Here is a 126566-nt window from a genome sequence, read left to right on the forward strand (position 1 = left end):
TACAACCCTGACACCAGCAACCTCTTTAATTATATGTGTTAAAGAGACTGACATCCTGGGGGGATAACCAACTCAAAATTAGTCTGATTTTTTGAGTGCCTTTATATGGGAAAGAGAGAGACAGAGAGACAGAAAGAGAGAGACAGAGACAGACAAAGAGACAGAGATAGACAGAGAGAGACAGAGAGGAACGGACAGAGAGAGAAGAGACAGAGAAATAGTGATAGTGTGTGCATGCATGTACCAGTGTATAGTCCACAGGAAATTTAAAAGTATTTTAATACAAAGGAGTGAAAGGGTTCAATTATCCTCAAGGAATTTGCCATTTTCCACTTTAGAAATTCTAGGAGGAGGGATTGTTTTGTTAGAAGATGGATGCAGAATTCTGCAAATTTTTAAGAACAGATTAGCTTCTTATACTTTCTCTGTCTAAATCGCAAGCTATAGGTTTTTTTAGAGCTGGAAAGAACTTTAGAATTCAACCTTTGATTAGTGCCTTATTATTATTGATATTTTGAAAACAATACATGATTCCAGAGTTCCTCAGTTACAAGTACATTAATAAAAAACAGTCTTTAGAAGACACAATAGAAGATATTGACTACTGGTTGCTTGGCTGTATGCTATATGCCGTAATCGGGGAAAAATGGGGGAGGGGCCTATTCATCTTTATTTCATCCCTTGGAGTGTTAATTCTGGTGTAAGATGGCTGCATTTCTTTATCACAATACTCTTATTCTTTGCTTTAGGATATGCCTTTTCTTTATTTCTTTTGCTAATGTGCAGCCCGGTAGCTCTTTGTTCCCATTGTGCTGTCTCTTTCCTTCTTTGTGTAACAGGAATACTGCTTACCCGCATCTGCTACTGAGCATGCGAAAAATCCTTCCATAGACCCTTTACTTAGGACTTTCATTTGAAGGACTCCACTTTTCCAGGTTTTAGTGACATCCAGAGGAGACTGGAGATAGATTGAAACTCAAAAAAAGGGGAGTGCAGGGTTAGGTCTTAGTTTCTAAGGGAGGTTTAGATAGACAGATGGGGATGGTCAAGGGCAGATGTCACACCAGAGCCATACTTTTGTTTATATCAAAGATTTCCCTTATTTGTTTATTTGTTTATGGATACACTTCCAATACTCATTGCACTGGAGACTGAGATAGTGATCAACAACATAAGAAAACATATACATATACATACAAATATATGCATATATACATACGTGTATGCAGTATACATATATGTACACCTGCATAAATATATTTATTTATTTAGAACTTTGGCATTTATTTAGCGTTTATTAACTACCAAGTACTGTGCTAGTTACTGGAGCTACAATGTAAGGAATAAAACAATCCCTACTCATAGGGACCTTACATTCTAAAGTCTTCATGCAGTCTTAAGCTATTTAAGTTTTAAGTTTTAGATTAAATTATGTAAGCACAGTATTTAAGTACACACAAAGTAATTAAATAGGTGATAGCTTGGGAAGGAGAATACTAACAATTGGGGTAATCCGATGTAGGTTTATATAAAAGATTGTCTTGAAGCTGAGACTTGAAAAGAGGGACCCAATTAGGTGGAGGCAAGAAACCTGTGGTATAGCCAGCGGAAGCTGAAAGAAGTATGGAACAGAGATAAGGCCAGTTCCTGTTTTTAAGGCTGAAAAGGTGATTTGGGGCTAGGTTGTGAAGGATTTTAAAATTTAAACAGAATTTCCAGTTCATCTTACAGGAAAATAGGAAAGCACAGGAGGTGATTGAGTAGGAAAGTGACATGGTCAAATTTTCAGAAGGCCCCTAAAGATTACTTTAGCAGCTCTGTGTAAGATAGACTGGAGTCGTGAAAAACCAGTTAGGAGGCTGTGAACTAAGGTGGTAGCTGTGTGAACAGAGGGAAGTGTTTGGATTCAAGACGTGGCTATAGAAGGCTCAAGATTTGGCAACTAATTCAGGTGAGGAAAAGTGAGCGAGCAGTCTAGGCTAATGTGGAAGTTACAAGATCTGGGAGCCTGGAAGCATGATACCTTCAACAGAAATAGGGAAATTCGTTAGAGGGGAGAGTGAGAGGGGAAGATCTAGTAATTTGGAATGCTGGGGGGGTGTGTGATGACACCAACATTCTGTCCTGTTGCAGTTGTCTAGTGAGTGGTCTGGGACAAAGCTCGGTCTCCAGCCATGGTCACCTAAGTCTTTGTGGTTTATTGTGGTGCCTGAAGTTACAAGCCCAAGTATCTTTTTCTGAAGAAGAAGCTACAGGAGGTATTTCCCAGGCCTCCTGAATATCAGTGGTGAGGAGAACCTCAATGTCACCTGCTTATTTGAAGTAAGGTTGCTGGGAAACTTGTATATTCCAAGAAGGCTGGACATGGCTTTGTGGACTCTCCAAATACCTGCATTTTGTAGCAAGTTTAAGACCACCCTAAACTAACTCAGGAACCTTGTCCACATTGATGCTTTATGATGGGAAGGATTAAAATGTCCTCTGAATTCCTGGTTCTTTCCTGAAATCCTTGTACCTGTTGGACTGGGGCCAAGACTGATACCCCTGGATCCTGCCGTGTGTGTGTGTGTGTGTGTGTGTGTGTGTGTGTGGTATGTGTCCACTTGTCCAAGATCTCGCCTATCCTATGGGTCTGTTAGACTCCTCTTGGATTCCTACTTCCTGCCCTAACTCAACACAAATGCTATTTCCCCCGTTGAAGTCTCCCTTCATTATCCCCTCCTGATTCTATCAGCCCTTCCCTCTTCCCTGCTCAAGTGTTGTCTACTGTCCAGCCTCCTGGGTCTTCAGATATCTTCTAGGTAAAATAAGAAGGTGATGACCTCAAAGTTGCCTTGTACCTTGTAGATAGGCCTTTTCTACCTTTGCTGAAGATGGAGGGAAGGTCCCACCTGGCCTACTGTTGATGAGGTTTGGGGTGCTAGGTCTCGGAGAATGCCAGGGCGGTGTCCCCTGGAATGAATTCACACACTCAAGCCTCCTCTTAGTCAAGTCGCAAAAATTTATCATGACACCAACAGAAACAGGCAAGCTAGATAGCAAAAATGTTTGGGGGGGAGCTTATATGGAAAAGGAACAATGGAAAGGAATACCAAGGATGCTAATTAGGTTATTTAGGGACTTCCAGGAATCTATCAGGGATCCAGGTGTCTTTGGGAGCAAGTGGCTATAATCTATGGATGGGAAAATGCAGGGAGTCTGCAGAAATAACTCTGTTCATACCAGACATTGAGGGAGGAAAGACAGTTTTGTTTTGTTTTGTTTAATTGCCAGAGACATGGACCTTGGAAAAGCTCCAGAGACAGGGTCCTTGGGCAGGCACCCTGGGAAAGAGTCCTTGGGCCAGCACTCTGCACTGATAGCTTTTATCTGAGGAATTACAGGGTCTTCCCTGTGCCTATAAGAAGGAGAGAATTTTTAGGGGTGGAGCTGGGTTACTAAGACATGGTCTTAGGGATTTTGGGGGTACAGGCCCCACCACCCCATCCAGCAGTGTGGCACAGGAAGGCCTATGGAAACCTATGAAATAGCATTTGCCACAAGGGCTAACAAGTAGAAAAAATAAGTTTCAAAAAAAGAAAAGAAAGGAAAAGCTAGGACTAGGTTCCATAACCTCACTTTCCTCTACCATCTTCCTATGAAAATATAGGCATTGGAAAAAATAGTGGAAAGAAAACTTTCAATGAAGGAAGTGGGGATGTTTAGCTTGGGAAAGAGAAGACTGGGAAAGAGTGGGATATGATAACTGAGTTCAAATATTTGAAGAGTTGTGTGTAGGAGATATTTAGACTTGTTCTGTTTGTTCCAGTGGGCAGAACGGGGAGCAATGTGTGGAAGACGCAAAAGAGACAAATTTAAGATTGACGCAGGGCAGATTCTCTCAGAACTATCTCAAAGTACAATGGTGGTTTCCCTCTTCATGGCCATATTCACCCCGATTTGTTAACTCTTTGTTGGGCATATTGCAATGTGTTACAGTGGTGATTCCTTTTCTGTATGTATGACCTTTGAGATCCCTTCCAAACTGCAAATTTGATTCTAAGGAAAGCTTGTCAAATCATTGTTGTTCACTCTTCCTTTTGGAAGAGGACCAGTGACATCATGGGGTGATGTCTTGCCTTGCGCATGAATTGCATTTGTGTATGTGTTGCAATGCCTGACTGCTTTTCGAATCAGTATAGTGTGTGAGACCTATATTAGTGTGGCTGTGAACTAACACTGATATTCACAACTACAGATTTTTCTTAGCAATGGGTGGTGAATAAGCCCACAGCCCTCCTCGAGCCCGGGTGCTTGGTCTCCCGGTACGTAAGCTTTCTAACAGCAGGAACTGTTACCTCCTAAGGTACTTTCACATCTCCTCCCCTAGCACTTAGGAAACAATGTGCGCCCACCACATAGGCTGGGTCAATGGCTGGGGATGAATGAGAGGAAGGAAAACTTTTCACAGTCTGCAAAAACCACTCCCTTAATTAGGCACCTGGGCAGAAGTTCTCGACTGCTCGTTTCCGTTCTCCCATCAAGACCCCTAGCCGGGTATCCGGCACCGCCCTTTCACAGTTTACAATTCCCTCTCATCATAGCGCATCCCCCAACCGCTCCCACGCCACGCCACGCCCCCCACCCCCACCCCAACCTGGCCCCCGCAAAAACCCGGAGCCGCGGAGCCGTGCTCTTGAAAGCCCTGTGGGACCGGAGGGGGCTCCAGTGAGCATGTGCAGAAGAACTTGGTGGCTGCCGGCCGCTCGCTCGCTGGCTCGCGCTCGCTCGGCCGGACGAGGCCGGGGCAGGTGGCTGATGCTCTCAGGGGGCTCGCTCTCTGCACCCGCAGTTCTGGCCGCCGGGCTCGGGCAGGCGGGAGAAAGGGAGGAGCGGCAGCGGCAGCCCCAGCTCGTGGGGACGGTGGCCCCGGGCTCGGCCCCAGAGTCCGGGAGCGGAGGATGGAGGCGGCTCTGCTGAAGCCGGCCGCGCCGCAGATGATGGCGGAGCAGGTGAAGTGCTCCTCCGGCGGGGGGGGCCCCGGAGCCGGCTCCGGGAGCGTGGTGAACGCGGAGCTGGAGGTGAAGAAGCTGCAGGAGCTGGTGCGCAAGCTGGAGAAGCAGAACGAGCAGCTGCGGAGCCGGGCGGCCAGCGCTGCCGCGGCCGCCGCCGCCTCCTCCTCCTCCTGCTCAGCCTCAGCCTCCTCCTTAACCTCCTCCGCCCACCCCGCGGCGGCCACCGCCTCCGCCGGCTCGCACCTGCTGCTGCTCCCGCCGCCGCTGTCCCCTCGCCGGCCGTGGCTATGACCGTGACCGTCCCGCCCGCCGCTGGAAGCCCCCTGAGCCCCCCGGCCGCGGGCGCCGCGGGGGGATTGGCGCTGGCACTGAGCAGCGGGGGCAGCGGCAGCGGCAGCGGCAGCGGCAGCGGCAGCGGCAGCAGCAGCGGCAGCGGCACCGGCAGCCCGGCTTTCCCCGGTACCTACTGCCTGCCCAGCCCGGCCCCGACCCTCCTGTGCAGCCTGGCCCAGCCCGAACCCCCCTTCGTCTACTTCAAACCATCCCCCGCCGGCTTCCCCGGGCCTGGAGAAGGCGGAGGGGGAGGTGGTGGGGGGCAGGAGCCTGAGGGCTCGCCTCCGCTGGGGACATCGGCCCCCGCCTCCCCTTCTCCGACCCTGCTGGATGAGGTGGAGCTGCTGGACCTGGAGAATGGATTCTGCAGCCAGCTGGAGGACGAGTATACATGGTATTGTCGAACCTAACCTTTCCCATTCTTTCTCCTTTTATTATTCCAGCCCTTGTGCTCCTGTCATAGACCTGGTCCCTGGAGCGTGTCCGGTTGCCCTGGCCTCGAGGGAAGGGGCTATCTGTAAGGATCCAGGTTCCTCGGTTCCTAGATGTCCTGTGGGAGGCTGAGGACTTGAAAGGTGCTCCTTCTGGGCTCTTACGGCCTTGCCCTTCCTTCTCAGCTCCATCCTCCCTCCCTTCTTCTGAGACCCTGAAGGCAACTTTGTCGCCTCCTCCCCTCTGATACAGGAAATGGTGGCAGTGACAGGTGCAAACAGCTTGTGTCACTCCAGGGCTCCTGGCTCTCCTTGAGCGGGGGCGATTAGTTTTGATTCCTTTGAGGGACCAAAGGAGGCTCTTTCCTTGAATTGCTGGACCTCCCCTCTCTCCCATTTTTGCTGCTATACCTTCTGCTGAGTCTGAGCGATGAATTGGCCATCTACACTTACCTTTTAATCCTCCTTTTGATACAGTTGTTGGATCCCATACTCCTTATTAGCATTAACTGGAAAATCCATATGATCTTGTTTTGCTGCTGTTTAAATCTGCTTTTCAGTGACTATTACCTTTTCCCATTAGGGAAACGGAATCGTCCTATTATCTGTATTCTCTCCCGTCCTCCACTCTCGTGTACTATTTTTGCTCCTTTGAAGGGAATGATTTTTCCTATTTGATGAACAGTTTATATCTATTTTGACTCGATCTGGGAGACCTGGTTGGTGCAATCATACATTTTCAGTTGCTGCATTTCCATTGATATTTTATTCTTGCAGATCTGCTTTTGAAATTATGACTTGCCTTGCAAAATGTGCTGACTTCACTGTCTTTTTCCTCAGTTATGGATGTCAGAGATGTGGACATAACTAGGGAATCCTAATCATGTGTGTGCTAGGTGGACATTTGCTCAAGGAGCTGTGGACTTTTTTTTTTTTACTTTAAATTCAATTAGAAACTCTTCACCTCTTTGCCTTGTCCATCGAATACTGCTTACTCCTGGAAAAGTATCCTTTCCAACAGGGAAAGGCTCTTAATTAAAGTTCTGGGCATTCTAATTAGTAGATTCTCAACTGATGACCAGTCATCAAGCTACAGCTTAAATGGGATCCTGGTTCTAGAGTTGACAGGGACCTCAGAACACATCTAGTTCAACCCCCTCATTTTCCTCATCAAAATGTGACCCAGGGAGGTTGTGACATTCACCTAGGGAAAATTAAGGGCAGTTTCACCTAAATAAGAGGAGAATGAAAACTTATTTTGGTCACTGGTTATACTTTTGAATTTGTTAACCTTGTATTTTTCAAGATAAGTCTTGATTCCTTCCGTATTTTCACAGATTTATTGCATAGATTGTATTTTTTAAATTCAGTGAAAGAGAAACTAATAATAATAAGAAAACACACCAGCCCTAATCTAGGGGTAGAGACTAAGTAGGGCAGAGCCTGCTTTGACAAAGCATTTGTCTGCCCTAGGCAAGGTTTAAAATTGTAACACCTGGTGTGTTAACTGTCCCCCAAAATATTTGTTTCTTCTCCAAAACTCACAACTTGACAGTGACAGGAAACCCTCTTCTTACCCCCCCCCAAAATTGCAAATTCTATGGGGGACAAAATTTGTGGCACTAAAAATGTGTATTTTTAGAAAGGGGACACTTTTGTCTCTTTAAGCAGCTGCTTCCATTGCCTGTTCCTAAAAGACACTCAAGTGATTCCCTTTTTCTTTTCCTAACTACTACCGTTTAGGCTTCTTTCTTTCTGTCCTTTTGTATGATAGCCCAAAATAACATAAAGAAGGACAAATCACTTTGTTACTAAGTCTTAAGTGTATGAAAACTTAAAATATTCCCAAGTGTCCAGAACTTCTCTATTTGATGCCTGTGCATGTGGTTCAGTTCATAAAACACCAAATATACTCTAAGCATTCTCTGATTTAAATCTTTCTGCCCCCAAAGATTAAAATATTATTGTCTTGTAAGTTCTAAATCAGTGACATAGCTATATTTTTAAAGGTCCTTAGCTAATTTTTAATGATTTCAATTACATTAAACTATTACTATATTATGTTGAGTAATGAGGGTATAGATATTTAGATGAGACCTTTTTAAAAAAATATAAGATAATTAGCTAATTTTAGTGATTTTTATTTCTTGATGTAACTTATGTAGATAACACTATGCTAGATGGAGTAATGGGGGTTAGGATATTTAGATTAGAAACCCTGCCTTCATGGAGTTTATAATAAGAGGATTTTTACGTATGTACAAGGAACTCTTCAGAAGAAGAAAGTCTCTATGAAAGTTGGAGTTCGTAACCTTTATTTTTTTGGTGGGGAGGTATGGACCCTTTTGACAGTCTGGTAAATCCTACAAATTTTTTAAATGCATAAAATTCATAGGATTACAAAGGAAGCCAATTATATCGAAGTATAGTTATCAAATTAAAATTAAAAAGCACACCTCTGCAAGTTCAGGACCCTTTGCCAGGGGAAGCATCAGATTCTTTATTGAAGAGGTGGTATTTGAGTTGGGCTTTAAAGGCTGGGTAGGAGTTCAACAGCTGTAGATGGAAAGGCCTGGTAAAGAAGGCATGCATAGTGAGCAGAGGCATGGAGACAGCAAAACAGCAGGGGGTGTACAGGCAACTAGTCCAATTTGAAGCAGAGATTACATAGAGGAAAGTAGTGTGAAATAGCTCTGGAAGAATAGCATAGTGCCAGATTGTGGAGGGCCTGGATGACAGACTCCCAGACATCTTATTAGCATTAATTGGGAAATCCATTTGGTCTTGTTTTGCTGCTGTTTAAGTCAGATTTTTTTCCCTGCTTATGACCTTTTCCAATTTTATTCTGATAATGAAATGGAACTATCTCAATTCTCCCTACCCAAATACAGTATTTACCTGCTAATATTTCCTTTACGCTCTCTGAAATTACAGATTTTTCTTCTTTAAAGAAGAGTTTATCTACTCTGGCCTGGTCTTGCAAACCAGGAGTTATGCAGTCGTATATATCCTGAGTATTTTGAGGAGGGCAATTAGACGATGGGATCTTCATGTCAGGAAAACTACTTTGGAAGTGAAGGCTATATTGGGAGGTGGCCAAATGGAAATGGGAATATAATTTAAGGAGCTAATGCATTAGTTTAGGTAATTAGGGATAATATATTAGGGTGTGTGAGGATGGGAATAGAGGGAGAGAATATGAGATGTTTCAAAGATAGAATGATACTGTTATCTGAAAGGAGAGGGAGATGAAAGAGTCAAAGATAACACTGACTTTTGGTCATGGAAGACTGAGTGAAAGGTGGTGCCACTGATCGAAATAGTGAAATCATTAGGTCTACGATTATTTTTTGGGAAAAGACAATAACCTAGCTCAGGAGCCCTTTGACTGAATAGGGTGGCACTTGAAGACCTAGATGGCCTCATGTGGCCTCAAGGCTACCCGTTCCTCACCCTTGACTAGGTTTTTGATGTATTGAGTTTAAGGTCTTGGCAGCACATGCAGGTGAAGATGTCCAGCAGACATTTGGGGTTACAATTCTAGAGGCTAGGAAAGATAGCAGGGCTGTAGATGAAAATCTGGAAATAATCTTAGAGCTCTAGGAATGAATGAGATTACCAAGAGGGAGGATGTAGGGAAGAAAATAAAATATGAGGAAAGAATTTTGTGGGACATGCAAGTTAAAGGTGTTAGGAAGAGGACAAGTAGCCAGTGTAGACACAGGAAGGTTAGAAACGTAGAGTTTCAGGAGACTGAGGTCCCTTAAGCCAAAAGAGAAAGAGTATCCAGAAGTAGATAAACTTGGATGAGAAAAAAAAATACATCTTTATTTCATTATAAATGATTTCCTTTGTAACCTTCTATGGTTTTTTTTTTGATGTTGTTCATTTGTTTTCAGTTGTGTCTGACTCTTGGTGACCCCATTTGGGATTTTCTTGATGCTGGAGTGGTTTGCCCCTTCTCCAGCTCATTTTACGAGTGAGAAAATGGAGGCAAATGGGGTTAAGTGACTTCTCCAGGGTCACATAGCTAGTAAGTGTCTGAGGCTGGATCTGAACTCTGGTCTTCCTGACTTCACGTCCAGCACCTTGAGAAGCAATCCATAAGCTTCACTAGACTACTAATGGGATCAGTGACACAAAGTTAAGACCCTTTTAGCAAGTGGTCATCTAATGTTATATAGACATCAAGCTGGATAATCTCAGAATGGAAGGGGCATTTGATTTAGCAATTAAGATGTCACTAGAGACATTAAAGTTTCAAAAGTGTGGTGGAGGTGGAAATAAGACTATAAGAAGTTGAATTGAAATTGGATAGTGAGAAAGTTGAGGTATGGACAACTTTTGGGAAAAGTTTGGCTGTAAAGAAAGAAGCAGGTCATTAGGTAGAAGAGGTAGAAAGGTCAAAGGTAGATTGGAAAGGACTGCCGAGCATATTGGTAGGCATTTGGGAAGAGAGGCTGAATAAACCCTTTTGGAATAGCTTTCATGTTACAATTTTAAGACCTGTTATGTTGAGAACAAGCTGACTTGAATAACACTTGTCACTTATCTGAGAGGTTTTAAATTTTTTTGGAGGGGAGGCTGCTGATTTGATGTTAACATACTACTAGCAAGAAAATTTCATTTTTCTAACAATGAAGAAGAAATGTTTTCCAAGCATTTTGAGATTGTCTCCTCTTTATCGTCCTGACAGGTACTGCAGAAACTGTTTCTAGGATTTTATATCATTATTTGAAGGGCTAATGTCTTTAAGACATTGAGTTTATCTTTACTGGTTTTATTTAAAAATGAGATGGCATTAATTTATGTAAATTCATATGTATATACATATATATGTATTTGCTTTCACAATTTTAGCTTAATTAATTGAACTGTGTTGCTCTTTGGTGTTTTAGGAAGTGATGGTGACACTTCATAAAATTCTTTTTGGTAGTTGAACTTAACATTTGAATGGAATGTTTAATACTTATTTTAGGAACACCTTGGCCACAGAAGACTAAAGAATAGCTACTCACCTTGAACAGCATTAGCTTTTGACTTTGGAATAATTATAGAGGGTAAGAAAAGAGCAAATTTATATGTGATATTTTATTAGTCATTTACTAGGATCTTTTCCTTTTACTTTCCTTTTACTTTCCTTTTACTTTACATTATGAAGGATTTTACAGCCACAAAGATAGACCTAGTTGATAATTCATGTTCCTTGATAGATTTTAGTTCCAGAAAATTATGTGTAGTCTTTTGATGGAACTTCAGATAGTGATATAAAAGTTTAAATTGTGGGTCAATACAAATTATCTTTTTTTTTTTGGGTGAGGCAGTGGGGTGAAGTGACTTGCCCAGGATCACACAGCTAGTAAGTGTCAACTCTCTGAGGCCAGATTTGAACTCTGGTATTCCTGAATCCAGGGACAGTGCTCTATCCACTGCACCATCTAACTGCCTCCTTAAATTAGCCATTCTTAACTTAAAACATATGGAATAAGAAATATTTAGTACGTTGTAATCCTCTAGACTCTAAGCTCCATGAGTGTCATGTTGAAATTTTGAATCTTCATCAGTAGCTTTGCACAATCACCCTTTGTATGGAATAGATACTCAGAAATACTTCGTGAATTGGGTTACGTCCATGATCTCATCTGTTTGGGTACTTCTTCCATTAGTTAAAGTTGTAACTTTTCAATAACTTCTTATCCTGATGAGTTTCCCTAGTGATGAAATTACTAGGGAGAATGATAGAGTCCAAAGGCACATTACTATCTGTCTGGCTTGTCTGTCTGCCTGGCCTGTCTCTGCTTGCCTGCCTGTCCCATCTTTCTTCCTATCTAGTCTAGGCTAGAAGTGTCTGGGCTATGTGCAACCTAGGTTCACTTTGATTGGCATGGGAGATTTGACCTATTTCATTTTCTGATCTGGATTGGTGCACCTCTCCTTAAGCAACCCAGTGGCCCTTGTTTTCAAGGGCTTTCCATATTAACACAGACTAACTGTAGGTACACTATTACATTAGCCCCTGTAGTTCAGAGCTCCTGAGCTCAAGATATCCTTTAGTCTCAACCTCTCCAGTAGCAAGGATTATTGGTTGTACATCCTATGGTCAGTCAGCCAGTAAACATTTATAAAGTATCTACTATGTGCCAGGTTAAGCACTAACAATACAAATGTGAGGAAAAAAAAACAGTCCCTGCCCTCAAGGAGCTTACAATATAACAGGAAAATATATAAAAGGAGGCTGAAAGGGGTGATGGGCATGATGGAGGAATCCAAAGAAGTGCAGCTGGGTGGAAATGAAGAGTTGGTAGTCCTGAGCCCCCCTTATATTAAATGGAGGTTTTGAGGCTCATGGCTCTGCCTTCAGTCAGAAGGACAAAGGCTACCGATGAGGTATGAGTACTCCAAAAGGAGTGTACCTGGGTTCTATTAATATTTTGTGGATACCAATAGAATACCCAGGCTTTCTGTTTTTCCTCACTCTTACTGCTTGACTTGTCTACCTCCTTTCCTAATTATACATGTTGTTTATGATAGAACTCATATCAGGTTGTCATAGTAATGTACTATTCCACTATCCTTTGGTGACTTGAAATTTTCATTCTTCTCAGAGCATGTTGTTCCATTATCATTGGGAAAACTTTGACATTTAAAAAACTGAACAAAACAAATTTTGTGTCACTGAGCAGTTTGGGGTTATAGAAAGCCTTGTATAAATAGCTTCTCACGTGCTGTTCAGCCTATTCTAGTCATCTGTAGGTCTATCTATAATCAGCTGAAATACTTGTTCCTTATTTTATGTAGGGGTATGTACATGAATTAGTACTTTTCCAATAATATACATTGTGGTGTGTATGTATTTATATATGTGTGTGTGTGTGTGTATATGTGTGTGTATATATGTATGTATGTATATATACATCTATACAGATGGAATAACTAACAGTCTATCTGCTCAATTGTATATCTTAATTTGGAATAAATGTGTATATTCTAATACATGTTATTATGGATACACACACACACTCACTCTGGTTTTTCTACTGTAAATGGTTAGTCTTATCTCTTTGGCCATGAATTTCATTGAAGATGGCTGTAGGGTTCTGAGGCTAGATGTAGTAATGACAATGTCATGCATATGCAGGAACCCTTGAAAGAACCCTTCTGTCTTCATTGAATCCTTCTTTTATTTACTCTTTACTTAGGACTTCCTCTGTGTACTGCTGCCTTAGGTGAGCATATTGTTTTATGGGACTTGATTTTTTGATACTCATAGGGTCATTGAAAAAAGTTATTTCTGGTCACATGCCATAGACTTCTATGTACTTTCAATTTGGAAAACAGAATATAGCTTTTTGGAGAGGAGCCTTTCAAATTATGTTTTATACTGAGTAAAAGTAATGTCAAATATGTCTTATTAGAAATTTAAGACTGAATATTAATACAAATAACTCCACTGTCCTGGTAACTTTATTTTTTAATTAATTTCAATTTATGAAGTATCAACACCATTTCAATCATGTCCTGTAAATCTTCCTTAGGATTCTTTGCCCATTCATTCTCATTTGCTTTTTCTCACATGTTCATGGTTAGAAGGCTCTACTTCTAGTTATACTTTTTAAACTTTTCATTATTTCATAAAGGTCTACCCAGATTTCCTTGGATACTTGTTTTTATTGCAAAGTATATTCCACTAAATTAGTGTACTATAATTTAACAATTTCTATATTGTTTCAAAAATTATCTTTTGAAACCAGAAAACAATAGGAATAATGGTTTTTATATTCTCTCAACTTTTATCACTTTTTTTAACTTTAAGATGTGGCTTGCTTTATAAAAAGAAATTTTCAAAAGCTTTCATATACCCTTCTTGTTTTCATTCGTAGACTACTTGCAAAAGTTTTATAGAGATATAAAAGACATGAATAGATAGTTGCTGATTTTTTTTATCTTAAATCAAAAGCAGGCTTATTTTTCCCATTCTTTTGAAATCATCCCCCACTTTTCTATGTCTTGAAAAATTGATCTATGAGGGCTTTTTAGTATTATTTTGATCACAAATTTCTTCGCTATGTTTTGTTGTAGGTCTAAGAGTTCTTCTCAACTTCCATCTTTTTAGGTATCATTCTAATTTTCTAACGTAGTATATTTGCTACTATGAGGAAGAGTTGCATGATGAATAGATACTGAACTTGGAATAAAAAACACTTGGTTTCAAATTCTGACTCTAACATTTACAAAAGCTCACTTTCCTTTGTCTGTGAAATGGGGATAACAATACATGCAGTACCTATTTTATATGACTATTATGAGGTTTAAATGAAATACTGTATTTTAAACTACATATTGTGTATTTTGAAACAGTTTATAAATGCCCACTATTTAAATGCGTGTTACAGTTTTTTAATCTAAAAATGATGGTTCCACTGTCAGATCACTTGGAGAGAAAGAGAAAATGCATTCAGAGCACATTAAAAGCCTATCGCAGAGGTATATTGTTATTCATCAAGTCAATAAATATTTATTACTTATGTGCTAGGCACTATGTATATACATATGAAAAAAGAAAGACATGCCTGTCCTCAAGGAGCTTACAATCTAACAGGGGAAGACAACATACAAAAGGAAGGTGAAAGGGAAGAGGGATAAATACCCAATATGCAGGGATGGTGGAGAAGTCAGAAAAGTTCCAGAGTAGTGTAGGTAGGTGAGAAATGAAGTCTCTGACCTAAGCTCCCTCCTTAAATGGAGATTTTAGAGTTCGTGGCTCTACCCTCCAATTAGAGGGGAGAAGGTAGTGATGAAGTAGAGTCCTAATGCTAATGGCATCTTGCAGGATGATGAGGTTTTCCTAATAATGAACTTCCTGGGGCATGGTGGAGAAATGATATTATATTGTTATAATAATAAAAATAGGAGACTTCAATTATCCAGACATATTTGAATGCATTTATTTTACCAAAAACAAAACATCTAATAACTTTTCACTTGCCTTAAAGAAAATTCCATACTTCAAAAAGTATAGGAATCAATTCTAACTGGCCACTAGTGTGGAAATGATAGAAACATTACAGAGATAGTTAATATTTCCTCTTGGAATTTCTGATGTAGAAGAAAAGAAAAGCCAAGCACATACTGGTATATACCCTAAATTTTTTGGGGACAAGACTTCATGGGTTTCAGAGTAAAGCTGTGAAGGATCTCACAGGGACATTAGCTCAGCAACAATGGGAATCACTCCAGAATTAAAATAGGAAGACATCAGGGGAAACAGTTCTGGTGAGGAGGAAAGATGAGAATTGTTTCAATAATAGATAGATGTGTAGCCCAAGAAATTCACCAATGTGCATGCATATGTGTGTGTGTGTGTGTGTGTGTGTGTGTGTGTGTGTGCGCACGCGCATATATATATAATTTGTACAGAAAATCATTATAAAAGTGTGGCATGAAACCCTTCCTTTTAAAAATAAGTATAGTAAAGCAAAACAATTCAACACATTGGCCACATCAAAAAATGTTTGCCTCATTCCAAAATTACCCACCATACCTACCCATTGGCAGGAGAGGTGTTTCACCATCAGTTTTTCTCAAGTCATGATCAGTTATTGCTATTATTAGATTTCTGAAGTCTTTCAGTGTTATCTTCCTTTATGTTATCATGGTCATTGTATAGAAATTGTTTTCTTGGTTATGTTTTACTTTGCTCTGTATCAGTTTCTACAAGTCCTCCCAAGTTTCTCTGAATTCTTCGTATTCATCATTTCTCATGGCACAAAATTAATCCATTACCTTCATTCAATTTGACCAGCTATTCATACAGTTGATGAATACCTGCTTTCCCTTCCATTCATTACCATTACCCCCCCCCAAAAGCCACTGTAAATATGTTTGTATAAAAGATATTTCCTGCTGTCTTTGATCTCCTTGGTGTACATGCCCAGAAATGGTATTTCTTGGTCAAAGGGAAAATATTGTTTAGTGGGGTTTTTTTTGGTCCAATTTCTAATTGTTTTCCAGATCACAACTTTACTCATAGTTTATTAGTGTGGCTATCTTCCCACATCCTTTTCAACATTTATAATTTTTGTCTTCATATGTCATCCTTGCCCATCTGATGGCATAAGGTAAAACATTATAATTGTTTCAAGTTGCATGTATCTTGTTAATGATTTGGAATTTTTGGTTGCTTGCATTTCTTCTTTTGAAAGCCTACAGGTCTTATTCTTTTACCATTTATTCATTAGGAAAATGGTTCTTGTTCTTATATATTTGTATCAGTTCCCCCATATATCTTGGATATCAGGTCTCTGGCAGAGATATTTACTGCAAATGTTACCCAGTTAACTCTTTTTCTTCTAATTCTAGCTGCATTGACTTTGTTCTTTCAAAAGCCTTTCAATTATATGCAGTGAAAAATGTCTATTTTGTCTTATAAAATTGTTTCTGTTTCTGGTTAATTGAGAATTCTCCTTTTCATCTTTTTTATGATACGACCATTTATATTTATTATATTTAGGTCATGTATCCATTTTTAGTTTGTTGTGGTATGTGGGGTAAAGTGTTGGTCGAAACTTAATTTTTGCCAGAATTTTTTTTCATAGTTGTCCCAGCAGTTTTTGTTTAATAGGGTGAACTTACTCCAATAAGCTGGTATTATTGCATTTATTGAGTATTAGACTACTATATTTGCTTCTGGGTTTTGCTTACTACTCTATCCAAATGGTAATAGACTTTTCTGTCTTTGAATCAATATCAAGTGGGTTTGATCATTACCAGTCCTCATACTAGACTCCAAAGTAGTAATCTGAGATTAGTTCATTCCTACTTTTTTTCTTCAAAATTTTTCCTCCTGAGATTCTTGAATTATTTTTTTCCACTTGAATGTTGTTGTTTTCTCTAATTCTATAAAGTAACACTAGATAATTTGGTATGGCACTAAATGTATTGTATTTTTATATCCATTGAATATCTCTCTGAATGTCTGCCTTTATTTCTACAAAGAGTAGGTTGTGGTTTTGTTCATGTAATTTCTTTCATGATGAGTTGGCTTAGGAAGGACATTTGATGAGCTTAAGAGGAAGGAGTTGGATCATGAAGGGCTTTGAATATATCTTGGATAAAGATCAATTGAAGGAACTAGGTGTGTATAGCCTGAAGAAGAAAAGGCTCAAGGGCAATAAGATATCTGTGTTGAAGTATTTGAAGGCCTGTCATGTGAAAGAGGGATTCGATTTGGTCAGAAGTAGGAACAGTGGTTAGATGTTGTAAAGAGACAGATTTAAGCTCAAAATCAGGAAAACCTTTACTAAATAATTAGAGCTATGCATGAGTGAACTGGGCTTTATTAAGGGTCTGTGGGGGAGCAGTGCCTCTCCCACTGGATATCTTCCAGTGGAATTTGGATGCCCACTTGTGGGGTATGTTGTAGCAGGAATTTTTTTTTTCCAGGTAGCATTGGATTAGGTGGTTGCTGAGGTCCTTTCCAACTCTTGAAATCTGTGATTTGTTAATGTCCAGTAAAGACTACTCTAGCAACAATAGCAGATGTGTTCTTTTCCACATCTATTAGTTATTCTCCTTTCCGTTCTGTCTACAAATGTCCTAGGAGGATCTGGCTTAGATGAGTTTCATGCCAATCTTTCTGCACTTGAGTTCTCTCTGCACCTGTTTTGTGAGGTGATACTGCTCATGTTCCATGAGGTTTTGCCAGTGAGTTTGTATTCTAAACTGGTGTTACATTTGGCTACCATGTCTCCTGGCTTGGCAAGGAGGTTTAGTTTGCCAGCTTAGCTGGTTTCTGGATTCTTTTAATCTTTCTTGTTTTGTATTAAACTTCTGTAAGAAATTGAGATAATCTTTTTTTTCTGTTTTCCAGTTTTTTTGTAGTAAATGGCCTTGACTTTAAATAGGTCTGGTTGGAGCTAATTACATGTGGTGAGTTTTTATCTTAAACAGGTCTTTTAATTTCAATCAGTAAACATTTATTAGCTGCCTGCTATGTTCCAGGCATTGTGCTAGTTACTAGGGATACAGAAAGGGGCAAAAAGTATTCCCTTCCTTCAAGGACCTTGCAATCTGATGGGATTACAATCTTTTTGTTTTTGTTTTTGCTCTAACCAGTCTATCAGAAAATAGCTGATTCTTAAGTGACTTTCATGTTAGTATCCAGTTATTTCTTGCTTTGTCAGATGTAGTCAATTTTTCTTTTTGGTAGTTTTTCTGTTTATGACACCACAGCACCCTCTGACCCTATTCTTGGGAAAAAAAACTGTTTATGATACATAGCTATGAGGTTTCTGAGTAGTGTACAAACTTGGTATCTCAGTTTTTGATCTAGGACTGTATTTTTTAAACAGTTTTCTCTGTTCTCCCCTCTGCCCCACCTTTGCATTGAAGATACAGAGTATCAAGTTGTATATAATTTAATTTGGGAGATGATGCCATTTTCTTCCTATGATTTCTTCATCTGTAACAGCTGTTGGCATATCAGCTATGAAAGGGAGAAAAAACACTAGTTCTTTAGTCAGAGGACATTGTTTCAAATCCTACCTCTCACTTTTACTACTTGTATGACCTTTGGAAGGAAGGAAGGAAGGAAGGAAATAACCATTATTGCCTACTAATTTCCAGGCACTATCTCAAGTTGCTTAATCTTCCTGGGCCTCAGTTTTTCCCTCATCAATGAGGGAATTGGTATAGATGGCTTTGGAAGTTCCTTCCAACTCTGTTATCCTGTGATACTATTTTCATAGTATTCTGTTTCTGATTTCTATTACAGTTGGCAGTATCCATGAAATGTTTCTTGTTGCTGCTAGACAATGATGAAAGCTGCTCTACCAATTCACCTTTCCCAGGACAATTTTAAAGCTTTTGGTTATGCCATTTAGCTGCAACTTCTTAATGTATTCTTTTGCTTTCACTTGTGGTGAGATTTAGTATGGGAGTGGTTAATTTATTTAGTTCTTCCTGAAAACTTCCATTGACTCTATGGTACACATCACTAAATGGATACTTGTGGATGGTCTGAGGATTGTGTGCATCTTCTTCTCTCTTATTTGCCACTCTGTGGAAGGGGGGAGAAGGTTGCAACAGGATGAAGAGCAAATGGCATTTTTTCTTTCATGAATAAGCTTCTAGTTTGTGAGCCTCCCCCATTCTTCCACCATCTGCCTCCTTCATTCTTACTCATGTGTTGTTGAAAAGAGCTGGAGGAAGTCACTCCCTTGCTTAAGTCATTCCCTATAGCTCCTTGTTGCCTTTAGTACGTGATATAGACTCCTCTGGTATTTAAAGCCCTTTACAATCTGTCTTCCAAGAATGATTTTACATTATCCTATCCACTGTGCTTTGAGTACTACATTCAAGCCAGACTGTCCCATTTACTGTTTCCCATGTATGATGTCTATCTTTCCTGCCTTTGCACCAGCTTGCCCTGGTGTTTAGAGTGAGCTTTTTCTCATCATCTCCTTTTAGAATAACAAATTTCCTTTAAGGCTCAGCTCTAGTGGCTCCTCTACCAGGCCTCTCTTTACTCCCAAATTACTTTGTGATTTTTGCATTTACTTTCCCCATATTTTGTATTGACTTATCTAAATACAGTAGTCAGTGTAGTTCAATGGAAAGAGCACTGACTCTTGAGCCAGAAGACCTAGGATCCAGTCAGTCATTCAGTTGGCCAACTGGCATTTATTCCAGTCTAGCTTCTTGCTTACTATTTTATTATGACCTTGGAAAAGTCACTTTGGGGTACCTTGGCCTTGGTTTCTTTATGTATAAAATGAAAAAGTGGGACCAGATAGTCTCTGAGGTTCCTTTCTCTTCTCTATCTGTACTTTGTTTTCTCTTGTAGCATCTCTGATTCTCCTAAGGGGAGACAGTATTTCCTTGTTTCCCTATGCCAAGTACCTAGGCCATAGGGGAAGCTAAACAAGTACTTGCTGAATGAATGGCTATGCCTCTAACCTTAAAGAGGTTAGGGAGCAGGAGTGTCAGAGAGGTGGAAGAACCAGGCGAAAGCTCTTAGCATTCAAGCCACAGGAGGCATTTAAGTATCAAGAAATTGTCGACAGAGTCAACTGCCATAGAAATGTCCAAAAGGTCTACTTCTTTATAGTTATTTGTATGCTTTTCTCCCTCGCTAGACTGAGCTCTGTGAGATCAGCCTTATAAGCCTGTCTTATTCATCTTTGCTGCTCAGCCTCTCCTTCACATCCTGTTAGCCAGCTTAGTGTAGCTGAGATGGAAGAGTGGTTTGAGGTTGACAAGGAAGTATGGTTTTGTTAGTGATGCATAAATAAAATAGATGTCTTGATAACTTTTGACAGGTCACAAGACATTGGTAATAGCAGTCAGTGAAATGATAACTTTCCGGAGAGCCAGGGCGGGGAAAAACTGCAGGGAAAGGCTGTTTTGGTTATGAATGTGTTAGATTATTTTGGAAAACCATACCCACAGTATAGCTTGATAAACCCTAGACAGGGGATGGGGAACCTGTGGCCTCGAGGCCTTTGAATTCAATCAAAGGGCTGCAGTTGAGGACCTAGAAAGCCACATGGGGCCTCTCAAGGCTTCAGGTTCCCCACCCCTGTGGGTGATAAATATATTTTAATTGTTCATTATGAGAGAGTGACATAAAACAAAAAGTAACTTAGTAGACCTTTTCAGAAAGAAAATTCCAACATAGCTGCTGAAAGCAATACCCCTTCAGCCCTTTGCCCCACACCTCCTGTTTCTGTAGCTGTATTACATAGTATGAGAAAGCTGATTTCTTGAGTCATCAAGAAAAGGTTAATTATGTTATTTTTGTTTTATATGTTGTTTACTAAGACTGGCATATGTAATCATTCCCTAGGGATGCTGGTGGAGCATTGTGATGTGACAGATTTTCATAAATTCCAGCATTAGAGTTTTTATTATTAATAAATATTAATACTCAGTAATAAAAATGGTTAAAATATGAAGATTTTCCTTGACTTTCACTTTCAATTCAAGACCATGGTATTCCCAAGCTATACCAGAAAAGCAGTGTTAGTATATTTAAATGGAAAGCCAATCTGGATTGCTAGAAACTCTTAATTGTGAAGGATTTTTTCTTTTTAAAGAAATATTATTTTGAGAACATAAAGTAACTGGAACTAAGAGGCCCTTGGGGAAATAATTTCAATGACTATGATTTGTAATTAGAATAAAAATTGCATTTTTAATCAACACCACAATTAACCCGATTTCAGTTACCTGGAATCTGAGAATGTTGTGATCTGATTAATTGAATTTGATTAATCCTCTAAGGAAAACTCATTTGTTGAATACTTTTTGTTGATAGTCTTTCTAAAATACACAGGGTTAACATTTTGAGCCTACCAATTTGCTATTATATGGTACAGTGGTTATGGAACATATAGGAGACTCAACTGGAAATATTAGGGATTTTCCCTTGATAGGTACCTTCTCTAGAAGTTGCTTATTTGGCTGACATCAGAGAGAAATAAATGACAGATAGAATATAGAATCTAATAAGGGTTTATGAAATCAAGGGTTAGATTCTAGAGTAAAAACACCATGGATTGGGAATGGAATTATCCCACTGGTGGCCTAAAGCACCTGCTCACATAGAGCTGCAGAGGCCAACAAGTTAGAAGTTTGCTTTCTCCTTTGGAGTATTTATCTAGTTTGGGAAACGTCTTATTTATTTTTTATTTTATTAATTTATTATTATTATTATTATTGTTATTATGTTTGCAGTTGGGGTTAAGTGACTTGCCCAGGGTCACACAGCTAGTAAGTGTCAAGTGTTTGGTCTGAGGCCATATTTGAATTCAGGTCCTCCTGACTTTAGGGCCAATGCTGTATCCACTGCGCCACCTAGCCGCCCCAAGGCAACATCTTATTTATAGAGTTGTTGGAAAAATATTTCTAGCTAATTGGAAGTGAAAATTAAGCTTTTTTTTGGTTTACACATTGTTCATTGCATACTGTTATTATCTAGAGAAAAGGCAATATAAGCATGTTAAATATTATATTTTTTCATTCGAAGGTTGTACACATCTTCTAAAGCATGCAGTCTACCAGAGAATTCAATGAGCCCTCTGCAGTGGTGTCGACGGGTCCTGGATAATCCAACACCTGAGATGGAAGCTGCAAAACGTTCACTTTGCTTCAGATTGGAACAAGGCAAGTTTGGAACTATTTGTTTGTAATTTTTTTAGTAATTGCAACCAACAATCACTGCCTTGGTTGATTTAAATTTTTGTACTTTTATTATTATAACTGATACATGTAATTCTTAAATTATATTCACCATTTGTGTATTTTATGCAATAAGGGTTTTTCAATATGGCCTTGTGAATCTCTGCACTTGTACTTTCTCCCTGCATTTGTTTGCCAAGGGTTCCTTTTTGGCACTTTTACTGATAGTGACAAATAATAAATGCTTGTTCCAATGGTCTGTGCTTCTTTTGGAAAAGAGGTAATACTCTTATATTATAAAAAATACAAGTAAATAAATGTTTTAGTCAGTTGAGGTTTACCAAGAATATGAGGTTACATTCTAAGGTACCAATTATGATACCCATTTGTTAGCCCCCTTCCCTTGTACCTAGGGGGACTGGTCTTGATCTTCAATTTCTGATGGACTTATGAAGCATAATGGGGTGTGAGAACATTAAAGCAATTATGCTGAGGCATCTGCTCTATTCTTCATATCCTCAGCGAATACTAGGGTTTCATTCTTAAATTCCTCTAGTTGGTAATTATACAACTCCTTCTCTCACCTGGGTTCTTCTCTTTCCTTCTGATCTGCTGTTTCTAAAGCCAATATATAACCTTTCTTTGGATTTTTCCAAGGGTTCTACTAATTAATTTTTCCATTTAAATTTACCTAGTTCTTCCACCATTGGGGGGGCAATGGCTCTTAAAAGGAAAAGGGGACAAGGGACTCAAAAGCTAACTTGATCTTTCATGTAAATGTAGGAAATAGGTCTTGATCTTCTTTAGTGCCCCCCACCCCACTTTTCCTGAATGTGTCCTGTTCATAATCTTTCTTGGAATCAGCCACTCAAAGCTTTTGAGTCAGTTGTGAGTTTGAGCTCTTTCATTTCTGCTGAAGATAGATTCCATTTTTCAAGGTTAAGAATGCTCAACCTCTTCTAGAATCTGTTTCTTAGTCCACTCTCTAAGTATGGAATGGCTTGAGGAAGGAAATTCTTTATCTGGTTCCCAGGTTCCTCCCATGGGTTTCAGGCCATCTCACACTGACTTTGCAATGCTTTTCTTCAGCCTCCTGGCAATTTTGATGATTGTGGTCTTGGAAACCTTAATTTTCCCCTTTTTTGGTTGTTATTGTTAGTAACAAATATTTTATTAACACATTTCTTTATTTCTTACTTTCCATTATTTCCCAATGACTTCCTTCCTTGTCCTCCTGTCCACCTTAGCCTAGAACCCTCTAAAAGTAATGTGAGTAGGCAAAAGAAACTAACACAGCTCTTGTCCAACAGTGTATGCCTCATGTCATTGCTGTAGTCCCACACTTCTTTGTCAGGAAGGAGGCATGCTCATCCCTCAGTCTTCTGGTGTCAAGATTAGTCACTGCATTGAAGAGATTTTTGCAGTCTTTCACTGTTATTTTCCTCACATTATTGTGGCCATTTGTGTATATTGTTCCCCTGGTTCTACTTACTTTGCTCTATGTCATTTTATACAATCTTACATTTCTCTCAATATTTTGTATTACTTTTAATCCATTCTTCTGTCTTCAGTAGTTTGTATGATGCTGGTTTTTGCATGATGCAGGCCAAGTCTGATTTTATATTTTATAGAAAGATTGGTTGCTCTGTCTATTTCTCCAGAATGGCATCTAAAGAGGGATGTGCTGGTAAATGTTTTAACAAACAGCTCTCCAGGGGGAAAAAATGTAACAGTACACACTTTTAACTTTAAGCTACATTATTAACACTTTGTTTTCTAGACAAACAACAAAACAATCAAGTTTTGCAGATTTCAGTCCACAATTAAGGTGGTTCCAGCACAGATTCTTGATTCCAGGCCTTTGTCTGACCTAGAGGCCATAAGGACTAAGAAATCATTAACATCTTTATGATTGAAGCTATTCTTTCCCTTGCTGTTTTCTGAAAGAATCACTAAAGACTAATATCTTTTTTCTAGTTCAAAGCCTGAGCCTATTTTTCAACTTCCAACAAAATTCATTTGTGGATGGGAATTCTTTAATATTCAGCTTCTTGCTAGAGGTGAGGTGAAGGAAAGATCCTGTGTCCAAAAATAATCTTCACTTGGTCCACCTCCTAGATTAAAAAAAAATACTTCTTAAGGAAATGACCCATTCTAGAATCCAAAATCACAGTAGAGAAATACTTAAAATAGTTAGACAATTCCTATTAATAAAAGAAAGAGTACATTTCAAAAACACTTTTCATTGATTGAAACGTTAAGAAACATGTCTATTATGAAGCCTTTAAATGAGAGTTTGGAAGAGCTACAAAGGAAAGCACTCAAAATTCATTAAGATTTTGGAAAAAGGCAGGTAGAGACCTTGTATTCTGCCCTTCTCATTTTAAGTGGAATTTTAAGAGCCCTGTCATCATTGGGGACTTGTGCTAGATACTTAACCTCTGTCTCCTTTCTCATCTGGTAGATAAGGAAGAACAGTAGCACTTTTCTGTCATTCTGGGAATAATGAGATATTAATAAAAATGTTTTAAGATGCTTAGAAAAAATAGGGAGAGCAAAATAATATAATAAATACCACATGCAAATGTTAAAGAATGAAATAATTTAAACATGCTACTAAATTCTTTAAACTTTTTAAAAAATCCTTTTTATTATTATGAACTTAAAACAATCAGCATATTTCTCTTTATATAAAAAAATGGAAAAAGAGTACTGCTTATGAAACCTCGAATCTCTACCATGTTTAGCTTGTTGACTGTAAATTCTTAAGGTACTGTTACCAAATCTGTCAAAGAATGTCTTGGGAATGAAATCCTTTATAGATACAACTTGAAAATCACTAGCATTCATATTCAGATTGTATTTCTGGAGCCAGTCATTTCTTCAAATTCATACTGTCAATAAACCACTTTAAAATACCTCCTGTCAGTTAGGTTACTCAATGTCATCTGAGTATCATCATCTTGGAAACAAGTTCCACATCCCTTCCTCCCTAGCCCATACTTTGTAACAAGCTCTTATACCTATTCATATCAAGTCTTCCCTAAGACCACGCTAACACATTAGGTCCTTCTCTCAGCCCATTCCACTGTGCCCTTTGGAATCCCTTTTCTATTGGTGGATTCACCCACATCTTCAAACCTTTCCTCCAACACTTCTTCCATCTTCATGATTTAATTAAAATCAGATTTTTCTCTAAGAATACCCCATTTCTTATAACTCTTGAGATTCAAAGCCACTCCTTTTGTCATTCCTTCCAAATTCCTAAGATCAGGAAAAAGGTTGACATACTCCCAGTTTTCTACTGCTGCTTATAGAGCATTTCTCTACCATCCATCCTTAATAATCTTTCCTCTGAAGTCTAATCCATTTATACCACCCATCATCATACAGGGGAAAGAGCACTGAATCTGGGTTCATATCATCTGTTGCTTATTATTGACAATACTATGGACAAATTATTTCCTCTCCCTGGGCTTTAGTATTCTCATCACTGAAATGAGGGGAATTGGACTAGACGGTCTCAGAGTTCCTTCTTTTCATCTCTATTTTTATATGCATTCGTTTAGATATTCAGTAGCCAATTTCAATGACTGTTGAAACTCCCTTCAGATTTCTGCCTTCAGTACCACCATTTGCCTGCTGTCCTATGTTCAAAACTTCTGTGTGTTTATTGTCACCAACCTGGACTATTGCCTATAGAAATAGCTTCCTATGAAGTCTGCTTTCCTCCCTTCTCTTGCTTTCCTTTCTCTCTTCATGCGTGGATCTAGCCATGTCACTTTTCTACTGGGAACTCTCCTTTAGTCCTCTTTCCTAGAATTTCTTTGCCAAACATTTAAGGCCATCCACAATTTGAAACCTCCCTATCTTTCCAGCTTCATACTGCTCCCTTTTGCATATTCTTGGTTGCCGCTAAACAGAACTGTTCCCATCATCTGTATGTTCTGTTTTATCCCTCCTATGCCTTTGTTTGCAATTTTTCCTATCACCAGAATCAGTCCCTTCTCCTTCCTTGATCCTGCCTTTTGTTGAATTTCTGAAATTTATGAAAGCCCAACTCAAATATCATTTCTTCTGTGAAGGCTTCCTGATTTCCTTTAATCAGTAAGACTGCACAATATTTTTCTTTCTCATCTTATGCAAATAATCATGCTTTGGCATATGTGTCATATCCGCCTTTATATTATAAGCTATGTGAGTATAGTAGTTATAAACAGTAGATACTTACTATAATGTTAATGTTAATGTGATTCATCTAATCACACATTTATCTAAAACTAAACTTTTTGGGCTAAGGATCTGACTCGCTTTGTTTCAAAATAAGACCTTACACAAAAATTAAATCCAACAACCTATCTACCTATAGGCTATGATAAGAAATCTATTACATTTTCAAGACTTAAAAAATTAAATGTAAATCATCTAATTTAAAAGTTGTGCTTGATATCATAGATTTATTTGGTCTGTGTTATGATCAGGTTCATTTCATTAGCAAAGGGCAAAAAGTTAACAACGTAAGTGGAATAAATTGCATAAAGGATGTGATGTTTGAAAATGGATTATTTTGTAATAGTTTGCACTTTTTAAAACTGTTCCATGTGAATTTATTTCCTTTAAATTGGTTTTGGTATGAGAACCACTTTTTTGAAAGTAAGATAAATGCTGATGCTAATATTTGCAAAATTTTATTTAACTCTCATTATAACCCCTGTGCAGGGGGAATAAATATTTCCCTCTTAAGTGTTCCATTATGGGACAATAATTCCAGAACAGGATGTGAATACAGTTGTTTGATTGGAAGTAACCAATTAATACAGGCTTCTCTTTGGATAGCAATGCATAAATGTAGTTTTGTCCATAAATAGAAGTTAATGAATCTCAGGTGTTCATTATGTCACTTTAACAGTGGTATAGAAAATTGAGTCCAGGGTAGGAGATTGGAGGAAGAACTACTCATACCAAACAAGGAATACGTTATTAGTATTGTATTTCTTTTTAAAAATTAAACATTGAAGTTCATCTCTTTTCTCCATATTGAGAACAAGGAACATATTAGGGTGTGTGTGTGTGTGTGTGTGTGTGTGTGTGTGTGTGTGTGTGTGGTTTGTTTTCTGTCCTCTCCTGAGAGGCATACCCTAAGAGAACTGCTCTGGAAGTCAGTTTCCTAATCTTTAAAATGAGAATTGAATCAGGTCATATTTACTCCCAAGAAGAGCTAGCATTTATATAGCACTTTGAGGTTTGCAAAGCATTTTACATACCTTAGTTGATCTTCATAACAACCCTGGGAGGTAGGTGCTTGTGGCGGGTGAACGATGAAATGACTGAGGAAACAAAGGTATGATCTACCAAGCATATGATTTATTAAGCAATGCACGGCAATTGTCTAACAAAAGTGGAATCAGACATCCTTAGTTTAGGCCTGGACCCCAAATACAGGGGGAGACAGACTTTAATACATTAAAAACAATTTATCAAATAAGGCCAGTTAACATAAAAGGAAACAATACAACATTAGATAATCTGATTTCTAATTGGATTAAAGATTAGGGGCTTTCCAAGTTGAGAGGTGGAGGAGTAAACAGGTGTAATTTCCTGAAAACAGAAAAATAGGTATCTTTGGTTAAGGGTCCCTAAACAGAAGGTAGAGGTGGTCCAGCTTCCTAGCCATGTAGGACTGGGTTCAAACAATACAATAGGGTTTTCCCTCAATTTTCACAGTTGAGTAAAGTTTTCTCACAAAACAGAAATTACACTAGACCCATAATTGAATAGAAAGGGCACTGAGCTAGGTCCAGAATTGAGTCACGAGATGGAGTCAATATGGTTCACTCAGTTCCCACAATTAACTGCTTCCTATCCTGATCCTCTTAATTCCCTTATGCTTTTATTATCCCGGTTTTACAGATGAGGAAACTGAGGCTGAGATGTGTTAAGTGACTTGCCCAGGGTCACAGAGTTAGTGATTGAGGAAAGATTTGAACTTGAGTCTTCCTGACTCCTAATTCAGTGGTTTATTTGCTAAGCCACCTGATCTTTTCCATATGACATAATGATTTCGAATGTCCTATAGAAGTGTCTTGACAAACCTTTTGACTCCCAGTTCATGGCTCCTTCTACTGTACCATACTGTTTCTTTGTCATAAACATTTGGTAGTAATGAAGAGCCTCAAATGAAAGATATTATAAATGCATTCCATTGTTTAACAACACATGGCAAATTCAGACTACCTTCCTGATCTTTTCTTTCCCACTTTGTCTACTTAACAGACATTTCTCAATTTCTAAAATATCTGCTTCTGATTTTGCTCATCTTTCTGTAGACTTAATAACTGAAGTCCCAGATGTTGTCATGGTGGAGACCATACAATAATTCTAAAATTCCCCACAGCAAAATGCAAATACTTATAAGGTAAATTCATAAGGACTTTTGTGTATTCAGTCCTAAATATCCAACAAGTATCCAACATGGTCAGTTTATATCACTGATGTGCAGTTGAGAATTTTAAGTACTTAGACATTACTTGAACGCATTTGAATCATTAGAAGTACCCTGTGTATGGTTCACTTAATCATAAGTTATTTAATGTGGTTGTATAGCTTATCAATACAGCTGAATGTTCTTACTAGATAAATCAAAGCAAGCCCCATTTTAGTGTGTTGTGTGGTAGTTTCCTTGACTGTGGCTGTGCACATTTAGGTCTTATTTCTTATCATCTATCACTCCCCGAACCTTTTCCCAACTAAGTGAGGACAACTCTCACCCTTTGCTTTGAGGCTTTTTCAAAAGCTTTATACATAATGTTAAGTGACTCTTTTGTCTTGGTTAGCTTGATAACTGAAGTGTTGCCCTCTAATGTTAAACAATGAAAGAAAATAATTCAGATCAACCCAGAATGCTGAATGTATAGCCTTCTATAAGTTCTAAAGGTGGCTGTTTAATTTTAAAAAGCCACACTGATTCAGCCAAGAAGAAGTTAAGAGGCTTATCAAGCATCTGTCTCCTGGAGCACAGCCAGTGCCTTCTCTTGTGTGGACCAAGATGCTATCTCCTTCAGCTCAGATTTCTAGGCATTAGTTACTCTGCCATTTTCTAAACAGTTCATTTTAGGGAATTTTTATAAAAATTCTCTGTCCTTTGAGAAGTACAGCCCAGAGATCTTCAGAAAGAAAAATCCAGATAAATTGCCAGTTGTTGCTTTCTGGCATGTAATTTTAATTTTAGATTTAGAGTGGGGGCAGGGTGGGGGTGTCTATGTGAAATCCCTACTGTCCATTATACCTATTCCTTAGCCTTAGAGATTAGAATAACATTGGGTGAAACTGACAGAAGGACCATATTTCCAAGAGATTGGCTTAGGTTAGTTGTCTCTGGTGTCTGTTTTACCACTGGGGGCTTTTGTGTGCACGCGCATGTGGACGTACACTTGTGTGCATGCACATATACACATCCCCAGAGATATATGTATATATAGACATATCTGTATATATGTACATACATATGTGTATGTGTGCTTTTATCTGTGTAAACATGTACGTATAAATAGTTCATAATCTTTTTCCTTGGTAAGTATTTATGGCAATCTTTATTCTTGTCCTTGATTTCTTTTCTCAGTTTGATTAGAGAGGTGTTTGTTAAGAAAACATGAAGTTACTTACACATTAGTTATTGTGAATTGCTGCTTGCTCATATGCCCATAGAAACAACTTGCTGGGAACTGTCTCTAATCTTTTCTTCAGTATTTAATTTTTCTTGGTTTGGATTAGAGTTTAGGCCTTTTGGGAAGGTGTGGTCTTGGTTCGAATATTGAGATGAGCAAGTATGCATCCTTTCATGAGTATCTTAGAAACTATAAGGACCATTTTGTATTTTTCAGCTTTACTTTTAATGACATTCAGTTTAACTAACAGCCACCAAGCTTCTGCGTACAAGGTACCACGGCTACAAAGATGGGAACAGAAACAGTTCCTACCCTTATGAAGCACATAGTACGTGTATACCACAAGGAAAATTGAAGAGGCAGAGAGATTAACAACTGCAAGAATGGGGAGGAAGGAACTTTGGGGGAAATGTCAGTGGAGAGAATACTGAGTCTTAGTGGAGGATAAGATTCTGAGAAGTGAAGTTAAAAAGGGAGTACATTCTACCCATGGGGAAAGGGGAGAAGCTTTATGCAAAGGTGAAGAGGCAAGTAATAGAATATTGTTTGGGGAGGAGCTACTAGTCCAGATTATCTAGAATATGGTCTATGAAACAAGACTAGAAAGGTAGGTGGAAGCCAGATTATGGAGACTTTAAACACCAGGTAAGGAATTTATCTTTTATCTCATAGGCAGTGGGAGCCACTGAATGTCCTGGTCAGATTGATACTTAAAGAAGATTATTTTGGCAGTCCTGTGGAGGGGGATGGATTAGAGAGGAGAATGATTGGAAGCATGGCGACCAATTAGTAGACTGTTCTAGATGTCCAGGCAAAGAGGTAATGTGGACTGAATTAGGGTGGTAGCCATATAAATACAGAGAAGGGCACAGATTTGAGAGAGTGTGGAAGTAGATTGACAAAGCATTACAACTGATAGAGTATGTAGTGGGAGACAGAGAGGGAGAGCGTCAAGAATATTCAAGACTTCTGGTTCTTGGCACCAGCAAGATGGTGGATTTTCTCCAGACCTCAGAAATTCCCCCAAAGGAGTAATTATGTATCCAATATAGAAAAAATTACAGCTGACCAAGGTAGAATCCTTATAAATTAACACCAGAGAGTGCTATTCCTTAGTGTTGATTCAGCACTCCTCCTCTACCTGCCTTCATGATCCCTGCATGGAAGAACAAATGGACCCTGTGCAATTGTGCTTTGGGTTCATGTTTGGATCCCCTCCTTGCTGTGAAGACTTTGTGTATATATATCTTATCCTCTGCCCACTACAAGGGGGTAAGAGAAGAGGTGGGGAGTGAAGCATACTGTCTCTTACCTGGGACTGCCTTAAGGTTAGATACCCTAGGGCAGGGGTGGGAGCCTGTGGCCTCAAGGCCACACATGGCCTCAAATCTGGCCTTTTCACTGAATCCAAACTTCACAGAACAAATCCCCTTAATAAAAGGTTTTGTTCTGTGAAATTTGGATTCAGTCAAAGGGCCTGACTTGAGGACCTAGTGGGCTAAAGGGGCCACAGGTTCCTGCCCCCCTATCTCCCCACCCCCATTCCAGTCCTATGGATATCTGCAGAGACTCTGCCCAGAACATGCTCCTGATTCTCCTCCCAATCTGCAAGAAATAGCAGTGAGCAATTCAGCCCAGCCACAGAAGGGAAGGAAGGTATTCGAATGAATACAGGGGCAAGGAACTGCGACAATGTGCACGACTGCACTGGACTTGAAGGAAAGGGAATTGGAACTAACTTTGTGTGTGTGTGTGTCTGTGTGTGTGTGTGTGTGTGTGTGTGTGTGTCTGTGTGTTCCCTACCCCCTTAGGCTACTAAGGTTGGGAATCTAACTCAGTAATACTAGATCTCAATATGGAAGGAGGTTTAGACAACTTTGCAGTCCAGCCCAATAAAAGAGGGAAGAAGTAAGAAAGCAACAGAAGACTATAGAGCGAGGGAAAAGGCTGAAATACTAGAGATTTTAATAGGAAGAAAACTCAACAGGAACCCTGTGCATAAACAGATAAATCCAAAGAGAAGATCCTAAAAATTAGAATGAAAGGTGAGTGCTAAATTCTTGGAGAGATTACAAAATTTGGAACAGATTTTACAAGACAAAGGAAAATTAAATAATTTCTAATAAAATAGTCTTCTGGAATTCCAAGGAAGCATGGAAAAGTCACAAGTTCTAGATGGTTCAAAAGATAATACCTGTAAGAGAAAAAAATGAGAAATGAATATCAGAATTTATAACTCCCAGTATAAAATTAGGGCAGCTGGGTGGCTCATTGGATAGAGTGCTGGACCTGAAGTCTGGAAGACTTATCTTCCTGAGTTCACATCTGGCTTCAGACACTTATTAGCTGTGTGATTCTGGGCAAGTCACTTAACTTTGTTTGCCTCAATTTCCTCATCTGTAACATGAGCTGGAGGAGGAAATGGCCAACCATTCCAGTACCTTTACCAAGAAAACCCCAAATGGAGTCACAAGAGTTGGACGTGACTGAAAAAAATGACTGAACAACACAGAAATTTTAAAAAGCTCAAGTGGAACATGAGAAAAAATTGATTCTATGTTGGGGAGTCTCTTCAAAGAAGCAAAAGAAAGAGGAATAAATTTGGAACACAAAAATAAACAGAGGAAAATCAGCAGAAGAGAAGCAAAAGGCAACAGTATTAAAAGAACATGTGATTTCTATACAAGCTAAAGTGATTGGACTTTAAGATAGGGATATCTAGAGACAATTTAAGGATCACAGGTTTCCCAGAAGAGCATGACATATGAAAAAAATCTCAACACTCTAATTCAGAAAACACAAGATAACTACCACAAACTTCTGGATATAGAAAATAAAGGATTGTAGATCATCTCTAGAAAACAAGATGCTCTATTTCACACTCTGAGATGTCATGGTGGTGATGCAGAGTGAAGTAAGCAGAGCCAGGAAAACAATATACATGATGACTAAAATAGTATAAATGGCAGAACAACAACAATAACAATTAAGAATTGGATGCTGTGAAATTATAATGAACAAGCCTGGCACCAAAGAGCTATGAAAAGACACTCTCTCCCTCTCTACCACTTCTTTGTTTAGAGAGAGATGGGTTGGGGAAGTTAGCATGGATACAGAACACTGAATATGTCAGATTTTTTTAATGATAAATTTTGCTGAATTTTTTTCTCTTTTCACTCCCTTTGAGAGGGTTTAGGGGAGAGGGATACAATAGGAAATACAAGTGATGGAAAGCAAAGAGACATGTATGAATGATTCTAAATTAGGAGCCTACAGATACTGTTACCTCAGAAGAAATAGGCAAGTTTAGAGGAATAGGTTTAAGGGGGAATCTTGGTGCTTCTGCCAAGTTGTGGTAGGAGATGGAAGGAAAGGTTTCCTGAATTTGCTTGACCCAAGATACTGGGATCTCAAACAGCATGAACTAGGACTTTTTAAACTGATACTCACTAGAACCTGAAAGCTACAATGTGCCTGTACAACACAACAGATAGTGTAGGGAAGCAGTTACAGACTGGGAGGGCATGGAGAGAGTGAATCATTGTAACAAAATGACTACTTCCTAGAGAAAGCATTTCCAGAATGGGCAGTTATACTTTGGGGATGGGTTTAAGGGCAAGGAAAACATTACCAGATAACTTGGCCAATGTCCCATGTTCATTTGCACTTGGGTAAATCTGGAAACACTTTTTTTTACCCGATTCTCTCATATTTACTGTATGATTTCATGCACTATTTCCCTCTTCTGAAATTTTTCAGATGGCTTCTATTCTGAACATTTTGTCAAAGTGATGGTTGTTTAAAATATGACTGAACTCCTCATGTCATTCACATTTTCAGAAGCAAAGCAGACTTTGATGTATTCAGTCTCAAAATTATATATTTATAACACTTGATAACAGCAGAACATTGAAGACTATAAAATGGTATTGAAAAGCCTCTCCTTAATACATTTAAAAATTTAAAATATGTAATTTAGATGATATAGGCAGTTTTGATTTATGCTGGGTTTAATGGGTTCTCTAAGCTATCAGTCATAATAGTATTATTTTGGAGATAGGACGTAATCAGTGTTCTCATTCCAGAATGTTCACTGTGGGGTTCAGGGAGGATGGATTCAGAAATGGAAAGGTCTTAGTTCTTCTTTATAAGCCACCTTTTTTTTCCCCATAAGGCAGTGTGCTGAATGTTGTCCACTGAGGCACCTGTCTGTAAACTGTCCTTTCTGACTCCTCAGTTCATCCCTATGCTTTTCATACTGTCTTTTTATCACGTGGAAGGAGTCTTATTCCAGAATATTTATCTTGGATTATGGATCAGGCACATCTAGTGTCCCAGTTTACCTTGTCATTTCTGTGTATATATCTGTTTCTTTGGGAGGATATTATGTATAGTGGCACCTGTCTTGGAGTGAAAATAATGGCATCATACATGTGGAGTTGGATGGGACTGTGGAGGCCATTTAACTCAACTTCTTAGTTTTACAGACAAAGAAATGGAGGACAAGGGAGTTGAAAGGACTTACCTAAAATAACACAGTAAACATTGGAGGTGGGATTTGAATTCAAGTCTCCTGAGTCATTGTCTCCTGGAATATCTGGGTTAAATTCTTGCCTCTGACACATACTAGTTGTGTGACCAGGGCAAAGTGCTTAACTTCTTAGTGCCTAGGAAACTTTTTAACTAGGCAAGTTATAAATCAGTTGCCAATCTGTATCAATGGAGGGAGTTTTCTTGCTGGGAGTTACCCATATTGATGAAGTCATAGGGCTGGGCCAAAACACACACACACACACACACACACACACACACACACACACACACACAATGATTAGTTCCTTTTACAAAAAAAAAAATCCTATTTTTTCCAGACTTCCTATATTTCTTCTGTGCATCATTTTCCTTAAATTGATACACATTCACAGCAGTTTCAAATTGTGTGCAACAGTATTCATTTCCCAGCAAATATATTGCTTTTGAACTCTTTTTGGAATTCTCCATCTTGCCTTCTTCCTTTCCCAGAAAATTCATCATTGGGAAATGTCTTTGTTCTTTAGGATTGAATTTGCCCAGTACTCATAATTCATCATAATTCATCTCCCCTTCTGATTGTACCCTTTGATTGGAGGACATGGCAGTGGACTCTACGGCTTCCATTTAAAGAGGGGGCTCAGTACCATTTTTCTTCTACTTTTCCCTTCAGCTACACTATTTTTGATCTCTCTATCCCTTCATTTTTAGCTTTCTTGATGTGCATTGTCTTTCCCTATTACATCATAAGCCCCTTGAAGGCAGGGACTGCCTTTGTTTTTATGTTTTTTGTAACACAGTACCTGGCAGTAGGCTCTTAGTAAATGTTTGACTGACTGCCTGACAGTATTCACTGCTTTTGCCTTTATTGACCTAACAAGCTCCTGTCTGAATCCTTATCCTATTGAAATGTCTTTTGTTGTCATAAATTTTAATAAGCAATAAAACTGATATTTCTCTCTTTCTAAATTCATATCTAGCCTCACTTTCAAGATTTTCCTGGATCAGGAAATTTTAATTCTTTCTCACTCATATAGTTTGCATATTTTCTCTCTAAGTTGCTGTTTTCCAACTAGACCAGAAGGCAGCTCATAGCTGCCTGGTAAATGGGGTGCATTTCATCATATAAATCTCAATGCTTAGTAACTTATGATAGTTCCCTAATTGTCTCCTATATTAGGTCTGGGTTCCTTTCTCTATCTGTTAATGCCCTCCAAAAAAATGATCCCAATAACCCTTATTTTCCATCATTTCTCTAAAAGAAAATTTTCTAGTTCAGTTGGATGAGGCCTTTTGTGCATATTCAGTCTCCTTTACTTTCTTCATGCCTTTATTCATAGTTTAAATGCCTAAATCACATTCTCACTTTTCCAATCAATTAGTCCAACTCTTATTTCATTTATGTCAGGAACTCCTAGCATGAAAACACTCTTTCCATGCCCTATAGTTCAGCAACTCTTCTTTAACTTCCAGACTTAGTTGCCTGGGTTCATGAGAGGTTTCGTGATGTGCTCATGATCACCCAGTAGTTTGTGTTAGAGTATGATTTTGGTTTTCCTGATTCTAAGTTTGGCCCCCTAGGTATTGTGTCACACTACCTCTCAATCAAATCTTACCTATTCTTAAATTCTGCACATGAAGCCTATCTTTGTTCTGTTCAGCCCATGTTAATCTCCCCCTTCTCTAAAATATTATAATACTTAACAGTCTGTGCCACATTGTGAGAAATTTGATTGGAAATTTTTATGGTGAGTTAAAATTGTGATTTATAGTGCAAGCATCTTATAACATCATGCCTTTAGAGGTGTAATGGACTTGGGAACCATTTAGTTCAAGCATATATATTATATATATATATATATATATATATATATATATATGTATATATATATATACATACACGTGTATGTATATATGTGTGTATGTATATTATATATATATATACATACACGTGTATGTATATATGTGTGTATGTATATTATATATATATATATATCTATAATTTGACTCTAAATTTTGCTAAATATCCCAGTAATCATGTCTAAGGGTCATGCTTTTTTGCTAATAATTTAGCACTTGATTGCATACTGATTTGTTTTCTAATTGTTTCTTGCCTTGTCTTTCTTTTACTAACCAGAGCTTCATATGATCTGTGACCTTGGACTCAGAACTGTATTGGGCTGAACTTATTCTTAAAGGTCTTTATAGAAATAGATTCCGGATCATCCTCAACAATCTATTTTAATGTTGTACAGCCCATTTCATTAGAAATCTCATTTTAAACCAATTTCCATGTAGTCTGTCCTTAAATAGCTGTTTACCATCTGGACAACATGGTTTACATATGCATGATTACCATTATCAGGTCTTTTCTTCCATAACCTATATAGTTGATTTTTACATAGACTTTATTTTCTCAATTTCTAAACATTTTCACTCTTCTCTTGATAATTAGCACTTTATGCCTAGGAATACATAAAAATTGTTTTCTTTGTTCAGTATGCTGTTAGTTTTTGTGAAAAATCTTTGTTAAATATCCTAGCCCCTCTGTCTAGGTTACTGTCTGCCAAATGAATTTATAACTTATTGTATACTTAATAGGGAGACTTTTTCTGTGGATGTGGTGGGACAAATGCTTAGGAACAGCTGTTATCATAGTTATTAGCAACATGAATCTGCATACCTTCTACCAGTAAAACAAAATGACAAATTGCTGTGGAAATAATCCTTCTCTGGTTTCCCAAATAAAAAGAGAACAGATAAAGAAGTGATAGGATATATGTTATTCCTCAGTAAGGGATCTTTATGAGATAAGGATGATAAGTGAGAGTATGGGTGATGGAGAGGGAAGTCTACTGGAGAAGATGTTCTAGAGGGTTTTGCCTTGGCAAGGGGAAGGGCCACTTATTCATGTGAGACAGAGGTGAAGGAGTAGAAGGTATCCTGGTGATATGAGATGAGGAGGACAGGAGAAGAGGGAGCTTTTGGTGAATGGCCTCATTTTTCCCCCCCATAAAATATGAGGCAACAATCTCAGCCGAGAGGGTAGAGGAATAGGTTGTATAGGAGCTTTGAGCTAGTTCAAATGCAAGCTGGATGTACAAGTCATTTTGATGGTGGTCCCAGCCAGCCTCTCTAAGAAAAGAAAAATGGAATGGTGAAAGGATTCGTAATTCTCTACTGATGCAAAGGCATCAACTGCAGCCTGAGACACATAGGGCTTTCCCCATGCTAATGCCAGAGCAGCTGCCAGTTTAAATGAAAGGTTATTCCTTGTATCTCAACAATGGTGTAAACCAGAGGTTGCCTACAGAGAGTGACAGACCTGATAGTGTGGGCTTTCCCCGAAGGGTAAAACATTATTAGTATAATTAGATTGTGCCAGCTAAGTGTGCTGTTGGTGTTAAAATAGTAATTGGTGTGCTAGGTAACCTCTGAGTCCTTTGTTCCCTTTGAAACAGTTGTTTCTTAGAAAGTTGAGAACTCTTGTTCTCAGCTAATCATCAAAGGTTAAATATTCAAGTGGTCCAGGGCCAGTGGTTTCTTGCAGGGTCAAAAGATGGACCAGGAGTTAGGAGAATTAGTCAAAGGTGAGTCTGGAAATTTCTAGAAGAATGATTCAAAAGAGCACTCCTATCAGTCATCATACTTTGGTAAAAAATTGTTATTCAGTCATGTCCCACTCTTCATGACTGCATTTGAGATTTTCTTGGCAAAGATACTGGAGTGGTTTGCCATTTCCTTCTCCAGCTCATTTTACAGAAGAAGAAACTGAGGCACACAGGGTTAAGTGACTTGCCAAGGATCACACAGCCAGTTAGTGTCTGAGGCTAGATTTAAAACTCGGGAAGATGAGTCTTCTTGACTCCAGGCCTGACACTCAATCCACCACGCCATCTAGCTGCCCCTCTTCGTAAAAAGTACTAAGTATAAAAGCTCTTTCTTAAGTCATAGCAGTTCTGAAGAAGGGCTTTTTGGTCTCTGGACCTCTTTACATTGTTAAAAATATTGAAAATGCCCCTCAAGAATTTTTGTTTATGTAGGTTATATCTGTTGTTATATATCATATTAGAAATCAAAACATCTTAGTATTATGAAAATAGTTTTGACCTTATTGGCCCCCTGAAAGACTCTCAGGCCATTTTGAAAGCTTCAGTTGTAGAGAGAAGAGACTCCTTGCAACCATCGGCTTTCCCTTGGTAGAACAGACTAGTGAAAAACTTGGTATTTTGCTTTGTAATTGATGTAATCATTAGGCCCCGTGGCACAGTAGATGATGTACTGGACTTGAAGTCAAGAAGAACTCATTTATAGTACTCTCTGTCACTTGCTGGCTGTGGGTCTTTGGGACGTCTTACCTCTCTGTACCTTAGTTTCCTTATCTGTAAAAGTCAGGAGGTTGAGGATAGAGAACCGGCCCTGGATTCAGGAGGACCTGAGTTCAAATCCAGCCTCCGACACAACACTTACTAGCTGTGTGACCCTGGGCAAGTCACTTAACCCCATTGCCTAGCCAGAAAAAAAAAAGTCAGGAGGTTGAATTCATTGACCTGAGGTCCCTTCCAGATCAAAATCTATGGTGCTATGATAGTCCTCTTTATCTTCAGTTTGAGATAGGGGGAATGCTGTGGAATACCCACTTAGCTGTGGAAAACTTTTAGTCAACTAATAAAGATGGATTTGATAATAAAAGTTACATCTGAAGAATTGGCAGCAGAATTATAGGAAAACAATGTAGAGTTTGAGACATTTCCCATACATTATTTGAGGGAACTTCATGGAAAAAGCAACAAAGTCTTTTTGGTGCTCAGTCTAATCTAATTCCAACAACACATTAAGAAGAGGGAAGAAAAAGAATGGGGGGAAAAAGAAAGAAATTTACATCATTTTTGTTGTATATTTGAAAGGAATAGCAAGTTATGCATAGTAAGAAGAAAAGAGAGGAAGAAAGAAGAACATGTGAAGTTTGGTACTAACATGTATCAATCAGCTAGCTTTGTATAGTTGTATGCCATGCTTATCCTTTGAGCTATTATCCTCTATTGACAATGTAAAGTAATGAAGAAAGCAAGCCAGTCCAGGTCTGAAAGTGATTTCTTTTTACTTTGTTTCATTTAACATGTTCAAATTTTGGAGCTTTAGCACATTGGGGGAGGGGCGATGTTAAAGCCAGAAAGACTCTCCAGTATGTACCTGGCCATAAGTGAGGGAGCATTATGAAAGCCACCAGGAAGAATTAGAAAGTGTTCCTTCTGCTCAGTCCTACATTTTGGACAGTAGAGCTTGTAGAAATAAACCCTGAATGTAAATAATTTGTGAGCAGAGCCACATATTTGCCTTGAGAAGAGTGGAGTTTATTCAAACTGGGAGGGCCATGCTGCTGCCTTGCTAACTAGCTTACTGCTAGCTGTAGTGTGCAGTGCTTTCTTACAGCTCCTGTCACCAAGAAATTTCTAGCTTAACAATGGCTAGCCCTCTGCAAGGGTCAACTCTTCTGTGAAGTGTGTTAACCCCAGCTGCTGCTGAAAACAATATTTGGTTAGAAACTGGAATAGTAGTTGGGTTGAGCTGACACAGGCACAGTCCATGAATTAACGTTCTGATCATCTTGGAATATTAGGTGTTCCCTGAAGGTCTTGACTGTGCTACCCTTACTAAGCAGTCAGTCATGATCCTTTTATTAAGCATTTACCATGTGCCAGACACTGTGCCAAGGCTGGGGGAGAAAAAGACAAAAGTAACTCTTTGAGGACTCCCTGCTTTAGAGTAGCTTGTATTCTAAATTATATTTCTAATTCCATAAAATTATATTCTGTAAATTATATTCAACCTGAGTGTATATGCGCATCCCCTGGGTGTCTCCAAAGTCAGCGCATCTTTAAATTTAAAACTGCACCAAGACTTTACTTTGTGGACACTCTGTGTGTGTGTGTGTGTGTGTGTGTGTGTGTGTGTGTGTGTGTGTGTATACTTATACACATATAGGTGACCTCAAAATCTTGCTATATACATATACACACACTTACATATATATAAAACTGTGTGTTTCTACATATACACATACATACACAAACTACCCATACGCCTGTATGCATGTATATACTTTAAGTGTATATATGTGCATATATACATATATATATACATGAACACATGTATGTATATATGTATATATAATTATAAGTATAATTATATATAATATATATTTATATATAATGTATATATATTATACATATATAATGTATGATATAGTATAATATATAACAATATAAAGTATACATATGTCTATACACATATTCAAATGAATACAAGGTAGTTTGGGGAGGGAGTGATACTAACTGATAATTAGCAGTAAGATCATCTATTTAGAGCTGGAAGAGACCTTAGAGGTTGGCTAGTCAAATCTTCTGTTATAGATGAGGAAAATGAGGCCCAGGAAAGGAAAAAGATTTACTTAAGGTCATACAGGTGCTAAGTAGGAAAGCTTGTTTCAGTCCACAGCTTTGTGGTGTTTTTTTCTGCCTTCCAAGGGCACTGTGGTTATAATTCAGTAAAGGCATCTGGAAAGAAGACAGCAAACTGAGATGATGGGAAAAAGGACAGGGAATAAAAGAATCACCTTGAAGGTTGGAAGTGTTAAAATAATTTGATGTTGTTGGAAGGAAATACCTAAAGGATTTAGTATTTGCTATTTCTGTGAAGGGAAAAGTATAGGAGGCACATGAGCCTACATGAAGCTTCTTATAACCGTTTATTACAATGCAGTAATAAAGTGGGCATTATGATATGTTATCAGAATAACATAGTTTTCCTTTATGTGAATTTTTTCAACATATTTTCATTTATTTTGTTAAATATTTCCCTATTACCTATAGAATTTTAAAAATATTCTTGTAAAAAATTTTAAAATCCCAAATTATTTCCTTCCCTCCCACTTATCCCCTGTCCTTGAGAAGGCAAGCAATTTGATATGGGTTATATATGTGAAGTCATACAAAACACATTTCCATATTAGCCATGTTGCAAAAAAGACAAAAATCCCCAAGAAAAATGAAGAAAGTAAAAAAAAAAGTATGCTTTAATCTGCATTCAGAGTTCATCAGTTCTCGCTCTGGAGGTGGATAGCATTTTTCATCATGGGTCCTTTGGAATTTTCTAGGATCATTGTCTTGATCAGTGTAACCATGTCTTTCACAGTTGATCATTCCTACAATATTGCTGTTACTGCGTACAGTGTTCTGGTTTTGATTACTTCACTTTGAGTTCATGTAAGTCTCCTCATCATTTTCTGAATCTGGTTCATCATTTCTTATGGTACAATCATATACCACAATTTGTTCAGCCATTCCTCAAATGATGGGCATCTCCTCAATTGCCAGTTCTTTGTCACCACAAAAAAGAGCTGCTCTTAATGTTTTTGTACGTATAGGTCCTTTTGCTTTTTCTTTTAATCTCTTTGAGATATAGACCTAGTAATGGTATTGCTGGGTTTAAGGGTACATATAGTTTTATAGCCATTTGGGTGTAGTTCCAAATTGTTCTCCAGAATGGTTGGACTCATTCACAACTCAACCAATAGTGCATTATTATTCCTAGTTTTCCATCCCTCCAGCATTTGTCATTTTCCTTTTCTGTCATGTTAGCTAATCTGAGAAGTGTGAGATGGTACCTAAGAGTTGTTTTAATTGCATTTCTCTAATCAGTTGTGATTTAGAGCATTTTTTCATGTGACTATTGATTGCTTCTTTTGAAAACTGCCTGTTCATATCCTTTGACCATTGATCAACTAGGAAATGGTTCCTATTTTTACAAATCTGGTTCAGTTCCCTATATATTTGAGAAATGATGCCTTTATCAGAGAAACTTGATATAATTTTTTCTAGTTTCCTGTTTTTCTTCTCATTTTGATTGTCTTAGTTTTGTTTGTGTAAAAGCTTTTTAATTCCATGCAATCAGAATTATCCATTTTCCTCCCTGTGATGCTCTCAATCTCTTATTTGGTCTTAAACTCTTATAGATAGACAGGTACATTTTCCATTCTCCTCTAATTTACTTATATCACCCTTTATGTCTAACTCTTTTATCCATGTGTACAGTGTGAGATGTTGGTCTGTGCCTGGTTTGTTCCCAGCTGTTTTCCAGTTTTCCCAGCAATTTTTGTCAAATTATTGAGTTTTTACCCCAAAAGCTTGGATCTGTGGGTTTATCAAACTTTAGGTTACTATGGTTATTTATTGTGTATTGTGTACCTAAATCTGTTCCACACCGCTCAGTACCAGATTGTTTTGATGATTATTGCTTTGTAATGTAGTTTGAAATCTGGAACTGCTGGACTGCCTTCTTTCACATTTTTTTCATTGATTTCCTTGATATTCGTAACCTTTTGTTCTTCCAGATGAGTTTTATTGTTATTTTTTTCTATCGCTAAAAAATGATTCTTTGGTAGTTTGATTAGTATTGCATTGAATAAGTAAATTAACTTGGGTTAAGTTGTAATTTTTGTTATATTGGCTCAGCCTGCTCATGAGCAGTTAATATTTTTCTAGTTGTTTAGATCTGTCTTTATTTGTATGAATAGTGTTTTATAATTATGTTCATATAGTTACCTGGGTTTGTTTGGGCATGTAGATTCCCAGATATTTTACAATGTCTGCAGTTATTTTAAATGAAATTTTTCTTTCGATCTCCTCCTCCTGGATTTTGTTGGTAATCTGTTGAAATGTTAATGGTTTATGTAGGTTTATTTTATATCCTGCAACTTTGCTAAAGTTGTAATTGTTTCAACTAGTTTTTTAGTTGAGTCTGTAGGATTGTCTAAGTATGCCCTAGTATCATCAACAAAGAGTGATAATTTTGTTTACTTGTTGCCTATTCTAATTCCTTCAATCTCTTTCTTGTCTGCCGTAGCTAGCTTTTCTAGTTCACTGTTCAATAATAATGATGCTAATGGACACACTTGCTTCACTCTTGTTCTTATTGGGAAGACTTCAAGTTCATCCCTATTACAGATAATGCTTGCTCTTGGTTTTAAATAGATACTCTCTAAAATTTTAAGAAAGGCTCCATTGATTTTTATGGTTTCTAGTGTCTTTAATAGGAATGGGTCTTGTATCTTAGCTTTTTCCTGTATATATTGATATGATCATATGATTTTTGTTATTGTTATTGATGTGGTCAATTATACTTATAATTTTCCTAATATTGAATCAGCCTTGCATTCCTGGTAGACGTCCAACTTGTTATAGTGTATATGACCTTTGTGAAGTATTGCTGAAATCTTCCTGTTATTTGGTTTGAAATTTTTATGTCCATATTCATTATGGAAATTGTTCTATAGTTTTCTTTTTCTGTTTTGACTCTCCCTGTTTAGGTATCAAAACCATATTTGTGTCATAGAAGGACTTTGGCAGAACTTTGTTTTTTAACCTGTTTTTTTTCCAAGCTGTTTATATAATATTGTAACTTTCAGTGAAAGTATTTTTAAGAAACTATTTAACTTTTTCCCCATAAAAGATAATTTTTGTGCATTTTTCATAGGAGAGAAGTTAAAGCACTTTGAATTCATAGAAACATAGACTTTTATTGGTAGGAATTTTAGAAGCAATCCATCTGGTTCAACCACCTAATTTTGCTGATGAGGAAACTTGGACCCAGGAATTTCAAGTGACAAAAGACAGAATTTGAACTCATGTTCTCACATGCCAGAACCAGTGTTCATTCCACTGTCCAACCTCTTTAAATCTAAACCAAAAATAACTATGCTGTTTGTCTTTTTGGTGTTGTTCAATCATTATATCATGATCACTCTAAGCATTTATTAAGTCTCATTAAGTGAAAGAGGAGTAACACATCTTAGTGGATAGAGAGTCAACTTCAAGTTCTGAAGACCTGGGTTTAAGTCCCTTTTTGCATATATTGGCTATATGACCCCAGGCAAGTCACTTGGCCTCTTAGTAATGTAGAGCAATGATGTCAGATTCTCAAGTAAAAACTTTAGGAGGCCACTAAGGATCTTTGCAGCTGAGTATTTTCTTAGTTTTAAATGGTAATATTATCTGTGTTTTATTGTATTTTTATTTATTTTGTTAAGAGTTTGACATCTGTGCTCTAGGGCAAATCTCTAGGAATATAAGTGGTAGAGCAAGTGTGAATTTATATTATGAGAGGTAATTCCTCACATTGATGAAAATCCAGGTCCAATTTATTAAGGAAGTATCCTGTTATCTGCCATACAAATATAGCTATAGGACTTTACCTTTTAGGTTCCTCGCTTTGAAGATATAGGGCTCATACATAGAACAGAATACTAATCAAGAAATTAATGGCCTTGAAAGATAAGATTGCCCTCATACAGATAATAAGGGTAAATTCATTAATGGGATGAACAAATGATGGTTAAAACTGGGTGGAATTTGAGATGGTTTAGCCTTGGCTGATCCTCATAATGCTCATAATGAATTCTGCTTACCATTCTTTTAGTGCTAACATATTTGTCCATTATATATATGTATCTGTCTATCTATACACACACACACACACACACACACACACACACACACATACATATATACATATATATATGAGACTTAAAAGTCATGTATAGAACATAGCAACTACACTCAAAAAACTGTTGGAAGCAGAGTGAAATTGGGTTTTATGACTTGGTTTCAGACTGTGTTCTATGTAACTTCAGGCTTCCATGAGGCACTTTTAGCAGCTGCTCAGAAGAAAAACTTGTCAGGGTGAACTTTAGTGTCTCTTTCATTGCCTTGTTCTCATTATATTTATAAATGTGAAGACAAGAATGCATGAGGTCTGTTCAAGCTCAGCAAGTTCGAAAATCATTCTTCTAAGAGATCAGTCTTGGCCCTTAGTGATGACAATTTCAGGGCCTTGTGTGTGGTTCTGCCACTGAGAGGAAACCCACACGCTGCTTGTTTTCTCTGGACAGTACTCATATTTCGATGATTGCTATTTACCTGTCTCCCAGGACTCTTGAGATCTAATGATATATGCTTGTCATGAAAGTGTGGTATTTTAGAAGTCAGAGGACCCAGGCTCACATCCTGGAAATGCTTTTTATTTGTGTGATATGAGGCGGCTAAGGAATGTAGTATTTGGAATGCCTAACCTGAGTAAGGAAGACCTGAGTTCAAATCCAGCTTCAGACACTTACTTGCTGCCTGATCCTGGGTAAGTCATTTAACCTGTATCTGCCTCATTTTCTTCATCTGCAAAATGGGGAAAATAGTAACACCTACCTCCCAGGATTGTTAGGAAAAAATGAGATAATATATTTTAAAATGCTATATAAATGTTAGCTGTTATCTTTAGCAAGTCTCTATTTCTGGCCTCAGATTCTGCATCCATAAAATGAGGGGGATGATCTCTATCATCTTCTCTTTTTAATCCTATGACTTCTGTATTCTTTAAGGTAGGAGAAAAAAAATATAATTTTCCTAGATTAAGACAATCCTTCCTCCCTCTTTTAAAATAGTCATGTTTTATCCTTGCTAAAAATAATTCTCTAATGTTTTAAAACAATGACACTATCTTTTAAGTGAAAAACAGCTAGGATGTAATCACTTCCTTTTACTTTTTTATCTTCTCTCCTCAGATTCAGACTTGAGTACTAATATAACGTCACTGCTTTGTCAGCCTGCTGCAAGAATAATTTCTCCTCTCTCTTTTTAAAAGTCTGTACTGAAAGAATAATGTAGTACATTCTTACTTGCTATAGATACTAATTGTGTTCCCAGCTTGGGTCTTGCTGTCATAGCCACAATAACTGTAGCTTTGTGCTCACTAGGCCTGTTCACAGTAGTTATTGTGCAATGTAAATGAATTCTGTTGACTAGTGGTGCATCTGTGGCTGAGAACATGTAGTCAGTTTAATTTGCATGGCAAGTGATCAACCATTACCAAATCACATCTTGTATTAAGAAAGTATAGTCACAAAGACCTATTAATAGGGGTTTTTTTAAGGGGGGAATTGGGAAGATTTCTAATAATAATTATAATAATCAACCCAGATATTTAAGATATATGGACAACTCCCTGATGTTTTTTGTATTAAAAATCTGTTTTTGTTGCCATTTGGGGACTACTAGTGTATTTGGAAGTAAAGGATCTCATGGTAATGTCATGCTGAGAGTTGCCAGGTCTTTGTGGTCATCAGATCAAGTTGTACCAGTGGTGCCTTAGTTATGTTCACTGGTTGTGATTGGAGAACTTTGCCAGGAGCACCAAATTACATGTTAGATCGCTGAAGTGAACTAATGTCCATTACAAGCTAGGCTTAGATTCAATTCTTCTCTCTCCTGAAATTTGTAGGCTTTGAAAGTGTGACCATAGCAAATACAATATTGTTATTAACTTAGTATCCTCACCTACATTGAACAAAAATATGTTTACATAATCTATGTAATTTGATGGTAGCAGGAGAGCAATAAACTCCTCCCCAAACCTCTCATTTGTAGAGGGTTCAGAACTTTCCAAGCAACTCTCCATTTTCTACTAGTGGCTCTATTTTACTTTAAAAAAAAATCCTATCCTTTGGTGCCTCCCCCCAACTTTGAGCTTCCTTATGTGTATTGTCTTCTCCCATTAGACTGTAAGGTTCTGAAGGGCAGGAGCTGTTTTTATTTTTCTTATTTGTATCCACAGAGCTTAGGACATGCCTGTAAGTAAATTGGCTTAGCAAGAATGAAAAGAAAGCTTTTATTCTTGGCACACCATTTGTAAGCCCATGTTATGTTTCCTCAACCTTGGAAATCAGTTTTAACAATTGGGGGGAGGAGGGAATAGTTATTTGTTGGAAGAATTGAGAAAAATCTTTTGCACATGAAGATATGCACAGGAAGACCAGACAATCTGATTGATTTCTCCATTTAAAGTAAAAATACTTGTTATACTTAATATTGATTTAGTATATATATATAATGTATATAATATATAGTATATATAATATAATATTATATATAATTGTGTATACTATAGACAGTTTAATTTCTGGCATTATTATAATGAATTGATAACATCCTCTATAGTAGCCCCAGTTAATAATTTTTTCTTTTTTTACTGTTTTTCTGTTTCTTATTGCCCTTTGTTCCTCTAGCATTTAGCATAGTACCTTGAAGACAGCAGGAGCTTCATAAGTGCTTGATGAATGAATTGATTAAAAATTATAAATGTTTATTTTTTTATTATTTAGCTTACTTTTCTGTGAGAAATAAGTTATCTTTTTTGTAATGGCATTCAGAAATTCCAAATAGAATCATTTGTTGTCTTTTTCTTTTAGGCTGGTTAACTTTAGATAACTGTTGTATGAAAACTAATAACTGACATTTACTGCTTTAGAGTTTTCAATTCTTTATATCAATTATCACATTCGACTTCACAACAACTCTGTGAGGTTATCACCCCTGTTTTACAGGTAGGGGAACAAGCTCGGAGAGCAATGACTTGCCCCTGATCACATAACTTTTAAATGTCTCAGTTAGAATTTGAACTCAGTGCTTGGCACATAGTAGGTGATTTATAACTTTTTTTTTATTGGTTTGGTCTTCCTGACTCCCACTTCCCCTGTTGTGCTATGCTGACCTTGAAGATAATCTGAGAGTGAATGAGTAGAAAATTATGTCTTTTAGAAATTAAGTAGCTGTCAGCATTTAATACAAAACAGGATAATAAATGTTATAAATATCTTTATATGTTTGAATATATGTCTTAAGATTCTCCAAAGTTATTGTTGAAATAGATTTTTGTGTCAACTAAGATAAACAATTAGCAAACTGATATGCTCTTCTGATATTCAAGGTCTTATGCTTTTATGCTTGTATATATTAACTGAGCCTAGGTCACTGCATGTAATTATTGAAAACATGAAAATTCATACATTTTGATTTGTTGAGAGACACTCATATCTTGAATCACACAGAATAACTTAATTATCTTTTCTAAGAGATGTGCAAATAGAACGCTAATTTACAAATCAGCCAATTGTTCTATTTCAACATGTATGTTAAATATGGCTTTTTTATTAAATGAAAAGAAGGCAGTTCACATTCTAACTAAACTTTTAAAGTTCATTCTCTTCCCTCCTTTGCTTCTGTCAGGCCATCATCAATCTTCACTTAATTTGTACACTAACACCATTTGTTTTTTTACTTCCATGACAGCTCTCCGATGGCGCAGTCTCTTCACCCCACCCACCTCCTTGGCCTTTCCTTATAGCCCTGTTGCAAGACTCAGTCCATATAGCAATGGCTTTAATACTTCCAGCTTCTCTAAAACCTCCAGTAAAGCAATACTAACACCTGAAAAACCAGGTAATATTTTAACTTTTTAACTACTAACATGCTTTAAAAAATCATGCCACTAAACCACTTGGATGACTGTTTCATAGAAAAATAGGGCTAAAGAGTAATCCTCTTATAATTGCTATATTACTTTGCATTTTATTTCAAGGTTCAAAATGAAAATCATTACTTTGGACCTAGGAATCATTAACTATTATCTATTGTACAGGTGAAGCAGTGCTATATGTTTATTAGTATTTATGTACATAGTGGGAGCCATGTTGGTACAATGGATAGAGTGCAGGACTCTGGGAAGAACTGAGTTCAAATCCTTCCTTTGACTATTTAATAGCTCTGTGACTGGGCAAGCCACTTAAACTAGCTGAGCTCCAGGCAACTTTCTAAGACTTCTCTACCAAGTTACAGACAGATTGTAATGTAATGTTTCTCAGTTAAGGAAGTTCCCCACATTGATTAAATCAAGCTCTTTGATGTGTGTGTGTGAGTACATAATAGTGTGTTGTTGAATAGCATATATGCCTTTTATATCAAACATCAAAGCAAAATCTAATTAAAGCTTTAACCTTTGATTGTGTATTTTTTTTTCTCTCACCTATATTTATCAGATGAGGTGTAAGAAAATCAGACAGCTTTCTTAAGTAGGACTGGAATGACTGACATCATCCAGTCATTAGTCTGCAAATTGCTATCACTCTAATCTCAGCACTTTTATACTTTCCTATTTGTAGTTTTTTAGTCTCTACTGTCCCTTGGATATCCCCTCCCTTGTTTCTCATTATATTCTGATGCTTTTTATTTAGTTAAAACAAGGTAGTTTTAGAAAGTGGTATCTTTATATGATCAGTCATCATTTTAGAGACAGCATATAGTTACTGTTGTCTATTTAATAAGTGAGTGAAATGAAGTTTCAGTTTAATATCATGATATGAATTATTCATCACAGCTAACTATCTGTGGTCTTCAATGGAAAATGGGAACCACCCCAGAGCACAATATATTTTTATGCCAACCCTTTAGAGAGAGATAATTAGGTACTGCTTAACCAGAAGCCAAGTTTTGGCTTTATTTTTTAAGTGTTTAAGTTGGCTTGAGGAACCAGAAAAATAATGAATAATTTTTTGTATATTTACTGAATCGCATGCTTTATGTCTGAGAATTGAATGCTAGAATGGCAGTTCTAGCTTTGGGAATAGAGGGGAGTATATGATGAGTAATTGATATAAAGCCTGAATAATGTTTACTTTTCTTAGGTTATACTTCCAGGGGCTCCCCCCTTAGCCCTCAGTCATCCATAGACAGTGAATTGAGTACATCAGAATTGGAGGATGACTCTATCTCCATGGGATATAAACTGCAGGACCTCACTGATGTTCAGATCATGGCTCGCCTGCAAGAAGAAAGTATGTTTCTCTTTTCCATGGGGCTATTTGGCTTGGCAAGCTTGAGCTAGAAATGTAAAGATTGTGCCTAAAATATGAAAAAAAAAGGTGAATGAGGCTTTTCTTCCTGGGTAATAAGGAGGGAACTTAAGCCATGCTCTTTGTGTCTCATTGTTCTAACTAAAGAAAAATGATAAAAGGTCATGTTTAAAGGTTTCTAGTTATTCAAGGTCATCCACTGTTTTAAATTATGGATATTTCCTCCATACAAACTTGGTTAAGAAAACAACTCATGGACAAGCATTGCTTATGCAAATATAGCTAGAGAAACTATATTTTAGGGTGTAATGCTATAATATCCTTAAAATACTTTGACTTTATTGCTGCAAGTCTTTGGGCAAAAAGGACGATAAGTAGGATCATAGAAATTAGAGCGAGAGTCAACCTGTGACCATTTAGTTCAAGCCTCTCATTTTATAGATAAGCAAACATGGGAAATGTGTATCACAAATGAAGGCTAATATATGCAGCTTCCAAATGTAAATTATTAGATAATATAGTCACAGAAGATACCATCTTTTTTTTACAAGTTCTGTATTTTCTTATATTCTGTGAATGCAGAGAGTCAATCATTAAGAATTTGATTAAGCACCTTCTAAGTGCCAGGCACTGTGCTAAGCACTGAGAATACAAAGAAAGGCCAAAGACAGTCCTGGACCTCAAGGAGCTCACAATCTGATAGGAGAAGCAACAAGCAAACATAAGTACGAACACATTATATAGAATAAATAGGAAATAATTAACAGAGGGAAGGCACTAGAATTTAGAGGGATTAGGAATGGCTTTATGTAGAAGGTGGAATTTTAGCTGGACTTGAAAGAAGTCAGGGAGCCAAGAGGCAGAGATGAGAAGGGAGATATTACAGACTTGGAGAACAGCCACAGAAAATTCCTGAAGCTGGGAGATGGAATAGAATAGCAAAGAGGTTGTTTTAAGAGTACATAGAGTGGAATGAAGAAGAGTGGAAAGGTAGGAGGATATCATAGGTTATGAAAGGCTTTGAATATCAAACAGAAGATTTTGTATTTTGTATTGATTTGTATTGATCCTGAAGGTAGTAAGGAGCCACAGGAGTTTGGGTATGAAAGTGACATGGTTGCTTCTTTCCTTCAGAAAAATTTCACTTTGACAAATAGATGGAGGATGGACTAGTTTTGGGAGAGACTTGTGGCAGGCAGACCTGTTGTAATAATCCAGGCATGAGGTGATGAGGGCTTATGTTAGGTTGGTGGCAACATCAGACGTGAGAAGGGGGAATATTTGAGAGATGTTGCAAAGGTGAAATTGACATGCCTTGGCAATAGATTGGCTATGGGGAGTGAGAGATAATGAGGACTTGAGAATGACACCTGTGTTATGAGTCAAGGAGACTAAGAAGATGATGGTGCCCTTGAAACTAACAGGGAAATTTGGAAGGAACATTTAAGGGGAAAGATAATGAATTCATTTTGGATGTGTTTAGTTTAAGATGTCCACTGGACATATAGTTTAAGACGTTTGAAAGTCAGTTGGAGATATGAGACTGACGGTCAGCAGAGAAGTTAGGGCAGAATAAGTAGATTTAAGGATCGTCAGCATAGAAATGATAAATTCATGGGAGCTAATGAGATTACTAAGTAAAGTAGTATAGAAGGAGAAGAGAAAAGGCCTAGGACAGAGTCCTGTGGACACTCACAGTTAGTAGGCATGATCTACTGAGAAGAAGTGGTCATTAGGCAGGAAGAGAACCAGGAGAGAGTGGTATCTCGAAACTTGGAAGAGAATATCAAGAAGAGGGTGATTGACAGTATTAAAGGCTACAAGGAAGTCAAGAAGAATGAGGATTGAGAAAAAGGTCATTGAATTTGGCAGTTAGAAGATCATTGGTAACATTGGAGAGAACAGTTTCTGTTGAACGAGGAAGATGAAGCAGGATTTAAGAAGAGAGGAAATGGAGGCATCTATCATCTATCAAACTCCTTCTTAAGGAGTTTGGCCACAAAGTGCATAAAAGATATAGATAATACTGGGGATGGCAGGATCAAGTGAGGGTTTCTTGAAGATGGAGAAGACAGTCATATTTGTAGGCGGTGGGTAGGAGTCAGTAAACGGAGTGATTGAGGGGCCGGGGAAGAAGAGACCTCAAGTGAATGACCTCAGTTTCTTCAGTAAAATATGAGGCAAATTTCTCAGCCAAGAAGTTGGGGGGAGGGGAAGCCATGGGAGATTCAAAGAGGGATGCAAAGGTTTGGAAGAGTCTCTATAGAGAGTAGGATAGTGAGTTGATAAAGGAGGTGCAGAAATGATTGTCTAGCAGCAGTGAGGGCCAGGTTGAGGTTGTATAATATGAATTATAATGGACACAGTAAGAATGGTTGCTGGGTTTTCTCCACCTTTGTTCAGTAGCATCTACCTAGGTACAAAGGCAATGTATGGTGGGAGTGATCCAAGGCTGAGGCTTGGCAGAAGGACATATTGATATACGGGAGAAAAGTTAGAGGGTCCTACTTATTTGCTAAAACTTTTTTTAAAATGGTAATTTGAAAATAATTTAAAATGATTATATTTTTATTATTGTTAAAAATTAAACGTGTGATATTCCACATGGAATGATTCAGATAAATGAAATCCCTCTGCATTTTAGGACCTTATAGATTAAGGACATGGGCATGTAACACCTAGTATACTTATATATTTCTATCCTGGAAGTCAGCAAGGCATGAGATTGGCAATGAAGCAGTATGTGGCTAGTAATTCACAAAAGCCCTTGACAGTGGGTCCATACTATCAGGTATAACAGACTTAATCATAGAGCCCTTCAAGTGGCTTCTTTTGTGGGAGCTATGGCCCAATATTATTAAAGATATTCAAATGTATCTATCTGGTCAACTTCCTGCTTTGGGAGGCAGTCATGGCTGTCAGAAGAAACAATGTTAAGTAATGCTTCCCTGGGTTGTTGCACAGAGATACATTTGGACATAGAAAATTACTTTATATTATCACCTAGCAAACAAGAAAGTTAAACATATTTCAAATCCAGACGTTGGATGTCAGTGTCAGAAGTAAAGGTCTCAGGGGTTCTACTTGTGAAAAGATGATCATTGTTATTTTGGCAAAGGGAAGGACTTAAGCGAATAATATTATAGATTTAGAGCAGAAAAGGAACCCCCTCTTTTTACAGATGAGGAAACAGAACCTCCAAGCAGTGAAGTGACTTAAATAAGGTCACAGGCAGTCAGTAAGTGGCAGAACTGGGGTTTGAGCCCAGGCCTCCTCTGACACCAAGCCCACTGGAAGGGGCTTATTTGCTGGTGGGTGACTGTTAGCTGTCATTCAGAGCTACTTAAAAAGAACAAGAAAATATTAAGATGCTTTAAGAGAAGTTTCTTAGTAATGCATGGTTACTGTTGACTTTTGTTTAAGTAGACCAAACAAAACCTGGAATCCATTAGAAAGTACAGCTATTGTTCATGCAGGCTTACTCTGTGTGTGTGTGTGTGTGTGTGTGTGTGTGTGTGTGTGTGTGTGTGTGTGTGTGTGGTGAGAGAGAGTGGGAGGCAATAGGATCTATTGATTTTTATTTAATTCAATACAAATAATAGTATTAATGGTTTTTGAATAATATGAGGTTTTCCAAATTTGAGGAAGGCCAACCTGGGAAGATGGACAGGTCTCTTTATATGAGGGAATCATACAGTGCCCTCATTTAGTAAGGATTTACCATGTCTGTTACTTATCAATCTGGAAAAAATGTCATTTTACAAAAGGCTTTATATTTGAGAATTGTAGCCAACAAACAGGTAGTATGTAGCTAAAAGCAGTGCCCTTGTAACTTGAAGGACCAAAAACTTACATGCTTAACTCAAATGGTTTTAAATTTGACTTGACTGAAGGACCTCACTGGAGAAAGCATCTCTTTTTCATTTTCACAGGTCTCCGACAAGATTATGCCTCCACTTCAGCATCAGTGTCAAGACATACTTCTGGCATGTCATTGAGTTCAGGAAAGAAAGGGACATTCAGTGATCAAGAATATGACCGATACAGTTTGGAGATGATGAAGAGTTTGATCATCTGCCGCCACCCCAGCCTCGTCTTCCTCGATGTTCACCTTTCCAAAGAGGAATTCCACACTCACAGACTTTCTCTAGCATTCGGGAATGTAGAAGGAGTACAAGTTCCCAGTATTTTCCTTCAAATAATTACCAGCAGCAACAGTATTATTCACCTCAAGCCCAAACACCAGATCAGCAACCAAATAGGACAAGTGGAGGTAGGTCACATGTCTTTCTAAAACTTCTGATTTTAGAATCTTAGAATGTTAGAGTTAAAATAAATACCTTAGAGGTCACCTAATTTAACCTGCCTTTTTAGAGATGAGAGAAGAAAGCTGAGCTCTAAGAGGACTGAATTCTCTTGGCTAAATTAATAGCTAAAGAGCTATGACACTCTGTGTCGTAATGGAGGTGGCCAGATAGCGCAGTAGATTGGAAGATATGAATTCATGTCTTGCCTCAGATACTTAAGAGCTGTGTGATCTGGGCAAGTCATTTAATTTCTATCTGCCTTCATTTACTTATCTGTAAAATGAGGATGATATGAGCACTTGTCTCAGAGGGTTGTTGTGAGATTCGAATGAGATCATATTTGTAAAGCATTTTGCCAGTCTTAAAGTACTACATATATGCTCACTGTAGAGATTATTGCCAGGACAAAAGCTTGAATTCTAGGCATTCGACTGGTAGACTGCTGACTTGGCATATCTTTTGTTGTAGTGGTTGTTCAGTTGGCATCCAGTGATCACTAGCCATATGTCCTATAGTTACAGAAACTCAACTGGCTGTTACTAAAACTTATCCTATTCTTTTCCACTCTGAGCCTTTGTGGTATCATCCCTTCCTTCCATCTGGAAAGCTATTCTTCCCCTAACCCCTCCCCCAGTCTCTGGTTTTTGAAATCCTGTAATGCTCAACTCAAATGCCTCTTCTTAAATGAAACATTCTACAACCAGAGAAGATTTCTCTTATCTAAACATCCCAACTCTGTCCCCTTCAACCATCTCATTCTTCTTTAGACTAATGGGCTTGTCTTCCAAGGGCAGAAATTACATTGTATTCACCTTTATATCTATAGCATCACAGAATTTCAGATTTAGGAAAGACCTCAAGGCCTATCTAATCCTATAGTTGAAAAAAAGAATCCCTCTAAAATAGGGGGGTCTTAGCCTTTTTTTGTATCATGGACCCTTTAGTAGTCTGACAGAGTGGATGGGCCCCTTCTCAGAATTTTTGTTGTTTAGTCATTTTTCAGTTGTGTCTGACACTTCATGACCCCTTTTGGGGTTTTCTTGGTAAAGATACTAGAGTGGTTTGCCATTTCCTTCTCCAGCTCATTTTGCAGATGAAGAAACTGAGGCAAGCAGGTTAAGTGATTTGCCCAAGGTCACACAGCTAGTAAGTGTCTGAGGCCATATTTGAACTCAGGAAGAGGAGTCTTGCTGACTCCAGGCTCAGTGCTCTATCCACTGTACCACCCAGCTGCCCATTCTTAGAATAACTTTTTTTAAATGCATAAAGTTAAAACATATAATATTCCAAAGAAGACCAATTATATTGTAATACAGCTATCAAAAACTTTCTTTAAAAAGTTCATGCTGGTACTATATTTGTTCTTTTTTTTTCTTCTACTTTTTTTCTTCTTTCTTGTGGTTCCTTCTATGGGTTCTACTTCTTCCTTACAACATGACTAATGTGTGCTATCTTGGGAAGGGAGGGGGAGAAAAATTTAAAACTCAAAGGCTTATGGAAGTGATTATTGATAAATCAAAATAAATTAATAAATAAAAAAAGTTCATGCTGGGCTCCTGGGCTCATACACTGCCATTCCTGCTCCTAGTGAGGCTGAGACTAGTGGATTGTGTGAATTCAGGAGTTGTGAGCTGTAGTAGGACTAAAGCCAAGTGTTTGCACTAGGTCTGGTACCATTATGATGAGCCCTTGGGGGGTGGGGTGGCACAACAGGCTGCCTAATGGAGGGCAAACTGAGCCAAGTTGCCACTCTTCTAGCCTGGACAAAATAGGAGACCCAATCTTTTTTTTTTTTTTTTTGCTAGGCAGTGGGGTTAAGTGATTTGCCCAGGGTCACACAGCTAGTAACTGTTATGTGTCTAAGGTCAGATTTGAACTCAGGTCCTCCTGACTCCAAGGCCCATGCTCTATCCACTGCTCCATGTAGCTACCCCAGGAGAGCCAATCCTTCTACATCCCTCCTTAAAGAGGAATCAAATCCTGCATTTTATTAAGCCAACTAGAATGTCCTTAAAAGGAAGGGAAAGTCTGATTTGTTGGGCAACTTTCTTAGCCACTTGAATTTAAACAAGATTCAGGTGGAAAAATAATAATGATGTTAGATAGTTATGGTTGATTTTTGGTCTTGAATTTTCTTTTGCTTTCTTTTGCTTTCTTCCTGCATCTCTAACCACTGTTCACTTTCTTTAGTTGGATTTTGATCAATGACTTGTCCCTAACTGTGGGTAATGCCAAACCTCTGTTTTGTTCCATCTGTTCTTTTCTCTATATACTCTCATATGGTGAGCTTGTTAACTCCCATAGTCTCAGTTATTGTGTCATCATTGATGACTCCCAGATCTAAATCTTGAGCTCCAGTTCCACATCACCAACTACTTTTTGGACACTTGAAACTTGATGGTCACAATAAACATCTCAAATTTAAGATATCTGCAACAGAACACATCGTCTTTCTGATAACCCCCAAACCATTTCCCCAAAATTCTCTATTTCTGTCAATGGCAAGGCTGTGCCCTGCCTTCCCCAGGAGGATTAAATGCAGATTCCCCAGTCATTTAAAGATCTTTACAACCTGGCCTCATCCACCTTTCCAGACTTATTATACCTTACTTCCCTCTATGCACTTTCCAGTATGACCAAACTAGCCTTATTGCTATTTCTTACACATGATAATCCATTTCCTGCTTTGGCATCTTTGCACTGGCTTTCTCCAACACTTAAAAGTCTTCCACCCTTTGGAATTCTTGGTTTCCTACAAGATTCAGTTTTAAGTGCTGTCTTCATGATTTCTTTTAAATTCCATTCTCCCAGTATGTTATGAATGTAATAGTGTGTGTATATATGTATGCATATATATACATATATGTATATACATATATACACATATAAATACCTAAAAATTATAAATATATATAAGAATAACTTATAAACATTATATATAACAATAACTCCTCTGTGTGTGTGTGCGTGTGTGCGTCTGTGTCTGTCTGTCTGTCTCTCAACATTTGCTAAGCACTTACTATGTACCAGGCATTGCTAAGCACTATGGATACAAATACATGCAAGTAAAAAATTGCTGCCCTCAAGAAGCTTATATTCTAATGGGGAAAGACTCCACATAAAGGGGAGCAGAAAGAAGGGGGAAAGTGAGGTGGAGGCCTGGTTCTGGCCAAGATAAGGTAAAAGGTGACTTATTAGAGCCTAGAATGATTCCAGGGGCAGAGTACAAGATTCCCATGGGGAGGATGTGTAGATGTCGGTATGAGAGGAGGCAACATAGTATAGCACAAGGTATTGGGGAGAGGATTGATTCTGGGATTAAATGAAAGGTCACCTATTTGAGCCTACATGTGCAGCATTTGTCCAATTAGAATGTAAGGGTGAATAAGGTTAGGAATTATTTCATTTTTGTCTTTGTATTCCCACTACCTAGCACGGTACACACAGTGCCTGGCACATAGTAAGTGATTACCAAATGCTTGTCTATTAATGGAAAATAAATCTTTCCTATTGTTTGTAGATCATTTCTATCTTATTTCAAATTTTTTTAAAATTAAGGAGTGGGTGATTGGAAAATTTGACTCACTTTGGGTTGTATTGTATTATGATGGAGGTAAAAGAGACCTGTGGGTTGTTGCTGTTGTGGTTATTTTTGATAATAGCTAAAGTGGGGGCTTTGAATAAGTAGGAAAGTGTGGGGGGGAAAGAACAGCTTCTCAGACCTGGAAGGTAGCCAAACTGCTTTTTCTTTTCTTTTTCTTTTGTTTTTAAATGTTTTGAGACCAGTCTTTCTCATTATACACCCATGTTACCAATGGAGTTAATCAGTCAGACACTGGTTTTCTAATCTGGAGCTTAGAAAGGATGCTGACAGGACACATTAAAAGGATTTGTTTTATTTTTATCTTGGGCCTATGTCAAGAATAGAAAAAAAATGTGTTTCTATAAATTGAAAGCCAGATGAAAGTCAAAGCAACTTAATTTCATCTGTTTTGAGAGAACCGTATAGAAGCTTAGCCTCAGTTTTTAAATTAAGAACTAGGAATGATGTTACCTATTGCATATGTGCTTCTTTACTACTCTTTGGTGGTGAGTGAAAGAAATAGGGCAGGGAACAAAGAATAAAAGCATCTACACCGTATCATTGCCTTTTGAAATACTAATTAGCTGATTAGCCAATATTCCCAGCTCTTCAGTTGCATGTTTTTCTTTTCTTTTTTTTTTTAAGATGGGAAATTCAGCTCCAAACTAGACAAGGGACTTTCAGCAGTCAAAACCTGTGATGGTGGGGGAGGTGTTGAGAGCAGAGGACTCAGAAAATATCATCTGGGCTTACAGTGATATAAAATAGCCTAAGCAAAGGGGTCTTGGCAATAAGAGGCTCTATTTAGTTAAGGATCAGAATTTTGAGACTTATCTGAAGTGCAGATTTTCATGAGTGATGATTAGTAAAATCACTTTAAAAAATTTGTTCTCCAATTTTGAAACTTCAGAGAATTCAGTTTATATACCATTTGCTATTTCTATCCTTATCAAAATCCTGTACCTGATATAAGAATCTTTTAAAAATTTATGAAGCTAAATAGCTTTTAGCCTTTTAAAATTATCAGGCAGATAACTTAAAAATGAAAAAACAATTTCACCCTTTTTACCATTATCAATACAATTTGTATATAAAATCCTTAATCTAATTTTGAGAACTTATTACCAAAATATAATCAAAGCCTGAGTTTTCATGATAGATGAATTTGGAAGCTAATCATATATACATGCATATAGTTCTTAGAGAAAACAGTCTAATCGTGTTGCTTTCTCAAAATTTACTATTCCATTTAATTAGAAGACTTTTATATTACAGTTTTGCGTTATTACTTTGTCCAATCATTTCCCCTTTAGGAGGATATCATCCCTATATTATAATTTGACTGCAAATACAGATTAACATTGTAAGATGTTCACACTTGTATCCTATTACAGTAACTCAGAGATGTTCCAGTATCAATCTGTTATTTAATATTCAGTATTATACTTACAAAACTTCTTGATTATAGAAATTTACTATAAAAGGAAAAGGAGGGACATAGTTATAACAATGCTATATATCATAACAGGGAGGAAAACTCCCTTACCTCTGTTTGATTCCAGGCATGAGTCATATCTGATAGCCAATCATATGGCTACAGTGTTAAAAGCAAGGCTAAAGATTAATCATGTGGGGAATTTTTCCTTTTCAGAGAGGAAATAGCCAATGGAGAAATAGTCAGGAGGATCCTACCTAGGCTATGCTAATGTTGTCCCCAAAACCATTCCCAGACACAGACTTCAGCACCTTCAGCAATTCCCAGACTGTAGCACATGCTGTTTTCTACTATTGGCTTCATGATAATTCAGAAAGCTATCCCTGTAATCAAAAACTCAAAACAACAGTAAATTATAGTCCCAAGAGTTTTAACCTTAAATAGCAAAATTTCACTAACCACAACTTAGGGCTTGAATATCTTTCCTGATGTTTCCCTAACAGGTAACATTTCATTAATCCTTTACGTATAAATTAAAACTAACCATATTCTGGGGATTCAGACATACAGCAAGTACCTGATAGTTGACTCGTCATTAATATGTTGAAGCTACATCTTTAAACCAACATATGCACTTTCATAATAGCCAATAATTTTTGAATGAAAATTTTCTAATTTAGTAAAATTATTATTATTATTAGTTTTTATAACAAAATGTGTCTCATTAAATATTTAACAGTTTAAAAATATATTTTTTATCATATCCTCTCAAAACTCCCATGCATACCTTAACAGTATCAGATTAAAAGGGAAGTTTTGTCTAACAGCATTTCTGTTACAATGGTCTCTGAGATTTTCACATCATGAGAAAATTTAGAAATACAATAATAACACAAACAATATCATGTATTTAAAACATGAAATAAAACTTCAGATGACATCCATTAAGTCAATTGCATTTCCAAATTATCCCATATAAAAATCATTAATCTTATCACTTTGGCATTTTTAAACCCACTTTAGATTTATAACAATTACATTCAATTAAAGAAATAATAATACTATAGTGTTTAGTTTAAGCCAGTCACTGTTTTAAGCAGTTTATAATCATATCATTTTGATCCTTACAACAACCCTGGGAGGTGGTAGCATTATTATTTTTCTCTTTACTGATCAGAAAACTGGGTCAAACAGAGATAAGATCACTTGCTTGAGATTGTACAGATAATAAATTTCTATAACTGGAACATAATTCAAGTTTCCCCACGTTTTCCCAGCATTTTTTTTAATCACCTGTATTTGGGAACCTGATCTGAGATGGGTTAACAGGATAAGAGAGAGAAGGTCTCTCAGTTGAGTGGAGGGAGGTCACAGATGATCTTTGGTTTAAACAAACTTTTTTCTTTTCATGGTTAAGGAATGATTGACAGGAGGTGGCTATAAAGTGTAAACTGTATACCTATTTTTTTTCTCACTCTGAGATGACTTCTAAATTAGTTGCCTGACCTCATTGCTGTAAAGCGATGAAGCTGTCCATTTTCAGGGGAAGTTTAAATGCCATTTTAACTTTTATAGAATTTTAATTCTTGCTTTTCCTCAAAACAAATTCTATAGAGTGGTACCTCAAAACTTACTAAGATATTTCAGAAGGGAGTGAGTTCCTGGAATTACCCCAAATTCTAGGAGTTCTGCTCTGCGGTCTTAAAAATGATAAATCTTCAAGCTCTTTAATGATTAATCTCCTTAACCTTCAAAAGCTATCAAGTTGTTTTTCACAGTTCTACAAAATTTGATTATCTAACTTTATTTCTGCAATTCACATGTGGCCAAAGCTGAAATGAGAGAAAAATAATATGCTTTGCAGATCCCCCCCTCTTTGATTTTCTTATAGCCTAATCTCCCTGGGAAAGCCTAAAGTGGCAGTTAGTTTTGCTTACTGGGACAATTGCTTCAAGTATGAAAGTTATCTTTTCCAGTGTTCTAAACTCTTTGGCCATAACCCTTAGCAGTTTTTCTGACTGGCTGTATTTTAAATCTTTCAAGGTAACAGAATCTACAAATAACACTTACGTGACACAGACATTTTATGTTTTACAAAGACATAAACACAGACAAAATGATAAGACAGAAATAAAGACAGGATAATTCTATTTAAGCTTTTCTTAATGGAATCTAAGTTATAAAAGGCTTCTCACTTGGTGGGTTTTATTATCCATTTATTAAAAACATCCCATTTGAAGTATTTAATTTTCTTGCTGACTTCAAGACATCTCTTACGATAATTTATTTTATCCCAATCAAAAGAACCTCAAGTTGGCCAATGGTGATAAGAATTGTCTTGGGTCAGTTTCTGCTAATTAATTACATACCTGTAAGTTTTGGGCCATCTGCAACTTGTTTACAGACCTGAGAGAAAGCGGTACCCATTTTTAAAGGTCTTAAGATACCAGATCTTAAGACATGTGTTGAAGCAAAGTCTCTATAAGGGACCAAAGCCTCTCCCAGGGAGGGGCCAAACAAAACCTTTCTGAAGGGAGGGCCAACAAAACCCCTCCCAAGGGAGGGCAGCAAAACCAGTCTTCAGTCCCAACAACCAAAATGTCAATCTTCCAAGGGAAGATTAAACACAGGAGCTCAGGAATCAGAGAAGGAAAATCACCCACTGCCACTCTCCAGATACAAATTGAGCAGAGCTCAAAGGGCTCCTGTAGCTATTAGATTCTCACTGGAGGCTTGGCAGATGGTAATTATTCACTTTCTGATCACTCTGCTGCCACCAACCTGTCTACTGTGGTAACAAATGTATGAAGAATCATAGAGGTTTTGCAACCACTGTTAACTTCAAAAATACCAAAGAGCTCACACATGGCAAAAGTAAAAAGCTTTTCTTTGTTCCGCTGAGGGAGAGAAGTTAGGCACATATGTCAGGGCGTTCTTTAGTAGGAGAGCCAAAGCGGTGGGGCTAAACCTTGATTTATTTGTTTGTGGCTAGTTAAAGAATCAAACAGTGCAGTGTAGCAATAGTGGTGAGGCACAGCAGCAACAATGAGGCAAGGTTATTTAGTGACAAAAAATTCATAGAAAGGTTTCATGTCTGGGCCAGTTGGTGCTTGCCTAAGCTCAGGGACCATTAGTTCTTTGATTTAGTTGCAGCAAAGTTCATCCAGAACACAAAGGATTGTTGTTATGCCAAGCTCAGGGCACAGCTTGCTGCTGGGTTTTAGCTCTGGAAAACAGGGTGTCTAAAAAGAGAGGGGTGGTCTTGGATCCTGACAATAGAATAAAAAGATGAAAATTACGAGCAAAATAAATGTTTGTTTTGGCTTCCAGTTTTTTCTGTGGCTCTAACTCACCTTTCCAACTTTCTCATATTACTCCCCTTCACATTTTCTGCATTCCAAACAAACTGGAGTACTCTCCAATCCTGTTCTTATTGTAACCTTTTCTATCTATGAGCCTTTGTTCAGATTTCTCATACTATGATCGGAATGGCCTGAAGTTTCCTGCTTCAAGGCTCAACTTAGGTGTTACTTCTTCCCATGAAGCCTTCTCTGGGCCTCTTTAGCTGAAATGATCTCTTCAAATTTCTCAAAGCAAGTTGGACCTTACTTTTAACTTGTTAATTTCCTTCTTACTTTCTGTATTAGAGTTGAGCGATTATTTAGTTTAACCCTCTGGATAGAATTCAGAGGGTCTGTGACCTTAAATGGGAAAAGAATTAAATCCTTATTTTCATTAGCCTTTGGTTTCCTTTGTAATCCTTTGTATTTTAATTTACATATTCAAAAACATTTTTCTAAGAAGTGGTTCATAGATCTTACCAGACTCTCAAAGGGGTCCATGGAGTAAGAAAAGGAAAGGTCTGGACTAGATGATGAGCTAAATAGTAAAAATGTCATCAAAGCAGTAGATAAGGCAAAGCTGCTTTGTAATAATTTTGAGAAAGAGCAACCTACTTTTTATAGCCTATATTTCTGGCTTATTTCATAGGTCGGAGGCACATTCTGGGATCTGAGTGTAACTCTGCTGCCACCTGGTGGTCAAATGTATACATTACATGGAGAAACCAACTTTGTTTTGTTTTCTGTCTTTCCAACCTCTAATGTGTGGTATTTGTGCTATAACTATGACCATTCTGAAGTTTTACACTGAAATGGTACACATTGTGCCCTGGCAGATTTGATCAATTAATTTCACTTTAACGAGTTATGAGGTGTATATCATAACATCATACATTTAGAGCTGGAAGGGACTTTAGATCATTTTCTAGTACCTTATTTTACTGATCAGGACACTGAGGCCCAAGGCCACAGAAATAGTAAATAGAAAAACCAGGATTTGAACCCAGATCTACTGACCACACATCCCCTTCTCTTCCTACTATATGTGTTTATATTGACCTCATTACTAGTTTTTGGTATATATTCATTGTCATGTTCTATATACTCCATTTATACTGCCTATACAGCAGTTGAAATCACACCTTTTCCTTAAAACTTCCTTTTGAGGTAGTTTCTAGTGAGTGGAGAGTAAATTGTTTCTTTCCCTCGTTCTCAGCTGCCTTACCAAAGGCGGTGTCCCCAACTCCCACCCTCCTTGGACAAAGTTCTTTAGCATTACTTCAAAGCTACCCTGTGTATGTGTATGGTTGAATGTTGCTTTGTCTATTATGCTTCATGACTCATAAATTATGTGTCAATTTTGAATTAATATGGAGGACGTTGAGTTTGTGTACTTGCTTTTAAAAACTAATGTTTTGGGGCTTTGGAGTTTTGTTTTGTTTTTTGGCTTGAAACCTTGTTGCTTTTAACCTCCCAAAATGCTGGGTTTTTTTCCCCTTCAGATAAACTCCGAAGAAGTATGCCTAACCTAGCACGAATGCCAAGTACAACAGCTGTCAGTAGCAATGTTAGCTCCCTGGTCACTGTGAGAAACAGCCAGAGCTTTGACTCGAGCCTGCATGGGGCTGGTAATGGAATGTCAAGGATACAGCAGTCATGTAGTAAGTGATGCTTCTTAATCTTTTTTTTTTAAATTGCTGTAGCGTTACAAAGCTATAAAAGAAATGTTTTATTGTTGAATGTGATATCCGTATTACAGAAGAACCGAAAGAAATCCAGTCTTCCTCTTCTTTACAGATTTTATTATATACTCTGCTTATAAAGTAGTGTGTAGACTGTGCTAGCTCATTATAAATAATAATATACTTTGTCATTAAAAATGGCACTGCAGGCCAGAGTTGATATTTTCTTGGTGAGTATAGCCGAAAAAAAATGTATCCATTCCCCTCTGTACACAGACTGACTGCCTTGGATTCCGGGGTGATGCACTCAAACCAAAGAATTTTAGAACTGAAAGGGACATTCAAAGTTATCTAATTCAACATCTTCATTTTATGCGTGGGGATACCGAGACCAGAAAGATTAGGGACTTGCCTAAGGTATGTTGGTTAAACCACTAATTAGTGGCAAAGCTGGGACTAGAACCTATATTTGGTGGCAGCTAGATGGTGCCATAGTGCACAGAGCTGTGGGCCTGGAGTCAGGAGGACTTGAGTTCATCTCCAGCCTCAGACGCTTACTATCTCTGACTGTGTGACCCTGAGAAAGTCACTTAACCTCTGTTTGTCTCAGTCCTTCAATTGTAAAATGGGAATAATGATAGCACCTACATTTCAGGGTAATTGTGAGGATCAAATAAAATATTTATAAAGGATAAACAACCTCTGTGCCCCCCTGGGGACCCAACTGGAACTGGCCAGTTGGGCAACATAGCTTCCTTCCTTTTTACCTCCCTTCCTTCCTCCCCACTCCCCTTCCCCTTTCCCTCTGGCCACATAGGGTATCATACCTGCAGGTGCTCTGCCCAAAGCAATGTAAATTTTGATTGCTGAAACCTCTGAAGATATCTTGGGGTTTTGGGGCTAGATTTCTTTTTTAAGGACCCATTTCTTAAACTCAGATCACTCTGGCTCTTGTTCTTGGCCAACAGCAGGTCCCAGGCCAAGCCCCACTTGGTCATTGTTTGGGTCTTGATTGGCTCAGAGTGAATGTAAGTAGCAATTGTTTCTGTTTTGGCCAGAAACCTTGTGGGTCTTTCCCAGACTTATATTTTTTTTTGGACTGGGTAAAAGAGGCCATTCTCTGCCTCATTTCTTACCTAGCCTTAATCACTGATTTAGCATTGCCTCAATCACACTGAGACTTGGGAAAGACCTTAGCTTTAAAAGGCCAAGGTTTCCCACTGCATCCAGGGCAATCTCCAGTCATCCTGATCTGTATCTTGCCACTGGACCCAGATGACTCCTGAGGAGAAAGTGAGGCTGGTGACTTTGCACAGCTCTCCCTCACTTAAATCCAATTCACTTGCGTGTCATGGCATCATCTCCCTGATGTCATTGGTTCTCTTAGAGAGCAAAGGACAAACAACAACCGCCTGGTGTCTGGCATATAATGTGCACTATATAAACTGCTTGGTTCCTTCCCCTTCTCCATATACCTTATGACTTTGTCCCAGAATTTTTCTATTCTACCGCCTCTACTTAGCTGTCAAAGTAATCTTCCTAAACTCCAGTGGTTCCCTATCACCTCTGAGATCAACTATAAAATTCTGTGTTTGGCATTCAGAAGCCCTTTGTAGCCTGCCCTCCATCTTCCCCACACCTTCCAGTCTTCTTTCACTTTAACCCCCATTCCCTCTGTGGTCCAATGACACTGGCCTCCTTGCTGTTTCTCAAATCTCTCCATCTCCAGACCAGGCATTTTCACTGGATGTTTCCCATGCCTGGAATGCTTTTCTCCTTATCTCCTGGTGTCCTTCAGGTCCCAGCTAAAACCACAGCTTCTACAGGAAACCTTCCTTGTGGCAATTATCTTCAATTTATCCTGTATATAACTTGTATCTGGTAGTTTCCATGTTGTCTCCACCATTAGATTGTGACAGCAGGGACTGCCTCTTGTTTTTCTTTGCATTGGTTAGCACAGTTCCTAGTATGAAGTAGGCTCCTAATAAATAATAGTTGACTGATTATGTGTACAGAACATTAATCAACATGACATTGAAGCTGGATTAAAGTCCTGCCTTGTCAGCAAATAACTGACAAGTAACCTGGAATAAGAAATTAAAAGTATTAAGTTATGTATGAGTTGCTGGCTTGTATTAGTTGAGGGATTTTCCATACCAGAAGTTCCCTATCCTAAAGAAATGATTGATTTTCTTCTCCTGTCCCTCCAAAATTTATGTCACTATGCTGGGTATTCAGAATATAGAGTTTAAAAATTAAATAATCCATTGAGAAGATTTTCAACTCAGGGTGATGTTTTATTGTTGTCCAGTCATTTTTCATTCATGTCTGATTCTTCATGACCCCATTTGGGGTTTTCTTGGCAGAGAAACATGAGTGGTTTGCCATTTCCTTCTCCAGTTCATTTTACGGATGAGAAAACTGAGGCAGACAGGATTAAGTGACTTGCCCAGGATCATATAGCTAGTAAGTGTTGGAGGTTGGATTTGAACTCAGGAAGATGAGTTTTTCTGACTCTATACCTGACACTATATCTACTGTGCCACCTAGCTGCCCCCTGAGTGATGATGATGTGTGTGTGTGTATGCACATACATACATACACACACACACACACACACACACACACACACACACACACACACACACAAAATGAAAGAGGATGTGAAAGTTCTCCAAGAATATTTGAGGAAGGAAAGAGCCCTGAAGATCTCGTTTCAGTTTTCCTATTTTCTGGCTGGGAATTGAATAGGTCACCCTTTTCCTCTTTGCTTCGTTCTCTCCTGTGTTTTGGTTAAAAAACAAAACCAAAACTATTCATGATAGATTGTCATCAGTGCAAGGCTGGGGTATTGTCTGATATAATTTACTGTACATTTAAGGTATTTTTTTTCAGATTGTGTACTGGAGTTTAAATAATCCTTTCTCCTTGGGGATATGGTTTATGATGACTTGGATGTCAGAACGGGACAAAATGGTTACAGAAATAAAGTTAGGATAGGGAAATGTTGATGGCCACATTTTCCCTAGCCCAAGGTTAAATCTGTAATTTAGGCTCTGCCAGTCATCTGGCAGCTGGCAAGTTCTGGAGATGGGGTTTTGATGGAAGATCCTTCAGGAGCCTCAGGTAATCTACTGAAGAGCAGGCTTATCCTGGGAGATAACCTAGATTCCTAGACATACGAGGGTCACAGAAGAGGAGCCAGGGTGAGAGGCTAGGGCTGGGGCCAGCACCCTGCCTGTTTTTGTTCTGCTCTGAGCTAAGAATGTTTTTTACATGTTAAAGTTTTCCTGCATTTAAAAATGTAAAATCAATTCTTAACCAACAGGCTGTAGTTTGCCAGTGCCTGGTCTAAGGCACTAAGTAAAAATAGGCAGCTGTCCAGCAAAGGGCGGGATACTGTTGCACCCATCTAGTGAATATGCTTCAGGCTCAATAATTAATAACATAGAAGGTGTGCCAAGGAGGGAAGGGATAGAAGCAAGAGTTGATTCCACAGATATTTATTAAACACCTACTATAGGATAGATGCTGAGGATTCAGCCATGAAATAAAATTGTTGAGTCCCTGAACTCAACAGACTTGCTGACTGATGGGAGGTTATGACATGTATATGTTATTATAATAAATGCAAAAGGGAGGAGTCTGAAAATACTATAAATAATTTTTGAGGGAAGAGGTGATTTTTCAGCTGCAGGGATCAGAGAAAGCTTTATGGAGGAGGCAGAAGCCAACTTGGGCCTTGAAGGAAGTGAAAGATTTTAGCAGGTAGAGGTGAACTAAATGTGCACATGAAAAAAGGTATAGAGTTCAAAGAGAACATAACAGGAACACATGATAGTGGTGGTGGTGATGATGGTAGTATTTTTTAAAGTGCTGTAAGGTTTGCAAAAGTCCTTTACAATATTTCATTTTATCCTCACAGTAACCCTAAGAAGTAGGTGCTATTATTACTATTTTACAGATGAGGAAAATGAAGCAAACAAAGGTTCAGTGAACTTGCCCAGGGTCATAAAGCTAGTAAGTGTCTGAGGTCAAATTTGAACTCAGATCTTCCTGAATCTTGGTCTAAGCTCTATCTACTGTACTATCTAGCTGTTTGGAGTAGTTGGAAGTGCAAAGCCATGGAAGATTTTTTTTTCCATGACAAGAGTGATATAATTCTTTTGTACTGCTCTCCTTAGTGGGCAGCTCTATAAAGGATAGATTTGAGGCAGGAAGTCTATAGAGTAGACTCTTAAAATAGTCTAGGTTTTCTGAAATAAGCCTCAAAATTAAGATGGTTGTATTGGAAAGAGAAAAGCCAGCATATTTGCAAAATGATAAGGGGCCTCACTACCAGCCTGTTGTTCCCTGAAGGAGTAGGTGGGGATGAGGCAGGAGATTAGATTGGACTTTTTATCTAAAAAGTTAATGGATAAGAGTGTGACTTTCCTTGGTTTATAGCCAGCAATTCCCCTTAAGTTCTTTGACATTCTGAAACTTAGGGGAACACTCACATAAGGGACATTATCTGCTGTGAAGTGTGGGACACTCACACTAGGGTTGGGAAACATGCCCTCAGTGACTGTACATAGAGGAGAGAGCAGAACTAGAAATAATATATGGAAACTATAGAGAGGCAGATTTCAGCTCCACTCTAAGGAGAAACTTGAAACAGGTATTTAGTGGTACTGCTTTGAAAAGGGATCATTTAGTAACTATTTATTAAACATTTACATGCCAGCCACTGTGCTAAGCACTGGAGATACAAAGACAGAAATGAAACAATCCCTGTCCTCAAGGAGCTTACATTTTAATGAGGGGAGATAGGTACATAAATAAGTATGCATACTATGTATATATACATGTAAAAAAAGCATACGAGATAGATTTGGGAGGGAGGACTCTAGTACCAGAGAGGATCAGGAAAGGCTTCATGTAGAAAGTGGTCCTCCAAGGATCTTGAAGTAAACCAGAGATTCCAAGAGTTGCCATGGGGACTGCTAGTATAAAGGCACACATTGATGTAGTGTATATGGGACACCTAGAAAGACTGCATGGCAGGATTTCAGGCTGTGAGGAGGAAATGAGGAAATATATCCCAGGGATGTTGTGGAAATAGAAATGAAAAGATTGGGCAAAAGACTGAATACCTGAATGTGTGAGAAGTCTTAAGGATGACACAAGTGCTCAGGTAGTGAGCTTCACTCACAAGCATACCTACCAGGGGTGTTATAGAGGACTTTGTGCTTTAGCTAAAGAGTTTGACTGATGATTGTCAGAAGTCCCTTCCAGCTCTGGAATTCTATGCTTCTAGAACATGGAGCTTGATTTAGAATTCAGCCCAGGGTTCCGCTTCCAGGAGCCAAGATGGCGGAGTGAAAAGGTAGTCTCTCTTACTCTCCCCTATCAACCTCTGAAAACCCAGAAAATATCACCCCAGAAAAAAGCCTTGGAACAGCTGAACTAGAAGAAAGATGGGGAGCAGCAGTGCAGCAGCCCAGCAAACGCCTCTCCCAGTGCCTCAGCAAAATAAGGGAGGCAGAACTACAAGGGGCCCCAGGCAGATAAGTACCCTGTGGCATTCATCTGAAAGGAGGTAAAGAAAACAACTTAAAGGCTTCCTAAAGCCCCGGCCTTGCTGGTTCCAGCCCAACACCAGGTGAACTGTCAGTGCCCTGCACCCTTCAATTGTGAAGAAATCTCAGTGAGGGTGGGGGGAACCTGCAGAAACCAGGTCAGAAAACCACCAGGTGGCTCAGCACTCTACCACAAGGAAATCTCCCAGTGTGTTAGCAGAAATGAGGGAGACAACACTGCAGGGGGCCCCAGGCAGATAAACACCCTGCAGCACCCATCTAAAAGGAGCTGAAGAAAGCTAAAGGAAAGGAAAAGCAGGCAACCTAGAATTGCCTGAAAGTTCCAACCTTGCTGATTCCAGTCCAACATGAGGTAAGCTGCCAGAACCCTACAGCCTCCAATTGCCAACATAAGAGGCCCCAGCACACAAAGCCAGTGACCAAGACCTAGGCTCCCATCACAAAAAGCTTGGGTCAGTGCCCACTGTTCCCCAGTAGGAGAACTCATCTCTTTAAAGGCTAGGGAATAAAGAAATACCATGAGTAAAAAGACACGTACCATAGATTCATATGATCAGAAGAGTCAAGATCAAGACAGAAATTCTGAAGAGGACAACATTGTCAACAAACCCGCATCTGCATCAACAAAAGGGAATATGAACTGGTCTGAAGCCCAAAAAGCATTCTTAGAAGAGCTCAAGAAGGATTTTAATAGTCAAATAAGAGAGATGGAAGAGTCCTTCAAAAATACAATTGGCCAATTGGAAAAAAAATCACTGAAGAAAACAAGTCCCTAAAAAACACAATTGGCCAATTGAAGAAGGAAGTACAAAAACTAACAGAAGAGTACACTGAAGAAAACAAGTCCCTAAAAAACACAATTGGCCAATTGAAGAAGGAAGTACAAAAACTAACAGAAGAAAACAGTCTGTTAAAAACTAGAATTGGACAAATGGAAACTGTCTCTATGAGAGAATAAGAATCAGTCAAACAGAAACAAAAAAATGAAAAAATAGATGAAAATGTAAAATACCTTATTGTTAAAACTACCAACCTGGAAAATTGATTCAGGAGAGATAATTTAAAAATTATTGGACTACCTGAAAATCATGATGAAAAAAAGAGCCTGGACAGTATCTTCCAGGAAATCATAAAGGAAAACTGCCCAGAAGTCCTAGAACCAGAAAGGAAAATAACCATAGAAAGAATCCACCTATCACCACCTGAAAGAGATCCCAAATTGACAACACCAAGTAATATAATAGCAAAATTCCAAAATTACTACATGAAAGAGAAGGTGCTGCAAGCAGCCAGAAAGAAAGAATTTAAATATCATGGAACCACAGTCAGGATTACACAGGACCTTGCAGCTTCTACATTAAAAGACCGCAGGGCATGGAACATGATATTCCCTAAGGCAAAGGAGCTTGGAATGCAGCCAAGGATCAATTACCCAGCAAAAATGAGCATCATTTTTCAAGGGAGGAGATGGATATTCAACCAAATAGGAGACTTCCAAACTTTCCTGATAAAAAGACCAGAGCTCAACAAAAAATTTGATCTTCAAGTACAGGACTCAAGAAGGACTTAAAAAGGTAAATGGGACAGAAAGATACAATATGTTGTTAATGGGGGGGGCTGTTTAAACCCCTACAAGGGAATATGACACTTGCAACCCTTGAGAACTGTATTGTTATTACACCATGTTAAAGGAGTATACATAAAGAGGGTAGATATTAGTTGACTTTGATGTAATGATAAAAAAAAATCTAATCAAGTAGGTTAAATGGATCCAAATAAGTGGATCAATCTGATCTTAGAAAATGTGCTGAGAAAGGAGGAGGCAGACAAGGGTAAATTACATTACAGGAAAAGACACAAAATCCTATTACAGCAGAGGGAAAGAAGGGGGGGGGAGCATTGTTTGAACCTTACTCTCATCAGATTTGGCTCAAGAAGGGCATAACATAATCAGTTAGGTATAGAAATCTAACTTGCCCTATAGGCAGTAGGAGGGAAAAGGGGAAAGAAAAGGGAGGGGGAAAGAAAAGGGAGGGGGAAAGAAGGGAGGGAAGAAGCAGTAAGACTAAAGGGGAAGAAAAGGGAAAGGGATAATAAAAGGGGGAGGGACTGAAGGAGGCGGTGGTCAAAAGCAAAACACTAGTGAAGGGGGAAAGGAAAAAGGAGAAAGAAAAGCATAAATAGGGGGAAAAGGATGGAGAAAAAGACACAGTAATCATAACTGTGAATGTGAATGGGATGAACTCTCCCATAAAACAGAAACAGATTGCAGAATGGATTAAAAACCATAATCCTACAATATGTTGTTTACAGGAAACACATTTGAAAAAGAGTGACACATACAGGGTAAAGGTAAAAGGCTGGAGCCAGAATATATTATGCTTCAGCTGAAGTAAAAAAGCAGGGGTAGCAATCCTGATCTCAGACAAAGCAAAAGCAAAAATAGATCTAATCAAAAGAGATAAGGAAGGAAACTACATCCTGCTAAAAGGCACCATAGACAATGAAGTAATATCATTACTAAACATATATGCACCAAATGGTATAGCATCCAAATTCTTACAGGAGAAGTTCAGGGAGTTACAGGAAGAAATAGACAGCAAAACTATACTAGTGGGGACCTGAACCTCCCTCTCTGCACTAGATAATCTAACCACAAAATAAACAAGAAAGAAGTTAAGGAGGTGAATAGAACATTAGAAAAGTTAGGTATGATAGACCTCTGGAGAAAACTGAATGGGGATAGAAAGGAATATACTTTTTTCTCAGCAGTACATGGCACATACACAAAAATTGACCATGTACTAGGGCATAAAAACCTCACAATCCAATGCAGAAAGGCAGAAATATTAAATGCATCCTTTTCAGATCATGATGCAATAAAAATTATACGTAATAACGGGCCATGGAACGATACACTGAAAAATAATTGGAAACTAAATAATCTAATCCTAAAAAATGATTGGGTCAAACAACAAATCATAGAAACAATCAATAATTTCATTCAAGAGAATGACAATAATGAGACAACATACCAAAACCTATGGGATGCAGTGAAAGCAGTTCTTAGGGGAAGTTTTATATCTCTAAATGCTTACATAAATAAAATAGAAAAAGAGGAGATTAATGAATTGGGCATACAACTAAAAAAACTAGAAAAAGAACAATTAAAAATCCTCAACTAAACACCAAATTAGAAATATTGAAAACCAAAGGAAAAATTAATAAAATTGAAATTAAGAAAACTATTGAACTAATAAATAAAACTAAGAGCTGGTTTTATGGAAAAAAAAACAATAAAATAGATAACCTTTGGTTAATTTAATTAAAAAAAAGAAAGAAGAAAACCAAATTACTAGTATCAAGAATGAAAAGGGCGAAGCTACCACCAAGGAAGAGGAAATTAAAACAATAATTAGGAATTATTTTGCCCAACTATATGCCAACAAATTTGACAATCTTAGTGAAATGGATACATATTTACAAAAATATAAATTGCCCAGATTAACGAAGAGGAAGTAAAATACTTAAATAACCCCATCTCAGAAAAAGAAATTGAACAAGCCATTGATGAACTCCCTAGGAAAAAATCTCCAGGGCCAGATGGATTTACATGCGAATTCTATCAAACATTTAAAGAACAATTAATTCCAATACTATATAGACTATTTGGGAAAATAGGTGAAGAAGGAGTCTTACCAAATTCTTTTTATGATAAATATGGTGTTGATACTAACAGGAAGAGTCAAAATAGAGAAAGAAAATTATAGACCAATTTCTCTAATGAATATAGATGCAAAAATTTTAAACAAAATACTAGCAAGTAGATTGCAGCAACTTATCACAAGAATAATACACTATGACCAGGTAGGATTTACCAGGAATGCAGGGTTGGTTCAATATTAGGAAAACTATCAGCATCATTGAGCATATCAACACAAAACCAACAGAAACCACATGATCATCTCAATAGATGCAGAAAAAGCTTTTGATAAAATACAACACCCATTCCTATTAAAAACACTAGAAAGCATAGGTATAAATGGAGTCTTCCTTAAAATAATAAATAGCATTATCTAAAACCTTCAGCAAGCATTATATGTAATGGGGACAGGCTAGAAGCATTTCCAATAAGATCGGGGTGAAACAAGGATGTCCATTATCACCACTGTTATTCAATATTGTACTGGAAACCTTAGCTTTAGCAATAAGAGAAGAAAAAGAAATTGAAGGCATTAGAATAGGCAAAGAAGAAACAAAGCTATCACTCTTTGCAGATGACATGATGATATACTTAGAGAATCCTAGAGAATCAAGTAAAAAACTACTTGAAATAATAAACAACTTTAGCAAAGTTGCAGGCTATAAAATAAACCCACATAAATCATCAGCATTTCTATATATTACCAACAAAGCCCAACAGCAAGAGATAGAAAGAGAAATCCCATTTAAACTTACTGTAGACATTATAAAATATTTAGGAGTCTACCTCCGAAACAAACCCAGGAACTCTATGAACACAATTACAAAACACTTTTCACACAAATAAAATCAGATCTAAATAATTGGAAAAACATCAGTTGCTCATGGGTAGGCCGAGCTAATATAATAAAAATGACAATCCTACCTAAGCTAATTTACTTATTCAGTGCCATACCAATCAAACTACCAAAAATTATTTTATAGAGTTAGAAAAAATAATAACAAGATTCATTTGGAAAAAAAAGGTCCAGAATATCAAAGGAACTAATGAAAAGAAATGCAGGGGAAGGTGGCCTAGCAATTCCAGATCTTAAATTGTATTATAAAGCAGCAATCATCAAAACTGCTTGGTACTGGCTAAGAAATAGGGAGGTGGATCAGTGGAATAGGTTAAATATGCAAGACACAGTAGTCAATGACTATAGTAATCTATTATTTGATAAACCCAAAGACCCCAGCTTCTGGGATAAGAACCCACTCTTTGAAAAAAACTGCTGGGAAAACTGGAAAAGAGTATGGCAGAAACTAGGCATAGACCCAAATCTCACACCATATACCAAAATAAAGTCAAAATGGGTTCATGACTTAGATATAAAGGCTGATACCATAAGTAAACTGGGAGAACAAGGAATAGTTTACCTATCAGATCTATGGAGAACAGAAGAATTCATGACCAAACAGGAGATAGAGAACATTATGAAAAGCAAAATGGATAATTTTGATTACATTAAATTGAAAAGTTTTTGCACAAACAAAGCCAATGCAACTAAGATTAGAAGGAAGGTAGAAAATTGGGAAAGAATTTTTACAACCAGTCTCTCTGATAAAGGCCTCATTTCTAAAATATATAGAGAATTAAGACAAATTTATAAGAACACAAGCCATTCCCCAATTGATAAATGGTCAAAGGATATGAACAGACAGTTCTCAGATGAAGAAATTAAAGCCATCTATAGTCACATGAAAAAATGCTCTAAATCATTATTAGAGAAATGCAAATCAAAACAACTCTGAGGTACCACTTCACACCTATCAGAATGGCCAACCTGACAAAACAAGAAAATGATAAATGTTGGAGAAGATGTGGGAAAATTGGAACACTAATACATTGTTGGTGGAGTTGTGAAATGATCCAACCATTTTGGAGAACAATTTGGAACTATGCCCAAAGGGCTACAAAAATGTGCATACCCTTTGATCCAGCAATAGCACTTCTAGGGCTATATCCCAAAGAGATCAAACAAATGGGAAAAGGACCCACATGTACAAAAATATTCATAGCAGCTCTTTTTGTGGTGGCAAAGAATTGGAAATTGAGAGGATGCCCATCAATTGGGGAATGGCTGAGCAAGTTGTGGTATATGAATGTAATGGAATACTATTGTGCTATAAGAAATGATGAACAGGCTGACTTCAGAAAAACCTGGAAAGACTTATATGGTCTGATGATGAGCGAAGTGAGCAGAACCAAGAGGACTTTGTACACAATAACAGTGACGTTATGCGATGACTAATTGTTAAACTGAATCCTTCTCAGCATTACAAGGATCTAAGACATTTCCAGAGGCCTTGGGATGGAAAATGCTGTCCACATCCAAAGAAAGAACTATGGAAGTCGAATCGTTATCACTTATTTTTACCTTCTTTTGAATTTTGTTTCATCTTTCTGATGGTTCCTTATTGGTTTTAATTTTTACTTACAACTTCACTAATGTGAAAATATGTTTAATGGAATGTAAATGTAAAGCCTATATCAGATTGTGCCATCTTGGGGAGGGTGGGGGGAGGAAGGGGAGAAAAATTTTCAACTCAAAAGCATATGGAAGTGATTGTTGATAAATCAAAATATATTATAACATTTAAAAAATTAAATTAAATTAAAAAAAGAATTCAGCCCCAACATTGAACTATTGACAAACAAGATCCAAAAACAGGAGAGATGTCAGATAATGAAAAGGGAAACTAAGAAAAATAGAGGTTTAGTTCCCAGTATGTTACACAAAAGACTAGGATTAAAAGGTAGTAAACTATTCCCCTGCTGTTATTTTAAAGCCTTTTATTATAAAATTGATGTCTTTTTTAGTAGGCAAAGCTTGTGATTGATCCCAGGTTTGGAGTGAAGATGGTGGCAGTAAGATACTAGTGGGCCACTTGAATCAATTTAGGTCTCTGTCTCTTTTGGTAGAAGGATGGAGTCATAGAATATTCTAGCTTAATGCTGCCACAAAGCAGTGTACTCAAATTTAGACTGCATCTTTCTTTTGTCAGTTCAAAGCACTAATCTATCACAGTCTACTACAATCATAGAATTAGATCTGTAAGGCAACAGACCATCTGATGCATGAGTATGAGCTCATTTTGCCAATGTGAAAACTAAAGACCACAGATGAAGGGACCTGACCAAGATCATACAAGTAGTAATTAGTAGAGTTGGAATTTAAGCCCAGCTCTTCTGATATAAAATTCAGAACAATTCTCCCACTACCCTTTGGAGTTTTACTACTATGAAACTCTCCCCTAGCCTAATAGAATGTAAGCTTCTTGAGGGCAAGGATATTTTCTTTGTATCCTTAACTCCTAATACAGTGCCGTTCATGTACACGTAGCAGCCTCTTAAATGGTTCTTGGGTTGGATTGTTGTTAATCTAATTCATGGTCATCTAAAGACTACATAAAGGTTACTTAATATTTGGGAGCCAAGAAGCCATAAATTATGATCATTTGTGTTATCACTATGAGTTTTGAAGACTGATTAGGAAATAAAGGAAACTAACTTCATTTCCATAGCTTTCATATCACATGTAAATTTTTTAGAATGATCAGCATTTTGCCTTTATCATAGAATATGAGATGAAAGGAAATCAGAGATTATTTAGCCCATTCCCCAGTTTAATCAAGGCATCTCTGCTACAATTTCCAGTAGCCTTTGTCTGTTGTCCACCTTCTACTTGAAGACCTCTGCTGATGGGGAACTCTCCTATCTCAGGAGGCAGACCTTTCAATTTTTTGACAGCTCTAAATGTGAGGAAGTTTTCTTCTTTTAAAGGTAGCTGTAGTGTTGGTGAAAAATTACTGGATTTATGGTCAGACATTGGTTTGACTCTGAGCTCTTTCCTGTGCTGCCTTTATAACTCTCAGAGAGATTCAGTGACTTATTTTTAAAGGTCAGTTTTTTCATTTGTAAAATATGCACAGTATATTTATACATATATTTGCATGTGTATAAATATATAAAATCTTTTAAAATATATAATGAAATGTATAAAAATAGAATACTTTATTACATATGCAGAGGAATGCTGTAAGAGCACTGCCCCCCATCCTTCATCTCCCTGTTTCAGTTTGCCTAGGCTGTGATCTGAGAGCCTGACTTTCCCATTGACTCATCATCCCCAGCCCCACTACTATGGTTTCCCCCAAAGGGAAAGCAAGAGAGACACTCGGTGCTCACTATGACCTATGTACATTTTTTACATTCACACAGAAACTCATTGAATTAATTTCATGAAATAAATGTTACAAGAAATTTGACTGGAAGGTGTTATTCTCAAGTTAATAGAAATAATCATGATTTCAAATGAAGATATAGCTGCTTTTTTAACAGCATCCTCACCTTTACTATCATGGTAGGTCCTGAAATTAAAGAACTTAGCACCAAGTAATCACTTATCATTTGTCAGGTTAAAAGCAAATCTCTTGGGAATCTGAGCTTGGCTCTATGCTGTTTACCCTTTGCATGAGTGACTCAGATGATGACATCCATCATGCTTATCACATGATGCAAAGCTAGGAGGGATAGGTGTCACCCTTGCTAAGAGTCAAGATCCAGAAAATGATCTGTAGTCTAGAATGGGAGGCAACATGGTATAGTAGATAGGGTATTTAGACTTGGAATCAGGAGACCTGGGTTTAAAGCCTACTTCAGACACTTAACAGCTGTGTGACCTTTAACTTCAGTTTTCTGAATTATAAAATGAGCTGATACTCTATTGTCTACCTTGAAAGACTATTGGGAAGATAATGCTTTGCAAAACTTAAAGCACTATGCAAATGTGAGTTATTAGATTGAGTTCAGTCTTGTTAAGATGAAATTTTATAAATTATTTTGTTATAATATTATAAATATTATGGTGGAAAAAATCCTACTTTTAGCTTCAAAAGATCATCTCCACAAGTACAAGATGGGAGAGTTGTGGCTAGATAAAATTTCATAAGGAAAAGATTTAAGGAACTTATTAGTGGTCTACAAGCTCCATATTGGTTAAGAGTGTGATGACAACTTCACAAGCTAATGTATTGAAAAGTAATATTCAAGTGATGTATTGCTATACTATATCCTGTTGTGTTCTTTTCTAGGCACCACATTTTAGGAAGGGCATAGAATGGTTGTATAAATATATAAGACATCACATTCTACAGTAAACTCAAAATGGATATATGACCTAAATATTAAAGATCACATCATAAAAAAGAAGAGAATTATATAATATACTTAGGTAGATTTTTTTTAACCAAAAAAGGCACTTACAAAAGCTAAGATAATTTTGATTATAGTTAGTCAGCCAAGAAGCATTTATTAAGAACCTATTATATTATGGGCACTGTTCTAAATACTGAGAATACCAAGAAACATAAAAGACCTTTCTACCTTTGAGGAACTCACAATCTAACTGGTAGGAGGAGGCAACACAAACCACTATGTACAAACAAGAATATATAGGCTAAATTAGAAGTGTTCAACAAAGGAAAAGCACTAGAATTAAGAGAGATTGGGAATACTCCCTGTAGAAAGTGGGATTTTGAGGCAGTTAGGTGGCACAGTGGATAGAGCACCGGCCCTGGATTCAGGAGGACCTGAGTTCAAATCTGGCCTCAGACACATAACACTAGCTGTGTGATCCTGGGCAAGTCACTTAACCCCATTGCCTAGCCAAAAAAAAAAAAAGAAAAAAGAAAGAAAGTGGGATTTTAGCTGGGACTTGAAGGAAGCCAAAGAAGCCATGATTTGGAGGTGAAAGAGAGCTTTACATGGGGGACAGCCAGAGAAAATGCTCAGAACCAAGAGATGAAGTGTATTGCATGAAATTGAAAAGCTCCTGCACAAAATTAATGCATTTAGGATAAGAAGAGAAAGGGCCAGAAGTAACCTCAAATTTGTATTTCTCAGATAAGGGTTTGATATCTGAGGTATACAGACAACTAACAGAAATATTTAAGATCAAAAGCCATTTCCCAGAAGAAAAGTGGTTAAAGGACATGAACAAACAATTCTCAAAAGAAGAATCACAAACTCTTAACAACCATGTGAAAGAATGCTGCAGATCAAATAAAATCCTTTAATGATAAGAGAAATACAAACCTAGCAAATAGGAGAAGATGACCAAAGTGAGAATAATCATTGCTGGAGGGAGTTGTAAAAATAAAAGCATACTAACATTGGTGGTTTACCTTTGAATTAGTAGAACCATTCTGTAAAGTGATTTGAAATTATTCAATTAAAGTAGCTGATACGTCCATAACTTTTCACCTAGGGATTCTGTTGCTAAGCATACACTCCAAGGAAGTCATTGATTTAAAAAAAAAATTCCAGAACACACCAAAATATTTACAGAAGCACTTTTTATGGCAACAAAGATCTAGAAACAAAGTGGATACTGATTGATTGGGAGAAAGCTAAAGAAATGTGAAATGTGATGCTTCAATGTAATGGAATATTAATGGCTGTAAGAGATGAAAAAGTATAGAAAGGCATGGAAAGACTTACATGAACTAATGCAAAGCAAAGTAACCAGAGCCAAGAAAATAATCAACATAATAATGTAAATTGAAAGAACAACAGCTACAAAACAATTGAAAATGGCTATTTCAAAATTACAAAAATTAAAGTTGGCCCCAAAGAAGCTTGGCTTTTGCAGAGGTAGGGGGTTCACAGATTTGGAAGATTGCATGTATTCTCAATTTTAAAAGTGTGTTATTGGTTTTATTGGCTTTTTCCTACTTCTTTTTTCTTAAAATGTTGTTTTGTTATGCACACGCGCACACACACACATGCACACACACAACTCTGGGGGGATACAAAGAGAAATTTAGGGAATGTTAGAAAAAGATATCAATAAAGATTATTTTTTAAAAAGAAAAGTATCTGGAGGAGGGCAACCAGGATTGTGAAGAACTTAAAAATCATGACATAGGAAGACTGGTTGAAGGAACTGGGGATGTTTACTATGAAGGAGAGAAGACTTAGATGATAGCTATGTTTCAAGTATTTGAATAGACGTCATGAAGAAGGTAGCTTAAACTTGTTTAACTTGACCCCAGAGGGTAGAAGTGGGAGCAATTGATGCATGTTGCAGAAAGGCAGATTTAGAGAAACTTCTTAAAAGTTAACTCTCAAAGTTTAATGAGCTGTCATTTGTGGGTTCAGTTTCATTTCTGCGGTATTATGTGCTAACTTGGTTCAGATTTGTTATTACCATTTGGGACTGATGTGCAATGTGATTTATATGATTTCCTTAAGCAAGCCATCCTTAAAATTTCCCCTCATGTGAAAATTTTTTGTTTTCTTCTAGTTCCATCACCAGGACAGCTTCAGCATCGAGTTCACAGTGTGGGTCATTTTCCAGTGTCCATAAGGCAACCTCTTAAAGCCACCGCCTATGTGAGTCCGACTGTTCAAGGCAGCAGCAATATTCCTTTATCCAACAGCTTACAGGCATATTCCAACACAGGAATTCCTGCACCAAACAAAACTGCCATTTCTGGGATGATAGGGCGAAGTGGACTTCCAAGACCATCTTTGGCAATAAATGGCAGTAATTTGCCCAGGAGCAAAATTGCACAGCCTGTGCGAAGGTGAGCCCAATTTTTTCTGTCCCTTCTTTTAGACTTATTATGTTGTATTTTGTTTAACATGTGAAGTTGTTCTGGAAACCATCTCAGTCTTCATTTATTTAGCTAGTTCTTGAACCTTACTACCTGTTGCTTTTTTTGTGCAAAAATCAAGATGAGATTATCAATTAACCTTGCATGAAAGCTGATGATTGATAAAGAACAAGTCATTTGTTTTCAAATTCAGCAGATATTCATTTACTAGGCACCTGCTACAGGCTAGACCAAGAGGAAGGTCTCTGCTGTGCAAGATTTGAGGGAGCCTAGAGACAGAAATTGCTGAGGATGAAAAGATGGATGACTCATGTCCATGGGAGCACAACTCCATTGGAATGTTGTTCAGAGAACTTCTTTTCATGACATACATTCATCTGTCATCTAAGTCTTTTCTTCGTAGTAAACATCCCTGGTTCCTTCAACCAGTCTTCATATATCAGAATCCTGAGGCTCTTCACAGTATTGGTCACCCTCTTCTAGATAATTAAAAAAAAAACCCACATACATCCATGCATACATACACATGCATATATGTATGTGTACATGTGTACATACATACGTATGTATTTTTTTAACATCACCTATGGGTCAGAGGCTATGAGTGGTACAAGGATGACTAAGCTCTGCAAAGGAGCTTACCATCTATTAAGGGAGATAATATGTTCACACAAGTAATTGCATTATAATTTAATCCCAAATACAGTGGTTAAGCACCTGTTATGTGCTAAGTACTGAAGATACAATGACAAAAATGAAAAACAACTCCTGAACTCAAGGAATTAACTTTCTTTTGAAATGTACCAGCTAGTGTGCTATGAGTACCATAAGTGATGTACTAACAGAGTGTTTGTTCAGAGTAAAAATATAGTTGGAAAACAGTGAAATCTCTTCTAGATATTTACTCTTTTTTATTACTTCTCATTATTATCACTAATTATATGTAAATAAAATATATATTCTGTGTAATCAAAAATATAATTATATATAACATGTACTATCTAATCAGAGGCAGAGTGACCTAGTAGTTTGGAGAGCTGGCCTCTGACATAGGAAGAAGGCATAAGTTCAAATGCCTGCTCTGACACATGGGATGTGTGATCTTGAGCACTTAACCTTTTAGTGCCCTAGGGAATTCTCTGGCTATAGATTGCAGAACAGTTATTGATCTATACCGGTAGAAGGAGTTGCCTTACCGGTGAACTCCCAAGTGCAAATCCAAGACAAAATTATAACTGATAATAATAGTAAGTAACTTTTTAAAAAAAAGTACCTTCTACATTACAAGCTTTTAAGTGCAGATGGTACATATATTATCCTTTTTTTTGTATAGGGAGAAACTGAGGCACAGGCAAGTTAAATGATCTATCTCAAATTCTGCAGTTAGAAAACAACAGAACTGACACTAGACTCTATGGCATCAGACTTCATATCGAGTTCTCTGGATATATAAAAATGTTTGTATTTTATGGTAAACAGTAAATAAATTATATCAATTAATTTGCATTCCTTAGAGTTAGGAAGGAGAACGCTTGAAGTTACAAGATTTTAAGAAAACCACATCCTTTTACATACAATAAGTAATGTGGGACTAGAGACGAAAAATTATGGCGAACATTGCAGCATTTAATGACTTAGTGAGTTTTTTTCCCTTCTGCTATGCAACCTTTGGCTTAACTAAATTGAATTTCTTCAGAATGCTAAAAATGTTTTGACATTTATTATTGGTCAAAGGCAAGTTATAATGACTATTGATCTGAATTATTAGGTGCTAGGAGAACTAGTGTCAGGAGTAGGGTCTAATAACAATGTCCTGAGAATTTGGGGAACCTTAGTCCAAGATGTAGCTCACCTGGAAAGTGAGTGAGAAAAAAGCACAAGGACAGTCTAATTTGAGAGGTCTGAAGGCAAAAATGATCATTATATATTATAGGAGGCAGTGTGGTTCAATGGAAGGAGCATTGATTTTGGAGTTAAAGGATGTGGATTAAATCTTGGCTCAGCCATTTCATTGTATAGCCTTAAGCAAGTCACTTAACCTTTGTGGCAGAAAATGATAGCAGCAGATACCCACTAATATTGTTCATCTTAGCACATCTCTGTATCAAATGTCAGCCAACAAGCATTTATTAAATGTTTACTATGTGCCAGATACTGTGCTAAGTGCTGGGGATGAAATGAAAGGCAAAAACATGGTCCTTAGTCTCAAGGAACTCTCATTCTAATATAAATAAGTATGTACATATAAGCTATATACAGTGGAAATGGAACATTATCTCATAAGGAACTCTCCAGTTGTGTATGGGGTTGGGGTTAGGGGGTTAGGCTGGAAAGTTCTCCTGCAAATGGTATAGTTTAAGCTAAGCCTTGAAAGAAGCTAGGATAGCTAAGAGGCCTTGGTGGGGAGGGAAGAGGCTTGCAGGTACATGGATGGATGGTCAATGCAAAGGCAGGATGTCAGGAGACTGAGTGTCTGGTGTAATAAGCAACAGCTAGATAATGAAAAATGTAGTGTGTGTGTGTGTGTGTGTGTGTGTGTGTGTGTGTGAAGTGTAAGAAGACTTGAAAGGTAGGAAGGGGCCCAGCTGTGAAGGACTTTAAATGTCAAATAAGATTTTCTATTTGATACTACAGTTTAAATGGGCAGGTGACATGGTCAGACCTGTGCTTTAGGAAAGTCACTTTGGCTGCTAAGTGAAAGATGGATTGAAGTGGGGAGCATTTGAGGCAGGGAGACCAACCAGAAAGAAGTCTTTTACAATAGTTCAAGGGTGAGATGATGAGGACAGCTGGGTGACTAGAGAGAAAGGGACTTATACAAGAGATGGAGGAAATGGAGAAATGATAAGATGGGACAGCACATTGGCTATGTGGGCTGAGTGGTAAGTAGGAGTCAAGGGTGGCATTGAGGTTGGGAGCCCGAAGATGGTGGTGCCTTCTGCTGTAGTAGAAAAGTTGGTAAGAGGGTGAGCATGAGGGAAAAGATAATGAGTTCTCTTTTGGACATAATGAATTCGAGATGTCTATGGAACATTCAGTTCAAGATTCTAAAAAGGAAGTTGGTGATGTGGTACTTGAGCTCATAAGAAAGACTAGGGCTGGTTATTCTGATCATATTTGGGTCACTTCCATCAGAAACATGCCTAGGCCACATGACTATATTTTTCAAATGGCATTTCCTCTTCAGTTATTTTTGAGAACAGATGTGCTAGAAATTTACAAAATATATGCCATTGTGTATTCTTAAAATAAACTCTGGCAAAGGGCAGCTAAGAGGTGCAGTGGATAGAGCACCAGCCCTGAAGTCAGGAGGACCTGAGTTCAAATCCGGCCTCAGACCAAACACTTGACACTTACTAGCTGTGTGACCCTGGGCAAGTCACTTAACCCTAATTGCCTAAAAGAAAAAAAAAAGCTCTGGCAGAAGCTACTGGAAGGAAATCTTATTATATTGTCTTTTCAAGTATTGAGAATCTTAACATTTAAGAAATGAGTACCTGTATTTCCTCTTTATAAAGTGAAGAATAGGCAAAAACTAGACAGTTTAGAAATGAGTCTAGTCTGCTTTCGTTTTTAATAGGCACAAGTCTCCTAACAGCTTTTGGTGGGGCAGTGATGTCAGGTCCAGTTAGAAAACCATAGTAGAAGCTGGCTGGGTCAAGCTATGTATGTTCTGTGACAAACACATTCCCTCCAAGTTCAGCTGTTTGTCTTCTGGCAGGCTCATAAAATGACCTTGTACCAAAATGTGGATTCTGTTGAGGAAACTGTGGTACCCTAGTCTGAAGACTCCCTTTTTTGTTTTTGCTGTCCTTTGATTAGAATTTTGTAGGTATGGCCCAGGTCAATTTTTATACTGGACCTTAGCTTCTATGGGTCCATCTTCACAGAGGTTTCTTTAGGGAAACTTGATAACCATTAGATTAGCTGTAGTACATGTACATAAATCTACTCTTTAATTTTTCTTTCACTGGTTTGATTGTGTTTGTCAGATTGCTGAGACAATGCCTTTTAGAAGACATTCTTGTTTCATTGGCATGTTTACTTTTTGCTTAGCTGTGCAAACATCTTTAATATGGGTCCCATCTGTCTTGTTTTTAGTCCCATTTGGGGTCCAGAATTCATTTTCTTGCTTAATGACTGAGTGTGCTTGATAGATTTCCCAGAATAAAATACTTAATAGTTATAGCAATGTTAATTTTGAGTACACTAATGGCCTAGTGATTTAGAGTTAGACCTGGCTCAAAGATCATCCCCAAAGTGAATAACATTACACAGTGCATGGAAGATAAGTTAAAAACCATTTAACAAGTTCCTACTGTGCTCCAATGTAGTGTGCCGAATACTGGGGATACCAAACACTGGGGGTGAAAAGAAAAGGGAAAAAACAAAACAATCCTTACTCTCAAGGAGCTCACAGTCAATTGGGGGAGACTGCATGCAAGGTGTGTGTGTGTGTGTGTGTGTGTGTGTGTGTGTGTGTGTGTGTGTGTGTGTGTGTGTGTGTGTTGTTCTTCCCTCTCAAAGTGGACCAATGACATCAGGGGGGTGATGTCTTGACTTGCAAGTGAATTGGAGTGAAGTGAGGCAGGGCTATGCAAAGTCATCAGCCTCACTCCTCTAGGGTCATCTGAGTCCAGTGGCAAGATTTAGGTCAGGACGACTGGAGATAATCCCATATGCAGTGGAAGACCTTGGCCTTTTTAAAATAAAGTCTTTCACAGATCTCAGTTTGTCTGAGGCGACACCCATTCAGTGATTTAAGGCTAGGTAAGAAATGAGGCAAAAGACTGCCTAGTTTGCTTACAAAAAATAAATCAAACTTGGAGGGGAAGAAACTTAGAGTTGCTCACCAGATTAGAAACAATTGTTATTTACACTCACTCTGAGCCATCAGAACCTGAACAATGAGCAAGTGAGGCTTGGACCTGGACCTCTTTCTTATTGGCCAATCAGTGAGAGCCAGAGTTGTTTTGGGTTTAGGCATGGTCAAGTAGCTGCATTTAAATCCCAGTGGGCTTTATCAAAGCCTGGTTTTCTAGAGCTCTATTTCAAGAAACATACACACATACAGACAGTAAATTTGGGAATCATATCAGAGGGAATGCACACATTAAGACAGGGCAGGAAAGGCTTCTTAAGAAGGTAGGACTTTAAGGGAACCTTAAAAGGAAACCAAGGAAAGAGAGGGGGGATGGGAGAAGAGGGGGAGGGAGACAGAGACAGAGAGAGAGAGAGAGACATGGAGACAGGGAAAGAGGGAGAAAGGAAGGGAGACAGAGATGGAGAGGGAGAAACACACACACACACACACACACACACACACAAACATGTATACTTATATATCTTGTCTGACGTTTTAGCTTTCATTTTGATTTGGAGTAAAATGTAAAGCAAATGTTTGCTTTTTACAACCTTAAAGAATATCTAGTGCATTAGATCCATGCTGCTTCTGTGTACTTCATGTATATTTCAGTAATAAAGTTCATCTGGCATTCTGTTATCTGTAATTAAAAGTTTTCTTTGGGAATGAATGAATGAATGAATGAAAAAATATTAAGTACTTTTTCAGTACAAAGTAATGGGGATACAAAAACAAAAATCAACATAGTCTCTGCCCTCTGGGAGTTTGCATTTAGATAGAAAGCAACACTTATAGTGGGATAGGGTGTTTTGGGTTGAGAAGTCACAGCCATGTTGAGTTGAATCATAGGAAATGTCCTTTCCTGCAATGATAGAGAAATCTGGGGGTAAGGGATAGAGAATGAGTGCTTCGTAGCAGGAAGGTAGCTAGAGTGCATTGTGGTTGAGTATGGGAGGCAAAGGGGATTGAATAGAATGGCCTCATACCAATTTATAAACACAGGGATGCTGGGGTGGGAACTAGGTATATAGAGTGTGTTGGGGTGGGTGTGGGAACACTTAGATATGACTAACTTGCACCAGTCTGGTGCTCAGGGCCCCAGGGTAATAATATCTGTTGGGAATATGATGGTGAAGCATCCATAGTGTGGCAGGAAGAAGTCCCTGAGATACAAAGCATTACAGAGAGACTTTCAACTTTGTAACGCTTCTCATTTAGGTCTAGTAGAGTCAAGTTCAGTTGTCAATCATAATATTTTTACATTTGTACAGGACTTTAGTTTTTTAAAGTGTTTTGACATGTCTCATTTGAACTTAACATTTGTTGTAAGAGTAAATAAATTCCCATTTGCCAGAAGATAAAACAGAGTCCCAGAGAAGTTAAATGACTTTGTCCAAGGACTCAACTAAATTGTGGCACATCTAAGTGCTATAATAGCAGTATTGAACTGCTTCCTCTACACCATGGCGTCTCAGCGCTTCATTATTCACTCAGGCTGTTATTTAATCAAGCTGAAACACAGACATGTCAGTGATTCTTCCTCTATGAAATCCTGATGAAGTAATTGATTTTTTTTAGTCAACAATTCATTTGGTAATTCTGAATCTTTCCTGGAGGTTCTAGATTGTATTAGTAAAGATATTTAGGAAGACTCTGTACTTTGATAACAAAGTTCTTCAGAAAGTAGCACTAGTTTAATTTCAAGTGAATTAAGAATTAATTCTGATTAGCTATAGTTGGACACACTGTGCCTTGACCTTAACACAGTGATGTCGTTTTGGTCCTGTTCCCAATGAAGGATAACAACCAAGCGAGCAAGCAGTAAGCCTTCAGCATAAAAGATGCAAGGCAGCTGAAGTAAAAAAAAGTGATGATGCCTATGTTTCTTATTAATGACATGCCACCTTTTCTTTTGCTTTCCAGTTTTCTTCAGCCCCCAAAGCCTCTGTCTTCACTTAGCACTCTGAGAGATGGAAATTGGAGAGATGGCTGCTATTGATGAGGCATTTTGTACTCTAGAAGACTGGGAAAGAAGTGGAAAATGAGGGTTAGGTTGCCCAGCTGGCTGGGTGACAGTACAATGGGCGTTAATATCTTTCCCTCCTTACCGTTTTAATGGATTCACCACGCTATTGTTTTTCAATCGACCTATTATCAGACACTAAATTTTGCACTTAAATATTTGCCTGGGATACTGCAATGTTCTCAAACCCACAGTTGCAGTATTGTGACATTTAGAACTAGATTTTTTTTTAATAGAATTGCTATGTACCTGAACTACTTTTTGAGAGAGTTAAGATGTATCAATATTAAATACTGCTTTGCCATATCCGTTTTTTTAAGGTTACCTGTTCAATGTACTTACATGTTCTAAACACCTTTGTCCATTATATGTTCTGTATTTTAATACATTGCCTATGACTGGGTCTTATAACATATACTTTGAACTTTAATTTTTATAGTTTACAGGAATCCTATTTTTTTGCACTTGTTTCTTTTTACACCTATTTGAACCACTAGGGAACAATTTAAATTTTTGTGCCATAAAAAGTATTTTTGTGGTAAGGTACTATTTTTTTAGCTCTGGGGAAAGATCAACAGAAACACACCATACAGTTTGGGAGACCTATAATCTTGTTTTTGTTGTTGTAGGATGAGCACAAAATAAATAAAGAGTTCAGAGGAGGTAGTGGAGACAGCAAGGGAGTCCAGTGGTTTTGCCTTGTTATTGTTTTCTTAAATGTTAATTTATTATCACATCCTGTTTGGTATTTGTAGATCGCATCACAGAATCTCAGAGGTGGAAATGTGCATTGCATTTACCACGTGCAATGGTCTCTGCACTAACTGTGGGATTTCAATACTTTGTTACAAAGGATGAAACTGTAATGTTTTACTAACATTTGCTTCTGGAAAAAAAATGAATGCATTTTAATGCAAATAAATCTTTTTGATAGACCTTTTACAGAATCCAATTGCACTAATGAATGCTTTCTTATGGCATATGACCTAATATTTGTTACTGTGTATACTGCTGTTTTGGAATGTTTCAAAAATAAAGAATCTATTTCAGCAATATCAAGTCACACATGACTGCAACATAATGTGAACAGATATGTTTTCCTATAGCTGAGTTTTATTACAATTTTGAAGATGATTAGATTGTTTGTCTTACACAGGGATTTACATTGCGTGAGCATCTTCATACTTACTGTAGGGGGTCCTGGAGGGCCTAAAACACTTGTTCACTGGAGATATGAAAAATACTGGGCTTCAAAACATCTTTTGCCAGGGAGTTATATTTAATTTTCACCACAAATTGTGGACCGAGTATTTATCCCAGAGGGGAATAGTGGGACTTCATTAGTAACGGGTCAGCTTGATGCCTTGAAACATTTAGGATAAACCACTCGTTGAAAATGCCAGCACATTTTGCAAATGGAATTCAGTTAATTTCTGAGACATTAAAACAATTATAAAAGTAATCCCCTCTTCTCCTCATTTTAGAGTTGACAATGTTCTGAAAAACCCTTCAGGACGGAATATGGTTGAATGATTTAGGAAAACATTTGTATCCAAGTTTTTTGAGTTAAATATTTGGTCAAGGTTAGGAAAAAAAAATCCATGTTTTTAAAATATCTGTTTTCATTTAGGAATAAGGTGCTCACTTTATAATGTACTTAAATCATTAGAGATGCAGCAGAAAATACACACATGTAAACAGGTAAATGAGTAGTTCACTTAGGAAAAGAGGTGGAAGGGAATAAACATTTGTGTACTACTTACTATATGTCAAGCACTGTGCTAAGAACTTTGCAAATATTTCATTTGATCCTCACAGTAACCCTGTAAGAAAGTTGAGACAGTTATTTGACAGTTGAGAAAATTGAGGCAAAAAGAAATTAAGTAACTCATCCCCAGGGTCACAGAGAATAAGTATCTGAGGTCAGATTTGAACTTGTCTTCCTGATTCCTGGCCCAGTGCTCTCCATTGTTCACATACATGCTCAATGTTGAATTAACAATGGAATACAAATTAATTCATTTTATATCAAACTTTAAAAAAATTTGTCATGCATTTATTAAACACATGTCAAGCATCGTGTTAAGACCCATCTTTCATCATAGATCAATCTCTGTTAATGCTTGTTTCTTAAATGTTTAAGAATAATCATATAGAGTATACATCCAACCAATAATACAAACTAGTATTTAGGAGATATAGTAGATGTCTAGCTTATATTTGTGTTGCTCTTAAAAGCAATGGGCCAAGTATTTGGGTTCACCTTTTATTGTCAGTCACTGAGGATTTATTAAGTGTTTACTACGTGCCAGGCCCTGGGGATACAGAGAAAGGCAAAAACAGTCCTTATCCTCAAGGAACTTGTATTTTAATGGAGGAAATAACATAAATAACTAGATATATGCAAGATATATAGAGAGTAGATGAAATGCAATCTCAGAAGGGAAAGCAATAGCAGCTGAGGATAAGGGGTGGAAGTTGGAAAAGGCCTCCTACAAAAAAGTGGCATTTGAGCAGAATTCAAGAAAGGGAGGGAAGCTAAGAGCTGGAGGTGAGAGGAGGGAAAACATTCTAGGCACTTTGGAGTGTACAAGAATAGAAAGTCCAGTGTGTGTTGGGTGAACTGAATCACATAATTTGTAAATAGGAGCACAGTGTAAGGAGACTGGGAAGGTAGAAACAGGCCAGGTTATATCAATATCAACATCAGAGGACTTGATACTTGACGCTAGAGAAAAGAGAGTGCTGAAGTTGGAGGCGGTGGGGGACAATGGGAATTTTAGAAAATCACTCATTTCTGAAATAAAATCAAACATTAATTATAAGAATGTTTTGACATGGTGTGGTGAGGTCCTATATGTAGCAAAGATTATCCACCTGAAGAGAGGTCTGTCCCTTGCAGGTTGCATGGGGGTGTCTTTGTGTGGCTCAAAAGGAAGCGGAATAGACATCTCCAGCCTCCTCCCTGCAACCTTCTCCAAGGCCCACTTTTATTCCTGCCAGGAGGGAAAGTAGGAAGGGGTTAGAGGATACTCTGCACTTCCCAGAGAGAGGGCATATAGACTATATCCTATCTTCTCTCTTAAATATTGTTAGTTTACTTGATATGATCAGGTTCCATCTAACTTCTGCTTTTTGTCATTGTTGGGGAGAAGGAAGACCCCAAGCCTTCTATCTAAGGCCTGATCCCTTTTCCACCAAATACCAGTTCCACAAGGAACACATGTAGGGAATAACAAAGAAATTCATTTATCTACGTCATAGCAAAACAGAAATCATAGAAGGTATACATAGGAGAATATATATCAGACAACACAGTAGGAGCTATCTTTCAGAGAGAGTGAGGTAACAGTTTAACCAAGAGAGAGTCCTAGATCTCACACTAGGGAAAGTTCCCTGAAGTCTTTTGGCTAATAAGCTGGGGATAGGGACATGATGGAGATGGCCAGTCCTTTTGTGTCTTCCCAGAGACTTTCTTCGGAGGAGAAAGTGAGGCTGGTGACTTCGCATGGCCCTTCCTCACTTAAATCCAATTCACTTGCATGTCATGGGATTGCCTTCCTGCTGTCATGGTCCTCTTCAGAACAAAGGACAAACAAAACAACAACAACAACAACAACCTTCAATAACCTGAAGTGGAGTTGGCCTCTTTCAAGGGAGTTGGCTCCCTTGAAGCTGAAGGTCAGAAGAGCCCAAAGGGACCTGAATCTGACTTGAAAAAGATGGAAGTGCTCTCCTTTCTCTGACTTTCTTCAGCCCTCCCCACCGTCAGGCAGGCAGGGTATTCATCTTCACCAATGAGAAGAGAGGCCCATACTAATGGGTTTTGGGATTGGGGTTACAGCAGTTTTAATTTAAAAAAAATATGCAATTGATATCAATATAGGGAACTATGGGGTTTACAGAGATGAATGAAAGATGTAATGAAATTTTTTCTTAAGAACTTAATATTTCTCTGGTTGTGTTTACACCCTACTCAGTCCTGCTTTCCATATATCTACTTCTAATTACTTGCCTTTTGCTACAATCCTTCTGTATCTTGAACTTTCAGACAATTCTAGGTTGTCTGCTTTTCCTTTCCTTTAGCTTTCTTCAGCTCCTTTTAGATGGGTGCTGCAGGGTATTTATCTGCCTGGGGCCCCTTGCAGTGCTACCTCCCTCGTTTCGGCTAATGCACTGGGAGATTTCTTTGTGGTAGAGTGCTGAGGGACCTGATGGTTTTCTGAGCTGGTTTCCACTGGTTCCCCCATCCTCGCTGAGGCACTTGGAGGTCCAGGTGTTGGTTTTTGCCTGCTTTACCACCTGGGCTTCAGGATCTCTTCCTGATTGACAGTTGGAGGCTGTAGGGTTCTGACAGCTTACCTGGTGTTGGGTTGGAATCAGCAAGGCTGGGACTTTAGGAAGACTTTAGGTTGCTTTCTTTAGCTCCTTTCAGATGAATGCTGCAGGGTGCTTATCCACCTGGGGCCCTTTGTAGTGCTGCTTATTTTTGCTGAGGCATTGGGAGACCTGTTTGCTGGGCTGTTGTACTGTTGCTCCCCATCTTTCTTTTAGTTCAGTTGTTACAGGGTTTTTTTCTGAGGTGATATTTTCTGGGTTTTCTGAGGTTGATAGGGGAGAGTGAAAGCAACTACTTTTTTACTCTGCTATCTTGGCTCCTGGAGGCGCCCTTTTGTATCTTGAACAACTAACTCTTAATATTTGCCATTTTTAATTGATTTTCTTCACTTACTATATGAACAATCCTCATAAAACTCAGCACCATAGAAGAAAAGCATGATTCAGTTTTATTTGAGGAACACATTGCTAGAAATCCACCTTGCCACAGAGGAGAAAATAACTTTAAAAGGAATACACTTAGATTTGTTTATCTTGTCCTGCTTGGTATATTACCTTCAGCTCTACCACAATCCAGAGCAATTACTGAAAAAGTATGAAGATCTTTTAAAAAAATAAATCAAGATTCTGTTGGTGTTTAGTAGAGAACAAGATTTATCAGATCAATCAGAATCTTCATTTTAAAAATATTTTAATTTCTAGGTTTCTCTTACCTTAGAGTGTGAAAGTGATGGTTGAAGTGAATAATAATGTTTCCCAAAGATTGTTATCTCATGTTGTGGTTGTTGTTGTTCAGTTGTGTCTGATTCTTCGTGACCCCATTTGGGGTTTTCTTGGCAAAGATATTGTATATCCTAATATTGTGTAACCTAATATTGTATATCATATTAGGTTAAATGAAACCCTTCTGTAAGGCATGTGACAATGTTGGCTAAGTAACATTCATGGATAGATATTCTGCCAGAGATTATTTTTGAAAATTAGCAATAATTAAGGATCATAGACATTCAGAGTTGAGACTGGAGAGATTACTAATCTAACCCATACTTTAAAAAAATCAATGTGGTCTAGTGTCCCCATCAAGCAATCATTTAGCCTGCTTTTAAGTAGTTGTGATGGAGAATGACTTGAGATCAAATCCTTTTTAAGAAACTAATTATGTGAACTCTGGGCAAGTCACTTATCCTGTCTGTCCCAGGTTCCTTCTAGGGTTGTGGTAAGGATAAAATAATATTTGCAAAACCCTTTGCAAATCTTAACATTCTTTATAAATGCCAACCACCACTGCCATCACCATCATTGTGGCAGCCACTATTGCTGCTGCTGCTGCTACTACTACTACTATTTCTATGCCTCTTCCCTAAGGTTTTAATTATTTAATATGAAGTAATGAATCATCTATTTTATTTGAATTTGTCAAATTATTAAGAAAATCCTAAATTGCCATTTTTGAGAGGTAACCTTCCTCCTTTTTTTTAAAACAGTACAATGTGAAGTAAAAGAATCTTAAATACTCAGGATATGAGAAGGAATTTTAATATTTGTATAGTTTTAATATATTGTCTCTGTGGCATATTTCTTCAGTATCTATTTTGGATTATCTTAAGCAAACTTGGACTGGCTTCCTCTTAATCACCAGCACACTCCTGAGCTGTATCCCATAACCCAATCCATTTCACCAGCTGCTATGCCAGACCAGAAACTAAGCCTTGGATAACTTAACCCTTTCCTGCCCAAAATTCCCATCCTGAGGAGGGATTGCTGATTTGTGGTTATCTGTCGCCTATTATAGAGCACTCCAGTCATGCTTGAATTCAGTCCCCTACAAACTCACAAGCTGATATCTGTTCCCTATATGTACTTCTCCCTTTTGTTCCTGGAACCATAATCAAATCAACTCTTTCATCAGTGCCAGGAAAAGACATGTCAATCTATCCCCTCTTTAATTCTACTCACTATTTCTGTAACTTTTCACACAATAGCTCTCCATGGCCACCACCCCACGATTGTTGTGTTGTATTGTCCCCCCCTCCACTGGAATGTCAGTTCCTTGAGGGCATGAACTATCTTTAATTTTGTATTTCTATCTCTAGCACTTAGCACAATGCTTGGCACATTTGACCCATAGTTTATCCCCAAAGTCCATTGGTATAGTTCTCTCTCCTCATTGGTGGAAATGAATACCCTACTGGTCTGAGGTTTGGAGGAATTGGAGAAATCCAGAGAGAGGAGAGCTCTTCCATATTTTTCAAGTCATCTTTGAGTTCTCTTCAAGCTTCAAAGTCACTTTGGGCACTTCTGGCTTCTAGCTTCGAGGGGGAAGATGGAAGAGGCCAATTCCACTTCAAGTTGCAGAAGGAAGACTCTGGGAAGACATGAAAGCAACTGGCAATCTCCATCATGTCCCTATAAACACTTACAAATTCTTTTATTCATTCATTCAATGGCTGGTGTGTTTACAGGAAAGTCAATCCTACAAGTAGAACATAAGTATTTCACAAATCTGTGAAAATATCATGGAAATCTGTTGTGACAATTTATAACCTGAATTTGAATAAACTAAAGGTCAAATTATGTTCTCTAAACAGTACTATAAAAAATGATATGACATATCCTTTACTTCCTTCATGAAAGTCCTACTCTGATGCCACATCTTGGTGCTGCAATAATCCTGAATGCGTAAAAGTTGTTAGAACACAGATTTGGCTAAATCTTCATAAAATGGAGAAGTTTTGTGCTTGGTCTTGGAGATGGACTATATCTTTTCAAGAACCAACCTACATTTGGAGCTATGAGAAAATTGGTGACCAGATGTCAAATTATTGGCCATGATGACCCATGACTTCAAAAACTTGATGTATCTTTAGTCTCATTGATATGAATGATCCTTTCAGTGATGTAGATCACAATCTGTCTGTGCCTTCTTTTCCAATAAATCAATCAACATTAAGAACCTACCACATGCCAGACTGTGCTAATCATTGATTGACACTGGTCCATGTCTTCCTGGAAATTCATTCAACATACTGTGGAAATTCCAGATCACTGGCCATTAGATTGCTGCTCAGGTAGTGCCTGCATTGTCCTTTGGTCATCCCTCCATCACTAACCCATCTCTTAGTCATATGTCTTTGATGATATCCTTTACACTTCTCCAGAACAGTTCTTCATTGGTAATGTGAAACAACCTTTTCATACTCATCCTATGCCTTTTCATTGCCCTTTGGGTAAATTCAACTTTAACTCTTCAGAGTTTATGCTATTCCATGACTCTCAGCAATGGGCCTGGAGTTAAGAAATCTAAGTTCATATCTTAGCACTTAAGTTGTTTCTCTCTGTTGAGTTACAATATTTTTTCTTTGACCTGGAAGCTGTGGATTTTGTCTGTGAAGTTCCTGAGAGTTTATGTTTTGGGGTTTCTTTCAGGAGGTAACTGACAGATTGGCAAAGTCTTCCTATTTTCACTTTGTCCTTTGGTTTTAAGAGATCTGGGCAGATTTCTTGAAATGTGATGTCTAGGTTCTTTTTGGTCCTGACTTTTAGGTATCCAATGAGTTATAAATTGTCTTCCTTGATCTGTCTTCTAGTTTTGTTTTTTTTTTTCAGGATAGAAAACACATTACACTTTATTTTTGGGGGGGAGAAATTTTTACTTTGCTTTAACATTTCTTGTTATCTTGTGGAGACATTAACTTTTATTTGGACCATTTTAATTTTCAAGGAGTCTGTTCCCTAGGTAAAGTTTTGTACCAAGCTATTAATTTTCTATCCAATTCTTTCTTCCATAGCTCTAATCTTTTCCCAATTTTTCTCCTTGCACTCTATTTTTTCTAATTGTTTCCTCTTGCACTCTCATTTCATTTATAAAATCAATTAAGCTTATGAAAAAAAATGTGTCTTTAAAAAAAGCTCTTGCTGCATATCTCAGAAACATTTTAGTTCAATTGTGCCTAAGCTGGGTTTTTCTTTGAGGCTTTGCCTGTAGATGTTTTGGAGTCATTCATTGCCTTCTCATGTTACCATGACAGCTCTTTAAGGTGATATTTTTACTTTTTTTTGTTCATTCTTCCAGCTTTACTTCCTGACTTCAGACTTCATGTTAAGGCCAGGCTTGGCATATTTCTGTGCATGTTGTATTATTCCAGGATCTCAGGGAAATCTCAGGCCAGGGAACTGCAAACTTTCAGCCTGCCCAAAGCAGTCATATCCAGGGTGAAGTCCGACCCATAACACAAAGTCAGGAAGTAAGGTTACCAGAAAAAAATTGGAAAATAAATAAGAACTATTAAAGAAAATAGGGCAGCTAGATGGCACAGTGGATGGAGCATTGGATTTGGAATCAGGAAGACTCATCTTCATGGATTCAAATCCAGCCTCAGAGACTTACTAGCTGTGTGACCCTAAGTAAGTCACTTAACCTGGAGAAGGAAATGGCAAACTACTCCAATATCCTTGCCAAGAAAACCCCAAATGGGATTACAAGGGGTTGGACATGACTAAAATGACTCAACAACAGCAAATGAAAGGAAGAATTGGGTAGAGAATTAATATCTTGGCACAAAACCTTACCTAAGAAACAGACTCCTTGAAATTTAGAATGGAACAAATACAAATCGATAGCTTCATGAGATAGCAAGAAATAATAAAACAAAGTCAAAAGTCAAATTGTTTCCTTCATAATCTAATTTCATTATAAAATCAATTTGACTTCTAAAAAAACATCTTGATTCATCTCTTACAGAGATTCTAGTTGAATTTTTGCCTAAACTATGTTTTTCTTTGAGGCTTTGCTTATAGATGTTTTGGAGTCATTGTCTTCTTCTCATTTGTGTTGAAGTGTCAGTGTTACCATAATAGCTCTTTAAAGTGAGAGTGTACTATTTTCAGGATCAAATATGAAATCTTCTGGTACTTGAAGCCCTTTACAAACTGGGCATTTTTGCCTTTCTAGTTGTCTTATACTTCTACATATGTTACAATTTTTGCTGTTCACCTCCAATTCCTGGCTTCCCTGGTTTCCTTCAAGCATCACTTCCAATTATACCTTGCTCAGTTGTCCCCCTACTATGTTCCCTTCAATACCTTTTCTCTGAGATTACCTTCCATTTACACTGTATTGATTTTATATGTACATATTTATTTTCACATAGTCTCTTCCATTAGAATGGGAGCTCCTTGAGGCTAGGGCCTCTATATTTGCCTTTCTTTGTATTGCCAGGACTTAGGACAATTACTGACAACATAGTGTTTAATAAATGCTTATTAATTGCTTGTTATAAATATTTTGGTCTTCCTTCTTGACATTGATATTGTCATCCTTGGAGTATACATACACACCTAGCTATGGAAACTGATACCCATAAAATATTAAAATAATTTCCTAGGATGATAAAGCACGGGAGAGTTGCAATCTGCATAGGTGGATGATTGTTGTTCTTCATTCTTGAAGAGTACCAAAATTATCACTATGTTGGGGTCAAAGTACAGTGTGTCCAACTGTGTCTACTCAGATCAATATGAGCTTAAAGGGTTCTACCACAGGTCAGGCACAAGTAGTCCACATGAACATTTGGAGTGGAGATGTCTCTAAATTTGTGAATTTTGTGTATCTGGATAGCACAGCCACCCAAGGCACCATCATAGATCCACCGAAGTATTCAAAATAAATTCTTTTTTTTAGGACATCATCTTTATAAAAGAATTATACTGTAGTATTTCTCTCTTTCTCTCTCTCTCCCTCTTTTTTTTTTTTAGTGAGGCAATTGGGGTTAAGTGACTTGCCAGAGTCACACAGCTAGCAAGTATTATGTGTCTGAGACCAGATTTGAACTCGGATCCTCTTGTCTCCAGGGCCAGTGCTCTAGATGTTTTGCCACCTAGCTGCCCCCGGTAGTATTTTTCAAAGAAAAAAACAAATGTGTTAGCTTTGTTTTGCCTCTTCTCCACTATCATGAACAGTTGAGAGTATTTATAAAAAGCCTTTTTCTTTCTTTTGACTAGGTATAGCCACCAGGTTATTTCATGCTGAGTAAAGATAATGTGGGACTCCGGACTGTTTATTTTAGAATGATTCTGTAAAACCACCACAGAAAGCGTTTTCCACCGCAGGCATGCTTCCAGCATGTATAAAATCAGTCTCAACCCAAGATTATAAACTTCACTCTTTGTTTGGATGGCATGTAGCCTTGGTGATGCAGGACACTCCTTAACCCACTTACTTGACAAATGTGCAGAGATGATCATTGTTTGCCTCCAGTGTGGAAAGGACACAATAGCCAGGGAGCTCTGTTGTGCTGCTGCTGGGCTTCTCAAATTGCTTTTTCATCAGCTGCAGTGAGGATCTGCACTGTCTCCCTAAGGGTAGAAGTGAATATACTTTTACTGAAAAACACGTTTTATGTAAGAAAACAGATTTTATTTGTCAGTGTTCACATTTTTATTCAACTTTGTTGAAGCCCCAGTTTTAGGAATTTAAAACATTCATCAATTTGTGACTGAATCCAGGAGTTACCCAGATTATTAGGATCTGAGTTAGAAAACACTTTTGACAGGTTTGTAACTTCTGTTTAAAATATTGGAATGAAAGGGACATATGATGAAATATCAATATATCTCTACAACTCAATTTTAAAGACCTTCAAATAATGAAACATTGATACAGTGGATTAAGGTTTACAAAGCACTTTCCTTTCTCTGGGAGGTAAGCAACTTATTAACATAAAAACCTTAAAGGATACAAAAAGAAATTCAAAAGGATACAGAAACATTTTGTTATTAATTTGTTAAATTTAATATACATTTTAAAACAGTTTAGCATGCAACCTTCTTTTATGTTCTGTTTATGTTTCAATGTTTGCTTTGATGATTCTTTTTTTTTTAATTAATAATGTATTTATTTTTGGTTTTCAGCATTCACTTCTGTAAGATTTTGAGTTTAAAATTTTCTCCCCTTCCCACTACTCTCCCCTCCACCCCCACCAAGACAGCATGCAATCTGATATAGGCTCTACTTATACATTCATATTAAGCATATTTTCCCATTAGTCCTGCTGTAAAGAACAATTAGAACTAATGGGAGCAACCATGAGAATGAAGCAATAAAACAAAGCAACAAAGGAAAAGGAGAGCAAATAGTATGCTTCCATCTGCATTCATACTGCATAGTTCTTTCTCTGGATATAGATAGCAGTTTCCATTGTGAGTCTTTTGGAGTTATCTTAGATTCTTTCATTGCTGTGAAGAGCCAAATCTATCAAAGTCAGCCATCACACAATGTAGCTTTTACTGTTGTACAATGTTCTCCTGGTTCTGCTCATTTCACTCTGCATCAGTTCATGTAAGTCTTCCCAGGTTTTTTTTTTTTGAAGTTTGCTTGCTCATCATTTCTTATAGCACATTAGTATTCCATTACATTCACATACCACAACTTGTTCAGACATTTCTCAATTGATGGGCGTCTTCTCAATTTCCAATTTTTTGCTACCATAAAAAGAGCTGTTAAAATATTTTGTACATGTGGGTCTTTTCCCATTTTTATGATTTCTTTGGGATGTAGCCCTAGAGAAGATATTGATGAGTCTGCGTAATTTTATAGCCCTTTAGGCATAGTTCCAAATTGCTTTCCAAAATATTTGGATCAGTTCACAACTTCACCAACAATGCATTAGTGTTCCAAATTTCCCATATCTTCTCCAACATTTATCATTTCCTGTTTTGTCATATTAGCCAATCTGATAGGTGTGATGTGGCACCTCAGAGTTGTTTTGATGTACATTTCTCTAATCAATAATGATTTAGAACATTTTTTCATATGACTATAGATAACTTTAGTTTCTTCCTCTGAAAACTGCCTTTGACCATTTATCAATTGGGGAATCACTTGTATTCTTATAAATTTGACTCAGTTCTCTACGTATTTTAGAAATGAGGCCTTTATCAGACACTGGTTGTAAAAATTCTTTCCCAGTTTTCTCCTTCCCTCCTAATCTTGGATGCATTAGCTTTGTTTATGCAAAACTTTTCAATTTAATATAATCAAAATCATCCATTTTGCATTTCATAATGTTCTCTATCTCTTGTTTAGTCATTGCTTTGATGATTCTTAATAAATAATATATTTTTTAAAAAGTCTAAGCAATGAAAAGCATTGGCCACAAAAGGAGGCCAAAGGTTCTCAGAAGCTAGCAGCCTGTAAACATTTGATGTTTTTTCCTATCAGAGAATATGGTAACCAAGGTCAAGTCAAACATTCAAATGTCCCTTTGATCTCATTCATATGGGTATTTTCTCCAATGATGTAGAATGACCATACCTGCCCATCTCCTATGTGACTTTTATCCGTGTTTTCCTATGTTTGCTGCAAGTGTCTATCAAATGTGTTTGGGTATTTCTCACTTTCTCCTAACATCATGAGATTACCAGTGGAGTACACAGGTTGTCCATAATTTATCCCTCCCTCTTTTCATGTGACCATCCCTTGTTTATAAATCTGATGACATTCTATATACAATTTTTTCTTCATAATTCCTTTTTTTTAGTAATGTAGTTTTCTCATACTTATTATATGTCTCTGCATTTCTCTTTGGGTAAACCTTAGTTTCAATTAACTGAAACAGCAGGTTTTCATGACTCATAGCTATAAAATAAAACCAGAAGGTATGAAAACAGTGGGTCTTTGTTTCCAGGAGAAGCTTGAGATCATTAAGAGAAATTTACTATTTCTTCTCCTGTTAAATTCTAAAATCAATTAGATTGCCATTTGCTATTTCTATCATTCCTACACAGTAAAACTATATATCATAACCTAGACAATAGGCATTCTTCATCCACTTGGTTTTTCCTATGTGAATGGTTGGGTCAAAATCTTTAGAGTAATTATGAAACTTACTTAGGAGACTCTACAGTGTCTTAGAACTCAATGTAATCAGTACAATATCATTCACAAACAAACCTAGCCATTTGTGGGGACTATCTCCTGTGTAAGAATCTTTGCTAGATCTCTATCATAATAGTGGCAATCACATTTGACAAGCTTATATGTTCCTGGTTTATGCCTAGTTTGATAGTAATGCTGGGAAAGTGGTTGAACAAAATTATCTCTGCTCTTTAGTCTTTCAAGGAATTTTGTATAATTTTGATAGATACATAGGAGACATCTTGTTGAAAGAGAGACTTTAATGTGGTGTTATGCTCTGCTGCAGTGATATTAAATTCAAAGGTATTAAACTCAAATAGAAATGAGAGCCACGGATCCTTACATAGTGATCCCTACAGGCCATATATTGACTTAGTTTTAAACTGTAGTGCTATCTATATTTTATTCTATTTTTATTTATTTTGTTAAATATTTCCCAATTACATTTTAATCTAGTTCAGCTTCCACTCAGGAGATACTTCTGCTCTACTGGATCAAGCATTATTTTACAGTCAACAAACAAACAAAAAAAAGGAGTGAGATCTTATAATCTCTCTATCTTTCAGACAATTGTGTGATGGTAAAGGGGTGGTTGGGCAGCTGGGTGGCCCAGTGGATTATTGTATTGGGCCTGGAGTCAGGAAGACTCATCTTTGGAAGTTCAAATCCAGCCTCAGAAATGTACTAGCTAAGTGACCCTCGGCAAGTCACTTAATCCTGTTTGCCTCAGTTTCCTTATCTGTAACATGAACTAGAGAAGGAGATGGCAAACCACCCCAGTATCTTTGCCAAGAAAACCCCAAATCGGACCACAAAGAGTCAGACACAACTGAACAAAAAAGCTTGGTTTACTGTGGAGTATTGCTTATAAAAGCCTGCTTGTTTCATTCTAATACAATTACAAGAAGCCCTCAATAGGTGTGAAACATCCTCAAATTAAAAAAAAAATAGGAAAGTAGGCATATGCATGAATAGTCATTGATGTTCTCTGGGTTAGCTTTTTTGTTAATAATAAAGTCTTAGAGTTTTTTGCACATACCTCAAAATTGTGTCACTTCTAGCATGACCAAACTCTGTATATATATGATTCATTACAGCTTCTCTCCTTCTCCCATTGTTATTTTCTTTAGAATTTTTACATTTTGTCTGCAGGCATATCCAGGTGAAAATAATTGTAGTTTTTCCTTCTGTAGCTTTTTCAGGGGATGAAGACAGAGAAATTAGACAAAGAATTCAATAATATCTTCCAAATTAAACAAGCCTTTGCACAGGCTATTTCTCATGCCTGGAATGTTCTATCTCATCATTTCTGCTTCTTGGAATCCCCATCTTACCTCAGGATTAAGATCAAGTGCCCCTGCCTACATGAGACCTTTTTTTTTTGCCCTGAAATTACTTGTTTTTTTTTTACTTTGAATACATTTTATATTTACTACTCTGTATAAATTATTTCTCCTAAAGAGACCATAAGCTCCTTGAGAGAGGAGCTTTGTATTTCTAGCATCTAGCTCAGAGCCGGACATATTTTTGGTTTTCTTGTTGAGTCATTTCAATTGCATCTGACTCTCTGTGACCCCATTTGGGGTTTTCTTGGCAAAGATACTAGAGTAGTATGCCATTAGTCCTTCTCTAGCTAATTTTACAAATGATGAATGGAGGCAAACAAGGTTAAGTGACATGTCCAGGGTCCCCACAGCTTGTAAATATTTGAAACCAGATTTGAACTCAGGTCCTGCTGGTGCCAGGGTAGGTGCTCTTTCTACTGTGCCACCTGGCACATAGCAGGTACTTAATAAATGCTAATTGAATTGAATTGTATTGAATTAATCTGATAGCAGTAAAGGGAGAAGTGGAGAGATATTTAAGGCAGGGAGACCAGTTAGGAAACTCCTAGACTGGACAAGAGGAAATGAGGACCTGAACCATGGTAGAGGCAGTAGAACTCAGGGGGAGAAAACAAATATGGGATATCTTTTGGAAGTAGAATTTAGAGGACAGAATATAGAATGGGGAATGGTTTTGAGTGCCATTAAGTTGGAATATGGCCTTGCCCTTAACAGAAATAAGGATGTCAGGAGAAGAAAACAAGTCTGGAGGAGAAAGATGAAGAATTCACTTTCAAAAATACTGATTTTGAGGTGCTGACAAAGCATTGACCTTTTTCAGGTACCCCTCATGAAATGAAACAGAATCCTTTTTTTTTCTGAAGATGTTGAAATGTGGGCATTTGTTAATTTTTATGATTTCATAGAAAAAAGGAATCAATTTTTAAAAATTCTATAGAATGTACCAATGTATGTTTTTGGAGATCTTACTCCTGACAAGGTTGGTCACTTTTTTGTGACTCCTCACTCTTCTTTTGAGCTTCCACCACATAATGGAACAATTTTGTTTGACACTGAGACCCCAGAAGAACTACATGATGGGGAATTGGTGTTGCTGAAGTTATGGAACAAGATGAATCTTCACTGAATAACGCTGACTACAGTATTTTAAGCGCACTCAACCCTGAGGCCTCAGAATTTAATCTTGGTTACACAACTTCCAAAAAGAACCATGATGATATAACACAATGAAATCAACTACAACTCCATTGACTGCCAGTTCACAAGCCCTGTGCTTGCTTTGAATAATGGTTCTAATGCCAAAACTGAAAACATAGAAAATGAAAGCCTATCTGGAGATCTTGGACAAAGGGAGCATAAAAAGAAGGAAAAAAGGCCACTTGGTTACTACAGTTATTTTGAGAGATGGCAATGACCATATATATCTCTACAGAAGCCCTTGTAAATGGTCAGGCAAATTCATCAGTACTGAGCAACAGAAGTACAGAGGAAATAAAATTTATGAGAACTATACTACCACCAGCTATACCAAGGACTCATAAATAGCCCAGAAAACTTTGTGACTGATGATTTCTTTTCCTAGAACACTAGACAATATCAGGACTGCAGGGCAGCCTGAGTTATGCCATGTTACTGATTTTTAAGTTTTGCATCCCTTCAGAGTCCAGTAGGGGTAGCCCATTAAGGACAGCTGTTGCACAGCTTTATACTGGTGCCACTGAAAATCTTGGAGTTGCTTATGGACAAATACTTGAATCTTCTGTCGAAGGCCCATGCCAGTGGGGTAGAAGTGTACACTGAAAAGTGTTGACTCAGACTCAGCTAAGCATGCCAATGCTTCACCTACTGCTGAAGTCACAACCCCTGACAGGATGATCAATTTCTATTAATCAACCTGCTAAATCTTGGGCTAGCCCTTTTTTTTTTTCACAATTCTAAGTCCTCTGCTTCCTCACCTGTGGCTTATGTTGAAACTAAATATTCCCCTCCTGCCACATCTGCTCTGGTCCCTGAAAAACAGGTTGAAGTCAAAGAAGGGCTTGTTCCAGTTTTGGGGGATCCTACAGCCATAGAGATTGCAGAATTACTAGAAAAAGTAATGTTAGTACATAAACCAGTATCTTTGCAACCCGGGGGGCTGATCAATAAAGGAAACTGGTGCTACATCAATGCTACTCTGCAGGCATTGGTTGCATGCTGCCCCCCACCCCCAACCCGCCCTGCAAGGTATCATCTAATTAAGGTCATTCCAGTGTATTCCAAAGTGCAGTGGCCAGGCACATTGACATCTATGATAGACAGTTTTGTTCGACTAATGAATGAGTTCACCAATATGCCAATACCTCCAAAAGTCAAACAAGCTCTTGGTGACAAGATAGTGAGGGATATCCACCCTGGAGCTGCCTTTGAACCCTCTTTTGTGTATAGACTGCTGACAGTTATCTAGCCAAGCCTCTCTGAAAAGGGTATCTAGAATTTATTCCAGCTGGACCACATGAGGAAATGTTGAACCTATTTTTACCAAATAATATGGACCTGAAACACAGTCTGTACCTGAAGATGAACAGGGATAAGGAGAAGGTAGTGAAGTTGAGTGGGAACAAGTCGACATCCAGAACAAAACATTGGTCACTTTGCAAGCTGACTTCATTCAGACTCCAATTACTGGCATCTCTAGGGGACACATAAGATCTGTAGTTTACCAGCAGAGTTCAAAGGAATCTGCCACTTTGCAACCATTTTTTACCTTGAAATTGGGTATTCAGTTTGAGAAGATAGACACGATCCAGGATGCATTGGAAAGTCTGGTGGCAAGAATGTCTAAGGATTTACCACAAAAGCCAAGCAAAAGGTTGAAATTAGTCAGAGAATGACCCTGGAAACGCTCCCTCCTATTCTTGTTCTATACCTCAAATGTTTTGTGTATGAGAAGACTGGTGGATGTCAAAAGCTTATTGAAAATATCGAGTATCCTGTAAACTTGGAAATTATCTGAGAGCTACTTTCTCCAGGTGTCAAAAATAAAAAATTTAAAGGCCACAGAAACTATCCACATTTTTGTAGTGGTCTATCATCATGGAAACAGTGCAACTGGTGGTCATTATACTACAGATGTCTTCCAAATTGGTCTGAATGGTTACATATTGATGACCAGGCAGTCAAAATGATATACCAGTACCAGGTGGTGAAACCTTTTGCTGACTGCACAGCCTACCTCTTGCACCATCACCAAGCTGACCTACTCTAAAACTTCTTTCTCCGTGCTGTGTGTGCAAGATATCTGCTTCCTAGAATACCAGCTCTTACTAATGTCATTTCTTCTCTCTAATGGTTCCATTGAATGAAACTTTATTTCTCCTTTGCAACTATGGGATAGAATGGAAGAAAAATTAATTCCCTTGGAATTTGTGCACAGCATGGTTTATGTTGATTTTTAACTTCCAAATCAAAATCATTTGGTTGAAAGACAATTGCTTGATATAAAAAATATGAAAGCTCCTTTATTTCTGAATAATGTTCATTCCTATGATGATAAAGGGGCATTTGCATCTGATTCCCAACTTAATTGCCCTAGTGGAAGAAATCCTGCACCAGCAATACAACTTGTGAAGTTCCGTGAGAATGAATTTTATCTTTCCTTATAAAAGTGAAAAACTTTTAAAAACGTAATACCTTCTCCCTCTACCCCCTTTAGTTTTTGATAAAAGATAAATATATGAGCTAGTTCTTAGAGGAGAAAAAATTCTTACTTTACAAGAAAATGTATAGAAAGTACAAAAAATAAGTTGCTGCTTCTAAACAGGACTTTAAAAATAATTATGCAATGGGAAACTGCTGAAGTATATATTGCAGATTAAGTATTTGGAATTAAGATGTTAGGCTAAATAGATGGGTGATTGTAACTTTATTGCAATTAAAGATTTCAAATGGCATTTATGCTTCTGTGTATACAGGATTTTAAAATGGGCAAAATAATGAAGGCTGATATCTCTTTGTCTGCTTTGTTTAGTTTTGTCTGCTCTTCTCTAATGTTGAGTTTCTGATTGTAAATAGTTTAGTGATATCTAGGAATATAAAGTTGTTGCCCATGAATAAAAATCACAAAGATGATTTAAAAATATTTCTATAGAATTCTTCATAGTTTTTCTTACAATTTCCCTCATAATGTTATTTTCCTATTTTTTTAGTTCCCATTAATTTAAATAAATGCTTAGAGTAATAGCCCAGAATTACTTCTAAATTTCTTCTTTTAAAAATAAGTGTGTATGGATTAATTAATGATTCAAATTGTCAAAATTCCCTAGTAATTTTCAGAGGTTTATATTTTTACTTGGCCAGCAGCAATACTTCTCTGCTGCTCAGGAGGGCAGCATCTGCTCTGAATATACTCTGTGCTTAACTAAATCTTAACAGCTTTCCAGCGATGGGGATTTTTCATAAGCAAGCCTTTGATTGTTGTTTCTTGCACTTCCTGTGGCCAAAATACAACTGGTGGGTAATCGTTACATAATAAGTCCTGTCAAAACTCAAACTTTCAAGAGCATTTTTCTTGGCTGATTAATTAGAGTGTGTTATTTGACAACCTCCTGCATTTTCCTTCTTTCCTTCCCTCCTCTTTTTTTCTCCTCCCTTTCTCTTGCCTTTCTTCCCTCCCTTTGCCTTTTTGTCATTTTTCCATTCCTCCTTTGGTTGCTCCAAGTACAGGTTATGCATTATGAGGGATTATTGATGCTGGTTGTGAACAATTTCCACTATATTGTTCCTTCCACATCTGTGAACTACCTAGAACTCTAAAATAAAAGTAATTTAACTGCTGCCTCAGTTTCATGGAGCACATCTTCAATTTGGGCCATAGCTTCGACTTTCACCTCTGCTACACACTTTGCAATGAATGCTGCTGTGATGAGGGCTTTGGAACAACTCTTTAGTGAGCTTTTATTAATGTCCTGCTTGGTGTGGAAAGGCCTGCACTTGACACAACACACCTGTTTTATCTTTAAGCTTGCAGGTGGATATAAATTGAAAAAGGCTCCCTAAACTTCACTGAATGATTGATTTAATAAACATTTATTAAGTCCCTCCAGATGTAAAGCATTTGGTTAGACACAAGATTCCTTTTCTCAAGCAGCCTATTAAATCTAGTGATGGTAGTTGGAACTGTGACTTAATTAGTGTAGGATAGGGAACTCCTGGGAGAGGAAATTCCCTTCACCAATGTAAATTGGCATTGTCTCTGCAACATATAGTCTTAGAGATTTGCTTAGAGCACTAAGAGTTTAAATGACTTCCCTAGGCTTGTACAATCAATGTATATCAGAGGCAGTGGAAATTAAATCCAGTTCTTGGCTTCAAGACCTGCTCTCTCTTGATAAGATAACATAATATGTAAAAATTCAAAAGAGAAGTCTAAGCAAATTGCTATGATAAATTTGAGAAGAGACAGATTACTTTGAGATGGGAGCTTTCAGGTGGAAGGAAATGTCACCTGAGCAGGATCTCAAAGGAAGGGAAGAATTTCAACAGACAGAGATGGAAGCAAGAGCTGGGACAACAGTATAGAAACAAAAAGGAGATGGATAAAAAAAAAGAGAGGGATTGTGAGTAGTCTAGTTTTGCAGAAGAAACCATATTTGAAGGGAAATAGCAAAGGTTGGGTGGAACCATTTTGTGGAGGGCTTTAATTTAATGAATGTCATGACCTGCAGAAATGGCAGAAACTGATGGAGCATGTGGCAAGGTAAGAGTTAATGGTGAAAGATGGATCAGCAAAGGAGAAATGATAAAGATAAGGAAGAGAGGCAAGTTAAGTTTCTATCTAACAACTCCCAGATAAGAGGACAGTTTAATTTGTTTTTAGAAGGAATCTATTGATTACAGGTATTAGAACAATCAGAAATTCCTTTTTGAGAAGTTGGGAGGCCTCAGCCACAAAAGGGGACATCAATTATAGTTGAACCGCAGATTATCATCTTGAAAATTTTATTATTCTGTAGTCTGTACTTCAAGTCAATTAGGGTATTAGATATTTTGTTTTTTGCTGCCACTAGTCCCAACATGGCTTTTGGGATACTATTGTCCTCCCTTTTGTTTTCCCAACTTCTTCTAGACTTCAAAACCATGCCCACCTCTACTGCTGGCTGATGTAGAACATTTTTTCTTCGCTCTGGCCCAGCTGTCTCCCACGCCCCTTCCGTATACATTCACGATGGAATATCACTCCACAAGGCCCACCCCCTTTCTCCCATGAGTGAATTCTTCCTGGACCCTTCATTTTATGGAGGCTGAGGCTGACCTGCTGTCATTGTCGTCCCAGTCCGTTTCCTGATTGCCTCGGAACCATGCCTGGACCAGGTAACTTCATTTTCCCACCTCTTCTTTTCAGCTCACTGTTGTGTCCTAACTTTCCCCTTTAGAATGTAAATGGGTTGAGGGCAGGGACTGTTTCTGCTTGTATTTGTATCTCCAACACAGTGCTTGGCACATAGTACTTACTAAATGCACTTTCCTTTCCTTTGCTCTTTTCCTTCTCTCTCTCCCCTGTGCCACATAGCTGGGGAATATCTGGGAGATGCATGAACCCTCTTGATATGTGTTATGAAATGCAATTCTGAGCAGGAAGAAGACCTAAACTGTAAATAAGGAGTAAATCAAATAATTTGTATCAGCATACTATTCCATGGAAAAGAACTGAAATTTTAAGTCAGTAAATAAGAATAATTAGTTAATACAAGCTGAATCTTTGGTGGCTCATCCCCTGGAATACAGTGACCCTTTTATCACACTGTAAAGGCTCCAAATAGCTCATAAAACATTATTGTAATAATTCAGCACTGCCTGCCTCCCCCAAAACCTGGGTGCTCTTTTAATCTTATAAGGCTACTGTAGCCTTGTGGCTCTAGTCAGTGATTTACCATAAACAGCTGTTCAGAAACAGAGTTCGCAGAAATAACTCAGCTCAGCTGTAGCTGCATTAATTTATACCTATTCCCTTCTAATCACAGAGAAATGCCAATAGTGTTAGTGCACTTCAGAGAAGATGCAGATTCCTATCAAGCGGCTGAAATCTACCATATTAGACCCAATTCACTTTTATAAGATCATAGAATCTTAAGGGCTGCTAGGTGGTGTAGTGGATGGATCACGGAATCAGGACTCAGTGCAAATATGGCTTCAGACACCATGTGACACTGGGCAAGTCACTTAACCTCTGTCTGCCTTGTACCTCATTATCCTCATGTGTAAAATGAGGACAATAACAGAATTGTTGTGAGGATCAAATGAGATAGTATTTGTAAAAAGCTTTGCAAAGCTTGAAGTGCTATATAAACATTAGCTATTAAGTAGAGCTGGAAGGGACTTTAGAGAGTAGTCCAATTGTCTCAGTTTACAGATGAGACACTTCAATCCAAGAAAGGGTGCATGATTTGTCCAGGGTCACAAAGGTAATAAGTGCCTGAGGCAGGATTCGAATCCAGGTCTTACTCCATATCTAATGCTCTTGCCATTCTACCAAGCTGTCTCTCATTATATCAGATCAATCGTAGTTTTCCATTAAACTGGGAATTCCTTCCACTCCTCCCATAATTACAAAATGGTAGTACAGAGAGTGGTTTCCAAGGGAATAAATAGTTACAAAGCAATTGTTGCAGTAAACAATTTGAACATTCCACTTAACCACAGATATTAATAGCATCACAAGTTTGGAACATTAAAAACAAAAAAACCCAACAACTCTAAAATCTGGCAGGTACTCTCCCTCTCCCTTCTTAGTATCTGTTGCAGAAGTAGAGATACTGAATTTTCTTGGCACATGACTCTTCCACCCCTATTGTGCACCACCTCCCTGATCTTAGCCTCACACAGGATTGACTAAATTCACTAGATGAATTTTACAGATGAGGCTCAGAAGTGAAACGAAAGACTTCTGGGCTTGAAACTTTTGTCATATCAGGCTGGGAGAAAAAGGTGTTGGTGCTGTAACCAACATCTCTAGAGAGGAGATGACTGCAAAAATCTCATCACAGCTCATAGCATTCAACTTTCAATCAGAGAATGTGAAAAGCAAGATGGTATACACTCTCTTGGCCTAAAAGCTTATAAGCAAAGAAATTGGGCTGAAATGATAAGTCTTGGGAACTTCCTTTTTCCCCAGTCATTCTACCTTTTTCCCCTCCCATCAGTCTGGGCACCTCATTTTCCAAGACTGGTTTGAATAAAACCAAAGTGTGATATATAATAATGTGCATTGTCAGAACAGTATAATTCACATTTCCATAGCATTTTAAAGTGCTTTCTTCACAATAACCCAGTGAGGTAGATAACACAAATATTATTATCCCCACTTTCAGATAAGGAAACTGAGTTTCTAATAGGTTAAATGATCTATTAACAGGTACTCAGTGGGAAAATGTCTAAGGTGGCATTCAATTACACATCTCCTCCCCATACTCCACACTCTATTGTCTATGACCCACAGAAGAAAATGATAGTAAAGGTGGTAAAGTGAAACAACTCCATCTATGATCCTAAAATATTTGTTTTTAACAAAAGAAATGTAAGAAAACTTTCAGGGTAAACAGTTTTTAATATGACAATTTTGTGCAATGATTTTTTTAGTGTATCTTTTTGTTCGTTGATTATGAAAAATCATTTGATTTAATAGATCAAAATGCTACATAATACATAAAAATAATTCAAGATTCCTCAGAAGATGTGACAACAGAATTAACCTTGTTTAACAATCATCTGATGATAAACACTAGATAAGGCATAAAACAGGAGACATAATCTTACCAAAGGTATTCACCACTACGATGGAGGCTTCTAGCACATAGAAAGGTTGAAGAGTGAGCTCTTATGGACGATGAGACCCTCCAAATTGTTTGTGGATGATATTATGCTGATTACATTAAGTTCCAATACACTTCAGAGCCTCTTGAAAGAGATCTGTAATTACTCAAAAGGAGTGTGCCCGAGCATTCACGCAGTAAATACCAAATGGATGAAAAATGTCTATTGCCCCAGTTTCAACATGCATTTGGATGAATACCCAGTACAGCCTGTTCACAAATATATCTATGATAGAGAATAAAATGGACATTGAGTTGGTCCAGTGTTAAACTGTAAAGTGGGACATGAGCCCATATGATATAGGAAAGTATGGATGAGTTGAGATCTATGTTCTTGAAGGGAGCTTCTGAATTTATGAGATCACATCTATTTAATTACTTGGATACTGAGTATATTTTATTCTCCTTTTCAAAGACATATAATAGGGATGTCCTATATTTAAAGTCTTTTTGGAGTTTCTCTGGGAATAAATAGAATTTAAGATGGGACAGGATTTGGAGGAATGCAGAATCTCCTCTTCTTAGTAATATTTAAATAATGTAATCACATGGTCAGACTTTGCCAGGAAAGTCTTCACTTTTCCTTGTCAGCGATCCTACTAGTTGTTTCTCACAGTTGAAATACATTCAGAATAGAAGATGATTTATGTGTAAGAAGTTAATAAATTTGTAAATAACAAGAGAGACAGTATAGCAAAATGAAAAGAGTCCTGAGTGATATTGGGACAGATCCTGGCTCTCATACTTGTTGTACTACAATGAGAGAGTCAATTTATCTCTCTGATGTTAGTTTCATCAAAAGAAGAATATACTACCTACTTCATATGGTTATTGGGAGGAATATGAGCTTTTATCACTGTACACACACCTCAGCCCTACTACTCGTTACATGAATGACCATGGGCAAGTTACTTCTTTAACCCTCAATATCTCTTAAATGAGAGAGTTACTAGAAGACCTCTAAAGGCCTTTCCAGCTCTAAATCTATAATCTCTTCATACCTTTGAAAGCTACTAGCCATGACTTTCCTTCTCCCAGTTTTTTTTCCCGGAATATTGAATGTTCACATCTAATGATATGTAATAGGTTGGCTTCATTCATAAGTTTATCGTATTGGCAGGGTTTGAAAGGTTCTATTTAAAAATCCTTGTTCAATAAGTTATGACCAATGCTACCTGGTTGAACTTTGGTATTCCATCAATAAAATTAATTCCCCTCACTAAATCATAGCCAGTTCCTCAAGTCAAGGGAAGATGAGGGGAAAATAATTTGACCATGTTTATCAACCAACAAAATTAAAAATTTCATTTCTCATTACTATAGTATCAATTTACTCCACCACTAATTTTTACCTGTAGATTCACTAGCGGATCTAATTATTTATAATCAAATGCTATAAATATAAAGTAGTTTGATAAGGATCTAGCATTCTATAACATATATTCTTTGTTAAAATAATATTTTATTTTCCCCCAGTTACATGTAAAGTCAATTTTTAACATTCATTTAAAAATTTTTTGAATTCCAAATTTTCTCTTTTCATCCTTCACTTTTCCCCTTCCCTTGACAAAGTAAGGAATTTGATATAGGTTATACATGAATAACATATTTTCTGATAAACTCAAAACAGTTTCACAAAGATCATCATTTTTAGTCTCAGCTCCACAGAAATTATTGTAGAGTAGTCATATTATCCCTAATTTGCCTATTAGCTCTTGCATACTGTACATTTTCAATATTGTATTGTATTTATCTTGTTAGGCAAATATCTATGGCCATTCTGCTGAGAAGAGGTGTACGAATTGTACTTAGATCATTGCTGACTCAATGTTGAAAATTTTTTGTTGTGCAGTAATTTTTCAGTCATGTCTGACTGTTTCTGACCCCATTTGGGGTTTTCTTGACAAGGATGCTGGAGTGGTTTTTTATTTCCTTCTCCAGCTCATTTTACAGATGAGAAACTGAGGCAAACAAGGTTAAGTTCCTTGTCCAGGATCAGATAGCTAGTGTGAGGCCAGATTTGAACTCAGTTGCTTTGGACTTCAGGGTTGGCACCATATCCACTGTGCCATCTAACTTCTCTAATGTTTAAAAGAGGAGGAAAGTAATTTACTACAAGTTTTCACTATATGGAAATTTTCTTAAGTCATTTTTAATTCCATGACAGCAATTTAGGCTCAGGAGAGGAAGTTCCTAGGTTCACATATTTCGAAGTGAGAGAGTTTTATATGCATGAAAAGCTAACATTTTGTTCAGAATAATTCAGAGAAACATCTTCTAAAGCAGAAGTGATTTTTTTTTCCTTTTTCATTCTTTTAGATGTGCTTTCAGACATTCCATGGGATCATAGGATCATGTATTTAGAAGTAGAAGGCCTCTGGGCTTCATCTTTATTTAGACCCACTGTAGCTCAGAAACTCCTGAGCCCAAGCCATGAACCAACCAGCTTCTGGCTCCCCAGTGGCAGGGATTTCAGGCATGTGCCACCATGCCTGCTACAAGATTTCCACTTTAACCAGGCAGGATATGATTCTATTGTATCCATCCAATGAGTAAAGTTCTGTAGGAACAGAAAGAGAACTTGCCTTGGAGGTAGAAAACCTGGTTTCAAATATCGGCTCCATTGCCTATGAGACTTTGAGCTCTCTGAGCTCTGGTTAACTTATCTGTAAAATAAGGATATGCTTGTACTATCTGCTTCCCAGAGTTGTTATCAGGATCAAATGAAATAATAGATATAAAGCACTTAGGTAAACTTTAAAGTAATGGATACAGTAATGGATAAAAATAAGTTTTTATTAAGACTCCTCAAAATATGTAGTCACCAATCATCAGTGTGTCAGTGAGGAATCCTTTTCTTTAGAGTAGGGATTACCAATCGGGGTTAAATTATCCCTATGGGGGTATAAGCAACTTGTCAAAGGAGGATAATAAATAGTTGTCAAATAACTAAATCATTTCATTGAAATTTATTTTATTTCATATTTACATATGCATGATAAACTTTAAAATTTATTTTCTTCCATATTGAATCAAGGTATAGGAATGTTTGCTGAAAGCTAATGAAGTATGGGAGCCAAAAATGATTAGATATGCCTGCTATAGAGGATGTGAGAGATATTAAAGATGGTAGTTTATGAATACGGACCAACAGAAATTTTTAGAAGCATATGTACACCTGTGAAGAAACTCCTGCCTCTGTTCTCCTGCAAACAGATAATATTTTGAAGCTCTGGTACAAAGTCAAAATCAGTAAATAAAAACTCCTTATCATGAAATCCTGTAAAGAATTATATTGTCATTCACTGTCAAGTCTAAGCTTGAGTAATCATTAGTTCTCTGTGAATCTTGAAAGAAATATCATTCAATTCAGTGTTATCATCACAGGAATGGAAGGTGGGGCTGTGGTGGGATGTATTTCATTAACATATAAAAACCATATTAACCATATAAAGCTATTTTAAGTAGTCAGCATTCCCTATAGAGCAATGCCTTTGTAAAGGCAAGCCTCAGTAGGTTTTTTTTTTAAATTAATTTACTTAACATTTAGCAACATTTGTTACACACACTGTTATCATGTCTGGTCACTGCTGCTGACTAAGGGTTGGATAGATGCTCTTGAGTCTGAGTCTTGGTGTGGTCGAGAAAATGCCCACAAAGGTAATAGGGTGTGGAAAATAGGTTAAAGCTGTTGTAGAGAGAGTAGAGTCAGGATACAACAAAGTCCAAGCCAGAGTCTTTCACCAGGTTGCTATCCAGACCCAGAAAAGAGATACTTAGGTGCAGTGTGCTAGATGAAATCTTTTATATACCAATTTGCTAAATTCATGTAAAACAGAGGTGCCATACTCACAAAATGTATGGAACCAAGTTAAAACATAATTAGGACATGTTTAGCAAAATAAATAAAAATCAACACAACATAGATCATATTATTTTATGTGGACTGCTGGGATCTGTTTCTATTTGACAGGGTAGAAAAGACCTGCAGGGAAATAGCAGAGTTAGAGAGCTCTCTACAGACCTTTTGCTAAAGATTTCTGGGAATGATCTACTTTCAAGACTGTTTAACTCATGCGTGACTAATGGATTTCAGTCAAGCATAGCATCATACAGGCATTATTAAAGAACCCCACATATGGGGAACTCCCTACTTCCTGAGGCATCCAACTCCGCTTTTGGACAGCACTATTTATCCTTACATTAAGCTGGGTCTATCTCTTTTTGCATAAAAAGCTTGTAATGCAGTTATTACATAGGAATGAAACAAAAAAAAATAACAATTAGAAAACAAAACCAAGTGAATAGAGTTTACCATGCAGTAGAAATTATGTAACATGTACTGAGGAAATGGAAACATCCAGGTTATTGGTCCATAAAGTTGACATTATCACTTTGCCTGTTTGAGTAATCCATTGAATACTGATCCTCTCCATGTTCAGAGGAAAAGGCTTCCAACCTAGGCTAAGCCCTTGTCTTTGATGTGAGAAGTACAGTATGTGAACCATCTGATAATAAGAATGCTTAAAAAAAAAGCCCCAAAAAAGTAAGCACCCTTTAATGATTAGAGTCCTATTGGGAAGGTAGAATTAAATTAATAGATCTAGAACACTGAAGAGCTCCAACAAACAAAATAAAACAGAAAACAAAAACCAACACCTCTGAGTTAAGATTATCTACAGTTGTTTGGAACTATCCGGGGTACTGAAATAAATTTGCCTAAAACTATTTCTGACTCAGTGGATCAGAGTTCTCTGTCTAGTTCTAACCTTGCTTTTGCTTGCTTTGACTTTACTATTTTGACTTTTTTTTTAGTCTAATTTGGCTGCCAAGTCATTCATGAGTGAAATTGAAGTTGCAATATTCTAAAAACCATAGATCTTTCACATGACTGTTGCTTGGTGTCATCTTTCCATAGTGTAATTAGGGCAACTAGATCCAACACTTAGTTTTAATTCACAAAATTTGGAAGCAGTTGTTGTATAAGTGACAGTGTATAGGATAGTATATTCCTCAGATAACATCAGGAGTTTTAATCTGGACCCAATGGAAACTGCTCAACTGATCCATTGTCTTCTAGCTCAAAGGTCACATCATTCATCTGCTTCTGAGCTCAATGCCCTGCAGTAATAAAAGAGACTGTCTTTTTATAAACTTTAGGGATGGACTAAGTGACAGGTTGAGTTAGTCTGTGCCAAAGGTACAACAGCAATATTGTATTTTATGAGATATTTTTTCCACTTCCCCCTTTTAGAAAGTTAAAGAGGTGGTTATTTAATGACTATATACATGTCACCCCTCATTAAATCTTCAATGAATTCTATTGCCCCAAAGATAAAATACAAAAATCTTCAGTCCGGCACTTCAAGGCCTTCACAATCGGATTACCATCTACAATGCCAGTCTTATTTTTTTTTATTACTTTCTTTCACACACCCTCCATTCCTGTCTAACTGGCCTTCTAGTTGTTCTCTGTGTATTAATTTTCTTCTCCCACTTCTGAATCTTTCCATAGGTGGGTCTTCATATCTAGAATGTGCTCCCTTTTTACTTCTACCTTTTGGAATTCCTAGCTTTCTTTAAGCTACCACTCAGCTACCATAATTGTTTCTTTCCTCCCTCATTAGATTGTAAACTCCTTGAGGGCAGGGACTACCTTTTGCTTGTCTGTGTATCCCCAGCACTTAGGACAGTACTTCATAAATATTTATTGATTAGCCTTCTAATTCCTCTAAGTGTTAACATGCTCTCCTTCTTGCACTTTTATTATTTTTTATATTTTTAATTTATTATCAGGGTCTGTTTTATGTCCCTCTAGTAGAATGTAAATACCTTGAAGGCTAGGATTTTTTCCTTTTTTCTTCTTTGTATTCCAATGTCCAACACAGTAACCTGTATATAGTAGGTGATTAAGTGTTTACTGAATTTAGTTGAATTCTTCATTTGATTATGGATGGATCACCAAACACTTTTCAACAATTTGGAAGCTTCCTAATTTTTAGAATGAGTTTAGCATTGTAAATTCAAAAATAAGCTCCACACAAAGTGTCTAGGTAGTCTAATTTCAAAGTGCAAGTGTCTGAACTGGGACCAGAAATGTCCTTCTTGTTTATGTGTAGCCTTAGGGGGTCATAGCCACAAAATACAGAGAGACTTGGGGGCAGAGAACTGACTTCAAAGAAGGGAGGTTGCCCAAGCTTCCAAGGTTAGTGTGATCCTAACCTTTTGGAAGGGGGTTAGTAGGAAGGAGAAACAGGAAACCAGGCAAGTGAGATGGAAGTAGGATCTGTCAAGAAGAAGAATGGGTAGGTATGATTTTACCATGACTACAGAGCTATAGATACCCTTTCCATTCAGGATGGCTGCCTTTTGTCTGGATCAAGAAAAATGATATTTACAAAACTGGACTTTTAGAGGGACATACAATCTAATACAAGTGTAGGACTTGACCTATTTGAGTATTGGATTTTAGCATTTGGTTTTTGCTGTTTCCCTACAGTTTTTGAGAGGTTTGTGAGGCTTTTTTTTGAAAATCAACATTTGCTGAACTAAAGAGATGTTGGATTTCTTTAATGGTATATTCATCTACTCTCAGGGCCATGGCTAATAAGATTTATTTAGTTTTGCTGGAATTTTTCCCCTTTTAAAAATTGTCTTGAAGGATTGCTTCCTGGGAGGAAGAGGAAGCATGTGAACATTGGGAAATGTTGCTGGTATATGGGCAGAAAGGAAATAGAGTATTTATTAAAGTACCTATTCTGTGCCAGGCACTATTACAAGCACTGGCAATTCAAATATTGTTATTTTTTAAAAAGAAAGACATTCCTTGCTCTCAACAATCTTATATTTTAATGGGGAAAGACCATGTATAAAGAGGAGCTGGAAAGTGGGAAGGAATCAGGAAGTCAGAGTTTTAGCCAGGTTGGAAGTGAGTGTGACTTGGTGAATACTTTCTTAAATGTAGGTTCTAAGCATAAACTCACTAATTGGAGGAAGAAAAAAAAGAGGCCAAAATGTGGATATTTGCTGAGAAGTGGACAGAGAAGACCACTGGGGAAAAGGCAGGGTGGTAGCCTGGGGAGTCTGGGACGGAGAAGGGTTGGTAGAGACTCAAACCAAGATGGCACACTTACTGCATGCATTGTACCTTCCACCACCATTGAAGTCACTTACTGCCCAATGAGGAATTCTCTTTTTTAAAAAGTGTTCTAACTGAGACTATCTTCTATCTTATCTATTTTTTTTTCTTTCAGTAACATTGTTTACCATTGTCCCAACCACTGATTACTAAATGCATACTTCAAGGCTGTCCACTGTGATGTACAGTATATTCCATGGGCAGCTAATGCAGTAGAATATAAATGGATAGTTCACTGCCATGCTCAGGGAGCCTTTCACTATAGAAAATCAGGTCTCACATTCTTCTCCAGAACTGTAAACCAACAAACTTTCTCTAAGTTGGAGGAGGTAAGAGGCAATAATCTCCTTCTCTACCATTCAGTCGTACTACCCATGTACTACAGACAAAGATATTATATATCCCTCTTCTATTTTATCAGTCTTTATTGTGATAGACACAACTCAAAATCAAACTATATCCAACAAGTTTTTGTTGGTTTCCAATGATCTTGGATGAATGAGTAGAAGATTCGGTCCAGGAGATTTTGCTTATGAGGACAGTCCTTTATCCAGGCACATAGGCTCATGCAGGAGCCTACTATTTAGTAACCCGGCAGTCTACAGGCCAGAGTAAAGATCATGGAAGTAAATATTCAATGTGTCTGCTCTAGATATAGTGGAGGGCTTCTACCAATGCAATATCACTAAATCATGTTCTAGAGTTCTAGGGAGGCAATCTAAGGGGAATAATGATGTCTAGGTCCACATTGAAAATGTAGAAGTCAGGGAAGAGAAATAACGGAAGAAAATAGTCCTAGTCTGTACTACTACCACCTTTTCATAAGTTGAGAGGTCATCGCAGGAGATTCTAAGTATACCTATAACTTTGCAGAAGAAGTGAGGGATCTCTCTTGGGCTACAGATGCAAAATATAGGGAGTATGGTATAGGAAAGCAAGATGAAAAAGGTGATGGACACAATGACAGTGAGATGTTTGAATTCTGGGAAGAATTCCAAGTGAATGAAATCTGTGCTTGATGTCAGTTTGAAGCACCTACTATGTGTGAGCCACTATGCTAAGTGCTACAAAAAAAATAAGTATTTCTATTGTGCTTAGTCAGACACTTTGTGCAGAGTCAGTCTGAGTGACCCCATGTTTAAAATCTTGTTTAAACTTTGAGTACGTACATAGCCAGTCTGCAGAAAAAAGGAGTTCTGGAAATACCCTTGCACATGTGTACTTAGATATAGAAGAAGAAGCTGAGGCAGCACATAACCCATCTCTTCATCATATATGTACTAATCAACATGCTTTTGCCTTTATGTGGAAGTTATTTACTCTAATCTATAAAATCATCATGCAGTTTGAAGTCTGCGTTGGTAACATCCAACTGTTTGCTGTCTTGGTGTGCTAACAAAATATTTTTACCTTTCTTTTCCTGAGTTTGCTTTATTGACCAGGGTAAGGTCAGAATCCAGATTTCTTTTAGCAATATAGTGAATAAGCATTATTATTATTTTCCTTATTTTATAGATGAAGAAATTGAGGTTGAGAAAAGTTGTGACTTGGCAAAGTCACTTGTCACACTTCTAGTTAGGTGTCTGAGGTAGGATTCACTCTGCCACCTAGCTATGAATGCTATTATGTACATACTGCTTGAAATATTTAAATTATATGTCACTTGCATGATTTTAAGCTTCCATGAGCTATGGCTTCAACTGCTATGATACAGAGCAAAAGAACGTGATGTTTAATCTCTTTTATCCAATGGGCTTTCAAAGTCCTTTTTGAATTTTTTATTAATTAACCACACACTTTCATTCTTATTCTGGGCAAGGAGGTTTCATATTCTTCTGGAACAAGGTAGCCTTAAAAGAATCTGCAGAGTGCCCTTTTGGAATCAGTTTGTGAAATTAAATCCTTTGGGCTCCTAACCTTTTCCAGTACAGGATGACTCCTCTTGGCATTTCCCTACTCTGTCTCTGCTGCTTTGCTATTATAATCATCTCTACCAGCTTGAATTGGAAAGTTATGCTGGGGAAGAAAAAAAAACCCTTGGTGTTTATAGGTAAAAATTAGAAGTAGGTTTTAATTTAGTGAATGTGATTTCCAGTTTCAGAAACTGGGCAATTGGGAACAATGTATTCTGCTTATTTTTCTTCATCTGAGAATCCCTCCCCCTGCCCTCGTTTTCCCCCCATTGTTTAACAAAGCTCACAGCTGCCATTGTTTCACATAACTGTAAAAGTTATAGGTATGTTATTCCTTAAGAAAATCAAATCTAGGCACAGCTAGGTGGTACAGTGGATAGAGCACTGGTCCTAGAGTCAGGAGGACCCGAGTTCAAATCTGGCCTCAGACAGATAATACTCACTAGCTGTATGACTCTGGGCAAGTCACTTAACCCCAATTGCCTCACCAAAAAAAAAGAAAAAAAAAGAAAAAAAGAAAATCTGATCTATGTCAAGAGTGGGAATTTCTATAGTGCTTTACAGTTATCTCATTTGATCTCTATAGCAGTCCTGGAAGGGAAGCTGGGCAGGGTAGCAATAATTCTTCTGATTTTACAAACAAGAAAACTGAAGCTTAGAACGGCTGAGCCACTTGCCTCAATTCATATAGCCAGCTAAGTACCCACGCTGGGTTGGGGAGGGTGTTACTCTTTTCAGCTTAAAATTTATATTATTAGTACACATCAGCCTAAAATTAAAATACACACAAAAATTTAAAATGATTGTATGTGAAACTGCAAACTCCATTATTTACTGTTCAAAATGTGTACACTAACTTGAAGATCATAACAAAAATATCCTGTTTGTTTCTGTTCCCCCTTTTGTATTCTTTTCTGTGTGTGTGTGTGTGTGTGTGTGTGTGTGTATGTGTATTGATGTTGTTACAGAATGGTATAGTAGTAGATAGAGAGCTAGCCTTGGAGTCAGGAAGACCTGTATTCACATCCTGCCTCTATACTAGCTGTATGATGATGGACAAGTCATTTGACCTTTCACTGTCCTCAAGCAATTCTAAGACTGTATATTACAAACAAATTGCTGCTCTGCATTGGTATAGGGAGTTGCTACACAAATTGTCCACATTAAAGAAATCACAGGTCTGACCAAATGTACACATATTTATATGTGTTTATATGTGTGTGTGTGTGTGTGTGTGTGTATATGTATATATGTAAATGTATATGTATATACGTTTGCAATCAGCCTGAGAAGGGAGATCCAAAAAGGGGATTTTCTCATTTCAAGAAATGGCAGCAACCAGGACATTGATAGATTTCTTGCAGAAGCACATGGCAGATGAGGACATATATATATGGCAAGTAAGTTTGAGAAGGTAGTGGAAGTATGTTCATAAGCCCTTAACGCCTTCGTGGAAGGGGGAGGGTTCACTTGTCTAGGTATCATGATCTTAGAATATAGCCTTCTAACTAGAAAAGGAAGTCATCTTCAGCAGTGCCAACCCTAAATATTGCTTTCTGGAGAACCTCAAGTTTGAAAGTTCAGGGATAAGACATGCTAGACAGAGAAGGGAATTTCCTGTTGTGGAGTGCTTCCTGGACACGGAAGAAGTTCTCTCACTTAGTTCTTGAACAGCATCCCGTGAGGAGGGCAAAATCAATTATTTATTCATATAGTGCAGATCTGAGGGAAAAGGGGATTGCTGATTCAGCAGCCCTACAGTATGTTTGCCTTCTGGTGGGGATCCAAACCACAGAGTGACCTTACAATTCTTGGAGGGACCATTTAGGGACCTTGAGGAAGGGTTAGTGCTCCACCAGTAGGTCAAAGGACTCCCTCAAAGAAAACCCCAATTTAATCCTATCCCCAGGAGAACTAATGGACTTCATGTTTATTTACATATCAGTTTCTGTGAGGCCTTTTGTGTTTTCCATATCTCTTTATGGACTCCTGTACTTGTTTTTGGACTTCTTTGCATCTTTATTTTCTGTGGAATTCAATTAAAGCTGTCTCATATCTGAAAAATGTACTACTAACTTGAATGCATATACAAAAGCTGAAGGATCCCCTTTGGCCACATTCAGAGAAAATAAAAAATATAAAAGCTAGTATTTACATAGTACTTTAAGGTTTGCAAAGTCCTTTACAAAGGCTATCTCATTTGACCCTCACAACAATCGTGTAAGGTATGTACTAATATTACCCCCATTTCTCAGGTGGGGAAACTGAGGCTGGTTAAGTGACTTGATCAGGATCACAAAACTATTAATGGTCTGAGGCAGCAATTAAACTCAGGTCTTTGTGACTTTAGGTCCAATACTATCCACTTTGACACTTTAGGAGACTGTATTTAGAGATTTCCCTGGAGTAATTTCAAGTGGGATCCATGAGCCAAGAAAGGAAGTGACCTCTTTTAAGGGAGTCCCACAGAACTGAACTTGGGCCATGTGAACCAGAGGGCATGAAGAGAGGGTGGGGACTGCTGGGTCATGGTTTACACTAGTAAGCAGCAAAATTAGTCTCCGAATCTTGTTATTTTAAGCTAAGTGCTCTTTTCATTACATGATATAGATTTAAGAGAGGCATATTGCAGAATATTAACTTTTATATGCTTAACAAAGCTATTTTAAAAATCCCACCATAATGGTATTGTCACAAGTTAGGTGAATAGATAGGGTTGAATCATTTGACAATTAAATAAACACAACTTTTGCAGAGACAGAAAGAGTTTCTCTTAATATCCAACAATATCCATTTTGCTTCTGGCTATGTATAAAAGAAGTTAAAATGTACATGTTGTGACAGTTTCAGGGTCTTTGTTGGGTCACATGAAACTGTATTTCATAAAAATGAATTATAAGCCCACCAGAAAGGCTATTTAATTATGTGCACAATATGGTCTTTTGGAAAAAGATGGATATAAATTCCATCACAGCATTGGAAGATGAAGGTCAAGTTGGGGCAAAGAACCCTACTGGGGTTTCTTCTTGAATTTCCTTTCTGGCATTCAACTCTTTGAGGTACTTTAGAAGTCAGCTTGCCCACCCTTGATGAAAAAATACCGTCTGCAACATCTCTGACCTTTTGCTGCTATAAATATTTTGCATACAGAATATTTCTAATTTCTCTCCCACATGAAGAGCATTCAAATACTTTACGACAATTATTTTTTCTGTCCTTAGACTTCTCTTTTCCAAGCAAAAGATCCCCAGTTTCTTAAATGATTCCTCCAAAGACGTGGTTTTGAGTGCCCTTACCGTTCTAGTTTCTTCCCCTTGGATGGCTTCCAGCTTGTCAATATCCTCTTTTTAAAATTAAAACTTTATTTTTTTTAGTGATACTCTTAAAATATAAGATCCATAGCTATAAATGTCAGCAAGTCAAGTAAAGGCAAAAAGTTTATTAAGCACTTACTATGTGCCAGGTAGTATACTGAGCACTGAAAATACAAATACAAGCAGAAAGACAGCTCCTGCCCTTAAAGGAACACATCATAGTAGAGAAATATGATTCATGAAAGGAAGCTAAAAATTCGAATAGGAGGTGGGCATGGGGCATGGTAGAAAGTCAAAAGCATCAAGAATGAAATTTGGAGACAAATGAAAATATAGTTGGTTTGGACATTCTCCTTAAAATAGAGGTTCTAGAAGGAACCAACCAATTAGAGGAAGATGCTGAAGGGGTAGAGGGTACTTCTAATGTAGTTCTAGGAGTGGAGTGAGCTTTCTAGGGTAAAGAGGTTTCTCTGGTGTGATAAAGTCTAGTAGAGAGTCAGGAATGCAGCCTGGAAAGGAATGAAGATATGATTGGATTGGGTGTACTCTGGTCTCACCAGGGCAGAGTATGCTCTTCATTTTTCTAGTCTCTATACTTCTATGAAGGCATTATAAGAACTCATTGAAATGCAATGATATATAGTTGAAAAAGAGTTGATCTTGTAGTCAGGAGGACCTTCATTAATTTCCTGCCTCTCTCAACTACTAGTTGTGTGAGCATGGGCAACCAGGGGTGGGGAACCTGTGGACTTGAGGCCACATGTGTACTTCTAGGTCCTTGAGTGAAACCTTTTGACTGCATCCACTTGAGGACCTACAGGGCCACATGTGGCCTTGAGGCCATAGATTCCTCAACCCCTGCAAGTCAAAATCTTTCAATGTTCCTGGCAACTCTCTAGTCATATAAATTATAGTTGAATTCATGATCCACATCCAAAGAAGGTGTTTCCACCCTAGAAATCGCCTGTGCTGATGAAATAACAGGCTTATCTTTTTGTGGTGGCAAAAAATTGGAAATTGAAAGGATGCCTATCAATTGGGGAATGGCTGAACAAGCTGTGGTATATGAATTAATGGAATATTATTTTGCAACAAGAAATTATGAGCAGGAGGATTTCAGAAAAACCTAAAAAGACTTGTTCATATAAGTGATGCAAAGTGAAATAAGCAGAACCAGGAGATCATCTTATACAGTAACAGTAACATTGTGTGATGGTAGCTCTTCTCAGCAATGCAATGATCCAAGACAATTACAAAGGACTCATGATAGAAAATGCTATCTACATCCAAAGACAGAACTGATGGATTCTGAATGTGGATCAAAACATACTGTTTCTTTATTTTTGTGTGTTTTTTTTCCCTCTTTTGGTCTGTTTCTTCTTTCACAACTGTGACTAATATGGATGTATGTTTTCCATGATTGGACATATATAACCCATATCAAATTGCTTGCCATTTTAGGAAGAAGTGAGGGGATGGAGGGAGAGAGAAAAAATTGGAACTCAAAATTTTGCAAAAATGAAAGGAAGAACTTTCTTTACATAGAATTGGAAAAAAATAAAATACTGTTAAAAAAAACCAGGCTTAGACCCAGTATTTATTAAGCACCTACAATATTTTAGGCACTAAAGATACTAAAACACAAACAGAACAGTCTCTGACCTCAAGGAGCTTACATTCTACTGAGGGAAAAACACATCCTGTAATATCACTAGACACTTCATTTAAGTTGACAATAGCCCTAGGATATATGTTCAATTAATTACAAACCCACCAATTGTACCATTATTCAGCCTACATTTTTCTATCATATCTAAAATGATAGAATAATAGAGAACAATTCACATAAAATATTTCCATTTCTAACAGATGCCATATTCAGACTTATTACCCTGAAAGGTCCTGTTTAGAAACTTGAAGGGATAGGCCAAAATGACTACTGAAGATGGTAGATAATTTTTTCCTGCAAACTTCCTTTTTTAAACAATGATAATAGCTAACATTTATATAGTGCTTTAAGGGGTGTAAATTTTTTTTCATATATTATCTTATTTGAGCATCCCAACAATCTTGTGGAGTAGGTACTATTATTATTATTATTCCCATTTTATAGATGGTGAAGCCGAGGCTGAGAGGCTAAATAGCTTGCCTAGTTCTTTCTAAGCACTCTATTGTGCCAACTAGCTGCCTTTCTATCAGTAAATTTTTTTTCTTCTAGTATTATTATCATCTGGAAGGCAGTAGGCAGTGAATAAACAAAGAAATGAGAGAATATGTGATGTATTTTGTTGTATTTCTTTACTCAGCACTTAATGTTGCTATCCTCTTCAACCACCCCACATTTTCCTCCTCCTCCTCCTCCTTCCTCTTCTTCTGGTAATTGGAGCTAAGTGGCTTGCCCAGGGTCACACAGCTGGGCTGGATTTGAATTCAGGTCCTCCTAACTTCAGGGCCAGTGCTCTATTTACTGTGCCACCTAGTTCATTTTCTTTTCCCCCTTTGTACAGGACTTATTGGCTAGGGCCATTTGAGTCCATGACCAAGGAACTGAGTTTTCCCAATTTACCTAGAGAAGTTCTTTCATTTATTTTTCTTCCCCTTCTTCCTTCTATGTCCCATGTGACTCTTTCGCAGTAATCATCATGTGGTCAGCGGCATTGTGGCTTCTGTAGAGGAATTGCTCAAGAAGCCCAAAGACTTTGGTCA

The 126566-nt window shown here is 37.6% G+C and overlaps 1 protein-coding gene and 1 pseudogene across 1 annotated transcript; both read left to right on the forward strand.

The window, feature by feature from the left end:
* The first annotated feature begins 4692 nt into the window (after positions 1–4692).
* SLAIN1 (SLAIN motif family member 1) lies at positions 4693–89103 on the forward strand. The gene is given in 10 exon segments (XM_020973302.2): positions 4693–5267; positions 5270–5721; positions 21786–21922; positions 48309–48458; positions 49700–49849; positions 53800–53916; positions 53919–54140; positions 64036–64194; positions 80849–81131; positions 87949–89103. Coding segments are annotated over 10 exon segments (2073 nt in total). The 5' UTR covers positions 4693–4940; the 3' UTR covers positions 88025–89103.
* A 14489-nt stretch (positions 89104–103592) lies between these two features.
* Positions 103593–105938, forward strand: LOC110198813 (ubiquitin carboxyl-terminal hydrolase 10 pseudogene; annotated as a pseudogene).
* Positions 105939–126566: the final 20628 nt, after the last annotated feature.

Source organism: Phascolarctos cinereus, unplaced genomic scaffold, assembly GCF_003287225.1.
Source record: "Phascolarctos cinereus isolate Bilbo 61053 unplaced genomic scaffold, phaCin_HiC Scaffold_7;HRSCAF=346, whole genome shotgun sequence".
Taxonomy (NCBI): Eukaryota; Metazoa; Chordata; class Mammalia; order Diprotodontia; family Phascolarctidae; genus Phascolarctos; species Phascolarctos cinereus.